The sequence below is a fragment of the Pyrus communis genome, chromosome 5, assembly GCF_041283825.1.
Source record: "Pyrus communis isolate YQ-2024b chromosome 5, ASM4128382v1, whole genome shotgun sequence".
Taxonomy (NCBI): domain Eukaryota; kingdom Viridiplantae; phylum Streptophyta; class Magnoliopsida; order Rosales; family Rosaceae; genus Pyrus; species Pyrus communis.
The window spans coordinates 9,492,805-9,597,580 of NC_142569.1; the positions used below are offsets into that span (position 1 = coordinate 9,492,805).

The 104,776-nt window shown below is 37.7% G+C and overlaps 6 protein-coding genes, 3 long non-coding RNA genes and 4 pseudogenes across 16 annotated transcripts; 7 read left to right on the top strand and 6 right to left on the bottom strand.

Annotated features, from left to right (window-relative positions):
• Positions 1-9,843: 9,843 nt before the first annotated feature.
• Positions 9,844-11,642, top strand: LOC148696716 (uncharacterized). Its single transcript, XR_015962526.1, has 3 exons — positions 9,844-10,615; positions 10,708-10,856; positions 11,034-11,642. It is a non-coding gene; the product is annotated as an uncharacterized LOC148696716 (long non-coding RNA).
• A 3,049-nt stretch (positions 11,643-14,691) lies between these two features.
• Positions 14,692-16,491, bottom strand: LOC137726532 (uncharacterized; the record flags this gene model as incomplete). The annotated part of the gene is given in 7 exon segments (XM_088693344.1): positions 14,692-14,709; positions 15,374-15,619; positions 16,053-16,128; positions 16,130-16,185; positions 16,187-16,222; positions 16,224-16,301; positions 16,303-16,491. Coding segments are annotated over 7 exon segments (699 nt in total), but the record flags the coding sequence as incomplete, so codon positions are not given.
• A 1-nt stretch (position 16,492) lies between these two features.
• LOC148696717 (pentatricopeptide repeat-containing protein At1g11290, chloroplastic pseudogene) lies at positions 16,493-51,097 on the bottom strand (annotated as a pseudogene).
• LOC137726533 (G-type lectin S-receptor-like serine/threonine-protein kinase At4g27290) lies at positions 33,656-37,130 on the top strand. Of its 3 annotated transcripts, XM_088694194.1 has the most exons (6): positions 33,656-34,985; positions 35,108-35,242; positions 35,347-35,501; positions 35,579-35,789; positions 36,216-36,349; positions 36,526-37,130. In XM_088694194.1, the coding sequence occupies exons 1-6, from the start codon at positions 33,698-33,700 to the stop codon at positions 36,820-36,822; spliced, it is 2,220 nt and encodes a 739-aa protein (XP_088550320.1). In that variant the 5' UTR covers positions 33,656-33,697; the 3' UTR covers positions 36,823-37,130. The 3 variants fall into 3 exon arrangements, with proteins under 3 accessions (XP_088550320.1, XP_068321567.2, XP_088550321.1); XM_068465466.2 differs by lacking the exons at positions 36,216-36,349; positions 36,526-37,130 and adding an exon at positions 35,867-36,081; XM_088694195.1 differs by lacking the exons at positions 36,216-36,349; positions 36,526-37,130 and adding an exon at positions 35,872-36,034.
• Positions 39,684-45,236, bottom strand: LOC137724397 (heat shock factor protein HSF8-like; annotated as a pseudogene).
• Positions 45,389-50,086, top strand: LOC137724716 (uncharacterized; annotated as a pseudogene).
• A 1,839-nt stretch (positions 51,098-52,936) lies between the features above and the next one.
• On the top strand, positions 52,937-56,466 carry LOC137726534 (G-type lectin S-receptor-like serine/threonine-protein kinase At4g27290). 2 transcript variants are annotated; one of them, XM_088694193.1, is made up of 7 exons: positions 52,937-54,365; positions 54,486-54,605; positions 54,722-54,876; positions 54,954-55,164; positions 55,245-55,482; positions 55,576-55,726; positions 55,970-56,466. In XM_088694193.1, exons 1-7 carry the CDS (start codon positions 53,075-53,077, stop codon positions 55,973-55,975), a joined length of 2,172 nt encoding a protein of 723 aa, XP_088550319.1. In that variant the 5' UTR covers positions 52,937-53,074; the 3' UTR covers positions 55,976-56,466. The 2 variants fall into 2 exon arrangements, with proteins under 2 accessions (XP_088550319.1, XP_088550318.1); XM_088694192.1 differs by having other exon boundaries at positions 55,891-56,463.
• Positions 56,467-64,625: 8,159 nt separating this feature from the next.
• On the top strand, positions 64,626-73,055 carry LOC137724717 (G-type lectin S-receptor-like serine/threonine-protein kinase At4g27290; annotated as a pseudogene). Its single transcript, XR_015962525.1, has 8 exons — positions 64,626-66,025; positions 66,150-66,281; positions 66,348-66,502; positions 66,580-66,790; positions 66,869-67,105; positions 67,198-67,349; positions 67,527-67,612; positions 72,845-73,055. The product of XR_015962525.1 is annotated as a G-type lectin S-receptor-like serine/threonine-protein kinase At4g27290 (transcript).
• On the bottom strand, positions 65,854-73,399 carry LOC148696718 (uncharacterized). 2 transcript variants are annotated; one of them, XR_015962528.1, is made up of 4 exons: positions 73,300-73,399; positions 72,883-73,138; positions 66,380-66,491; positions 65,854-66,045 (listed from the first exon to the last, which is right to left on the bottom strand). It is a non-coding gene; the product is annotated as an uncharacterized LOC148696718 (long non-coding RNA). The 2 variants fall into 2 exon arrangements; XR_015962527.1 differs by having other exon boundaries at positions 72,883-73,169; positions 73,300-73,385.
• A 725-nt stretch (positions 73,400-74,124) lies between these two features.
• On the bottom strand, positions 74,125-79,858 carry LOC137726585 (heat stress transcription factor A-1e). 3 transcript variants are annotated; one of them, XM_088694196.1, is made up of 3 exons: positions 79,407-79,858; positions 76,506-77,828; positions 74,125-74,215 (listed from the first exon to the last, which is right to left on the bottom strand). In XM_088694196.1, the coding sequence occupies exons 1-2, from the start codon at positions 79,650-79,652 to the stop codon at positions 76,551-76,553; spliced, it is 1,524 nt and encodes a 507-aa protein (XP_088550322.1). In that variant the 5' UTR covers positions 79,653-79,858; the 3' UTR covers positions 74,125-74,215; positions 76,506-76,550. The 3 variants fall into 3 exon arrangements, with proteins under 3 accessions (XP_088550322.1, XP_068321622.2, XP_068321621.2); XM_068465521.2 differs by lacking the exon at positions 74,125-74,215 and adding an exon at positions 75,648-76,047; XM_068465520.2 differs by lacking the exon at positions 74,125-74,215 and having other exon boundaries at positions 76,166-77,828; positions 79,407-79,857.
• A 6,507-nt stretch (positions 79,859-86,365) lies between these two features.
• Positions 86,366-93,085, top strand: LOC137724573 (translation initiation factor IF-2, chloroplastic). Its single transcript, XM_068463338.2, is given in 13 exon segments — positions 86,366-88,509; positions 88,649-88,681; positions 88,900-89,013; positions 89,228-89,377; positions 89,526-89,624; positions 89,709-89,771; positions 89,850-90,005; positions 90,122-90,187; positions 91,028-91,264; positions 91,543-91,818; positions 91,948-92,136; positions 92,667-92,738; positions 92,740-93,085. Coding segments are annotated over 13 exon segments (3,165 nt in total). The 5' UTR covers positions 86,366-86,964; the 3' UTR covers positions 92,905-93,085.
• On the top strand, positions 92,667-101,182 carry LOC137726757 (kinesin-like protein KIN-14Q). The gene is made up of 17 exons (XM_088694197.1): positions 92,667-93,090; positions 95,156-96,052; positions 96,130-96,204; positions 96,370-96,453; positions 96,560-96,948; positions 97,042-97,252; positions 97,331-97,407; positions 97,488-97,587; positions 97,693-97,791; positions 97,879-98,055; positions 98,156-98,441; positions 98,874-99,035; positions 99,139-99,354; positions 99,447-99,484; positions 99,620-99,783; positions 99,911-100,036; positions 100,119-101,182. The coding sequence occupies exons 2-17, from the start codon at positions 95,980-95,982 to the stop codon at positions 100,980-100,982; spliced, it is 3,141 nt and encodes a 1,046-aa protein (XP_088550323.1). The 5' UTR covers positions 92,667-93,090; positions 95,156-95,979; the 3' UTR covers positions 100,983-101,182.
• Positions 94,034-94,899, bottom strand: LOC148696719 (uncharacterized). Its single transcript, XR_015962529.1, has 3 exons — positions 94,781-94,899; positions 94,256-94,363; positions 94,034-94,144 (listed from the first exon to the last, which is right to left on the bottom strand). It is a non-coding gene; the product is annotated as an uncharacterized LOC148696719 (long non-coding RNA).
• Positions 101,183-104,776: the final 3,594 nt, after the last annotated feature.

A 104,776-nucleotide genomic window follows, 5' to 3' on the forward strand; every position in this document is an offset into this window, starting at 1 on the left:
TTACCAATTGTTAGAAACTGCTAAGATAACAATTGGTATCACATAATTGGTATGCTATTAAACATAACGAATTCCGTGAAGCAAAAAAATGATATGCAATTTTAACTTACGATGCTAAAGAAGCTCTATAAGAGTAGCCGGGTCCTCTGTGCTTTATCCATCAAACGCATTGCAACTGTAGATCCTGGAAACTATAAAAATGCATCCAATCGAGAGACAAAATTCAATAGTTATTGGTAAAGTGAATATGGAACCATGAATGTAAGATATATGATGAGTCGATTTTACACTATATATTATTCCCTATTCTTGGTATATTTTGGTGAGATTTTGATGCTTTACTATGTGTTTTTAATGTAGGACATGCGAACTTGTTTGGAGCATAAAGTAATCAAACGGTGGAATTTTTTTTGAGTGATTCCAATTGGAGCCGATTCGTGAATCTGTCAAGAAGGTTGTGTCAAAATTTCATAATTTTATTCCGAAGCATCTAATCTTGACAAATTAATTTATGCCCAGCGTGCAGTGCTGGTAGATTGGGTCGCAGAGATTATTTGTGATTTTTGGGTTGGAATATGATGGATTTTGGATTTGGGCTCTTCTTGTAACTTGAAGAGGTGGTCATAATCTTTAATTTGAGTCGTTTTGGGCCTATTTTGGAGCCTAAATGTCCAGAAACGTGGTTATTTCTGTGTTCGGCAGATTTCTTAGTCATAATGGAAATGTAATTCATAGTTATCATTTTATTATTTTATTTCCTAGTTTTTAGAAAACCTTTTTCTAGGAGGGTTTTCATTTGGGGTAGTATAAATAAGGTTTTTAGCCATTAGGGTTCAGGACGTGATATTGAGAGAATTTAACAAACCTTTGGAGAATTTCAGACTTTTTACCTACAATGTGTTTTCATTCTTTTTCTAGTTAATGATATTTTCTTTGATTTTTATTATGATTATGCGTAACTAATTCATTTTCTAGGGCGAACCCTTGAGCCTTAGCAAGAATATGTAATTTTTATTTAATTGCTTATGATTGATTGCATGCATACTTTGAATTATTAATCACCGTGATTAAAACTATCTAATTGTCTTAATGCCTGATTACCATTAGGATCTTTAGAAAAATAATTTGATGCAATTTCGGTCGGAAGGTTCCCTGAAATTGGCGCTGGTTTCTTGTGATTAATAATTGTAATTTCACTTAAGATGAACACCACGTTTTAAGGGTTGCATGATTTTTCAACGGGTTTTCATAAAACTTAATGAGTCTCTCATGTTCATATTTGATTCGAACGTCCGGACGGATTGCATGTTAGATATATTAAGTATACAAGTTAGCAATACAGTTAGTAAGTTGGTTAGAGTAGTTAGGCTTTCCCTTATAAAAACAGTTGTGTAACCTTCATTCTATCAATCAATACAAAAGCATATTTCTCTCTCTAAATCTACCTCTCTGTAAAACTCTTTGTGTTGATCTTTCTTCTCTTCAGCTTTCTTCTTGATTTTCTTTCAATTTCTAAACATTACAATGTAGTTAACATGGTATCAGAGCCACCAGGCTCACGCCATTGATTCTGGTGGTTCCACTTCCGATTATTTTTCATCTGTTTCTAGCTTAGTTCTTTCCAAATTTTCATTAGATGTTTGGATAAATTTCCTGGTGCTTCCGCGATCGTTGTTTTATTTCTGGGTTGATTTTTTCTGGACTATGATCAGAGATTTCTCTACTGAACGTGATTGATTTTCACCGATCTTTACTTCTCATCGATTTTGGGGATCGATTTTTCCGTCTTCGTTCTTCCGCCGCATAGTGTGTTGTTGCTCTATTTGTGTGGGACGATTTGCTGTTCTTGGTGAAGGAACAAGCTTTACAATCACAGAAATCAAGAAACACAACCTTCCTCGGCAATCGGCCTTCAATGAAGAAAGGGAACAAGAACTGCACTCCGGCAATCAGCCTTAATAGAGTTGCACACAATAACAACAAACAAAACTTGTCAAGAACGTTACTCCGGCTATCGGCCTTTAAGGAGTAACACATAATTTGAGATAGAACTTTTCACTCCGGCTATCGGCCTTATGGAGGAAACAAGTTCCATTTCTCATTATTTTCCCTCTGTTTCTAGCTTATTTTCTTTCCAAATTTCTGGGTAGATTTTGCTTTTGATTTTTTTTCTTTCTAGTTCTTGTTGGGTTTGCTAACTGGGTACTGAGTTTCTCGAACTGGGTTTGGATGAGAGTTGGGTTTGCGGATCTGGGTCGAGATATTTGAAGAACGGTGTACCAGTCAGGTGGGTTTTGGCGGTTGGCGGCGAGTAGATTGTCGGTGACGTCAAGGATTTGGTCAAAGCTGGAGTTGTAGGGGTCGGATTCTCGACTTCTTGACGCCGTTGGGCTGTGAGAAAACCTCCGTAGTCATGGTTCGAGATTGTAGAATCAAGCTCAAATAATCAGAGGATGGTGGCATGTGACATCTGCGAAGTGTGGCAACATACATGCTGCAATGTTTATGTACTCAGACTATACATGTTTTTTGGCCATCGATTTGAGAACTTCTTTGGTCTCATTGGCCAAAGTTGAAAGATTTTGCTCCACCGTCGGTCTTTTGATTTCTTGGTGCTTGAAAACAAGATGTGACTGAGAACAGAGTTTGCTTTCTTTGCACTATTGATTATCTGCTTCTTCATTCATCTTGGCGGTGCAGCTTTCTGAATTCTATTTTCTGCGATTTTGATCTGTGCTCTGTTTTCTGGTATGGAAGAATGTTTAGACCTATGTGTAGCCCAAGTGTTTGACGAAATGCCAAGCTCAGAATTTTCGAGAAGGTTAAGTTTTTCAGCCACTTCTTCTTAATTTCTATGTTTGTGATATTTGGATTCAAGAATATTGGTCATTGATGGATTGTGCAATTTGTATGGTGGTGTCCAGTTCTTTCTCTGCTTCACTGATAGTCTGCAAGGTTATTAGGTTTGATCTTTCTGCAACTCTTGATATATTTGAAAAAATGCGTGTGAATTCTTGCATTCTGGCATGTACAATTTTGTGGTTGTTCCGATTATGATTTGTGTCAAAATTGAGAAATGTAATGTCTAAGAAGATTGTTCAGCACCTAACTGAGGAGAGGTGTAGTATTTTCCTTATTATAGCCTATAATGTCGAGTCTAACCAACTCAATTGTTAGCATGAATATAAAGTAAGTGCGGTTATACGATGAAGTTTGATGAAGTTGTAAACAGTTAATCCCACGAAGGGTAATTCCGTGATGTAAATAGGAAAATCCCACGAAGGGTAGAAGAAGTTGTTAACGGTAAATCCCACGAAGGGTAATTCCGTGATGTGAGTAGGTAAATCCCACGAAGGGTAATCCTACATAGATGTTGATTTTCTTTTTTTGAAATTGTGAAGGCTGATGCCACTGTTAAAGGTAGCTGTATTTTGGTAAAATCCACAAAGGGCAATCCCGTGGTGTTATAGTTAAGGTCGATGCCACACTATAGTTTGTTATTTTTCTATTTAAAGGCCAAAGCCAATGTTAAATGAAGTTTTTGACGGTAAATCCCACGAAGGGTAATACCGCAAGAAATTATTATAACCGGCCTGAGAGTGTGTTACAATTTTATAAGAGGCTGTTCTTTGATTGAAACTCCTGCGAGAGGCAGATGAATATTGAATTTTTTTTGGACGGACAAATAGTATCTGCAAAAGGTGCAAACTTCTATTTGGTTTGCAGTAGCTAAAGAGGTGTAGACATCAATTTGTGGAGCTGAAATTCTTTGGAAAGAACCAATATGAAATTGCGCAGTTTAGTGATGCCAATCAATGCTGGAGAAGTTGGAGTCAATAGCAAAGAGATGCTAAACAATGATGGACAGGTTGAAGGCAAAAGCAATGTGATATCAAAAGATTCTCATGCAATTGCTAGAATCATAGCCTAGGTTGATAAGTTCACAGAGAGGGTTGCTGCTTTGGAAGTGGTTGTGGCTGGCGGGACCAAGGTTTTCGATAAGGAATTTGGTGTCTCAAAAGAGTTGCTCATGAGACTTTGTTGTGGGATTGCAAGATTGCATATGGTTCAACATTGTGTTCAGTGATTGTAGATGTTCTTCCAATCTCAAACTGGGTTTCCCCAGTTGAGATTGAGGGGGAGTATTAAGTATACAAGTTAGCAATACAGTTAGTAAGTTGGTTAGAGTAGTTAGGCTTTCCCTTATAAAAACTGTTATGTAACCTTCATTCTATCAATCAATACAAAAACATATCTCTCTCTCTAAATCTATCTCTCTGTAAAACTCTCTGTGTTGATCTTTCTTCTCTTCAGCTTTCTTCTTGATTTTCTTTCAATTTCCAAACATCACAATGTAGTTAACAAGATATGCATTATATGTTGGAGGTTCCAAGTAAGATATATATTAGGAAAACCTAACCTTCAAAGTGGCATGTGTAGATCATAAGTAATTGATAAAAAAATGCATATGATTGCTAGGTGATGGTGGAACCCTAGTGCTTTTATAAATTGATATTTAAAAAAACTGCTTCCTTTTCCTTCAGCTTTAATATTGCAGATTGTTTTATTTTTATTAATTAAATTTATTTTATTAAATTAGGTCATAAAAATCAATCATCTCACATTTCTGCATTACAATAATTAATTGGAATTTGGTTTGTTTCGAATTATTTAATAATCTATGTGGAGAACGACCTTGCGAAATCCGTTTATACTACAATAACCTTATCATTCTTGCAAGTATTATAGGACTTTTTAACCCTTTTGCGTGTGTGGTAAAATCCCTATCAATATACTTGACAAATTTGCAAATTCATTACAATTTTATAAAAAATACTAAAACTCAAGATCTTAAATTCATAAAATATCCAAAATTTGATAAGTTTGTCAAACTAAGTATTCATCACAACAATAGCACTAAAATTGAGTTCTTTTGTTTGCCAACATTTTTCCAGCAATCAAACAGATGAAAGTATAGATAATGAAACAATCAATTCAATCAAAGACATTGAATTGAATCCAATCTCTATGACAACAAAGAAGACAAACAATTGATGTCGTCGTAGGTCATTTGAAATGAAACAAAGAACGTTGTCTTACATAGTTGGACACAGGTAGCTCCTACGAAATCTATCATCTATGTATCCTGCAAAACATTACGAACGTAGTAAAAAATAATCCTCACAGATGACAGTAAAATAATAAGAAGACAGACTTGTACCAAACGCACAAACAGGACAAATACATATTAAGGGGAAAATAACCCAGAATAAAAAGATGAGGCTTTTCAAAGCATACCAAATAGAATCACCAAGGAATTTTCCAAAGCATTACGTGATTTTTTGTCTATTTTGGTTCAATAGTTCAGGCCACATAGAAAAAAGTTAGATTGGCTTTCAAACCGCATGCTTCATCCATTTAAAAGTAGGAAAAAAGTCAGATTTTTAGTTGGTTTACATAATTTTTTATAGAAACTCTTAAAATGAGTTAGACCTGAATCGGATTTGTAATGAAAAAGTTACGCTCTGTTAAAATACGTTAATTATGGGTATTTTGTACAAACACGTACAAATTTATCAGTGCTTAAAACACTGTAGGGAGGCAGATTTTGTACATTAAAAATTGTACAAAATCCACCAATCCCTTCATTAATTGGTGGATCCGGTTCCCTTCACCAATCAAATCCCTCAAATCCTTCTCCACCACTCACATCTCTTCCCTCTCTTACCTCACCAATCAGAAAGCAACTCTCACTCTCTCTCTTCCTTCTCTCCCTCCCTCCCGAAGTTTCCCATTCTATGTAATCGCCATGAACGAGCACCAAAACTCGCACATCGAGCCCAAAGACCACACCATTGTGTTCATCTTGACTCCACGAACACAACCATACCAACCAAACTCGGAACGGACGAGTTTTGACTCGCAAACTTAGAAGGTCCAAATCGAATGAGTTTTAGATCGACGTGTTTATGATCGAAATTTTCCAGTTTTCGACGAGTTCCGACAACGGCAACTGACGAGGATCACCGAAGAAGACGACGAAATATTCTAATGACGTCAGGTAATGTCATTAACTTTTGTTAAGGATTTAACTGAATATTCCATGGAATATTCCTAACGGCTGTTAGGCCTCCGTCAGCTCTGTATGCATATGTGGCCATGCCATAACTGGGGCGTTCGGCGTCCAAAATTTTTTCTGAAAATTTGTGTAGGTCCGAGATGTTGAGTAGATTGATTTCATATATTCAAACCCTATGTTTGAGCAATTTGCGGAGGTTTTATTTAAGTTTCCGTTTATGTGTTATTAAACTAAGTTAATTAGTAATTTCATATATAGGGGAAATGTATCCCGAGGGTGTATGGGGTCAAGCAAGGCTCGGAGGCTTCGTTTTGACTACGTATCTATGAGTGGGCAATTTGTTTTTATACCTATATATAATTATAGTTTCCATGAATGCGTATGTACTTCATTTTTACGCTTATATTGCCAAGTATCGTTATTGTGATATTAAATGTGATAAATGTTGCTATATGGTTGGGATATTACTGTCATGACATTCATACATATTTGTATATGCTCAGCTTGCTGCACCCCGGTGTTAGTACTTCGCCCCAGGGCCAGTCCTTCACGTGTATGTTCATATTCCAACCGTTCGCTCGCCTTGGATCCAAGTTAGGTGCCAGTTCTGTCGTACAAATTGCATTAGGCAATCCTGACTCGTATGTGACCGTGCTTCTGCACCAGCGTTCACGTGATCATAGTACTAGAGCGTATTGATTACACCCAGTCCTGTTCGTGTCAGAAATTATCTATACGAACTCGTGTGTCAGCTTAGATGGATGAGCACTTAGTTATACTTGATTATCACATGATTATATTACTGCGGCATTTGATATATCATGATTTGGCATATTTCTGGTTATATTGTTGTTGTACTTTTGTTACATACTTACGTAGTATGTTTTATGGAAGCTATACTTGTTTTACAGCAAAGGGTTACTATGTTCGAAAATAAAGGTTTTCTTACAAATGTTGTTGCTGACCCACTTAACTTTGTTTTCTCACACCTCCAGGATTAGTAGCTGTGCTTACGTGTAAACGAGGATTCTGACAAATCTCAGGAGATGGTTATCTTCAGTGGTATAACCCTTGTCCTATTTACTATACTAGTTTATGCTCTGATATCACATGTGAAATGGGTTCAATCCCGCTCACTCGCGCACTCTTTTGACTAGGCACTTTTAGATTTAAATTTGTTCACATCCTTTTTCCACTACAATACACTTTATGGCTTCGTCACCTTTCAGGTGTCAGTCAGCACAACTCGATTCGGAGTTCAAATGGACATTCCAGATCAGGGTGTGTCAAACAACATTATAAATCTCATCAAAGGGTGTGTCAGACAACATTATAAATCTCATCAAAATAAGTCATAAAAAAGAGTCAACATTTTTTTATGGCAATATCAATCCACCCCACTCATTTTGAAATGGCATGTTTGATTCATTCAAAAGTAGGAAAAAATAGGATTTTTAGTTGGTTTATATAATCTTCCATGCAAAGCCCTAAAATGCCATGCTCAATTCATTCAAAAGTAGGGGAAAAAAAAGGATTTTTGAAGTCAAATTACCCCTATTTTGGTTCAATGGTTCAGACCACATGAAGAAAAGTCAGATTGATTTTCAAACCGCATGCTTCATCCATTCAAAAGTAGGAAAAAAGTCGGATTTTTAGTTGGTTTACATAATTTTTTTATAGAAACTCTTAAAATGACATGCTTTGTTCCTTTAAAAATATGGAACAAAGGGATTTTTTTTGCAGTGAAACTATCCTGTTCAGGTTCGATGCTTTTGGCAACATGGACAAAAGCTACATTGATTTTCAATTGCTTTCCCTTCACATGGCTACAAACCAGCAAATTTCCAATTGCTTTCTCAAATAATTTATATGTATATTTGCCTTAAGGGTTCAGAGCCTGCAAAGCAGAATTAAAACCAACGAAAAAAAAAGGCAAACAACTCTAAAATGCACATCTCAGGCACCTGGAACCGCGTATAAAATTGAAGACACCAAACCAGCTTTTCACAGTTTTTTAATCATTTTTTTCTTTCTAACCAATTTCTTTATCATTTTTATTATTTTCTGTGCCACAAATCATGGGAAAATGATCATCGTCGGATTCTTTTTCTGATGATTCTAAGATCCTATGAATATTTTATAATCGTGACCGTTCATTATATATTATGCGATCAGAAATCATTTTAAAATTTAATATTTAATATTTAAAATTAAATATAAATAATACCTAACAAAAACTGATCGCACGATGTACGATTAACGGTTACGATCACGGAATCCCAAATCATGTACTTGTGTTTAACTCCTGACATTTTTTTAATCTTATTTTTTCGTCCAGCAACCCATTACATTATCATTAATCTGTTTTTGTGCCACAAAACCTTGCGTGTAACTTTAGAAAACTAAGAACAGGGTCAAAGAGACCCGGCTGGAGGCCGGCGGCACAACCATCAACCAAAAGGACGTCAGATAGACAGACGTGTAGAATTATGCCATTGAAAATGACAGAAGCTGAGAAGTGATCGAGACGGAAAAAAAGGCTAATAACAAAGGAATTGGAGGGTATTTTCGCCCGTTTACTGTTAATAAACAGTAATTTTTTGTTGAGTTTTGGTTTATGTTATTATATTGTTCAGACATTATTGATACCATGACTATAATGTGAGTATATTGTCTATATATCCACGATGTTGTCAACAACTATAGATTGTCGATGTGTTGTTATAATTATCTATGTTGTCTACAATAGCTATGTGTTGTTACAATTATCGTTATATGCTAAATATTTCGTCTGTACTATCCACAATGTTGATATCATCAAAACCTAAAATTGTTCTTTAGATCAATGTTAGCAATGGATTCTTATGGTGAGTTGAATCAAGAGAAATCTGGTTGTGCGTTGGATTTTTCACTCTTGGGGACAAACAAAGAGTGAATATTTTCTCACGTTTTCTCGTGAACCAAACAGAGCGCTTCAAGGTAGCCAAAGACTATCTCCAAAGGAAATGTCAAGTATGCCAAATATGATTAAAAGACATTCAAGTGTTCTCCAATAGATATGCTATATATGATATTCCATGTGAGTCATTTGACTCCTTACTTTTTAGCTACATTTTTTTACAACAAACAAAGAATGAGTCAAATATATTTAATTTAATTTTTTTAATGGATGGGTCCCATTAACAATCAATAGAATACAAACTAAAACTAAGTTTGATTATTTTTTAATAGTTTATGTAACTCTATGCCCAATAAAATAAATATTTGACACATCTACTAGAAAAGAAGAAGATTTAGTACTTGTATTCAATTTGTTATATCAACCATTATATAAAATTTTGACATGATATATTTGACATATCCTTTGAAGATGCTCTAAACTCACAATTCGGGTTGCACTTGGGCCGTTTCATTTCACATTGGTACTTCTTCATTTGGCATCAATATGTTTTAATTTAGCGTTGATATGATTTAGTTTGTCTTCGATAGCTTTCATTTGGCAATGGTACGTCTTCATTTGGTAATCGATCTTTTTTATTTTTTATAAATACATAATAAAAATATGATTGACATAATATATACGTACCAATCAACAATATATACAAAATTACTATAAAGAATCTAGCCAACACAAAGGTGAATAGTGTTTTTGGTGTCATCAAGCTTCTACAAAAATATTTAAACAAAAATGCTCCCAAGATAAAAAAGACTTCAAAAGGATCCCAAAATAATGCATTGAATAAGGTAGATGTATTTTCGTCATTTTAACAATATTTTTTTAATAATTAATTTTTTTGTACAATTTTTTTTTTTAACTTTCCAAGCCAAAGGTGTTGGGTCAATCAAGGAACCCAAGTCTTTGAATTTACTTTGATTTTTCCATCTTCTCTGCATAATTTTTTGTATTAATTTCTTTGGATAGAGCATGCAATCTCAGAACAACGATGCAAGCCTTGACAAGTTTTTTTATGTGCTTGTTCTTCTTATTCTCCCTCCTAAGAATCTCAGCTGCAACTGCACTTGTCACGATCACTCCGAGTGGATATATAAGAGATGGCGAAACTCTGGTTTCAGTAGGTGGAAGCTATGACCTGGGATTATTTAGCCCTGGTAAATCGAAAAGTCGGTACTTGGGAATATGGTACAGTTTTTCTTCTGATGCAGTTGTGTGGGTAGCCAACAGAGGAACACCACTTGGTGATTCTTCAGGACTTTTGAAGCTCACCGAGCAAGGAGTTCTAGTCCTCCTGAATAGCTCAAACAGCATTGTGTGGTCATCGAATTCATCAAGAATTGCGGGGAATCCTATATCGCAACAAGACTCTAGATTAAGTGCTTCCACATTATCAGTGGAGTTGCTCGAGGGCTTCTTTATCTTCACCAAGACTCTAGATTAAGGATTATACATTGAGATCTGAAATGTAGTAATATTCTGCTAGATAATAATATGAACCCGAAGATTTCAGACTTCGGCCTAGCTAAAACATTATGCGGTGACCAAAGTCAGGCCAATACAAACAGAGTGGTTGGAACCTAGTAAGCATGCTTAGACTTGTTTTGTGGTTTATAATTTTATTGTTCTGCTTTTGAAGCTCTCTCTCACTGATTATTGCATATTGATCTGGCAGTGGTTATGTCTCCGGAATACGCAGCAGATGGAATTTTCTCGATGAAATCTGATGTGTTTGGCTTGGGAGTCATACTGCTTGAGATGTTGAGTAGGAAGAAGAACAGGGGATTTCGTCATCCAGATCACGACCACAACCTTCTTGGACATGTAAGTTTAACCAACGAGGTTATGATATTTTACATTAAAAAGAATAGTGAATTAGACGGTGCTCTTCGAAGCACGTCTTGTAATGACATGCCATTTAACAGTGTTGAAGGTCTGCAGCAAAGTCCCTTTTACATATTAGGCCACTAACATATCATACATGTTTCAATTTGTTTTAAGGCATGGATACTTTGGATTCAAGATAAACCACTAGAACTGATCGAGAAGACATTTTGTGATTCGTGGAACATATATGAAGTGTTAAGGTGTCTTCATGTGGGGATGTTATGTGTGCAAAGAGTACCTGAGGATAGACCAAGCATGTCATCTGTGGTTTTGATGTTGAGCAGTGATGTTGCCTTGCCGCCTCCAAAGCAGCCTGGTTTTTACACTGAACGAAGCGTTCATGAATCACCATCGAGGACGCTTCCATGTTCGGATAATACTTTCAGCACTGCGATGATAGAAGCTTGGTAGATCATCATTGAAGTGCTTGTTAGTCCTTCAATCTACCATCACAAAACGTGTTCGGAAGGTTGACATGAAGCGTATAGTCTTTTGCTGGCAAACAAACATGCAATTATAACTCTGCAAGAAAAATATTTATGATTACAAGTTTTAAGTCTATAAAACATGTCAAAAGTTCTATTACAATAGTAGCACATTGTGTCATGGTGTTATGAATAGAAAAACAGTTGATTGGTTATATATGAAAAGAAATTTACTTATCATGGGAGAGGTTGGTCTAGGTTCTGCCCAGATGCTAAGCAGATGCCAAAATGTGTATCCTGGAGACTTGTTGGTTCAACCTGAAAGGAAAATGAATAGATTTTCAAATTGAAATGGTGTAGAAAAATGATGTTAGTTGAACTATTGTCAAAACTGTGAATTGGGATTATCTTTTTTTGTTCAAGATTTTTACTAATTTGATCGGCACAGATTTTTTCTGCAATTTTTTAAGCAAACACAATGAGAAATTATGTAATTGCTGGATAAAAAAAGGCATGAGTAGAAAATGATAGTAGTCAACAAAAGCAGAGAGCTAGGTGTATAACAAAGCATCAATAATGCATATTTGAATGAGAAAAATAAGAGAGGTGTTAAAAAAAAAAAGGATAAAAATTGTTACAAAGATAAAAATCGGTAGAATGATAAATTAAAAGAGCAAGTTGAAAGGTGTAATATGTGACATGATTTCATCAAATCAAAAGGTCATGAGTTTATAACAGATGTATAAAACTACTCCTTATAACTGAAGCATAGCCAGACTACATTTTTAGGATTTGGAATATTTATCGTTTATAACCCTAAACCCTAACCCCAAACAATCAACAAAAAGGACAACACCTATAAATTGATACTCAATTACCACGACTGATCATCATGGTTACACACGATACAGAGGTCAATTTGCAAAACAAATACAATTTGGAATGTTTGATGTCCGGAAACAACGGCAAGTTCATTGATAACCAATAAATAAGAAAACATAAACACGAATTAAATTTTTTGAGATTTCATCAAAGGAATTTTATTCATACCTTTTCTATTATGTCTTTAGATTGATTGCCAACAAAATGGTCTTTTTTTTTTTTTTCTTTCTCAACTCTGTGCAGTTCAATAGTAGAATCACCAAACCCTGCAACGAACGAAAATACTATTGATTAGAAAATTCCAAAAACTTAATTAGATTTAACCAATACAGTCCTAAACCTGATAAATTTGAAAAATATAAAGAAAATTCTGTAATTTTTTGGTTTTTCGTCAAATGATAGATTTGTTAGATTAAACACTGACGGTGTTCGAACAAACGCTGTCATGCAATGGCTCAACTCCTTTCCACTATTGTGGTAAAGGGCCATTTACAGAATTTTGTAATTAACATATTAAAAATGCATATAACATTTATTAATCCAAAAGAAGCAAGCTAGTCATGATAAACAATTTGATCAGTTAAGAAAATCTCTTTCTTTTATCATTTTACAACACTGTTGTTTTCAAAAATATTTAAACAAAGATATCTCCATCTGTGAAATTTCAGTCTCTTAGCAAACCTCTCCCTATCACACTGTCAGCAACCAATTTGTTGCCTTCGTATTCAATCTATTTTCTCACCTAAATCCATACATATACTCTCTTTCAAATTATACTCTCCATCAGTCCCACTAAGCTTTTGTCCAACGATTAACATAAGAAAACCAATGTTCTTAACCAACCATGCTCATCAATCCTTACGCTTTGTGTATACAATTTTACACATTTTCAAATCTGCATATTTTTTAGATCTTGTAATTTTTCAATAAATTTATTAGTTTAGCATTCTTAATCAAGGCTTTCAATCCAAAAACACTAAAATTGTTATCTTCACAACATCAAAGATTGCTGGTTGCCGTAGCCAAAGCGTTACCAATCATATTGTCATTTTGGATAATTTACAATTGACTTGACCACAATTCATGCTATCTTTATTAATTGCAATGTAAATATTATTCAATCACTCACAACACACTATTTCCCTTTTTCACAAAAAGCATTGACCCATTTTTCATTATTTATTGAGAAATACTATTTGCAAATAGTCAAAACTGAAATATGCAAACAAAAACCACAAAACACTCATATGCAAACAAAACATAGTCCCTCCGAAAAAAAAAAAAAAAAAAAAAAAAAAAACCAAAAAACGATTGCATCCAACAAAAGATTCAGGAAAAAGAAAAAAAATTATATACCTTGATGATAAAGAGCTTGCAAAGCCGCAGAGAGAAAAACTGAAAAATTCAAGCAACAACTTTTGCTGCAACTAAAAATCACCAGTAAACGTTTGATCGTATCCTTAACTTTTCCTGAAATAAAAAATCAAAACACATTAGAGAACCACACATTGTCTATAATCTAAAAAGATAATTTTAGACTTATACTATTTTATTTCAAAAAAACACAAAAATAACATGTATTTTAAATAAATTAAAAAAATACAGACGTGTCTACTGGGCAAAACACTTTGATCAAAACCTTAAGAAAAGGGATCCTCTCCGGATCCCTTCCACCAAATCAACCAAGGTTACAAATCCGGATCTTTGAAATTTGATCCAACGGCTACAAACATGGGCCCACTTTAAAAGTTATAATAACTTTAGATGTTGGATGAAATTTCAAAAGCCTCGATTTGTGGCCTTGGTGGAAGGAATCCGGAGAGTATCCCTTTCCCGAATATTTAAAACGAATGAAGTCTAAAACCTGCGAAAGAGATGTGGGGGAATCTAATTTTTTCTTTTAAGAGTGCAAGTAAAATAATGAATTCCCGATGGCAAGCTTCCCCAAAAATCAAAATACCACTTGACTTCAAAAGTAAAATTCCTCCAAATTCGAAAGTTAAAATTCTTAATTTTGGGTTTTAATTCCTCTATGATTAGTAAGCCATGAACGATCCGTAACCAGGATCCAACATTTTACTTTGATTCAACATGCCATTAGCATTAAGCTCAATTTTCATATAGTTTTGTATCATGATACTTGATGCACTAGACCAAGTTCCCGGCACACCGAAAAATTTCTCCCTCATAAGAGGCACATAACACACACGTATGCAAATAAACAAGAAGAAAAACTCCATGCCTAATTAGTAACAACCACCCAACCTATTTACGTCTAACCCGGAACAGGATAGGCCGCTTATTAGATTAGTGACAATAAACTTCACTATATGCGCCCATAAAGGTCTTGGACAAAAATGCAACAAGAAACACCGGTATTCCAGATACAACACGGCGGATAAGAGTTCCTTAAACTTGGATCCTAGGTGGTCAGTAGTCTTTTGAATACAAGATTTTCCTGCTCATCAGGGCACAACATCAACCTGTGCAAACATCATAAAAATTGCAAAATTGGAAACTCAAGATTACTATTCCTGCAGCATAATTGAATTGCTAACAGATCGAGTGAAAAACAGTTCCAATGACAAAAGGCAACAGATGTTCGGTCGGAGCTCAAAAAAAGAAGAATCCTCACTAGACAAAAAACAGTTCCATTTAATTCTCCATTCTTTTGCAAGATAGATCCTAGGTAGCGAAAGCGGTCGCTCTTTGGTACTTCCTGATCTCCGATCCTCACCCCTAACTCATTTTGGCCTCTATTTACACTGAACTTGCACTCCATATATTCTGTCTTTGATCGGCTTAGGCGAAGACCTTTAGATTCCAACACTTGTCTCCAAAAGTTAAGCTTTGCATTTACCCCTTCTTGAGTTTCATCTATCAACACTACATCGTCTGCGAAAAGCATACACCAAGGAATATCATCTTGAATATGTCTCGTTAACTCATCCATTACCAATGTAAAAAGGTAAGGACTTAAGAATGAGCCTTGATGTAACCCTACAATTATGGGGAAGCTTTCGGTTTGTCCTTCATGAGTTCTTACGGCACTTCAGTAGATCTCTATCAACATAAAAGTATAAAATAACTAACTTTTGAAAGGCAAATGATAACACTTTCAACATTTAGCAACGCAAAAATAGATACCTTGAACTCAAAGAATCCACCAGGTTTCAACATAAAAGCAGCCCCTTTGCAAAGATGTAGAAGATCAACCATGCCATTGATACCATCGTCCAATGCAACTCTAGGTTCATGCTGTCCAACTTCAGCTTGCAGCCCTGATATATTGGCATTTGGTATGTACGATGGATTACTCACAAAACCTGAGAGCTTACCTTCCACATCCTCTAATGGTCCAAACCAAGATCCTTGCCTTAGCTCCATTACATCCTGATTGGCAAATCAAAACAAATAGAAAACTTTGAATGTAGTATAAGAAAGATATGAAAGTTCAAATATTTGGACCTTCCATCTTCAAGTTACTTGGCAATCAAAACACACTTGTTACCCAATTCGATCACATGAGTTGATATTATCATTTCCTTAAAACTTATCGAATGTTTTGAAGCCTATAAGTCGCCACTCAATATTTCTCTTCATAACACAGCATAGAATGTAAATACATAGCATATGAACTCAACTATCATTCTTGTCAGTTTGTAATCAATCTTAAGTCTTTAACATGGACCAAAATATGGAAGTTGACGTTCATTTCTAATTTCAAGTACCTTGAATCTCGTGAGTTATCGGTTATCAAATCCAAGCCAATCATAGGAACCAAATGCGTCCCCAGTACATTAGCACTAAATCTTTAAACATTAACCTGCAAACCATACCTCTGCATATTAAAAGCTGCAACCCCAATTGCCGCGGGACTCAAATCCGTAGCAATGACTCTCAACCCTCCCAATCCCAATCGTGCCACTCCCCGTCCCCAAATCAGCCCACAACCCCTCAACCCCTCATTCCCTCATTCCCCAAAACAACCCACCCCCCCCCCCCCCCCCCCCCCCCCAAACACCAAATCAACAATGAGCTCAGTCTCCGGCCTCGGAATCAAAACCCCTTCTTCCAACACACAACACAAAGTCCCTCCAATGCTTGCACTCGACAACATAGTGAAAAGGCCTCCTCTCCTCAACCCTCTGCTTCGACAACATATAAAGCTCCTCAATTTCCACCCTCAGCCTAACGCTTCCCCCATTGTTATCGGCATTTTCGGGTTCTTGGACTGCGTCCTCCATGAGCCATTTGAGCTCTATTCTTCAGCTGAATCCAAGAACAACCTGGTGTTTTTGTGATTCCTGTCTCTCATTACCTTCCTAGTTTCTGAAGCTTCTTCCCATCGCTTGGCAGTGACTAAAATGTTGGACAACAACGCATAGTTGCCAGGGTTATCTGGTTCAATCTCGAAGAGCTTGTTTGCTGCAATTTTTGCTAAGTCTACATTTTTATGAACTCTACACGCACCAAGCAATGCTCCCCAAGCACCGGGAGTAGGTTCCAATGGCATTCTTTGTATGAAATGATATGCCTCTACTAGGCGACCAGCGTGGCTAAGCACATCAACCATGCATGAGTAATGATCTGCATCGGGTTCTATTGAGTGATCCCTCCTCATTGAATAAAAAACCATGATGCCTTCACCAACCAGCCGAGAATGACTACAACAGCACAAAACACCAGTGAAAGTAACAGAATTGGGCTTCACCCCGGAGTCTTAACATTTTTCTGAATAGCAACACGGCTTCTTCTCCATTCTCATGCATCGAATTTGCAATGATCATCATATTCCAAGCAACTGTATCCCTTCTTGGCATCATATCAAAGACCCTCCGAGAAAGTTCCAACTCACCACATTTTGCGTACATGAAAACCAAAGTTGTTGTGGTAGCCAAGTCCTCCATTAAACAATTCCTAAATATGTAACTGTGCTCCTCTTTGCCTGCCCTCAAGCTCTCCAAATCTTTGCAAGCTGGTAACAAACTAGTAATTGTGATCTGATTGGGCTTTTACACCTTTTTCGCAATCTCTGTTCGAAAAATACGCAGTTAGAAGTACATTCCAGGACACGACATCTCGTTTAGACATCATATCAAATACCAACTGAGCTTGTTTAATGCTCAGACAACTAGCATACATATTTACAAGGGCTCTGCTAACGAAAACATTCTCTTCCATTCCATGTCTGATCACAAACCCATGAATCACTCTTCCCAAATTCAAATCTTTCAACTCCGAGCAAGCTGGTAGGATTGGAGAAACTGTTACTACATTGGGTCTCACTCCATCTCGCGAAATGCCTCCAAACCTTGTCTAGGTACCCCGCAGTTAACATAACAAGAACACAAAGTGGTCCAAGACACCACATCTTTCACCGCCATGGCATCGAAAACCCGTCTTGCCCCACCCCCATCAACATATTTACATTTTCGAAACATATCGACCATTGCATTGCCCATAGAGACATCCTAATGAAACCCGAATCGAACTGCATCATCGTGAAGCTCTTCAACATTTCTAACATCACCAAGATCAGCACACACCTTAGCAACTGACAGAAGCAGAAGATTATTCGGGCACAATTCGCCGAGCTCTGAGTGAAGCATAAAGATTTATGGATTCCTCGAGGAACCCATGTCGCGTGTAGCCTGATAAGAGCACGGTCCACACAGGCACGGTCCACCCATGTCGCGTGTAGCTTTGAAAGCATGTGATATTATTGTTTTAATGGCTTTTGCACCTTGTAATCTGCAGGGAGAAGCTTCGAGTTTGCAAGTGCTTTTGAAAAGCAGTTGAGAAGTACCGATTCTTCGCTCCAAGACAGGTAATAAGCGACAATGACTCTGACTAGGCGAAACGACACGCTCCGTGTGTTTATTAGCTTTATTTTTAGGCATGGAACGACATTCCACCAGCTTGCATTTTATTTTGTTTCGTTTGTTCGTTTTCCTTTTTGTAAGACTTTGTAATAGCCAAATGTTGTAAAATCGATGGTATGTGCAGTGGAATAAAATAAATAAGACACAAAATTTTTGACGTTCCTCTACAGTCTGTGACTGGAGTACGTCCTCGGAGCAGCAATGGTGCTTCCATTATAGTTTAGAATAATAAGAGTACAAAATAACTCTCTCTCTATTATCCCCTCTGCTCTTCCTCTCTTTTCTCTCTTCCTCTTCTGCTCTTTTATCTCTTCCTCTTCTGTGAGCCTCCCTGGCTTCTATATCCTCATTCGTTTTATAAGCAAAGAGAACACTATTCATTTTACAAATTTTCCACAAATGATTAGTGAAAATACTGTGCATAAATAGTAACAAACTATTCATGTGGGCCATCCACATATTATTCACAACACTCCCCTTGGATGGCCACAAGTCTTCAATTGACTCGTTAAAATCTTGATCTGTTGTGGATGCTCCCCCTTGATGAGTATCTCCCCCTGATTTCAAATCATTTAGGCTGATCGTTGATCATTTTGCTTCAGTCTCTTAGCAAGAAGAGTTGCCGAAAGGGGTGCTTTACTTGTTGTTAACTTTCCACATGCTTGTTCTTGAATTGGGTTGGAATGCCTTTTGTTAGGCTTCCTCTAAAGGTCTGAATTTACTACTTTTATCTGGAGCTGAATTTGATTCAAGGGTGGTGGACACTTGATCTTGAATCAGACTTGTGATTTCTTCAAGGGTCGTCTAGGCTTAATCTTGAATGAAATTGGACCATGAGGAGCTTTATGTGACGAGTGATCTTAGGCTTTGTCGGGGATGAACTAGCATGCGTTTTGTTGTGCTTGTCTCCACATGTTTCAATGTATCATTTTCACTTGTCTTATCTGTTCCCTTGCAGAAGTGGTATTTTCCCTATGCAAGTTTGACATCTTCTCTTGTAGTATTTGTCCTCTGAAGCATGAGTGGAATGCAAACCTTGCATTTGAATGGTCCTTCACTTCTTGGTGACTCATCCATGCGTGGCAGCTTCAATGTAAAAAGTCAACAACAGGCCAATTATTCTGCGGTGTTAATGACTTGAGACCCAGCTCCATCAACAGTTGAAGATGAGTACTCGAGAGCAATTCTAGGTAAGCAATCAGGAAAGGTTCCAAGCAGTCGGTTCCATACTGAAAGTTTGAGTGGAGGTTCCGACATATTGCTTTCTTTTATCCTTGTCTTGCAGGTAAGAACAAGGACAAAGGAAAGGACAGGGAGATTGCATGATATGAGATATTCTTGCTCTCGTCCCTGATGATATGAGATAATCTTGCTTTGGTGTGACTGGTTTGAAGAGGTATTCTCGAAGAGGAAGAAAACTGGGTATTTCGAGATGCTTTGTTGAATATGCATTCTCGGAGACGAGGAAGAGTTAGGTATTCTTGCAAGTTTGCCTTGTTATGAAGAACGAATGTCGACATATATAGAGATTTTTCAATAGCAAGTAATGATGTTGTGCCTTTACTCTTGTCAGTAACTGTGGTGTAATTAGAACAGTAAGATTTACGTGTTTTCAACTTTGTCAAAGATCTTTGACAAAGTTGCACGCGATATCCAAAAAAGCTAAGATTGTGTCTGAAAAATGTCAACGAACTTTATTCAGGAAAATCTGACTTTTGAAATTCGGAGAGCAGTGCCTCTTCGATCTCTGAACAAGTGGCTATGTTGCCTCTTCTTTTATAGAGACATCAATTGTGTTCAAGAGTATGCTCATAAAGTTGTTGCCTGTAGAAATTTTCCCTTTCTTACACTTCTGAGATTTTATTTGACCTTTTTTTTCCTTCACCATTTCTGAAAATGGCTTGCCCATCTAACATTTTCTTAGATTTGAGTCTTAGAAGTGACACAAATGAACGGTGTTAGGATAACATATGGCGCTCGTCCTTCTTATCTTCTAATGGTCTTCTTACGGTTGGGGACTATGTGATGAAAAATAACATACCAGCTACTGTGGTGGCTAGGAATCTTCTCACTCCAAAGGATAACAGAATCCTTTCAAAACGGTCTGATGAGTTGGCCGTTTAAGACTCATTGGCTCTCAGTGTTCAGTGTGCTAGCTCTGTTTCCAATATGGGCCAACGCCTAATTGCTTGAACTCACCAAGTTGAATCATTGATGGTTGAGGTGGCAAGTCTTAAACAAGAGATCAGAGGGCTCAAGCACGAGAATAGAGTCTTACACGTGCTTACAAATAATTACTCGACGAGCATGAAAAGAAAGCTCGACCAGTTACAGGAATTCGAAAATCAGATTCAAAGTGATCATCAAAGGTTCGTTGCTAGATTCCGAAGGCAACTGATGCCTTCCCCTTCTGGTGTTTTGTCAAGTACTGGGGTGCCACTTCCCCCTTCTGGGGTATTGCCGAGTACTGAGGCTTCACATGAGCCACCTTTGTGAAGGCTTCATCCTATTTGTTTGTTTTAGCTCATGTGTATGTACATGTCTGTAATTTCTCGGAGATATCAATATATAAGCTTTATTTCATTCAATGTATTGTGCCAAATACAATAAAGCATATAATTCACTAAGATGTGGTACTTCTGGACTAAATATCAATTTATCATTACCCTCTCGAAGATAAATGATCGTTCTTAGTGTTTAAATCATTTGAGTATTCATCTCATAATCTTAATATCATAGACATCATGGATAAGATTCGTGTTGGCATATTGTTCGATCTACAGTTTGAGACAATATTTCTCTCAACACTTTATACTCTTTCTAGACTCTTCAGGAGTTTCAATTTAATATCATCAACTCTTGTAAGAGATTTTAGTATGTTGCAACAATATCATAATGAAAGTACCCATTAAGGCAATTTATACCATCCATTGGTATTAAGTACATATTTTATACTTTACCTTTTTAGGGCTTTCTTCAAGCAATATGAATCCTTCAGGGATTTTCTACACTTCATGACACATTTTCCTTTGGAATTTATACAAAGCAATTTGCTTCCATGTATATTTGAGGGATTTACTTACGGAGATATGATGTGGGTGACTCATAACCCTTCGTATATAATTCTCCATTCATATGAACTCATTTACAACCTTGTGTCATATCATGTGAGTGTATTTCATGGTATTACAAATGCCAATATGTAACCTTCTAGGTCCAACATCCTTTGGCTATTTGTATTGTATTCAAGTATATAGGTCTATTTTTCCATGTTCTTACAAAATTGTAATGGAATTGCCTTTCTCCATTTTGGCCAATAATTTTATTGACGGAAAAAGAACCAGACTCAATATGAACATAACTCATTGATGAATTAAGTAGCTACTTATAAAAACCAAAATTACCATTGGTTATCATCAATCTGTGATCCCATATTCTCATGTGCATGCGCATGCATAAAAGCCTTTCATTTCTTTGGATATCCATTGTCTCTTCAAAAGCATTACACTGTCTCTTCCAGGACAGTCATACTTTAGATAATGTGGATCACAACCTCCTTTGGAGCGTTATAGAGTTTGGATTTTAATCTTTACTTCCGGGAGTTGAGTCATTGGAACCTATACGTCTATCATGCTTCATGCATAAGACATTAACATTCTCATGTTTGCGGATTGACCTTTCCGGGACAAGTATCCTTGCGGCAACTGTCATGCTTCTGGCATGCGACAGTTATGCTTCGGGAATGGAATAGTTTTAGTAGTGCCATATTCTTCTTCTTTTGAAGGACTGAACCTCTTGAGTCTGAGGGTCTGCCACGCTTCAGTCGTGCAATAGATAAATCATTTGCTGCCACATTATTTTGTCTAATAGGGACATCAATTCTTGTAAGCATATTTGCAGCAAGTATATGTGATTTCATCACTTTTGTGGTATCATTCAATTATTCTTACTTCATTTTCTCATTGATCGCTTCGTGAATCAAAATAAGACAAATTATATTCGTTCTTCTGGAACAATCTTTTCTCATTATTCTTCTGGAATGATATTTTCTCATCGTTCTTCTGGAACGAAGTTATTTTCTCCCCCTAATGGCGGGAAAATTGTCTTATCAAAATGCTAGTCTGCAAACCACGCGGTAAACATATCCCCAATCAAGGGTTCTAAATATTGAATGATAGATGATGAATCAAACCCAACATAAATTTTCAATTTGTGTTGATGCCTCATTTTAATATATTGTGGCAGTGCAATAGGCACATAGATAACACAATAAAAAACTCATAAATGTATAATGTTTGGCTGGTTCCCAAACACGAGTTGTATTGAGAAATATTGATGGTTGGAGACATGTCCCAACCAAACTAATAATGCATCATGACATGTCACCATGTAGAAAACTTGACAATTTTGTTTTCATGAGCAGAGCGCAGGTAATCAATTTCATCCGCTTAATAAATATTTCTGCTAAACCATTTTGAGTATGGATATAAGGAACTTCTGGTCCTTATTTAATAGTCTGTAGATTGAGACTCTTATGGCTTTTATTACAATTAAGTTGAGACACTGCGGCACTTCAAACTTATTGTACTCATCAACGAACTTTATGTCCTAATCTTGGGGATTAAGGGACTTCATACCCGATCTTCTTGTATGATGGAACTTCGGGTCCAATCATTTTATATGATGAGGATCAAGAAACTGCAGGTTCTGATCTGATCAAGGAACTTCAGGTCCTGTATATACTCATTGTAACAAAAGATAAGTACAATACGTAAATTAAAGCAATAGGTGGTAATTCCAGCCATAGTAAATAAATTGCATTTAAGTAAATAAAGCTTGTGACAAGGGATTTAATTCAGCACCATTCACATAAATCAAAACTTAAAGCAGTAGGCGGTAAAACAGTCTATGATAAATAAATTGTTTTAAAGTAAATAGAACTTGTGAAAGTGTTTTAAGCCAACACCATTCATATAAATATATATATTTTTCCTTCTTTCTTTTCAGATGGTGTAACACCATCCAAAAACCTTTACCTTTTTTTATTATTATTTTTCTTATTCATTCACATGTTGCAACATTCCAAAAACATTGGCCCCATTATTATTTTTCGTTCAAATGGTGCAGATGCAACATTCTGCTTTTTGTTGTAAAATCGATGGTGTGTGTAGTGGAATAAAAGAAACAAGACACAAAATTTACGAGGTTCCTCTATAGTCAACGTGATTGGAGTACGTCATTGGGATAGCAGTAGCGCTTTCATATATAATCTGAAATCATAAGATTACAAATCTCTATTCTCTCCTCTCTTCTTCCTCTCTCTACCATGAGCCTTGTTGCTTTTCTCTCATTTTTCTGCACTTCTGTGCCTCTCTCTTTTGTATTTATAAGAAGCATGATCAAAGCATCTACACCTTTTTGTAATGGGATAAAATAGTGGAGGACAACTATTATTCCATATATAGTTGAGTGGACATCCACTTATTCACAACACTCCCCATTGGATGGCCACAAGTCTTCGATTGACTCGTTAAAATCTTGATCTGTTTTGGATGCTCCCCCTGATGAGTATTTCCCCCTGATTTCAAATCATTTAGGCTGATAGTTGATCATTTTGCTTCAGTCTCTTAGCGAGAAAAGTTGCCGAAAGAGGTGCTTTATTTGTTGTTAACTTTCCATAGTCTTGTTCTTGAACTGAGTTGGAGGGTCTTCTGATTTCCTCCAAAGGTCTGAATTTACTCCTTTTATCTGGAGCTAAATTTGATTCAAGGGTAATGGACACTTGATCTTGAATCGGACTTGTGATTTCTTTAAGGACCTTCGAGGCTTGATCTTGAATGAAATTGGACTATGAGGAGCTTCACGTGGCAAGTGATCTTCGCCTTTCTCAGGGATGAATCAGCACATGTTTGTTGCGCATGTCTCCACATGCTTCAATGTATCATTTTCACTTGCCTTATATGTTCCCCTTGCAGAAGTGGTATCTTTCCTAGTTTTTCCCCATACAGGTTTGACATCTTCTCTTGCAGTATTTGCTCACTGATGCAAGAGTGGAATGCAACCCTTGCATTTGGATGGTTCATCACTTCTTGGTGACTCATCCATGTGTGGCAGCTTTAGTGTAAATAGCCAATATCATATCAAAAGTTGAAGATGAGTACTCGAGAGCAATGCAAGGTAAGCAACTAGGCAAAGGTTCCGGGCAATCAGTTCCAAATCATGAGCTTTATTCCATGTGGTGATTGATTGCTCTCTTTCTCCTTATCCTGCAGGTGAGAACAAGGACAAAGGAAATGACAGGGAGATTGCAAGATATGAGATACTCTTGCTCTCGTCCCTGATGATATGAGATAATCTTGCTCTGGTGTGACTGGTTTTGAAGAGGTATTCTCGGAGAGGAAGAAAACTGAGTATTTCGAGATGCTTTGTTGAAGATGCATTCTCGGAGATAAGGAAGAGTTAGGTATTCTTGCAAGTCTTCCTTATTATGGAGAACGAAGGTCGACATATATAGAGATTTTTCAATAGCAAGTAGTGGTGTTGTGCCTTTACTCTTGTCAGCAACTGTGGTGCAATTAGAACAGTAAGATTTACGCGTTTTCAACTTTGTCAAAGATCTTTGACAAAGTTGCACGCAATATCCTAAAAAGTTGAGATTGCGTCTGAAAAATGCTAACGAACTTTATTCAAGAAAATCTGGCTTTTGAAATTCAGAGAGCGATGCCTCTTTGATCTCTGAATAAGTGGCTATGTTGCCTCTTCTTTTACAGAGACATCAATTGTGTTCAAAAGTATGCTCAGAAAGTTGCTGCCTGTAGAAATTTTCCCTTTCTTGCACTTTGGAGATTTTATTTGACCTCATTTTTCCTTCATCATTTCTGAAAATGGCTTGCCTATCTAACATTTGCTTAGATTTGAGTTTTAAGAGTGATACAGACGAGCAGCATCAGGATAATATATGGCGCTCGTCATTCTTATTTTCTAATGATCCTCTTACGGTTGGGGACTATGTGATGAAGAATAACATTACCGCTATAGTGGTAGCTAGGAATCTTTTCACTCCAAAGGATAACAGAAGCCTTTCAAAACAGTCTGATGAGTCGGCCGTTCAAGACTCCTTGGCTCTCAATGTTGAATGTGCGGGCTCTGTATCCAATATGGGCCAACGCCTACTTGCTCGAACTTGCTAAGTTGAATCATTGATGGCTGAGGTGACAAGTATTAAACAAGAGATCAGAGGGCTCAAGCACGAGAATAGAGTGTTACACATGCTTGTAAATAATTACTCGACGAGCATGAAAAGAGATCTTGACCAGCTACAGGAATCCAAAAGTCATATTCAAAGTGATCACCAGAGGTTTGTTGCTAGATTCCAAAGGCAACTGATGCCTTCCTCTTCTGGTCTTTTGCCAAGTACTGGGGTGTCACATGATCAATCTCCAATGCCTCCCCCTTCTGGGGTATTGCCGAGTATTGAGGCTTCACATGAGCAACCTTTGTGAAGGCTTCATCCTGTTTGTTTTTAACTCATGTGTATGTACATGTTTGTAATTTCTCGGAGATATTAATAGATAAGCTTTATTTTATTCAATGTATTGTGACAAATTCAATAAAGCATATACTTCACTAAGATGTGGTACTTCTGGACCAAATATCAATTTATCTTTACCTCACAAAGATAAATGATCATTCTTAGTGTCGACATCATTTGAGTATTTAACTCATAATCTTCAATCCATATGATTCTTTAATATCATAAACATCATGGATAAGATTCGCGTTGGCATATTGTTCAATCTGCAATTCGAGACAATATTTCTCTCAACACTTTATAATCTTTCTAGACTCTTTAGGAGTCCCAATTTAATATCATCAACTCTTGCAAGAGATTTTAGTATGTTACAACAATATCATAATGAAAGTACTCACTAAGGCAATTTATACCATTGAGTACATATTTTATGTTTTAACCTTTGGGGCTTACTTCAAATAATTTGAATCCTTCACGGATTTTCTACACTTCATGACACATTTTCCTTTGGAATTTATACAGAGCAATTTGCTTCCATGTATATTTGAGGGATTTACTTATGGAGATATGATGTGGGTGACTCACAACCCTTCGTATATAATTCTCCATTCATATGAACTTGTTTACAAGAGTATAATTTCAGGTTTCAATTAGTAACCTTGTGTCATATCATGTGAGTGTATTTCACCATATTACAAATGCCCAATGTAACCTCCTTGGTTCAACATCCTTTGGCTAATTGTATTGTATTCAAGTATATAGGTCCATTTTTCCATGTTCTTACAAAATTGTAATGGAATTGCCTTTCTCCATTTTCGCCAATAATTTTATTGACAGAAAAGGAATGGGACTAAATATCAACACAGCTCATTGATGAATTTAGTAGCTATTTGTAGAAACCAAAATTACCATTGGTTATCATCAATCTATGATCCCATATTCTCATGTGCATGCGCATGCATAAAAGCTTTTCATTTCTTTTTGGATATCCATTGCCTCTTCAAAGGCATTACACTATCTCTTCCAAGATAGTCATAATTTAGAGAATGCGGATCATAACCTCCTCTTGAGCATTATAGAGCTTGGATTTTAATCTCTACTTCCGGGAGTTGAGTCATTGGAACCTATATGTCTATCATGCTTCATGCATGAGACATCAACATTCCCATGTCTGCGGATTGTTCTTTCTGGGACGTATATCCATGCAGCGACTGTCATGCTTCTGGCATGCAACAGTTATGCTTCGGGAATGCAATAGTTCAGTAGTGCCATATTTTTCTTTCAAATGACTAAACCTTTTGAGTTTGAAGGTCTGCCATGCTTCAGGCGAGCAACAGATAATTCATTTACTGCCTCATTATATTGTCCAACAGGGACATTAATTCTTATAGGCACATTTGCAGCAAGTATATGTGATTTCATCACTTTCATTGCATCTGGCATTTGATTTGCATATCGTTGCATCATTCAATTATTCTCACTTCATTTTTATATTGATTGCTTCATGAATCAAAATAAGACAAATTCTCTTCGTTCTTCTAGAACAGTCGTTTCTCATCATTCTTCTAGAATGATATTTTCTCATCGTTCTTCTGGAACGAAATTATTTTCTCCCCCTAATGGCGGGAAAATTGTCTTATCAAAATGATAGTCCGCAAACCATACGGTAAACATATCCTCAATCAAGGTTCTAAATGTTGAATAATAGATGGTGAATCAAATTCAACATAAATTCCCAGTTTGTATTGATGCCTTATTTTAGTACGTTGTGCCAGTATAACAAGCACATGTATAACACAACAAAAAACTCGTAAATGAGTAATGTTTGGTTGGTTCCCAAACACGAGTTGTACTGAGAAATATTGATAGTTGGCGACAGGTCTCAATCGAATTAATATTGCATCATGTAAAATGACATGTACCCATGTAGAAGCTTGGCAATTTCATTTTCATGAGCAGAGCGCGGGTTATCAATATCATTCGCTTAATAAATGCTTCTGCTAAACCATTTTTGGGTATGGACATGAGGAACATGGCGTTCAACATCAATGCCCAGTGATATGCAACAATCAGCAAGACTTTGAGACGTAAACTCTCCAGCAAATATGCATTATATTATCATTTACATACATCAAGAAACTTTTGGTCCTTATTTAATAGCCTATGGATTGAGACTCTTATGTCCTTTAGTACAATTAAGTTGTGGCACTTCGGCTCTTCAAACTTAAGGCATTCATCAAGGAACTTCATGTCCGATCTTGGCGATCTAGGGACTTCATGTTTGATCTTTTTGCATGATGGAACTTTGGGTCCAATCATTTTATGTGATGAGGATCAAGAAACTTCAGGTTCTGATTTGATCAAGGAACTTCGGGTCCAGTATGTACTCATCATAACAAAAAGAAGTACAATAAATAAATAAAAGCAATAGACGGCAATTCCAACCATGGTAAATAAATTGCTTTTAAGTAAATAAAGCTTATGACAAGGGCTTTGATTTAGCACCATTCACATAAATATCAAAGCTTTAAAGCAAAGAGTAATAATTCCACCCACTGTAAATAAATAGAACTTATGATATGGGCTTTAATCCAAGACCATTCACTTAAACATCAAAGCTTTAAAGCAAAGGGTAATAATTCTACCCACTGTAAATAAATTACTTTAAATAAATAGAACTTGTGACATGGGCTTTAATCGAACACCATTCACATAAATATGCCAAAACAAAAAATGTAATGATTAAGTCCTCATTTTTTGCTTTTTCATTTTCTTGGTCTGCCACTTCTTTTGTTTCGTTCTTTTTATTTTTGTTTTCATTTCACAACTCTAAGTCCTTTTAGTTACTTAGGAAGTAGTAGTAATAATAAGTTCCAATTGGTGTTCCTCCTCGATGAGTTTCGAAAAAATCGAAACGGTTCCCATAAGTTTAGGAGACAAGAGTGTCAACAACTTATAAGAAGATCAAACCGTTAGATTTAGCTCAAATTTTAGTATGATATGAATAAGAGGATACCAAACAACTTTCGTGAAGAAATAGTTTCGATTTGAGTACCAAAATGGAGTTTTGATACTCATAAGGTGCCTGTCTAATTTTCTGCGGAATTTGGAAACTAGTTTGGTATTTCAGGCATCTGCGATGATCGCACCGTTGGAATTTTCTGAAAATTTGATATGTTGTAGGAATTGGGCGGACGAACAACTTTGAAGAAGAAAGTATTTCAATCCGATGTCTGCAAGTTAGAGTTCCGAGGCTGTTTTTATGTCTGTCAGATTCTTTACGAATTTTGAGTCTGTACTCTTTTGCTTCTGCAAAGGATGATATACAGTCATACAACAACATATATATATATTTGCTTCTGGAAAATCAGTAGTACAAATATTTTAAGATGAAATGAAAAGATTTTCTTATCTATGAGATTCCAGGCGACAGAGGTGAACAGGATTTGTGGTGTTGTGCTTTCCACTGACACGAGAGCTTCTCGTGCAGTTAACGTGTTGTAAAATCGATGGTGTGTACAGTGGAATAAAAGAAACAAGACACAAAATTTACGAGGTTCCTCTATAGTCTGTGTGACTAGAGTACTTCCTTGGGGCAACAGTAGTGCTTTCATATATAATCTAAAATCATAAGATTACAAATCTCTATTATCTCATCTCTTCTTCCTCTCTCTGCTGTGAGCCTTTTGGCTTTTCTCTCACTTTTCTGCACTGCTGTGCCTCTCTCTTCTGTATTTATAAGAAGCATGATCAAAGCATCTACATCTTTTTGTAGTAGGATAAAATAGTGGAGGACAACTATTATTCCACGTATAGTTGAATGGACATCCACTTATTCACAACACTTTTTTCATTTTTTTTCTTTTCTTTTCTATATGGTGTGGATACATCGTTAGAAACCTTTGTCATTTTCTCCTTTTGTGTCAGCATCATACACCAAAAATTCCACTTTTCCAATTCTTTTTCACACGGTGCCTGAAACACCATTCCATAATCCCTCATTCCTTTTTCTTCTTTGTTTGTCTCTACCAGTATCAAACCCAGGGCCATCTGGGTTGTTGTGGAGGTCACACAGAACCAATTCAATACAATAAGGCTACCAGAGACTAGTGTTGTTCTTGCATGGCCCAGAGAACATGGCATCGCAAAGCAAGAACTTCCCTATAGGGACATAGATAATAGTGGAGTTAATGGAGGTACAAGAGAGGGAGGCATGTGTGGAGTCAGTCCTGCCATCACCATCTCAGATAACCGAGTATTCATAGGAGTTCTTGAGATCCGTCGAAAATGACGCGATCTGGGTTTCCAAGTTTGATGAGATTCTTCTGGATCTCTAGAAACCAGTTGTCAGGTACGAGTTTTATTATCTCGTGACAACTACAGGTTGTTGTAAATTTCAATTCTCACCTGAATTCGGTGGGGCGCTTCTGGCGCAATGGGAGAGACGAAAAATGGACATTGACAAGCCCTGACCCCGATATTCCCCGAATACCAGGATAGGCACGTATTGGCCGACACCCGAGGGTGATGAAAGCCATTTATTGAGTGCAAATGCTGAAAACAAGGGATAAAAAAGACTTATAAATATAAAAGAATAATGAATATGCAAATAAGGACCGTGTTTAGAGCACACCTCTAATCTAGAACACTAAAAGAAAATTATATAAAATTGAATGGGACAAAGGAGTGGGTCCTACACCACTAGGACTTGAAGATGCCGATGCGGAAGTGCCTGGACGTCAAGATTGTATGCCTCGATTCTAAGTCCTGAAGGGGCGCAAAACAAACATGAGTGGACCATATATATATATATATATATATATATATATATAATAAAACAGTTATCAACGTACTAACCCCCAGATTTTATGAAAACACAAATATAATGATAAACATAGGTTTTCCGAAACCTAGCATGTCGTATAATGTCTCAAATCATAACTTGTATATATAATAATCACTAGTGAATGTCCGATATAACTCTCCAAGCCCCATGCCAGCTCCCCGTCTCTGAGCAGACAGTCAGAGGACCATACACTTCAAGCCCCATGCCAGCTCCCCGTCCCTGTGCTAAATAGCCAGAAGAAACACACTCCAGGCCCTATGCCAACACCAAACCGTCGCCCGGGACGGACCGGATCTATCCATACGTCCCGTAGCAGAAAGGACCACTAGGTAAGTACAAAACCAGTGAACATACATATATTGAAAATCAACTTCATAGTATAAAGTCATGCATCATCTATACTATAAAGAGGTGTTCTAAACATGTTCTAAATATCATATCTTCATCCATCAGATATTCTATAAGAACATGGGTTATAGGAAAAATAATAATAATTCAAACTAGCCTCAGTAAGCATGTTATCTCGTAAAACGTTTCATAAAACATAATCATCAAATCATGCTTTTCATGTATGCATTTATACTATCAAAACATGCATTTTTAGAAAGGGTCCACTCACAGTACTTCGTCGTCGAAAAGTCACGCCATCTAGCGAAGAAGGAAACGCCACAGATAAACGCCCTTAAGCACATAAAGGATACATTTAGTCAAACTCTACTCAAACGACTGAATTTGGGAAAACGGACATCGGAAATTAGCCTAGGAGGGATCCCGCACGAAAACCCAAAAAGTCAACATCAAGTCAACGTTGACTGTTGACCGGGTCCGGGTCAGCAGGTCAAACGGGTCTAGGCTTGGATCCGGGTTGGGTTAAAGGGTTTGGACTTGGGTTGGATCCGGGTTTGGGCTTAAAGGGTTTGGATCTAACGGGCCGAATACCCTAAAGGAAATGGCCCAAAGGCCTTTAAATTAACAAAACAAAAATAAATAATAAAAGAGTTGGGTTGGGCTGCCCAGGGTTTTGGGCTTGGCAGGAAAGGCCCAAAGGCCTTGGGTTTGGTGGTTCACCGGATTCCAAGGAAGGAGAAGGCCGAATTTCGGCCGGAGAATTCCCAAGCTCCGATGGAGCTCAAAACTCAACCAAAACATGTCATTCAATATACCAAATTGAAATCCCGAAGGTAAGAATCAAAATATACCCTTGGTTCCCGTCATCGTGGCCGGAGTTGGCCGGAAAACAGCCTGGAAGCCACGGGTGTCCGCCGGAAACTGGGTAAGATTCAAATGAGTATAACTTCTTCAATACTCAATGAAATTGGGTGAAACAAAAAGGAAAGTTGTAGTACTCAGCGAGACGAAGAGATTGATACCTTGCACGCCGGCCAAATCGCCGTGGTTTGGCCAAAAATTGCCTCGAAAGGGGCGGTGCTCGCCGGAAAACTGGGGAAATGTCTCCGAGGTGGTTTCTTCGTGGTTTGACGTCCAAAACACAACCACAGGGTCAGAACAGAATTATAAGGATGAAAAGAGAAGCATTTGGAGTGTTTTGAGGCTTACCCAAAACGGAAGGACGAGGAACTCGTCCGAGTTTCTCTGTGTTCCATAGAGACGAAGAGGGAGAGAGAGCTAACGTGGTGATGATGGTGATGTTGTCGTCGTTGATGAGGTGTGGGCACGGGTGAGTGTGTGTGCGTTCTTGTCGGAGAAAAGAGCACCGAGAAGGGGAATGGAGAGATCACAGAGGAAGAAAGAGAGAAGAGAAACTTTTAGAAGAAATAAAAGAAAGGGAAAGGGAAAGGGAACCGGGGAACAAAACAGGGGGTGGGTCCCTTGGGCTCACCAATTAAGACTTAAAAACAATTTTAAAAAGGAAAGTATCCCCCAAACTTAGTGAAAATACAACCCATTTTCTTTCGTAAATCCCGGGACAGGTTGTTACAGACATACCTTTTATTCTGTGAGATTTTGGCTAGCAAAGGTGAGAGGTAGGTAATGCTTTACCAAATTTATGGCGTCGTGCTAATAACGTGTTGTAAAATCGATGGTGTGTGCAGTGGAATAAAAGAAACAAGACACAAAATTTACGAGGTTCCTCTACAGTCAGTGTGACTGGAGTACATCCTCGGAGCAGCAGTGGTGCTTTCATTATAATTTAGAATAATAAGAATACAAAATAACTCTCTTTATTATCCCCTTTCCTCTTCCTCTCTTTTATCTCTTCCTCTTCTCTTTTCTCTCTTCCTCTTCTGTAAGCCTCCCTGGCTTCTATATCCTCATTCGTTTTATAAGCAAAGATAACACTATTCATTTTACAAATTTTCCACAAATGAATAGTGAAAATACTGTGCATAAATAGTAACAAACTATTCATGTGGGCCATCCACATATTATTCACAACACCAAATAAAACATAGTTTGATTTTTCTATTAGGTTGTTAAAACTTCAATGTTTAATAAATATTCTAGTTTGTTTATTTAGTGGATAATTGTTAAATGTGCAAACGATCTTAGAGTTTGTTGAGTTTTAGCCGATGAGAAATGCGAAGGAGACTCTCTATGAACTCTCTGTCATCTCATATTTTTTGCACAATGTTATATAATGTTGGCATGATAATTAAAAAGTGACTTAAAAAATTTACTCTTTGAATCATGGTGCAACGTTGCATGATAAAAAAGAAAGTCAGTAATGTAGAATAAAAATTCAAATAAGAAGATTGCTAACATTCATTATTAAAGATTTGAACACGTAACCTCCCCAAATAAACTGAAAACAAGATGATGTCAAATGATCTTTTGCATAACCCTATGGTTTGAATTTCAACAATTCATCGAATTTTGACACGTAAAAGTTTGATGTGTACAAATACATTGTTCAACGGTTACAATAATTTATGAGCATGTCTATTTTATGATTTCCGTAGTGAATTATTGTTTCATGACAGCTGGGAGAGAGGTATTCGTCATATGAATTTCTAGGGGAGCCTTGTACTTGTCTCCGCCCTTGTGATCAGTGTTGTCACCAGCTTTCAACTTAGTAAAGTTTGATTGTCAGTACTCCAAAACTTTCTTTCCGAACCAAAGTTGTCGGGTCAATTAAGAAACCCAAGTCTTCTAATTTACTTTGATTTTTCTTTGGGCCAACAGTCCATCTTCTCTGCATAATTTTTATATTAATTTCTTTGGATAAAGTATACAGTCTCAGAACAACGATGCAAGCCTTGAGAAGCATTTTTGCGTGCTTGTTCTTCTCATTCTCCCTTCTAAGAATCTCAGCTGCAACAGCACTGGGCACAATCACTCCGAGTGGATATATAAGAGATGGCGAAACTCTGGTTTCAGTAGGTGGAAGCTATGAACTGGGATTCTTCAGCCCTGGTAAATCGAAAAGCCGTTACTTGGGAATATGGTACACTGTTTCTGCTGATGCAGTTGTGTGGGTAGCCAACAGAGGAACACCACTTGGTGATTCTTCAGGACTTTTGAAGCTCACGGAGCAAGGAGTTCTAGTCCTCCTGAATAGCTCAAACAGCATTGTGTGGTCATCGAATTCATCAAGAATCGCGGGGAATCCAGTATCGCAACTATTGGATTCTGGAAATCTTGTGGTGCAAGATGGGAAAGAAACTAACCCGGATAACTTCTTGTGGCAGAGTTTTGATTATCCTTGTGACACATTCCTACCGGAAATGAAGATTGGTTGGGACTTGGTTACCGGTATAGAGAGGTATATATCGTCTTGGAAGAGCACAGAAGATCCTGCTCCGGGAGAGTTTTCCGGACGAATAGATCAGCGTGGCTTACCACAATTTTTTATTATGAAAGGAGCTAAGATACAAGCCAGAGGAGGGTCATGGAATGGCCTTTATTTGACAGGATACGGATATGGTGTTACAGAACCAAATCCAATATCTGGGTCTGAATTTGTGATGAACAAGGATGAGGTCTATTTTGATTACAGGCTCCGGAACATGTCAGTGTTCCCGAGATATGTATTGAACCCATTAGGAGTCGCTGAGAAGTTCACATGGGTGTACCAAACACAGAGTTGGGAACTTGCCTTTTCATTCCTAGCAGATCGGTGTGAAAATTATGCCTTGTGTGGTCCATTTTCTAGTTGCAGTATCAATAGTAGCTCCCCATTATGTGCATGCTTGAAGGGATTTGTACCAAAATCTTTGAAAGATTGGAATTCGGGATATTGGTCTGATGGATGTGTTCGAAGGACTCCGTTGGCCTGCAGGGTTGGAGATGGCTTCTTAAAGTATAGTGGGATTAAATTGCGAGACACATCTTCCTCATGGTTTGATAAAAGAATGAGCCTTAGTGAATGCAATGGATTATGTTTGGGAAACTGCTCATGCACGGCGTATGCAAATCTAGACATCAGGGAGGGAGGAAGTGGCTGCGTGCTTTGGTTTGGTAACCTCATCGACATAAAAGAATTCACTCCCGGCGGTGGTCAAGACCTTTATATACGGGCGGCAGCTTCAGAACTAGGTACGTCTTAGACCTTTATCTGCAATTATGCAAAGTAGGGTTTAAATAAGTTAGTGTCAGAACCACAGTTACTGCAACACTACGAGATCACATGAAAAGTTTGTTTTATACGGATATTTCAGATCATGTTAAGAAAAAGAGCAATTTCAACAAGAGACAGCTACTAGCAATTCTCCTCAGCTCTGCAGTTTTTCTCATGGGACTGCTAATAGGTGGAATAATATTGTACATACAGAAGAAGAAACTCAGAAATGAAGGTAACCATTTTCAGACACATTAAAAATGCATTAGATAAGGTAGAATTTAATTTCGACTGTTCGCATCTTTTTATCCATGCTGAAGAGATCTCCTACTATTTCAGGACACAGAAGAAAGGATTGCAGTGACGAGTACCTCGAAGAAGACGGGGAAGAGATGGAGTTACCACTGTTTGACTTGACCACCATAGCTAAAGCCACTGACAACTTTTCAAGCCGCAACAAGCTGGGAGAAGGTGGCTTTGGACCTGTGTACAAGGTAACATAAATTCATGCAATCAAAATTAGCTAAATTGCTATACAAAATTTAAGTCTTTTCGATATGATGGTCCATAGGGTACACTAATAGGAGGAAAAGAAATTGCAGTAAAGAGGCTTTCAAAGAATTCCGGACAAGGAATGAGAGAGTTCAAAACAGAAGTTATACTCATAGCCAAACTTCAGCATCGCAATCTTGTTAAACTTCTCGGTTGTTGCATTCAAAAAGACGAAAAGATTCTAATATATGAATTCATGCCCAACAAAAGCTTGGACTTCTATATTTTTGGTACGATCCTTCATTTTCAACCTTATTATACTAGGATTCAATGTGGCATTTAAATAACAGGCTTAAAGTTTCTTCAGATCAGGAGGGAAAAAAATTGCTCGACTGGCCTAAGTGCTTCCACATTATTAGTGGAGTTGCTTGAGGGCTTCTTTATCTTCACCAAGATTCTAGATTAAGGATTATACATCGAGATCTGAAATGTAGTAATATTCTGTTAGATAATAATATGAACCCAAAGATTTCAGACTTCGGCCTGGCTAAAACATTCGGCGGTGACCAAAGTCAGGCCAATACAAATAGAGTGGTTGGAACCTAGTAAGCATTCTTAGACTTGTTTTGTGGTTTATAATTTTATTGTTCTGTTTTTGAAATTCTCTCTCACTGGTCACTACATATTATGATCTGGCAGTGGTTATATGTCTCCAGAATATGCAGCAGATGGCACTTTCTCGATGAAATCTGATGTGTTTAGCGTGGGAGTCATATTGCTCGAGATGTTGAGCAGGAAGAAGAATAGGGGATTTCGTCATCCAGATCACGACCACAACCTTCTTGGACATGTAAGTATAACAAACGAGGTGATGATATTTTACTTTAAAAAGAAGAGTGAATTAGACGGTGCTCTTCGAAGCACGGTCTTCTAATGACATGCATTTAACAGTATAGAAGTCTGCAGCAAAACCCCTCTTACATATTAGCACACTAACATATCATACATGTTTCAATTTGTTTGAAGGCATGGATACTATGGATTCAAGATAAACCACTAGAATTGATCGATAAGACGTTTTGTGATTCATGCAACATATCTGAAATGATAAGGTGTCTTCATGTGGGCCTGTTATGTGTGCAAAGAGTACCTGAGGATAGACCAAGCATGTCATCTGTGGTTCTGATGTTGAGCAGTGGTGATGTCTTGCCGCCTCCAAAGCAGCCTGGTTTTTACACTGAACGAAGCGTCCATGAATCACCAACAAGGACGCTTCCATGTTCAGAGAATACTTTCAGCATTACGATGATAGAAGCTCGGTAGATCATCATTGAAGTGCTTAGTCCTTCAATCTACCATCACAAAACGTGTTCGGAAGGTTGACATGAAGCTTATAGTCTTTGTTGGCAAACAATGAGACATGCAATTATAACTCTGCAAGAAAAATATTTGTGATTACAAGTTTAGCAGTTCCTAAAGCATAACAAAGAATTGATTTGGGGTTGTTAGGTTGTTGAAGAAAATTGAAGTTATATCTAAAGTTGTGTTTATTATTTATTAATTTTAAAGAATTGCCATATTTGGCTAATATCATATGGTACTAATATATTGTTTAGACATTATTGATACTATGTCTATAATGTGAGTATATTGTCTATATGTCCACGATGTTGTCGACAATAGCTATAGATTATTGATGTAGTTATAATTATCGATGCTGTCTACAATAATTATAGATTGTCGGTGTGTTATAATTATCATTACATGCTAAATATTTGTTTTGCTCTATCCACAATGTTGATATCATCAAAACCTAAAATTGTTCCTTAGCTCAATGTTAGCAATGGATTCTTATGGTGAGTTGAATCAAGAGAAATCTAGTTGTGCATTGGATTTTCACTCTTGAGACAATCAAAGAGTGAATATTTTCCTACGTTTTCTTGCGAACTAAACAGAGCACTTAGAGGTAGCTTAAACTCACAATTCGGGTTGCGCTTGGGCCGTTTCATTTCGCATTGGTACTTCTTCATTTGGCATCAATATATTTTAATTTAACATTGATATGATTTAGTTTGTCTTCGATAGCTTTCATTCGGCAATGGTACATCTTCATTTGGTAATCGATATTTTTTTTATAAATACATAATAAAAATATGATTGACATAAAATATATATACCAATCAACAATATATAAAAAATTGCTTTAAAGAATATTTATAAAATCAAATGTACCAAAACCCAACAGAAATGCAACAATCCCTGTTATTTACGAAGTCTTTAGAAAAAAAAAAAAAAAAAAAAGGTTATTTACTAAATCATACATATCAAAACTAAAGTTAAATGTACCCATCAATAGTAAGTGCTAAATCATAATCATACATATATTATATATACCCGACCAAGATATAGATTAAAAACGAAAAAAATGTTTTGATAAAAAAAAAAAATCAAGACGTCCATCATTATTAAAAATAAAAGAATTTTAATTTTGACTGACATATTTAAACATATATTATTTTGGTGATTAATTGAATTCAATTATTGCGAATAATTAATAAATAAAAAACCACCAGGCAAGGATACATACAATTACCCAATAACTATAAAGATAGTTTAGATATATACTATTTTTATTTTAGAAAAACACAAAAATAACATGTAATTTAAATAAATTAAAATTACTAACGTGTCTACAGGGCAAAACACTTTGATCAAATCTTTAAAATGAATGCAGTCTAAAACCTGCGAAAGAGATGTGGGGAATCTAATTTTCTCTTTTAAAAGTGCGCAAGTAAAATAATGAATTCTCGATGACAAGCTTCTCCAGAAATCAAAGTACCACCTCGCTTCAAAAGTAAAATTCCTCCAAAATCAAAAGTTAAAATTCTTAATTTTGTTATAAATAGGCAAAAGTTAGAGAGACAACCTTTGTTAGGGAAATGAGCGAAGCAGGTTTAAAATATCACACTATTTAATTTCGTAACTATAACACAAAAAGATTGCAGGTAAAGAGAGGAAGGGAGGGATACTGATATTATTGCTTTCACTTCTTTTCTTTTGTATTGTGATCACACACAAAGTGCTCTTTATATAGAACATGTCCATGAAGGTTTACAAAATGAAATGATTGTCTTTTGAAAAACCTCACATATCAACAACAACACAACTATTCTCAAGTCTTCCTCACTATTAGCTAAAGCATGTGGACATATATTTCCACAATTTTTGCGACAAATTTTGGGTTTTAATTCCTCTATGATTAGTAAGTCATGAACGATCCGTAATCAGGATCCAACATTTTACTTTGATTCAACATGCCATTAGCATTAAGCTCAATTTTCATACAGTTTTGTATCATGACACTTGATGCACTGGACCAAGTTCCCAGCACACCGAAAAGTTTCTCCCCGATCATAAGAGGCACATAACATACACGTCTGCAAATAAACAAGAAGAAAAACTCCATGCCTAATTAGTAACAACCAGCCAACCTTATTTACTTCTGACCCGAAACAGGATATATACGCCGCTTATTAGAAACGTCCCGGACAAAAATGCAACAAGAAATAACAGTAATCCAGATATAACACGGCGGATAAGAGTTCCTTAAACTTGGATCCTAGGTGGTCAGTAGTCTTTTGAATACGAGATTTTCCTGCTCATCAGGGCACAACATCAACCTGTGCAAACATCATACAAATTGCAAAATTGGAAACTCAAGATTAATATTCCTGCAGCATAATTGAATTGGTAACAGATCGAGTGAAGGACAGTTCCAAGGATAAAAGGCAACAGATGTTCGGTCGGAGCTCGAAAAAAGAAGAATCTTCACTAGACTGGGATTTGAAAATAGTAGCATCAGAAGCATTGCACATCATCGCTCGTACAAATTGGAAACCAATGTTACTATTTAAGCTAGTTTCTCTGTGTTAAGGAGTAAGTAATACAGCTATTATTGCATATAGTGATGCATATGTGAAGAGATAAGTTGTAAAGCTAAAAGTTATCCATGCAAAGCCACACACGTTTTCATCTTTCAGATCAACCGTGAGTAGTTGACTGCCTTTGGTAAGGTTGATATTGAGGGACGGTAACTATTCACAATCTTTTAACCACTAAATGGTGGATTGTAAATTTACCTCTTGATAAACAAGAAACATGTCTATACAATTGGAAAGACGAGATCAATCAGTTCTGCTCCCCGATGCAAGGAACTGCATTTGTTCAGTGATGTGATGTTGAGAATCAATGTCAATTGTAGGTGAAGTAGGTGGATGTTGTAGGTGAAGTAAGTGTGTGAGGTTGGTGAAGTAAGTGTGTGAGGTTGGTGAAGTAAGTGGAGGTTGTAGGTGAAGTAGGTGGATGTTGTAGGTGAAGTAAGTGTGTGGTGTAGCTTTCATTTGGTTTGCTATAAATACCCAAGTCCCCAAGCATTGTAATCATCCAAGGAGAAACAAAGCCTAGAGCTAAATAAGAAAAGCTTTGCTAATTAGTTTGTTTTGTGAGCTTTCTTTAAGAGTGTGCTCTATTTTCTTCTTCTTGGGATCATTAGAGTTATCTTAGATACTCTTCTTATTCAACAATTGGTATCAGAGCCAAGTCGGTCAGGGATCGTTCTTGGTAGAGCATTGGTTGTAAAGTCTCTTGAAATTCCAGTATGCTCTGTGGTTGCAGTTTTGACTGATCTTCCACATCAGAAAAGATTTCTTGAGATTATTGCTGGGGTTATCACAAACCTTGAGAAGGAGTTTCTTTGTGTCGAGAGTAGTGTATTACTCTGCACGGTAGTCACTCAAGCTTGTTCGGTGTAGTCAAAGTCTTGCCGATACGATGGGTGATCTTCAAGTTGTTGGAGGAATCAAGAAGCTCAACAACCAAAACTAGAACACGTGGGCAACGTGTATAGAGTCTTACCTTCAAGGTCAAGACTTGTGGGAGGTTGTCGGTGGTAGTGAAGTTACACAACCGGCAGCGGAAGATGCTAACGGCGTCTTGCGGAAGTGGAAAATTAAAGCAGGCAAATCAATGTTTACCTTAAAGACCACAATAGAAGAAGAAATGTTGGAGCACATTCGGGATGCTAAAACGCCAAAGGAAGCATGGGACACTTTTGTTACACTCTTTTCGAAGAGGAACGATACAAAATTGCAACTTCTCGAGAATGAGCTGCTATCGATGGTACAACGCGACATGACGATTGCCCAGTACTTTCACAAGGTGAAGTCGATATGCCGCGAAATTTCAGAATTAGATCCAACAGCTCCTATTGGGGAAACCAGGATGAAGAGAATAATTATCCATGGTTTGAGACCCGAATATCGAGGGTTCATTGCCGCTATACAAGGATGGCCGACACAACCATCACTTGTTGAGTTTGAAAATTTGCTTGCAAGTCAAGAAGCTATGGCCAAACAAATGGGAGGAGTCTCACTGAAGAGTGAAGAGGAAGCGCTCTACACCAACAAAAGCAAAGGCACCTTCAAGCGGTACACTGGTAGTGGATCTAAAACGGATGGAGAAAAGGTGCAAAGTCACCAAGGAAATGGAGGCTCTCGTTCTGGGGGAGCTTGGAAGAATCGCAGTAATAGTAAAAAGTTTAGTGGCAAGTGTTACAACTGCGGGAAGATGGGCCACATGGCGAAAGATTGTTGGACCAAGAAAGAGCCTGTTGAAAGTAATACTGCTACTTCCAGTTCGAGGGAGAATAGTGAAGATGGCTGGGATGCTGAAGCATTATTCGCTACGGAGGAAGAAGAAGAATTAGCCCTCATGGTAACAACACCAGAACGCATTAATTACAAAAATGATTGGATCGTAGATTCGGGCTACTCAAATCATATGACGGGTGATAAACAGAAGCTGCAAAATCTATCTGAATACAAGGGAGGTCGTGTGGTGGTGACAACCGACAACTCAAGGTTACCGATAGCTCACATCGGTAAGACAATAGTTAAGCCTCGATATAATTCCAACCAGGTGCCACTTCAAGATGTTTATCATGTCCCAGGAATGAAGAAAAATTTGCTATCTGTGGCTCAATTGACATCATCGGGCCACCATGTCTTGTTCGGTCCACGAGATGTGAAGGTGTATCGTGACCTCAAAATCTCAGAAACACCAACAATGGAGGGGCGACGATTGGAGTCAGTCTACGTAATGTCAGCAGAATCTGCATATGTAGACAGGACAAGGAAAAATGAGACATCAGATTTATGGCACATGCGGTTAGGTCACGTTAGCTATCACAAGCTAAATGTGATGATGAAGAAGTCAATGCTTAAGGGGCTTCCTCAACTTGACGTGCGAACAGACACGGTTTGTGCAGGATGCCAGTATGGTAAAGCACATCAACTACCATACGAAGAGTCGAAGTTTAAAGCGAAAGAACCGTTGGAGTTAGTTCATTCCGATGTGTTCGGGCCCGTCAAGCAACCATTGATAAGTGGGATGCGATACATGGTGACGTTCATTGATGACTTCTCAAGGTATGTGTGGGTCTTCTTTATGAAAGAAAAATCTGACACATTCTCAAAGTTTAAAGAGTTCAGAGAGTCAGCCGAAAGAGAAATGGGAAAGAAGATCTGTTGCCTGCGCACAGATAACGGGGGAGAATATAGCTCAAGTGAGTTCTCTCAATACCTAAGGGAATGTCGAATACGTCATCAGTACACTTGTGCCAACACACCACAACAAAATGGTGTAGCTGAAAGAAAGAACCGACATCTTGCAGAAGTCTGTCGAAGTATGCTACATGCAAAGAACGTACCGGGAAGGTTTTGGGCTGAAGCAATGAGGACTGCAGCCTTAGTGATCAACAGACTTCCTCAACCAAGGATAGGATTTGTTTCACCCCTTGAGAAACTGTGGAACATGAAACCTACAGTTAGTTACTTTCGAGTATTTGGTTGTGTATGTTATGTATTTGTTCCTGATCATGTACGGAGCAAGTTTGACAAGAAAGCTGTTAGATGTATTTTTGTGGGATATGACAGCCAGAGAAAGGGATGGAAATGTTGCGATCCAACAAGTGGAAGATGTTACACCTCACGAGATGTGGTGTTTGATGAAGCGTCTTCTTGGTGGTCATCAGAGAAGGAGGTGCTACCAGACTCTAGAGAATTTGGAGAAAAGCTGCAACAGAAGATGGGGGAGCATACTATCCAACTCCAACCAAGTTCAGATGAATCAGGAGATCCAAATGACGATGATGTCGAACAGAGAGTGACTCAGAATCCTTGGCAAACTGGCATGTATCAACAACCAGACGAAGAAGGTGGGCCTAGTGTACCAGAAGAATCAACTCCACAATCTCAACTCTGAAGGTCAACAAGAGCACGGAGACCAAATCCCAAATACGCCAATGCAGCCATAATTGAAGAAACAACTGCAACAGAACCTGAGACGTTCAAAGAAGCATCGCAGAGTTCTGAGTGGATGACAGCTATGAAAGAAGAGTTTGATGCACTTCAGCAAAATCAGACTTGGGATCTCGTGCCAAAGTCAAGAGATGTGAAACCCATATCCTGCAAGTGGGTTTACAAGATAAAGCGTCGTCTATATGGGTCAATCGAGAGGTACAAGGCACGATTGGTAGCTCGTGGTTTCTCTCAACAGTACGGACTAGACTATGATGAAACGTTTAGTCCAGTGGCGAAGCTTACAACTGTACGAGTCTTACCTGCACTTGCAGCCAACAAAGACTGGAATCTGTGGCTGATGGATGTGAAGAATGCTTTTCTTCATGGAGAGCTGGATCGGGAGATCTACATGATCCAACCAATGGGATTTCAGAACCAAGATCATCCTGAATATGTGTGTAAACTGCGGAAAGCACTCTACGGATTGAAACAAGCACCCAGGGCGTGGTATGGTAAGATTGCTGAATTTCTAACACAAAGTGGTTATTCAGTAACACCTGCAGATTCCAGCTTGTTTGTCAAAGCCAATGAAGGAAAGCTAGCTATTGTGCTAGTGTATGTGGATGACTTAATCATAACCGGTGATGATGAGGCAGAAATTCTTCAGACGAAGGAGAATTTATCAGTCCGTTTCCAGATGAAGGAACTTGGTCAACTCAAGCATTTCCTTGGTCTAGAGGTTGATCGCACACAAGAAGGAATATTTCTCTGTCAACAGAAGTATTCCAAAGATTTATTGAAAAGGTTCTACAAGAAGAGATTGAGATGAGACAGGTCAAGACGAATGATCAAGTTGCAGACTTGTTCACAAAAAGTTTAAGTACAGGCAAGCTCGAAAATTTTCGTTGTCTGCTCAGCACAATGCAAAGAATGAGAGCTGACATTGAGGGGGAGTGTTGAGAATCAATGTCAATTGTAGGTGAAGTAGGTGGATGTTATAGGTGAAGTAAGTGTGTGAGGTTGGTGAAGTAAGTGTGTGAGGTTGGTGAAGTAAGTGTGTGAGGTTGGTGAAGTAAGTGGAGGTTGTAGGTGAAGTAGGTGGATGTTGTAGGTGAAGTAAGTGTGTGGTGTAGCTTTCATTTGGTTTGCTATAAATACCCAAGTCCCCAAGCATTGTAATCATTCAAGGAGAAACAAAGCCTAGAGCTAAATAAGAAAAGCTTTGCTAATTAGTTTGTTTTGTGAGCTTTCTTTAAGAGTGTGCTCTATTTTCTTATTCTTGGGATCATTAGAGTTATCTTGGATACTCTTCTTATTCAACATGTGATTCATATGTTGACTCTTTTCCCGTTCATTCTCCTTCCCCAACTGCAAATCCTGATTCACAGCCACTCCATCATCAGAACTCAAACTAATTTCATCGGTGTCACCAGGCGGTGGGCTTGCTGTGAGAAATTGTTCCCAGAAGATATCGTTAATGCTTGGAAGGCTAGAGACCCCATCTGGCAAGGCATTTGCATCCAAACCTGCAAACTTGCTAACATGCCCATGTATCCTGCATTCCCAGTCTCAGAGCTGATGAAGTTTGCATTGGGGATTTCCACATTGCTTTCTGAAACAATACCTTGCATTCAAGTTAGTTCAGGGATAACTGTATCTTGTTGAAAATTATGCATGTTCTCTTCCAAAACTTGAGTTTCTTTAACAGAGTTGGAAACAGCGTAAGGGGAAGACTGGATCTCAGAAATGGCTGTAGAATGACAACTGACAGGAAATCTAGACTCTTCAGGCATATGACACTCTGCAGAAATTGGTGGAACCTCTGAAAGGGTCACCCCTAAGTTCCGACTAGAGGTGTTCCTACCATCTGTTGCATTGGAAGGAACATTATCAATTAGGAAAGCATCAGGATTGATCAATGATGGTTCCAGCTTTGGAGATGTATTCATCTTCAAGATCTGCCGCAACATTGCTTTTGCTGCTTCATTCATTGAAGGCTGGTACTTCACCATTTGTTCATCAAGAACTTTGCTGCCAAGGTTCCCAACCAAAATTTCAGTGATGCCCCTATTATCATTCTGATGCTGTGCAAGCTGTGATAAAAATTCGGGACTCTGCATAGCCTTTGTAAGAAATGACATCATTTGCTGCTGCTCCATTCCTACGTTGCCCAACTTTATGCAACTGATTATCTGTTGATTGCTGTAGCTGCCTCATCCTAACAAGTTCCTGCATAAGAGTGTTATTATCTCTTTTAAGTCTTTCAACCTCTTCCTCCAGCCCAGGATTTACCACCTCTACACATGCCCCAACCTGAGAGCTCTGAGGTGGTGGCTGTTGATGACTCTGTACATGAGCTGATTTAGCACCTCTACTCATTCTCGTAGTTGTGGTTTCGAACCTCCAACAGCCCAACGTTGTTGAGCAACTCCTTAGCTTTTGCCTCTTTTTCTACTCTTACTATTTATTTCTTTATTTCCAATAACGAACGCAAGTACAACTTCTTTTACACATATTTTGGCCATTTGATTATGATGTATTGCTTGGTGAACAAGCATTCTGATATACAGTGGCTTTTCTATTGATGTTGAAAATACTAAAAACTCTATTACAAATGCAGGTTATTTGCTCTCCCTAAATCATGCCGTTTGCTGGTCTTGATGGCAACTGTTTATTCTATTTATTGTGTCAAAGCTCAAGTTGGATGGCATGGTGCAGTTCTCTCAATAAAACTCGCATTTTTCTGTAATGATGCAATAAATTATGCTCCAATGGTGTGATAAAGTGAGTGAAAGCACACACTTTGAAGAGCAAAAGCAATCAGAAACAATTGTGGAGGATGATTTTTCTGGGGAATATGAATACTCTATTCCTACTGATGAACCTGAAAAGCTGCACTCATGTAACTTATCTAGCACGCCAGCTACTTCAACTGTTATAAATTGATGCAGCAATATTGAAAAAAGAACACCAGAAGAAGGTGGATATTACCTTTCCTTTCTTCTGTTTCATCAATGGGAGATTTCTCTTTTTCCTCCTTATTCTAAGTATGAATTGTGAAATTGTTTATGTGAAGTAGAGGAAGTACTTTATTGTGCTTTTACTATTTGACTTAGAAGTGGGAGCATTAGTAGCTGAATACAGTTTTGAAGAATCTGATGTGCAGTTGATTTATATTGTGCGTGATATCTCTTGTATAGGCCATGCTCGTGCATCCTGATAAAAATATGGGAAGTGCATTAGCAAGTGAAGCGGTTAAAAGAGTTCAACGTGCATATGAGGTAATTATACACACTTGTTATTCGAGTTGTACAGTAATCATTGCATGTATGAAATGAGAATTATAAGACCTAAATAATGTCTTCATTGTGATTCTGTATGTGCCTGTCACAATGACGCATTTTTAGGTTCTCTCTGATTCCACAAAGAAGGGAGACTATGATGAGCAGTTGCGGAAGGAAGAATCCAAGACTAAGAGTGTGTGCCAGAAGTCCTATGGTACTTCACATCAGGTAAGCTATGTTATTTGATTAGATTTAGTTGTTTGGTGTCATGCACATTCCTTGCATGAACCATAGGGGTATTAAGCTAATGAGTCATACAATGAAGCTTTAGGAGAGAGTCATTGAGCATAGATTGAGGCAAGAGACACCGGTTTCGGACAACCAATTCGGGTTCATGTCAGGGCACTCAACCACGGAGGCAATCTATCTCTTACGAAGATTGATGGAAAGATATAGAGATAGGACAAAGGATTTACACATGGTCTTTATAGATTTGGAGAAAGCGTATGATAGGGTCCCAAGAGACATTCTTTGGAGGATTTTAGAGAAGAAAGGAGTACTAGTAGCATATATCCAAGTTATAAAACATATGTATGATGGAGCAAAGACTGCCGTAAGAACTTATGAAGGACAAACCGAAAGCTTCCCCATAACTGTAAGTCTGTAAGGTTACATCAAGGCTTATCCTTAAGTCCTTACCTTTTTGCATTGGTAATGGATGAGTTAACGGGACATATTCAAGATGATATTCCTTGGTGTATACTTTTCGCAGATGATATAGTGTTGATAGATGAAACTTAGGAAGGGGTAAATGCGAAGCTTAACCATTGGAGAGAAGTGTTGGAATCTAAAGATCTTTGCCTAAGCTGATCAAAGATAGAATATATAGAGTGCAAGTTCAGTATAAAAGGAGGCCAAAATGAGTTAGGGGTGAAGATCGGAGATCAGGAAGTACCAACGAGCGATCGCTTTCGCTACCTAGGATCTATCTTGCAAAAGAACGAAGAATTAGATGGAGACCTCAACCATAGAATACAAGCTAGATGGATGAAGTGGAAGAGTGCATCCGGTGTGTTGTGTGATCGCCGTATGCCATTGAAGCTTAAGGGAAAATTTTACAGGACGGTAATAAGGCCAACGATGATGTATCATAAAATGGGTGTAGCGGAGATGAAGATACTTCGTTGGATGTGAGGGCACATGAGAAATGATAAGATTAGGAATGAGGATATCTAAGGTAAAGTAGGAGTAACCGAAATTGAAGGAAAGATGAGAGAAAATTGGTTACGGTGATTTGGACATGTGCAAAGAAGGCCTACTGACGCTCCGGTTAGAAGATGCGACTACGAGACAGAGGTCCAGGGCTGAAGGGATAGAGGAAGACCTAGGAAAACTTTGGAAGAGACTCTAAGAAAAGACTTAGAGTACTTGGATCTAACGGATGACATGACACAGAATCGAGCGCATTGTTGTTGTTGTTGTGGTGTCATGCACATTCCTGAGATTTATCTGATTGTCATTTTGATGGTGGTCATCAATAACAATAGATACGAGAGCAGTTATAATATTTTTAGCGTTAATCTCAGTTTACTACCCTGAAGTTTCTTGGTTTTCAACATTTGGTACATCAAGTTTTTTTCATCCTAGAGTAATATCTAAAGTTATAATTTTGGGACACTTCCATACATTTGTTAAGGTTGCTGTTTAATTATCTGTTAACTGGTGATGTGTCGCCCACATAGACAATGACTAAACATCACGTGTCAATATGGGCCCATGTAGATATTCAAAACTAAAAAAATTAAAATTAAAAAATCTGGGCAACGCTGTATTCCAAGTATTCATTAAATATGTACTCCGAGTATTTATTAAATATAACCAAAATTAACTCTTAGTTTCAAAATGTCACTTTTTATAAAAACTTTCAAATATATCCAAAATTCCACCTAAATGGACACAAATACCCTCAAATGTAACAATTAAATAAATTAAAAGTTTTTTAGCTACTGTCGCCTCAAGCTCCTGTCCAACTTCACCTTCGCTTCTACACTCCACCACCATAACCCTATCCCCTTCGACCCCTTCATCATCGACATTGAGCACAGTCGCGGTTACCGCAAGTGGGAGCAGCAGAATTTCAATCATGCCTTCAACGCCTTTTTCCTTACTAATACCATTTTTAGTTTTAAATATAAAAATAGTTTTTAAATTTAATCCACATATCGTTATATGATTGTATTTGTGAGACCCACGTGGCGCCACATCATCATACTAACAGAGCAATTGACAGATTTTTCACGAAAAAACTAAAATAATCACGATGGACAAATTTCAGGAAAGACTAAAATGATTCACAGTAGATAAATTCAAGAACACTACTATTGATTATCATTAATTATTTAAGGACCAGATTGAGGAGTTATGCCAATGTCACAAATCATTTTTGGCTAAAATGCTTTTAATTTATTTAGTTGTTAAATTTAAGAGTATTTGTGTCTATTTAAGTGGAATTTTGGATATATTTGAAAGATTTTAGAAAAAATGACATTTTGGACATTAAATGTTAATTTTTGGCTACATTTGATAAATACTCTCGTACTCCCTTTTCACATCCACCCAACCCTTTTCACTTTATTTGTCCCTATTTGGCACCTGGGATCCGAATCCACAACAAATGTAGAAAAAAATCCAAATCAGACCAAATCTTGCATAACAGATGGCAGAACAGAGGCCATGTTCAACGCAAAAATCGAAAGAAAATTTGAAAAGATTAAAAAATCGGTTTGGCCATTGGGTTTGTGCTCCCCACCATCGTCCGCTAGGTTTTTGTTCTCCATCGCCGTCAAATCTGGTAGGTGTGACTCTCTGGCAATAAATCTGGGTTTTGTTGACCATCGATCGTCAAATGGGTGGGGTTGGGGTATGGTGGTGAGGGAGAGGTGGGTTGGGTATGGAAGGATCAGGAGAGAGAAGAGTGGAATCGAAGAGGGAGGGGGAAGGTTGGATGTGCGGGGGATCAAAGAGGGTTGGGTGGGCGCAGAGGAGAGAAGGGAGGGTTGGGTGGGCGCATGAGAGAAGGGAGCGAGTGTTGGGTTGCCTATATATTTTAACTTTTTTTTTTTTTTAAATATTTACGTTGGCCCATATTGACACGTGACGTCCAATTATTATTCATGTAGGCGTTACGTCATCAGTTAACAGCTGATTTAACAGCAACATTAACGGATGTATAAAAGTGGTCTAAATTTATGACTTCAAGTACCATTCTGGGATAAAAAAAAACTTAATGTATCAAATGTTGAAAACCAAAGGTAATAAACTGAGATTAATCCATATTTCTATATTGTCTTAGTAATTGTGAATTCAAAATATATTAATTAAATTTTGTATGGTGCATAATTTCCAATTTACATCAATTATTATGCAATGTAGAAGAAGCTATCTTTGTTTTTTATAGCAGTCTGCATTGTACTCCGCATCTTATTTCCCGATGATAAATCTGTATTTCACAGGGTTATTTTCCTGAGTCAATTTACTGCTTTTTTATATAACCCCTATTTAATTGTGTATAAGCAGGATGGTCCAGATTATTTTTCTGAAGAGTCGAGACGTATACAGTGCACCAAGTGTGGAAATTCGCATATATGGGTATGCACAAACAGAAGCAAGGCCAAGGCTAGATGGTGTCAGGTCTGATTTTACCGTTCTTTTTAACTAATTTCAGTGTCAAATATGTTACTTTTCTCATTTTTTTTCGCATCATTGCTGTATGCATCTGATGTATCGGATCCGTTGTGCAATTAGGATTGCTGTCAATGTGACCAAGCAAAGGATGGAGATGGATGGGTTGAGTAAAAATGAACTCTGGTCTTTAATAGGCCACATAAGGTATTTTACACACTAGTTTTCGTGCTATTTTTCCAAGCTTAATTGTGTATACCCTGAAACACCTTTTTCTCACCCTATGCAAATAGTTCTGCTGTCCTCACATGCATTTATCAACGTGTTAAACAACAAAACAATATTTCACTGAAGTGTGAGTTGCATGTCAGAACTGCAGAAATGACTGTAAATAAAGGTAGGAATTTGAGAGTTACAAGTTCAGAAGTGCTCTCGTGACTTTCAGGGATGAGATCCAGCTTTCAACTGTTTGAAGAAACTGTTACTACATTGGGTCTCACTCCATTCAACCCCATCTCGTGAAATGCGTCTAAACCTTGTATAGGCACCCCGCAGTTAACATAACAAGAACACAAAGTGGTCCAAGACACCACATCTTTCACCCCCATGGCATCAAAAATCCGTCTTGCCCCATCAACATATTTACATTTTCCAAATATATCGACCATTGCATTGCCCAAAGAGACATCCGAATGAAACCCGAATTAAATTGCATCATCGTGAAGCTCCTTAGCATTTCTAACATCACCAAGAGCAGCACACGCCTTAGCAACTGACAGAAGCAGAAGATTATCGGGCACAATTCGCCGAGCTCTGAGCCAAGCATAAAGATTTATGGATTCCTTGAGGAACCCATGTCGCGTGTAACCTGATATTTGCACGGTCCACGCACGCAGGTCTGGTTCGGAATTTGATTGAACAGGCGGCGTGCACGTTGTTAATCGCCGGAATTACAGTAGGTTTTCAAGAACCTAAGGCTCAGGTGAGGCGGGACGTTGGTAGGTAGCTTTGAAAGCATGTGATATTATTGTTTTAATGGCTTTTGCATCTTGTAATCTGCAGGGAGAAGCTTCGAGTTTGCAAGTGCTTTTGAAAAGCAGTTGAGAAGTACCGTTTCTTCGCACCAAGACAGGTAATAAGCGACACGCTCCGTGCGTTTAGTAGCTTTATTTTTAGGCATGGAACGACATTCCACCAGATTGCATTTTATTTTGTTTTGTTTGTTCTTTTTCCTTTTTGTAAGACTTTGTAATAGCCAAATATAAAATAGTTTGAATTTTCTATTACGTAGTTAAAATTTTAGTATTTAATAAATATTATAGTTTGTTTATTTATTGGATAATTGTTAAATGATTAAACGATCTTAGAGGTTGTTAAGTTCTTGCATATGAGAAATGCGAAGGAGACTCTCAAAATTGGAACTCTCTATTGACTCTCTGCCACCTCGTATTTTTGGCACAATGTTATATAATGTTGGCATGAGAATTAAAAAGTGACTTAAAAAATTTACTCTTCGAATTATGGTGCAACGTTGCATGATAAAAAATAAAAAAAAGTCAGTAATGTAGATTAAAAATTCAAATAAGAAGATTAGCATTCATTTTTTAAGATTTGAACACGTAACCTCCCCAAATAAACTGAAAACAAGATGCTATCAAATGATCGTTTGCATAACCCTATGGTTTGAATTTCAACAATTCACCATGGATGTCATATAATTTTGACATGTAAAAGTTTGACGTGTGTACAAATACATTGTTCAACGGTCATTAGAATTTATGAGTCTGTCCATTTTTTGATTTCCGCAAACGTATAATAAGTGAATTATTGTTTAATGTGAGCTGGGTGAGAGGTATTTGTCATATGAATTTCTTTGGCAATCCACCATAGGAGATGTGACCAGTGTCATTATCAGCTGTCAACTTTGTTGGGTCTACGTTGTCAATAGTCCATGCCTTTCTTTCCAAACCAAAGATGTTGGGTCAATTAAGAAACCCAAGTCTTTTAATTTACTTTGATTTTTCTTTGGGCAAACGGTCCATCTTCGCTGCATAATTTTTGTATTAATTTCTTTGGATAAAGTATGCAATCTCAGAACAACGATGCAAGCCTTGAGAAGCATTTTTACGTGCTAGTTCTTCTTATTCTCCCTTCTAGGAATCTCAGCTTCAACTGCACTGGGCACAATCACTCCGAGTGGATATATAAGACATGGCGAAACTCTGGTTTCAGCAGGTGGAAGCTATGAATTGGGATTGGGATTCTTCAGCCCTGGTAAATCGAAAAACCGGTACTTGGGAATATGGTACACTCTTTCTACTGATGCAGTTGTGTGGGTAGCCAACAGAGAAACACCAGTTGGTGATTCTTCGGGACTTTTAAAGCTCACCGAGCAAGGAGTTCTGGCCCTCCTTCTCAATAGCTCAAACAGCATTGTGTGGTCATCAAATAAAAAATAGTTTGAATTTTTTATTACGTTGTTAAAATTTTAGTATTTAATAAATATTATAGTTTGTTTATTTATTGGATAATTGTTAAATGACTAAACGATCTTAGAGTTTGTTGAGTTCTTGCATATGAGAAATGCAAAGGAGACTCTCAAAATTGGAACTCTCTATTAACTCTCTGCCATCTCATATTTTTAGCACAATATTATATAATGTTGGTATGAGAATTAAAAAGTGACTTAAAAAATTTACTCTTCGAATCATGGTGCAATGTTGCATAATAAAAAAGAAGAGTCAGTAATGTAGATTAAAAATTCAAATAAGAAGATTAGCATTATTTTTTAAGATTTGAACACGTAACCTCCCCAAATAAACTGAAAACAAGATACTATCAAATGATCGTTTGCATAACCCTATGGTTTGAATTTCAACAATTCACCATGGATGTCATTTAATTTTGACACGTAAATATTTGACTTGTGTACAAATACATTGTAACAACGATCATGAGAATTTATGAGTATGTCCATTTTATGACAGCTGGGAGAGAGGCAATTGTCATATGAATTTCTTTGGCAATCCACCATTGAAGATGTGATCTTATTATCAGCTGTCCCTGAATTGTCAACGGTCCATCTTTCTTTCCAAACCAAAGTTGTCGGGTCAACTAAGAAACCTAAGTATTTTAATTTTTTTTTCTAAGTCTTTTAATTTACTTTGATTTTTCATTGGGCCAACGGTCCATCTTCTCTGCATAATTTTTGTATAAATTTCTTTGGATAAAGTATGCAATCTCAGAACAACGATGCAAGCCTTGAGAAGCTTTTTTACGTGCTTGTTCTTCTCATTCTCCCTTCTAAGAATCTCAGCTGCAACTACACTGGGCACAATCACTCCGAGTCAATGTATAAGAGATGGCGAAACTCTGGTTTCTGTAGGTGGAAGCTATGAACTGGGATTCTTCAGCCCAGGTAAATCGAAAAGCCGGTACGTGGGAATATGGTACACTGATTCTACTGATGCAGTTGTGTGGGTAGCCAACAGAGAAACACCACTTGGTGATTCTTCGGGACTTTTGAAGCTCACCGAGCAAGGAGTTCTGGTCCTCCTTCACAATAGCTCAAACAGCATTGTGTGGTCATCGAATTCTTCAAGAATCGCGGGGAATCCAGTATCGCAACTCTTGGATTCTGGAAATCTTGTGGTGCTAGATGGAGACGAAACTAACCCGGATAACTTCTTGTGGCAGAGTTTTGATTATCCTTGTCACACATTTCTACCGAAAATGAAGATTGGTTGGGACTTGGTTACTGGTTTAGATAGGTATCTCTCGTCTTGGAAGAGCACAGAAGATCCTGCTCCAGGAGAGTTTTCGATACGAATGGATTATCGTGGCTTACCACAACTTCTTCTTATGAAAGGAGCTAAGATAAAGGCTAGAGCAGGGTCATGGAATGGCCTTTATTTGACAGGACTAGGATATGGTGTCAGAGAACCAAATCCAATATCTGGGACTGAATTTGTGTTGAACAAGGAAGAGGTCTATTTTGAGTACAGCCTCCGAAACATGTCAGTGTTCTCGAGATTTGTATTGAACCCATTAGGGGTCGGAGAGCGGTTCCCATGGGTGTACCAAACACGGAGTTGGGAACTTGCCTCTACATTCCTAGCTGATCGGTGTGAAAGTTATGCCTTGTGTGGTCCATTTTCTAGTTGCAGTAGCAATGGTAACTCTCCAAAATGTGCATGCTTGAAGGGATTTGTACCAAAATCTTCGAAAGAGTGGAATTCGGGATATTGGTCTGATGGATGTGTTCGAAGGACTCCGTTGGCCTGCAGCGATGGAGATGACTTCATAACGTACAGTGGGATTAAACTGCCAGACACATCAACCTCGTGGTTTGATAAAAGCATGAGTCTTAAGGAATGCAAGGGATTATGTTTGGGAAACTGCTCATGTACTGCGTGTGCAAATCTAGACATCAGGGAGGGAGGAAGTGGCTGCGTGCTTTGGTTTGATAACCTCACCGACATAAGAGAATTCACTCTCGGCGGTGGTCAAGACCTCTATATACGGGTGGCAGCTTCGGAACTAGGTACGTCTTAGACCTTTATCTGCAATTATGCAAAGTATGGTTTAAATAAGTTAGTGTTAGACACAGTTACTGCAACACTACGAGATCTCATGAAAAGTTTGTTTTATACGGATATTTCAGATCATGTTAAGAAAAAGAGCAATTTCAACAAGAGACAGCTACCTGGAATTCTCCTCAGCTCTGCAGTTTTAACAGTTGGAGTAATATTGTACATACAGAAGAAGAAACTCAAAAATGAAGGTAACCATTTTCAGACACATTAAAAATGCATCAGATAAGGTGGTATTTAATTTCGATAGTGTAGCTAACTGTTCGCATCTTTTTATCCATGCTGAAGAGATCTCCTACTATTTCAGGATACAGAAGAAAGGATTGCAGAGATGAGTACCTCGGAGAAGACGGGGAAGAGATGGAGTTACCACTGTTTGACTTGACCACCATAGCTAAAGCTACTGACAACTTTTCAAGCTGCAACAAGCTGGGAGAAGGTGGCTTTGGACCTGTGTACAAGGTAACATAAATTCATGCAATCAAAATTAGCTAAATTGCTGTACAAAATTTATGTCTTTTCGAAATGATGGTCCATAGGGTACACTGCTAGGAGGAAAAGAAATTGCAGTAAAGAGGCTTTCAAAGAATTCCGGACAAGGAATGAGAGAGTTCAAAACTGAAGCTATATTCATAGCCAAACTTCAGCATCGCAATCTTGTTAAGCTTCTCGGTTGTTGCATTCAAAAGGACGAAAAAATTCTAATATATGAATTCATGCCCAGCAAAAGCTTGGACTTTTATATTTTTGGTATGATCCTTCATTTTCAACCTTATTTACCTAGGATTCAATGTGCCATTGAAATAACAGGCTTAAAGTTTTTTTTTCAGATCAGGAGGGACAAAAAATGCTCGACTGGCCTAAGTGCTTCCACATTATTGGTGGAGTTGCCCGAGGGCTTCTTTACCTTCACCAAGACTCTAGATTAAGGATTATACATCGAGATCTGAAACCTAGCAATATTCTGCTAGATGATAATATGAACCCGAAGATTTCAGACTTTGGCTTGGCTAAAACATTTGGTGGTGATCAAAGTCAAGCCAACACAAACAGAGTGGTTGGAACCTAGTAAGCATGCTTAGATTTGTTTTGTGGTTTATAATTTTCATTGTTCTGTTTTTGAAATTCTTTCTTACTGGTCACTGCATATTTATATGGCAGTGGTTATATGTCTCCAGAATATGTAGCAAATGGAATCTTCTCGATGAAATCTGATGTGTTTAGCTTTGGAGTCATACTGCTCGAGATGTTGAGTAGGAAGAAGAACAGGGGATTTCGTCATCCAGATCACGACCACAACCTTCTTGGACATGTGAGTATAACAAACGAGGTGATGGTATTTTACTTTAAAAAGAAGAGTGAATTAGACGGTGCTCTTCGAAGCACGGTCTTCTAATGACATGCATTTAACAGTATAGGAGGTCTGCAGCAAAGCCCCCCCACTAACATATCATACATGTTTCAATTTGTTTGAAGGCATGGATACTATGGATTCAAGATAAACCACTAGAACTGATCGATAAAACGTTTTGTGATTCGCGCAACATGTCTGAAGTGGTAAGGTGTCTTCACGTGGGGCTATTATGTGTGCAAAGAGTACCTGAGGATAGACCAAGCATGTCATCTGTGGTTCTGATGCTAAGCAGTGGTGATGTCTTGCCGCCTCCAAAGCAGCCTGGTTTTTACACTGAACGAAGCATCCATGAATCACCAGCAAGGACGCTTCCATGTTCAGAGAATACTTTCAGCACTACGATGATAGAAGCTCGGTAGATCATCATTGAAGTGCTTGTTAGTCCTTCAATCTACCATCACAAAACGTGTTCAGAAGGTTGACATGAAGCTTATATTCTTTGCTGGCAAACAATTAGACATGCAATTATAACTATGCATGAAAAATATTTATGATTACAAGTTTAGTAGTTCCTAAATGATAACAAAGAATTGATTTGGGGTTGTTAGGTTGTTGAAGGAAATTGAAGTTATAGCTAAAGTTGTGTTTATTATTTATTAATTTTAAAGAATTGCCATATTTGGCTAATATCATATAGTATTAACAAGAAATATGGCCCATGCGTTGCTGCGAGATTAGAAATTGTATGAAAAAATATGTTCCAAAGCTATAATATATTGTTACAGAATGTTAATGTTATCTACACTGAAAGATGTTTGAGCTTTTTGAAAAAAAATTACATGAAGTGCATAAATTGGGTGAACCAGCTCTTGGAATTCTTTGAACCACTCTATGAATAGCATTACCTATGAATGATTGATTGTGTAACAAAAATTAGTAAAGGAGTGTAATAGACGAAACTTTCATATGTATAATTCAAACTTCTACACATTTATCCATACTTTACCAATTGTTAGAAACTGCTAAGATAACAATTGGTATCACATAAGTGGTATGCTATTAAACATAACGAATTCCGTGAAGCAAAAAAATGATATGCAATTTTAACTTACGAAGCTAAAGAAGCTCTTTAAGAGTAGTCGGGTCCTCTGTGCTTTATCCATCAAAGGCATTGCAATTGTAAATCCTAGAAACTATAAAAATCCATCCAATCGAGAGACAAAATTCAATAGTTATGGGTAAAGTGAATATGGAACCATGAATGTAAGATATATGATGAGTCGATTTTATACTATATATTATTCCCTATTCTTGGTATATTTTGGTTATTATTTTGGTGAGATTTTGATGCTTTGCTATGTGTTTTTAATGTAGGACATGCGAACTTGTTTGGAGCATAATGTAATCAAACGGTGGAATTTTTTTTTGAGTGATTCTAATTGGAGCCGATTCGTGAATCTGTCAAGAAGGTTGTGTCAAAATTTTATAATTTTATTCCGAAGCATCTGATCGTGACAAATTAATTTATGCTCAGCGTGCAGTGCTGGCAGATTGGGCCGCAGAGCTTATTTGTGATTTTTGGGCTGGAACATAATGGATTTTGGATTTGGGCTCTTCATGGAACTTGAAGAGGAGGTCCTAATCTTTAATTTGAGTCATTTTGGGCCTGTTTTGGAGCCCTAAATGTCCAGAAACGTGATTATTTCTGTGTTGGGCAGATTTCGTAGTCGTAATGGAAATGTAATTCCTATTATCATTTTATTATTTTATTTCCTAGTTTTTAGAAAACCTTTTTCTAGGAGGGTTTTAATTTGGGGTAGTATAAATAAGGTTTTTAGCCATTAGGGTTCAGGACGTGACATTGAGAGAATTTAACAAACCTTTGGAGAATTTTAGACTTTTTACCTACAAGGTGTTTTCATTCTTTTTCTAGTTAATGATATTTTCTCTAATTTTTATTATGAGTATGCATAACTAATTCATTTTGCTAGGGCGAAGCCTTGAGCCTTAGCAAGAATATGTAATTTTTATTTAATTGCTTATGATTGATTGCATGCATACTTTGAATTTTTAATCACCGTGATTAAAACTATCTAATTGTCTTAATGCCTGATCACCATTAGGATCTTTATAAAAGTAATTTGATGCAATTTTGGTCGGAAGGTTCCCTGAAATTGGCGCTGGCTTCTTGTGATTAATAATTGTAATTTCACTTAAGATGAACACCACTTTTTAAGGGTTGCATGATTTTTCAATGGGTTTTCATAAAACTTAATGAGTCTCTCATGTTCATATTTGATCCGAACGTCCGGACGGATTGCATGTTAGATATACGTTATATGTTGGAGGTTCCAAGTAAGATATATATTAGGAAAACCTAACCTTCAAAGTGGCATTTGTAGATCATAAGTAATTGGTCAAAAAATGCATAGGATTGCTAGGTGATGGTGGAATCCAAGTGTTTTTATAAATTGATATTTTAAAAAATTGCTTCCTTTTCCTTCAACTTTAATATTGCAGATTGTTTTATTTTTATTAATTAAATTCGTTTTATTAAATTAGGTCATAAAAATCAATCATCTCACATTTCTGCATTACAATAATTAATTGGAATTTGGTTTGTTTCGAATTATTTAATAATCCATGTGGAGAATGACCTTGCGAAATCCGTTTATACTACAATAACCTTGTCATTCTTGGAAGTATTATAGGAGTTTTTAACCTTTTTGTGTGTGTGGGAAAATCCCTATCAATATACTTGACAAATTTGCAAATTCATTACAATTTTATAACAAAATACTAAAACTCAAGATCTTAAATTCCTAAAATATCCAAAATTTTATGAGTTTGTCAAACTAAGTATTCATCACAACAATAGCACTAAAATTGAGTTCTTTTGTTTGCCAACATTTTTCCAGCAACCAAACAGATGAAGGTATAGATAATGAAACAATCAATTCAATCAAAGACATTGAATCCAATCTCTATGACAACAAAGATGACAAACAATTGATGTCGTTGTAGGTCATTTTAAATGAAACAAAGAACATTGTCTTACATAGTTGGACGCAGGTAGCTCATACGAAATCTATCATCTATGTATCCTGCAAAACATTACGAAAGTAGTAAAAAATAATCCTCACAAATGACAGTAAAATAATAAGAAGACAGACTTGTACCAAACGCACAAACAGGACAAATACATACTAAGGGGAAAATAACCCAGAATAAAAAGATGAGGCTTTTCAAAGCATACCAAATAGAATCACCAAGGAATTTTCCAAAGCATTACGTGATTTTTTGTCTATTTTGGTTCAATGGTTCAGGCCACATGGAAAAAAGTTAGATTGGCTTTCAAACCGCATGCTTCATCCATTTAAAAGTAGGAAAAAAGTCAGATTTTTAGTTGGTTTACATAATTTTTTATAGAAACTCTTAAAATGAGTTAGACTTGAATTGGATTTGTAACGAAAAAGTTACGCTCCGTTAAAATACGTTAATTACGGGTATTTTGTACAAACACGTACAAATTTATCAGTGCTTGAAACACTGTAGGGAGGCAGATTTTGTACATTAAAAATTGTACAAAATCCACCAATCCCTTCATTAATTGGTGGATCCGATTCCCTTCACCAATCAAATCCCTCAAATCCTTCTCCACCACTCACATCTCTTCCCTTTCTTACCTCACCAATCAGAAAGCAACTCTCACTCTCTATCTTCCTTCTCTCCCTCCCTCCCGAAGTCTCCCATTCTTTGTAATCGCCATGAACGAGCACAAAAACTTGCACATCGAGCCCAAAAACCGCACCATTGTGTTCATCTTGACTCCACGAACACAACCATACCAACCAAACTCGAAATGGACGAGTTTTGACTCGCAAACTCAGAAGGTCCTAATCAAATGAGTTTTAGATTGACGTGTTTACGATCGAAATTTTCTAGTTTTCGACGAGTTCCGATGGCGACGACCGATGAGGATCACCAAAGAAGATGACGGAATATTCCGTCAATTCTGATGGAATATTCTAACGACGTCAGGTAATGTCGTTAACTTTTGTTAAGGATTTAACAGAAAATTCCATGGAATATTCCTAACGGTTGTTAGGTCTTCGTCAGCTCTGCATGCACATGTGGCCATGCCATAAACGGCGCGTCCGACGTCCAAAATTTTTTCTGAAAATTTGTGTAGGTCCGAGACGTCGAGTAGATTGATTTCATATATTCAAACCCTATGTTTGAGCAATCTGCGGAGGTTATATTTAAGTTTCCATTTATGTGTTATTAAACTAAGTTAATTAGTAATTTCATATATAGGGGAAATGTATCCCGAGGGTGTATGGGGTCAAGTAAGGCTCGGAGGCTTCGTTTTGACTACGTATCTGTGAGTGGGCAATTTTTTTTTATACCTATATATAGTTATAGTTTACATGAATGCGTATGTACTTCATTTTTACGCTTATATTGCCAAGTATGGTTATTGTGATATTAAATGTGATAAATGCTGCTATATGGTTGGGAAATTACTGTCATGACATTCATACATATTTGTATATGCTCATCTTGCTACACCCCTGTGTTAGTACTCCGCCCCAGGGCCAGTCCTTCACGTGTATGTTCACATTCGCATCGTTTGCTCGCCTTGGATCCAAGTTAGGTGTCAGTTCTGTCGTACAGATTGCATTAGGCAATCCTGACTCGTATGTGACCGTACTTCTGCACCAGCGTTCACATGATCATAGTACTAGAGCGTATTGATTACACCCAGTCCTGTTCGTGTCAGAAATTATCTATACGAACTCGTGTGTCAGCTTAGATGGATGAGCACTTAGTAATACTTGATTATCACATGATTATATTACTGCAGCATTTGATATATCATGATTTGGCATATTTCTGGTTATATTGTTGTTGTACTTTTGTTACATACTTACGTAGTATGTTTTATGGAAGCTATACTTGTTTTACAGTGAGGGGTTACTATGTTCGAAAATAAAGGTTTTCTTACAAATGTTGTTGCTGACCCACTTAACTTTGTTTTCTCACACCTCCGGGATTAGTAGTTGTGCTTATGTGTAAACGACGATTCTGACAAATCTCAGGAGATGGTTATCTTCAGTGGTATAACCCTCGTCCTATTTACTATACTATTTTATGTTCTGATATCACGTGTGAAATGGGTTCAATCCTGTTAACCCGCGCACTCTTTTGACTAGGCACTTTTAGGTTTAAATTTATTCACATCCTTTTTCCACTACACTACACTTTATGGCTTCGTCACCTTTTAGTTGTCGGTCAGCACAACTCGATTCGGAGTTCAAGTAGACATTCCGAATCAAGGTATGTCAAACAACTTTATAAATCTCATCAAAGGGTGTGTCAGACAACATTATAAATCTCATCAAAATAAGTCATCAAAAAGAGTCAACATTTTTTTATGGCAATATCAATCCACCCCACTCATTTTGAAATGGCATGTTTGATTCATTCAAAAGTAGGAAAAAATAGGATTTTTAGTTGGTTTATATAATCTTCCATGCAAAGCCCTAAAATGCAATGCTTAATTCATTCAAAAGTAGGGAAAAAAAAAGGATTTTTGAATTCAAATTACCCCTATTTTGGTTCAATGGTTCAGACCACATGAAGAAAAGTTAGATTGATTTTCAAACCGCATGCTTCATCCATTCAAAAGTAGGAAAAAAGTTGGATTTTTAGTTGGTTTACATAATTTTTTATAGAAACTCTTAAAATGGCATGCTTTGTTCCTTTAAAAATATGGAACAAAGGGATTTTTTGCAGTGAAACTATCCTGTTCAGGTTCAATGCTTTTGGCAACATGGACAAAAGCTACATTGATTTTCAATTGCTTTCCCTTCACATGGCTACAAACCAGCAAATTTCCAATTGCTTTCTCAAATAATTTATACGTATATTTGCCTAAGGGTTCAGAGCCTGCAAAGCACAATTAAAACCAACGAAAAAAAAAAGGCAAACAACTCTAAAATGCACATCTCAAGCACCTGGAACCGCATATAAAAATGAACACACCAAACCAGCTTTTCACAGTTTTTTAATCATTTTTTTCTTTCTAACCAATTTCTTTATCATTGTTTATTATTTTCTGTGCCACAAATCATGGGAAAATGATCTTCGACCGGATCTTTTTTCTGAGGATCCTAAGATCCCCTGAACATCTTTTAATCATGACCGTTCATTATACATTATATGGACAGAAATTATTTTAAAATTTAATATTTAATATTTAAAATTAAATATAAATAATACCTAATGAAAACTAATCGCATGATGTACGATTAACGATTACGATCATGAATTCCAAATCATATGCTTGTGTTTAACTCCTGACATTTTTTTAATCTTATTTTTTTGTCCAACAACCCATTACATTATCATTTTACTCTGTTTTTGTGCCACAAAACCTTGCGTGTAACTTTAGAAAACTAAGAACAGGGTCAAAGAGACCCGGCTGGAGGGAAGAGGAACCTCTCCTGAACTCAGGATGGGGATTCAAACAAGAGATTCTCTAAAAGTTATAATAATTGTAACCGTTGGATTAAATTTGAACGGTCCAGATTTTGTGGTCAGGATGTCCTGTGCTCGGGAGAGGATCCTCTTCCTGGCTAAAGGCCGGCGGCACAACCACCAACCAAAAGGACGTCAGATAGACAAAAGTGTAGAATTATGTCATTGAAAATGACAGAAGCTGAGAAGTGATCGACAGGTGGAGACGGAAAAAAAGGCTAATAACAAAGGAATTGGAGGGTATTTTCGCCGGTTTACTGTTAACAAACAGTAAGTTTTTTGTTGAGTTTTAGTATATGTTATTATTATATTGTTTAGACATTATTGATACTATGTCTATAATGTGAGTACATTGTCTATATGTCCACGATGTTGTCAACAATAACTATAGATTGTCGATGTGTTGTTATAATTATCAATGTTGTCTACAATAGCTATGTGTTGTTACAATTATCGTTATATGCTAAATATTTCGTCTGCACTATCCACAATGTTGATATCATCAAAACCTAAAATTGTTCCTTAGATCAATGTTAGCAATGGATTCTTATGGTGAGTTGAATCAAGAGAAATCTGGTTGTGCGTTGGATTTTTCACTCTTGGGGACAAACAAAGAGTGAATATTTTCTCACGTTTTTTCGTGAACCAAACGGAGCGCTTTGAGGTAGCCAAAGACTATCTCCAAAGGAGATGTCAAATATGCTAAATATGATTAAAAGACATTCAAGTGTTTTCTAATGGATATGTCATATATGATGTTCCATGTGAGTCATTTGACTCCTTACTTTTTAGCCACCTTTTTTTACAACAAACAAAGAATGAGTCAAATATATTTTATTTAATTTTTTTAATGCATGAGTCCCATTAACAATCAATAGAATACAAACTAAAACTAATTTTGATTATTTTTTAATAGTTAATGTAACTCTAGACCCAATAAAATAAATATTTGACACATCCACTAGAAAAGAAGAAGATTTATGTCACATCTCGGCTTGGGGTCCACCACATCCCGGGCCCGCTCCACCACCGTAGCACGATATTGTCCGCTTTGGGCCTCGACCATGCCCTCACGGTTTTGTTTTTGGGAACTCATATGAGAACTTCCCAGTGGGTCACCTATCATGGGATTGCTCTTGCGCGCTACTCGCTTAACTTCGGAGTTTCGATGGAACCCGAAGCCAGTGAGCTCCCAAAATGCCTCATGCTAGGTAGGGATAGAAATATACATTTAAGGATCACTCCCCTGGGCGATGTGGGATGTTACAATCCCAACATCCTCGTCGGCACACATGCGGCCAGGGTTAGGCTCTGATACCAATTGTCACATTCCGGCCTGGGGCGGATCATTTCACGGGCCTGCTCCACCACCGTAGCACGATATTATCCGCTTTGGGCTTACCATTCCGTTTAACAATTTGGTATCAGAGCCTAACCCTGGCCGTGGTATGCCGACTAGGACGTCGAGCCCTTAAGGGGGGTGGATTGTAAGATCCCATATCGCCCAAGGGAGTGATCCTTATATGTATATTCCCATCCCTACCTAGCAAGAGGTTTTTTGGGAGCTCAGTGGCTTCGGAGTTCATCGGAACTCCGAAGTTAAGCGAGTTCGTGCGAGAGCAATCCCATGATGGGTGACCCACTGGGAAGTGCTCGTGAGTTCCCAAAAACAAAACCGTGAGGGAATGGTAAGTCCAAAGCGGATAATATTGTGCTACAGTGGTGGAGCAGGCTCGGGAAGTGATCCGCCCTGGGCTGGGATGTGACAATTTAGCATTTGTATTCAATTTGCCATATCAACCATCATATAAAATTTTGACATGCTATATTTGACATATCCTTTGGAGATGCTCTAAACTCACAGTTCGGGTTGCACTTGGGTTGTTTCATTTCACATTGGTACTTCTTCATTTGGCATCAATATGTTTTAATTTAGTGTTGATATGATTTAGTTTGTCTTCGATAGCTTTCATTTGGCAATGGTACGTCTTCATTTGGTAATCGATCTTTTTTATTTTTTATAAATACATAATAAAAATATGATTGACATAATATATACGTACCAATCAACAATATATATAAAATTACTTTAAAGAATCTTATATACAAAGCCAACACAAAGGTGAATAGTGTTTTTGGTGTCATCAAGCTTCTACAAAAATATTTGAACAAAAATGCCCCCAAGATTAAAAAAAAATTCAAAAGAATCCCAAAATAATGCATCGAATAAGACAGGGGTATTTTCGTCATTTTAACAATATTTTTTAATAATTAATTTTTTTGCACAATTTTTTTTTTTTTTAACTTTCCAAACCAAAGGTGCTGGGTCAATCAAGAGACCCAAGTATTTGAATTTACTTTGATTTTTCCATCTTCTTTGCATAATTTTTTGTATTAATTTCTTTGGATAGAGCATGCAATCTCATAACAACGATGCAAGCCTTGACAAGTTTTTTTATGTGCTTGTTTTTCTTATTCTCCCTCCTAAGAATCTCAGCTGCAACTGCACTTGTCAGGATCACTCCGAGTGGATATATAAGAGATGGCGAAACTCTGGTTTCAGTAGGTGGAAGCTATGAACTGGGATTCTTTAGCCCTGGTAAATCGAAAAGTCGGTACTTGGGAATATGGTACACTTTTTCTACTGATGCAGTTGTGTGGGTAGCCAACAGAGGAACACCACTTGGTGATTCTTCAGGACTTTTGAAGCTCACTGAGCAAGGAGTTCTAGTCCTCCTGAATAGCTCAAACAGCATTGTGTGGTCATCGAATTCATCAAGAATTGCGGGGAATCCTATATCGCAACTATTGGATTCTGGAAATCTTGTGGTACAAGATGGGAAAGAAACTAACCCCGATAACTTCTTGTGGCAGAGTTTTGAATATCCTTGTGACACATTCCTACTGGAAATGAATCTTGGTTGGGACTTGGTTACCGGTTTTGAGAGGTATGTATCGTCTTGGAATAGCACAGAGCTCCGGGAGAGTTTTCGGCATGAATGGATCAGCGTGGCTTACCACAATTTTTTATTGTGAAAGGAGCTAAGATACAAGCCAGAGGAAGGTCATGGAATGGCCTTTATTTGACAGCATACGGATATGGTGTCAGAGAACCAAATCCAATATCCGGGTCTGAATTTGTGATGAACAAGGATGAGGTCTATTATGAGTACAGGCTCCAGAACATGTCAGCATTCTCGAGATATGTATTGAACTCATCAGGGGTCATAGAGCGGTTCACATGGGTGTACCAAACACAGAGTTGGGAACTTGCCCTTACATTCCTAACAGATCGGTGTGAAAGTTATGCCTTGTGTGGTCCATTTTCTAGTTGCAGTATCAATAGTAACTCTGCAATATGTGCATGCTTGAAGGGATTTGTACCAAAATCTTTGAAAGATTGGAATTCGGGATATTGGTCTGATGGTTGTGTTCGAAGGACTCCGTTGGCCTGCAGCGATGGAGATGGCTTCGTAAAGTATAGTGGGATTAAATTGCCAGACACATCTTCCTCATGGTTTGATAAAAGCATGAGCCTGGCGGAATGCAAGGGATTATGTTGGGGAAACTGCTCCTGCACGGCGTGTGCAAATCTAGACATCAGGGAGGGAGGAAGTGGCTGCGTACATTGGTTTGGTAACCTCATCGACATAAAAGAATTCACTCCCGGCAGTGGTCAAGACCTCTATATACGGATGGCAGCTTCAGAACTAGGTACGTCTTAAGACCTTTATCTGCAATTATGCAAATTAGGGTTTAAATAAGCTAGTGTTAGAAGAACCACAGTTACTGCAACACTACGAGCACATGCAAAGTTCGTTTTATACGGATATTTCAGATCATGTTAAGAAAAAGAGCAATTTCAACAAGAGACAGCTACTAGCAATTCTCCTCAGCTCTGCAGTTTTTCTCGTGGGATTGCTTGTTGGAACAATATTGTACATACGGAAGAAGAAACTCAGATATGAAGGTAACCATTTTCAGACACATTAAAAATGCATTAGATAAGGTAGTATTTAATTTCCTACTATTCCAGGACACAGAAGAAAGGATTGCAGAGACGAGTACCTCGGAGAAGACGGGGAAGAGATGGAGTTACCACTGTTTGACTTGACCACCATAGCTAAAGCCACTGACAACTTTTCAAGCTGCAACAAGCTGGGAGAAGGTGGCTTTGGACCTGTGTACAAGGTAACATAAATTCATGCAATCAAAATTAGCTAAATTGCTATACAAAATTTAAGCCTTTTCGAAATGATGGTCCATAGGGTACACTGATAGGAGGAAAAGAAATTGCAGTAAAGAGGCTTTCAAAGAATTCCGGACAAGGAATGAGAGAGTTCAAAACTGAAGTTATACTCATAGCCAGACTTCAGCATCGCAATCTTGTTAAGCTTTTCGGTTGTTGCATTCAAAAAGAAGAAAAGATTCTAATATATGAATTCATGCCCAACAAAAGCTTGGACTTCTATATTTTTGGTATGATCCTTAAATTTTCAACCTTATTATACTAGGATTCAATGTGGCACTGAAATAACAGGCTTAAAGTTTCTTCAGATCAGGAGGGACAAAAATTGCTCGACTGGCCTAAGTGCTTCCACATTATCAGTGGAGTTGCTCGAGGGCTTCTTTATCTTCACCAAGACTCTAGATTAAGGATTATACATCGAGATCTGAAATGTAGTAATATTCTGCTAGATAATAATATGAACACGAAGATTTCATACTTCGGCCTGGCTAAAACATTATGCGGTGACCAAAGTCAGGCCAATACAAACAGAGTGGTTGGAACCTAGTAAGCATGCTTAGACTTGTTTTGTGGTTTATAATTTTATTGTTCTGCTTTTGAAATTCTCTCTCACTGGTCACTGCATATTGATCTGGCAATGGTTATATGTCTCCGGAATACGCAGCAGATGGAATTTTCTCGATGAAATCTGATGTGTTTGGCTTGGGAGTCATACTGCTCGAGATGTTGAGTAGGAAGAAGAACAGGGTATTTCGTCATCCAAATCATGACCACAACCTTCTTGGACATGCAAGTTTAACCAACAAGGTTATGATATTTTACATTAAAAAGAATAGTGAATTAGACGGTGCTCTTCGAAGCACGTCTTGTAATGACATGCCATTTAACAGTGTTGAAGGTCTGCAGCAAAGCCCCTTTTACATATTAGGCCACTAACATATCATACATGTTTCAATTTGTTTTAAGGCATGGATACTATGGATTCAAGATAAACCACTAGAACTGATCGATAAGACATTTTGTGATTCGTGGAACATATATGAAATGTTAAGGTTGTTGGAATCTTATTTGGACTCTACAAATCATGATAAGGAATTGTCACATTATAATTATAATCAGTTGGAGTTAATTATTAGGTTAACTTCCTTTAAAGTAGGACCTTAAGGCAAACATGTTGAAGTGATGGAAAGCCCCACGTCTCTAAGGATTGAGTAGTGCTTTCAGTTACCAACTGCTGTCCATAATAGGTGGAATGCAGTTTGGATCAGCATCTATACATGGAATGGTCCCTGCTCAAGAGGAAATGGTTCTATACGGAAACTAGGCCTATTCTAGTGAGAACATAAGGTCCCCATTGAGTAGAAGATTCTTCCTTATTCACCGTTTTACGACTTTATCAGACATACAGCAGCCAAAGGTGAGTAGTTATTTATTTCTCTCCATCAAATGCATATGGGTTGAATTGATAACCAAACTCTTGTTCAGATACATGTATGTGGATTGTGATTTAGGGTTCTTGCTAATTGTAAAGTTCCAACATTTGGTATCAGAGCATGTATTAGCTCACCCTAAATTCAATTCTTTTAATTACTATTGTGTTGATTATATTTTGATCCTGGGCATTATAATTCTTTGATTAATGTTCATTGGTTTTCTTTTGGGTACTGTGATCACGTTTGATTCTATGGTGAAAACACCGGAATCAACTTGGGCCTCTCCTTCAAAAACATGAACCCTCTGAGAACGAGAAAGAGACCGAAATCGTAAAAGAATCCGGTACAGAAACCGTGACCGCCCGTATCAAAAGGTCGCGTACACCCGAGAGCATTAGGCCACGCAAGCATCAGTGGCGCTAGTCAACTATCGAAGATATGAGGGGAGGCATGTTGTGATTAATTGGCTCATATAATTGAGTTGGCAACAATTAAAGACCGAAGACCAAATTGATTGGAGTGTAGGCGTGCAAAGTAAAAGGGTGTTCCAGAAGCAAGTCGAAAGCAGGAAAGAAGCATCAATGTTAATCACATAAACACATGGAATTATGCATGTGTGACTTTGTGGATTAATAAAAGGAAATGTCAGATGGTTGTTTTGACTAAATGGAGAGAATGAGGGAAGGCATGCCAAGTGCTTATCCTTTAATGTTAAAGGAAACTAAAGCCGTCAATTTGGGAGCCAAGGTACAACAACGGCATCGTTAAGGGCATCGCGAAGGAGGAAGAAAACTCAGCAAAAGCCGAGCAGCAATGGGGTTGGTCTAGAAGATTGCTTGGTTGCCTATCATAGCACGAATGGCACAAGCTTAGTGGACTAATGTACATGGCTTTAATGGTTTTCTGGTTAAAGCTTTCTTTGGTTTTGATTATAATTGTTTTTTTTTTTTTTCATTATAATTGTTCACATTAATGCTTTTCTTGGTAAGTCTTCCTCAGGAATTGTTGGAGTTTCTGTGGAGCTTTCCTTTCGGTGGAATTTCAAGAAAAGCAGAGATGACATAAAGAAGGCAGAGAGAAAAAGGAATCAAACTCCAACAAGAATGATGCCAAGGCTGCAACATGTCTAACTAGACAAATAATCATGCTACTAAACCATTAAACAAATGTTTGTAGAACTTTCACCAAAGTGGGGTTTTAAGGAAATTTTGTTTATCAAGGAGGTTGCATGGAATTGTGGTTCATAATCCACAACGGGTAAATATGTTGGCCGGTTGGTTTTATAAATCATCATAAAGGTTTTTTAATGAGTTTTGAGCCAACTATATTCTTTTCCAAAGATTAGAGTATTAGTTGAAACTTGAGCTTTGATTAAAAAGGCTACATAATAAGGGTGCATATCAGTATGATATGCAAAAATTACAGTTGTGTATCATGCCCAAAGGTGTTACATTGCTGTGTCAATTGATTATTTATCAACTCTCCGGCTTCATCAGGTTTGCTCTTTGCTCTTCGTTCCAAAAACTTGCAGTTATGTTGAGTTATAATCTATGCATGTGGCTAACCCTAAATTCCATTAAATTGACTTGTGAATGTACAGAATCATATATATCTTCTTACAATGCAAGGGTTGGGCATAATCATTATGTAGCTCGCATTTGTTGTTTTAGTGATAGCTTGGCAAAAAGGTTTAATTAGAAACCGGGCACTAATATTTATCTTTGTGTTTAAAGAATGAAATTGAGATTGTAAATGGATTTTTTGATGTGTCCTATAGTACTGTAGTAAGAATCAACGTTAGTTCTTAGGCTGAAAAAAAAATAAAAAAATAAAAAAAATAAATAAAAATAAATAAAACTTGCATGTAGGGTTGATGTTTTTTATTCTTAACAGATTAATACATCAATGTTAATTGTATAAATATAAAGTCTTCTACGATAATATTTTCTGCATTAACCTCTACTTCTTCAGGAAAAATATATGAGTGAGGTTTCGCAATGCAGACTTGTGTACATATGTTGTTCACCAAAGTGAAAAGACTTCAGGAATTGGATTATGTAAATTATGGTTTTAAAAACTCATAACATGTCAATATTCTTTTCCAAAGAGAGGAATGTATGAATGGGTTGAGATGGGTATAACATTTTTAAGAGAATTAAGTTGACTGTTTTCTTGTCCAAAGACTTGAAATCTCGGTTGTTTTCTTAATCTTTTACATGACTATTATACAATAAGGTTACATAATCTATTATCAAATTATGGCGGTTTATGTTTCTTGCCCAAAGGTGTAACATAATCATGCATAAATAATGAAAATTAATATATAGCGGAGCAGATGAAGAAGGCGAAATTCATAGTTTTTGGGTATGTTTTCTGTACCAATGATTCTGCTGTTTTGGGGATCAATTTTATTGGAAGCATGACATAGAAACTGTATTCGGTATGATACTCGATACCGACCCCTGAAATATGTTTGCATCTAGTTTTCACTCAATGAGTCATAGTAATAATATGTTTTGACCCTGTGTGCCATGAGTTTTCAGTAGAACTCCACACCCCTGTTCCATTTGGGTACAGACTCTTCCAAAACTCAGCGTAGCTCTTGACAATGTGTTACCACTGGTGCAAGTTTTTCCAGCACCGTACTTCCTGCTACTTTCTGATAATTTAGTACCTATTGAATATGTATTTTATGAGTAATATTGGTGAAGGAGTGTTTTCCCAAGTGGGAGAATAAAAGTAAAAAATTTTGGGCTACATACTCATTAAATTGTTCCATAGGCATTGTGTTCTAAATGTATGTGGGAGTTGTTTTTGTATTGTCCTAACACATGAAAATGAACTAAAGTTTTAGCATATGTATTAAGGTTTCCTTCTATGTTGAATGTATGTGTAATATATTAGCAACTGATTGTTGAAAGAATTACCGTTAAATCATGCTTCTGACAATGATAACATGTTTAAGTTGCATAAGTATATGATGTATGTGTGCATTGTCAATCTTCTGTCTCTTGCATATGGTTGCCTTGGATGGTTGCATGTTGATCTTTAATAATGAGTATGACGTTAATAAGACCTAAAATTAATTAATACCTATATCTCTGTAGGTCTAATTATCCCTTACTGTTTGATTATATATTTTGGGTATCCATCGTACATGTTGAAACGAATGCCAAGAAATAGATGAGATATCTTGTGGAGGACAGACTGTGATATTCTTTTATTAAGATTGTGATTAATTTGCATGCTTAGGAAATTTAATGGTAATATGCTTATGTATAAACTGATTGACGTAGTAAAGTGGCTAGTAAAGCGTGCATGTTTCAAAATTTTATCAAAAGTGTTGTTCTTCAATCAAGTTATGATGTTGTAGATTAAAATAATTCTATATTGTTTTGCATATTAACCTAATGTACGCTTATGCCGTAAGGATTCCTTTGGTTTATTTAAAGGATGTGTTCAATAAAGAATCATTGTGGCTAACCAGTTAGAAATTGGCTAATTCTACTGCTATAAGAAAGTTTTTTTAGACATTAAGTTGTTGATATGCTAAATTAGTGGGAGTGTTGTTTGTCCTATGTTATTTCTGTTTAAGACTATTGTGTTTTCAATCCAATTCATAGTTGCATGTCACGGTTATTTGTTGAATAACTAGTTTAATTGCATATAAAAGAATTTGTTCTTCACTAGAAGTATATTGGCAAACTCATTGGAGTTTGATAAAGGACCAAAGTAACAATGTTTAAAGAGCACGTTGCAAAGATGGGAGTATCGGAATCATTTGATTTAGTATATATGTGGGAGTGAACTTCCAATCTTGTTTGTTTACTTTATAGCTGTTTACTGCCAATGAATGGAACTTGGTGTTTAATTCCATGTATTGTATTGACATGAATTATTGTTTATTGATAAGTTTTGGCTATGGGAACGTTTAGGCATTGTATTACTCCCTTGTGGCGTTGGTTGCTTGTTTAAAATTTTCAAGTGGTTTTAATTCTTTTTCAGTGTGCAAGATAGCTGAGGGTGGCTTGTTAAAACTGCAGCAACCTTAAGGTAGTGGTTGATGAAGCGGATGAATGACAGTTTCATCAAGACAGACAGGGTTGTTTTTTGTGGGAGTAAAATGGCAAAACTCTCGGTTTCACTGACATGTTTTATAGCATCATGTATGGTTAGTGAAGAAGATTGTGATTCCAGAGTGCCTGCACTAACTATTGTGCAAAGTTTTCTGGAGTTCGACCTTCTAAATTAGCCATGACAGATGTGTGAGGAATGGTTAATTAACTCAAGTGATCACTAAGGAACTGATGCTCGTTGTAATGTTGATGAATAAACATGATTAGTAAAGTCCAAAGTGGGAGAATGTTGGAATCTTATTTGGACTCTACAAATCATGATAAGGAATTGTCACATTATAATTATAATCAGTTGGAGTTAATTATTAGGTTAACTTCCTTTAAAGTAGGACCTTAAGGCAAACATGTTGAAGTGATGGAAAGCCCCACGTCTCTAAGGATTGAGTAGTGCTTTCAGTTACCAACTGCTGTCCATAATAGGTGGAATGCAGTTTGGATCAGCATCTATACATGGAATGGTCCCTGCTCAAGAGGAAATGGTTCTATACGGAAACTAGGCCTATTCTAGTGAGAACATAAGGTCCCCATTGAGTAGAAGATTCTTCCTTATTCACCGTTTTACGACTTTATCAGATATACAGCAGCCAAAGGTGAGTAGTTATTTATTTCTCTCCATCAAATGCATATGGGTTGAATTGATAACCAAACTCTTGTTCAGATACATGTATGTGGATTGTGATTTAGGGTTCTTGCTAATTGTAAAGTTCCAACAAAGGTGTCTTCATGTAGGGATGTTATGTGTGCAAAGAGTACCTGAGGATAGACCAAGCATGTCATCTGTGGTTTTGATGTTGAGCAGTGATGTTGCCTTGCCGCCTCCAAAGCAGCCTGGTTTTTACACTGAACGAAGCGTTCATGAATCACCATCGAGGACGCTTCCATGTTCAGAGAATACTTTCAGCACTACGATGATAGAAGCTCGGTAGATCATCATTGAAGTGCTTGTTAGTCCTTCAATCTACCATCACAAAACGTGTTCGGAAGGTTGACATGAAGCTTATAGTCTTTGCTGGCAAACAATGAGACATGCAATTATAACTCTGCAAGCAAAATATTTATGATTACATGTTTTAAGTCTATAGAACATGTAAAAAGTTCTATTACAATAGTAGCACATTGTATCATGGTGTTATGATTATAAAAAAAGGTTATGTATGAAATGAAATTTACTTATCATGGGAGAGGTTGGTCTAGGTTCTGCCCAGATGCTAAGCAGATGCCAAAATGTGTATCCTGGAAACTTGTTGGTTCAGCCTGAAAGGAAAATGAATAGATTTTCAAACTGAAATAGTGAAGAAAAATGATGTTAGTTGAACTATTGTCAAAACTGTGAATTGGGATTATCTTTTTTTGTTCAGGATTTTTACTAATTTGATCGGCACAGATTTTTTCTGCAATTTTTTAAGCAAACGCAATGAGAAATTATGTAATTGCTGGATAAAAAAAGACATGGGTAGAAAATGATAGTAGGCAACAAAAGCAGAGAGCTAGCTGTATAACAAAGCATCGGTAATGCATATTTGAATGAGAAAAAAAGGAGAGGTGTTAAAAAAAAAAAGATAAAAATTGGTACAAAGATAAAAATCGGTAGAATGATAAATTAAAAGAGCAAGTTGAAAGGTGTAATATGTGATATGATTTCATCAAATCAAAAGGTCATGAGTTTATAACAGATGTATAAAACTACTCCTTATAACTGAAGCATAGCCAGACTACATTTTTAGGATTTGGAATATTTATCGTTTATAAACCTAAACCCTAACCCCAAACAATCAACAAAAAGGACAACACCTATAAATTGATACTCAATTACCACGACTAATCATCATGGTTACACACGACACAGAGGTCAATTTGCCAAACAAATACAATTTGGAATGTTTGATGTCCGGAAACAACGGCAAGTTCATTGATAACCAATAAATAAGAAAACAGACAATAAACACGAATTAAATTTTTTGAGATTTCATCAAAGGAATTTTATTCATACCTTTTCTATTATGTCTTTAGATTGATTGCCAACAAAATGGTCTTTTTTTTTTTCCCTTCTCAACTCTGTGCAGTTCAATAGTAGAATCACCAAACCCTGCAACGAACGAAAATACTGTTGATTAGAAAATTCCAAAAACTTCATTAGATTTAACCATTACAGTCCTAAACCTGATAAATTTGAAAAATATAAAGAAAATTCTGTAATTTTTTTTTTTCGTCAAATGATAGATTTGTTAGATTAAACACTGACGGTGTTCGAACCAACGCTGTCATGCAATGGCTCAACTCCTTTCCACTATTGTGGTAAAGGGCCATTTGCAAAATTTTGTAATTAACATATTAAAAATGCATATAACATTTATTAACCCAAAAGAGGCAAGCTAGTCATGATAAACAATTTGATCAGTTAAGAAAATCTCTTTCTTTTATCATTTTACAACACTGTTGTTTTCAAAAATATTTAAACAAAGATACCTCCATCTATGAAATCTCAGTCTCTTAGCAAACCTCTCCCTATCGCACTGTCAGCAACCAATTTGTTGCCTTCGTATTCAATCTATTTTGTCACCTAAATCCATACATATACTCTCTTTAAAATTATACTCTCCATCAGTCCCACTAAGCTTTTTGTCCAACGATTAACATAAGAAAACCAATTTTCTTAACCAACCATGATCATCAATCCTTACGCTTTGTGTATACAATTTTACACATTTTCAAATCTGCAAATTTTTTAGATCTTGTAATTTTTCAATAAATTTATTAGTTTGGCATTCTTAATAAAGGCTTTCAATCCAAAAACACTAAAATTGTTATCTTCACAACATCACAGATTGCTGGTTGCCGTAGCCAGAGCGTTACCAATCATATTGTCATTTTGGATAATTTACAATTGACTTGACCACAATTCATGCTAGCTTTATTAATTGCAATGTAAATATTATTCAATCACTCACAACACACCATTTCCCTTTTTCACAAAAAGCAGAGACCCATTTTTCATTATTTATTGAGAAATACTATTTGCAAATAGTCAAAACTGAAATATGCAAACAAAAACGACAAAACACTCGTATGCAAACAAAACATAGTCCCTCCGAAAAAAAAAAAAAAAAAAACCAAAAAACCAAAAAACGATTGCATCCAATAAAAGATTCAGGAAAAAGAAAAAAAATTATATACCTTGATGATGAAGTTATAATAACTTTAACTGTTGGATCAAATTTCAAAAGTCCGGATTTGTGGCCTTGGTGGAAGGGATCCGGAGAGTATCCCTTTCCCAAATATTTAAAACGAATGAAGTCTAAAACCTGCGAAAGAGATGTGGGGGAATCTAATTTTTTCTTTTAAGAGTGCAAGTAAAATAATGAATTCCCGATAGCAAGCTTCCCCAGATATCAAAATACCACTTGGCTTCAAAAGTAAAATTCCTCCAAATTCGAAAATTAAAATTCTTAATTTTGGGTTTTAATTCCTCTATGATTAGTAAGCCATGAACGATCCGTAACCAGGATCCAACATTTTACTTTGATTCAACATGCCATTAGCATTAAGCTCAATTTTCATATAGTTTTATATCATGACACTTGATGCATTAGACCAAGTTCCCAGCCCACCGAAAAGTTTCTCCCTCATAAGAGGCACATAACATACACGTATGCAAATAAACAAGAAAAACTCCATGCCTAATTAGTAACAACCACCCAACCTATTTACGTCTAACCCGGAACAGGATAGGCCGCTTATTAGATTAGTGACAATAAACTTCACTATATGCGCCCGTAAAGGTCTTGGACAAAAATGCAACAAGAAATACCGGTATTCCGGATACAACACGGCGGATAAGAGTTCCTTAAACTTGGATCCTAGGTGGTCAGTAGTCTTTTGAATACAAGATTTTCCTGCTCATCAGGGCACAACATCAACCTGTGCAAACATCATAAAAATTGCAAAATTGGAAACTCAATATTAATATTCCTGCAGCATAATTGAATTGCTAACAGATCGAGTGAAAAATAGTTCCAAGGATAAAAGGCAACAGATGTTCGGTCGGAGCTCAAAAAAAGAAGAGTCCTCACTAGACTGGGATTTGAAAATAGTAGCATCAGAAGCATTGCACATCATCGCTCATACAAATTGGAAACCAATGTTGCTATTTAAGCTAGTTTTTGTGTGTTAAGGAGTAAGTAATACAGCTATTATTGCATATATTGATGCATAGGTGAAGAGATAAGTTGTAAAGCTAAAAGTTATCCATGCAAAGCCACACACGTTTTCATCTTTAAGATCAACCGTGAGTGGTTGACTGCCTTCGGTACGGTTGATATTGAGGGAAGGTAACTATTCACAATCTTTTAACCGTAAATGGTGGATTGTAAATTTACCTCTTGATAAGCAAGAAACATGTATATACAATTGGAAAGATGAGATCAACCAGTTCTGCTCCCCGATGCAAGGAGCTGCATTTGTTCAGTGATGTGATTCATATGTTGACTCTTTTCCCATCCATTCTCCTTCCCCAACTGCAAATCCTGATTCACAGCCACTCCATCATCGGAACTCAAACTAATTTCATCTGTGTCACCGGGCGGTGGGCTTGCTGTAAGAAATTGTTCCCAGAAGATATCGTTAATGCTTGGAAGGCTAGAGACCCCATCTGGCAAGGCATCAGAATCAGGCTCAGGAGAAAATGGTTCAATATCTGTAGACAGTCTCCCATCCAAACCTGCTGACATGCCCATGTATCCTGCATTCCCAGTCTCAGAGCTGATGAAGTTTGCATTGGGGATTTCCACATTGCTTTCTGAAACAATACCTTGCATTTGAGTTAGTTCAGGGATAGCTGTATCTTGTTGAAAATTATGCATGTTCTCTTCCAAAACTTGAGTTTCTTTAGCAGAGTTGGCAACCGCATAAGGGGAAGACTGGATCTCAGAAATGGCTGTAGAATGACAACTGACAGGAAATCTAGACTCTTCAGGCATATAACACTCTGCAGAAATTGGTGGAACCTCTGAGAGGGTCACCCCTAAGTTCCGACTAGAGGTGTTCCTACTATCTGTTGCATTGGAAGGAACATTATCAATTAGGAAAGCATCAGGATTGATCAATGATGGTTCCAGCTTTGGAGATGTATTCATCTTCAAGATCTGCCGCAGCATTGCTTTTGCTGCTTCATTCATTGAAGGCTGGTACTTCACCATTTGTCCATCAAGAACTTTGCTGCCAAGGTTCCCAACTAAAATTTCATCTTCTTGCCTTGGGAGTCTCCTTTTCTTATTGCTTCCAGTGATGCGCCTATTGTTTTCATTCTGATGCTGTACAAGCTGTGATAAAAATCCGGGACTATGCATAGCCTTTGCAAGAAATGACATCATTTGCTGCTGCCGCTGCTCCATTCCCTGCATACGTTGCCCAACATTATGCAACTGATTATCTGTTGCTTGCTGTTGCTGCCTCAGCCTAACAAGTTCCTGCATAAGAGTGTTCTTATCTCTTTTAAGTCTTTCAACCTCTTCCTCCAGCCCAGGATTTACAACCTCTACACATGCCCCAACCTGAGAGCTCTGCACTTGAGGTGGTGGTTGTTGATGACTCTGTACATGAGCTGGTTTTCGCCTGCTTACAGTCTTCAAAAGGTGTTTCTGGCCTCTAAGAAACCCTTCATTTGCAAATTCCCATCGGTCTGGATCAACCTTTCTAAAACCCTGCAAATTGAATGTGAAAACATAAATACTAATTCTATATAATGAAAATAGTCAGTTAGAAGTTATACAAACAACATAAACTAAAATTTATTTTGGAGCACAAGGCAGAGCCAGATTCTCTCATCTCATGATCTTGCCTTAGGTAACAAGCACCTCTCATACTCCTAGTTGTGGTTTCCAACCTCCAACAGCCCAATGCTGCTGAGCAACTCCTTAGCTTTTGCCTCTTTTTCTACTCTCACTATTTATTTCTTTATTTCCAATAATGAACGCAAGTACAACTTCCTTTACACATATTTTAGACATTTGATTATGATATATTGCTTGGTGAACAAGCATTTTTTCTAGTTCAACTGTGAGCAGGAGACTATTTGGTATATAAGTACAGATGTAAATGTATGTATGTATTTGTGGATGAATACTCACATGGATAATGCAACCACAGAAACAAAATAGCTTAACTTCACCTTTCATGTTTTTTTCTAAACCAAAAATAAAAAACTAGAAAAGAGAAGCTGATATCATGTATACTCTAAAACAGTAAGTCTTGATGGGAATGTATGAATCAAAAAGGAAGAAAAAAGTAATTCTTAACTTAAAACCTCTAAAAGTAAAAGAAGAGGAAAGGAACAAACCTCAAGAACATACCAGTTCATATGAATTATTACACCTCGCTAGTTTTTTTATTAACAATGCCAATAAGTATTTACCAAAACTGGATCACTACTTGATACCTGTTATCTGTAAGAGTTCAGACAACATGTATTACTACATTTTGTATTATACATATAACTACATCGTCCTTGTACAGAGAAACATTTTCAACATGTCAAACTATCACATCACTAACTAGGTTGACATGTAGAAAAATCAAACTACTGGCTTAAAAGATCACAATGCCTATCACCAGGTTTTTAATGAACTGCAAGGGAAAAAAACCTTTCAGTCATCGAGATAAGATGGGAATTTCGGGACATTATCAGCACGTCTAAGAAAATTTTCATTCCACTTTATACAGAATGGATTCAATACCAAAAACAGAAAAGAAAAAGAATTCCAGTCTTACTTTATAAAGAAAATATCTTCATCAATTGTAAATAAAATGCAATCGGAACAAATTTTTCAAAGAAACACGTAAAATATGGCAGTTTGTGCATAAGTAGTTGGCTCGAAATTTAAATCTCAATGTAGTTCTACCTCTAATGTCCTTTTTCCTTCTAGGTTTTCCACTAGTCCAAAACAAAACCAAACAAATTGAAATCTTTTCTACTCGATCACATGACATGGTGATCGCATAGACTCAAAGGAACCCAGTGAATGACAAAGAATCCAATTCAACAACAATGGCTTAAATCATGTGATATAAATACAAACAAACAGAATTCACAATTTACTTATTTACAACCTTTGAAATCGATAACCCTTTTGCCAAAATAACAATTGCAAAACCAAATCGGACATTGATCCTGCTTAACCACTCCAAATTTAACAGTTCCAATCGGAATCACCGCGAAAACAAGAATCAAATGCAGAAAAGCACAAAAGAATCAAAATTTAGGAAAGGGAAGAAATACCCACATAAGTATTCAACTGCCTGACGAAGCTAGAGAAGTTGTTGTGCTTGAAATACTTGGGCAGGACGTCCCTCGAGAACTCGGGGACGTTCCAGACGACGAAGCTGTTGTTGCCGTTGCTCCAGGAGACGACGGCGTCGGTGGAGTGGTCATCCACCATATCGTAGGTTTTATTGAGAAACGGAGGAGGAGTGTTGGCGGAGTTGATGACCGACGCGGCGTCTTCGACTCCCTCCATGGTTGTTTGCATCAGGGTTTGGGAGAACTGGGTGTTTTAGAGAGAGAGAGAGAGAGAGAGAGAGAGAGAGAGAGAGTGGGAAGAGAAAAGCCCTAGATTGCAGGAGATGATGAGGGAGAAGGGGATGGGGGAAGATGCATTAGTCACAAATCACGAGTCGCGGCAAGTTTCGATGACAACAGCCCACACAAGTCTAATTATTTACACGGAAATTGGGACTATTTACATTTAAGTAGTTTTCGCCATAAATTTGTGGGTTTTGGAAGCTGAACGCGTTTCGAATTGCTGCTTCTCAAAATCACTTATCCTCAGAATCAATTTTAATAACGAGTTTTTCTATTTAAAACTACCTCTCACTTAAAGCAAGTCCACCATCCTCCTAATTTGCCCAACCGATTGAGTGACTGAATTCCCAAAACTCAACAAATCCTCTCCGCTCTAAGAGCAAATCTCTTTAGCTCGGCGGACAGGGAACAAAAGCAACCCAATCCCCTCCCAAACTAGCTCCAGCCCGAATCTCTCCGCTTGAAGAGCAAATCCAGTGTGCTGTTTAGCTCGGTGGACAGGGAACAAAAGCAACTCAATCCCCTCCCAAACTAGCTCCAGGCCATTTGGGTAATTGGGCAAGGGGGAGCCTGTGGGAGAGGGCAGGTGGGAGTCCAAAGCCCAAGCGCTTGAGGGAGACTGATGCAAGGTTGACATCAACCACGTTATAAAAAAAATTTGTGTCAGGCGCGTGGAGGAGCGTATCACGACAAATTTTCAGACGATGGGGCCCGCGTGTCAGCCCTACTCAGTCACTTTGAATCTGAACCGTTTGATTTCCATATCAACGGTCTAGTTTTTTTGGCTTTAAAAATTTTTTAGAAAAATATAAAAAATAAAAAATGTTTGGGTGGGCCACATGTCCTGACACACCCTGATCCAAATATCGGGGTGTGCTAGCCGTCACGTGAGGGTGACGTAGCCCAGTGCGCAGTGCGAAAGTATTAGAGTGAAAATACAAGGAAATAAAGCCGACAAGATAATTCACAATAAAAAGATCAGTGAGTGATAGTGATGAAAACGGAAGGAAAAACGCAAAGTAGAAGTTCAAGTATCCTAGGTGCAGTCCAGAATAAACAAGTACTACACAAGCGATAACTAGAAAATCCTACATGGAGGGTGCTCTGTCAAAACTGCCCCGATGCCTCGTTCGCCACCAACGTCACCGCTACCTAAAACCTGGAGCGGCGCAAAATAGAAAACATGAGTGGGCAAAAACAAAGTTTTTATTTTTCAAACCATTTCAATATCAAGTTATTACCACTCTCTGTAAAACCCGTATACTTTCCCAGAAATACTATATGTACTTGTATACCCAATCATGTAAAAAAAAAACGATAAAACTCAAATATGCCATGCCAGAATATGCCATGTCAAAATATCCAATCAAACATTATAAGCATCAAGCAATTGAGATAAACAAATCATAATATGCCGGTAATATTAACACGTCAGCCGGAGTCACCTAGAGTGACTACACGGCTGAATCTATAGCTCCTCAACCACTATCCTGCACATGAGTCGGAACCACCTATAGTGGTTTGTACGACAGGCTGGTGTATATAAATACGCTCAGTGCTACGATCACGTGAAGGCTGTGTGATGTATTGCAAGTCACCTACGAGTCGAAACCACCTATAGTGGTTTGTACGACAGGCTGACACCTGCCTTGGATCCAAGGCGAGCATACGATGCAGGAGGTGAACGATCACGTGAAGGTTAGGCCTTACTCTGGCGAAGCACAAACACTAAGGTGCAGGAATATAAGCTATAATTCATTCTCGTCATCACCACAACTATCACTAACAAACATACTCACCTGACTTACTTGAGCGTCCGCGGTACCAAAGCGTAACCAACACAATCACAATAATAATATCAACGATATTCGACATGGCATTTCAATTATAAAACCATTAAAATGTAATTTCTGGAAAAATACCAATCATAATATATATATATATATATATATATATATATATGTACTGAAAACAAAAACCCACTCACTAATACGTAGAAGGGTCGTAGGCCTCGAGCCTCGCGTGGCTGCGCACATCCTCAGGATAGTCCTCACCTATATGTGAAACAACTACAAAACCGTCAATTTAACGCACATAACCAACTTTAGGTAATAACTTCTCATACATTCCTCAATTAGGATGTTTGAATATACCAACATGCTCTACTCAATCCCACGAACACCCCTATATTTTTAGAAAATTTTTCTAAAGCCTCGCGCGCCGGCCAAGGCACGTGCCTGGCACATGGACGGAACCCCTAACGCCGTTAGGGAATATTTCGTCAAAACCAGAATATTCCGTTAGCTTTAACCTGATGCCGCTAGTCTCCGTTAGGAATATTTCGTCAACTTTGACGGAATATTCCGTTGTCTCCTACCTCAGGTCACTGGAATCCGGCGCCGGCCACCGATGCGTCGCCGGATTCTGGAAAATCTTCAAACTCACTTTTCTCAACCAAACTTCGCAAAATTTATGTCAAAATGAAGCTTAGGACAAGGGAAAGAAGTTTATACCAATTTGAAGCACCAAAAATGCCGGAAACTCGTCAAAGAAATCTCATAAAATCAGGCCAACTTTAGAACTTGCTATCCCGACGTCTGAAATCCTTCAAACTTGCTCTCCTAGCTTCGTGAGAAAGATTTAAGACTCCCTATGATCTTAAAACTCGATAAAACCTCCACGATCACGAGCATGTGAACAATACGATCGACGGAGTCCATAGATTCAAAGGGTTTTCGAGGGTTCTAAGCCAAACCAAGGGTATGAACGTGTTAGTTAGGTTGCAAGGAACACGAAGAGGGTATTTGGAACCTCGATCCGTGCCAAAATTATGAGGTGTGATGCTGTTTGTACAACATGGTGAAAATGGAAGAAATGTCGAGAAAGATAAGAGAGATAGAACCAGGAAAGGAAGAAGAAAAAAAAAAAATGCATGTGTGCATGTGTGGATGTGTGTGTGTATGTTTAAACCAATCCCTAAAGCCAACCCAAACTCTCATTGGGTCCAAATATATGGGAAGAAACCCAATTGATCCAAAACGTAGCCCCTTCACACACACGCAATCACTAACGAGTAAGGGCAAAAACGTCATTCCCGCGCTATCGGTAAATTATTTCAGAACGGGCTATCACATGTCTCATTCTGGACTGTTGGATTTCAATTTTTTTATAATCCGACGGTCCATTTTAATTAAGTTAATAAATTTTTTAAAACTAATTAAAAATCCGAAAACAATTTAAAAAAAAAAAATTATAATTTTTTTTTCTTTTTTTCTTTTTATAAATACCTTACCATTTTCTCCCACCGTACACCACATTTCAATATTTTCAACGATTCTAAAAATGTAACAACACGTGGCGCAACAGAATTGGATAAAAAATTAATCGAAATCTATCACCAAAAATTGTATTTTTGGATAATGACACGTGGCATAACGAGACCAGTTAAAAATCCTATCCGAAATTACAAATAAAATTATTTTTATTATTTTATAAAATTAAAAAATACTAATATTTTATTACCTATTGTCATGGCTATTCAGTTTAAGGATGGAGATGCAAATTGCAATTACTGTTCATTAAAGGTAGTTACTATTCAGTAGGGGAATTCAATTGTCAATTGCCATGGGGGGCCTTCCTACACTGGAAGAGCTCTAAGCCTAATCAGTCGGGGCTACAATGAAAAGGAAGCAAGTGACACACCCCGATCGAGACCAGGGCGTGCTGGCCATCACGTGGAGGTGAGAAGCCATGTGCACAGTGCGGAAGCTAATAAAATAATAATGGAAATGGTGATACGAATAAATAAAAACTAGTTTTGCCGTAAGTAATAATAAGTGCGACACCTAGTTCAGAGCAAGCCTAAAGCAGTCCAAAAGAAAAAGATGCAACAACAGTACACCCGAAGGTGACCCTACTCTGGTGAATCGTCTGTCAGTAATGCCGGGAAAGCCCTCTGGGAAACCACCGAACCTGCTAGACAACTAGAACCTGGAGGGGCGCAAAACAAAAGCGTGAGTGGGCAAAAACAAAGCTTTTCGAAAACCATTTAGTAAAATGCATTCTAACCCCTCGCCGTAAAACCTGTATACTTCCCAGAAAATAACAGATGTACGTATGTATATAGATATGCCAATCATGCTCAAGAATATGCCATGTCGAAACCTCATAATGAAATGCAAGTGCTCAGGTATAAATCACATCAATAACATATAATCTGGCAGCCGGAGTCACCTAAAGTGACCTGTACGGCTACATCTAGAGCTCAAATCTCAATATCAATACTAAACCTGCCCACGAGTCGGAACCACCTAAAGTGGTCTGTATGATAGGCCTGGGTGTAAAACATATAAACGCTCTAGTGCTACGATCACGTGAAGGCTGTGCGAATAATCGCGGCTCACCTACGAGTCGGAACCACCTAATGTGGTCTGTACAACAGGACTGTGCACCTAACTTGGATCCAAGCTGAGCATGTGGTGCGGGAGGTGAACATCACATGAAGGACTGTGCCCTACTCTGGGCGGGAGCACTAACACCAGGGGTGCAGGTTATGAGCTCTCTAAGCATCTCAAACCACTACTGAATATAAACAGGAATAACACTTACCTGACACTTACCTGTGCGTCCACAGCACCCAATATGCATATGTATATATATGCAACTAATAATGTAACTAACGATGCACAACCAACGATAATATAATGCATGGCATATGGCAAATAATAATTCAAATCAATTTCTGGGAAAAATATAAGTATATAGGTATATACGGAAAACCAAAAGCCCACTCACTGGTATGTGGAAGGGTCGTAGCCCCCCTGCCTCGAGTGACCACGCTCGTCCTCGGGATACGTATCACCTATATGCGAAACAACTACAAAAACGTTAATTTTAAAACACATACCAACCTCTCGTAATAACTTCTCATACATTGTTCAAATTGGACAAATGAATATACCAACGTGCTCTACACAACCTCAGGAACACACCCAAATTTTTAGAAAAAATTTTCACCGCCGCACGCGCCCCCACGCGCCGGCCAAGGCACGGCCACACGCGCCAGCCACGCGCAGGCACGTGCCTGGCACTCTGACGGCGTCAACTGACGCCGTAGGGAATATTCCGTCAGTTTTGACAGATTCCGTCAACGGTGTCACGAATATTCCGTCAGACTTGACGGAATATTCCGTCTCCTTCTCCGGCGTCGTCGCCGGCGCCGGAAAACTGGAAAATTTTCAAACTTCAATATCTCGTTCGTTTTTCACCCAAATTTGACAAACTTGGTACCAAATTGAAGCTTAGGACTAGAGGAACACAATTATACTACTTTCAAGGGTTAAAAACCACGAAATCTCACCTGTCAAAACAATCCAACTCCGGCCAACTTCGAATACAGTGATCCCGACGTCCAATTCCTTCAAACGAACTACTCCGAGCCTCCTTGGGACCTCACCAAGCTACCTACGAGCTTCAAATTTCCTAAAACGTGAGAAATCACGTTTGCATGAATAGTACCCCAAATCGGACTTCGTGGAATCGACGTGAAAACGTTGATATTCTTACCTGAAAATGGTACGGTTGGGCTCCTACAAGCTTCACGAGTTCGAATATGGGTTTAGTTTCTTCGATCTGTGGAGGTTTAGTGTGCTTGTGTGTGTGTCCGTACGTTTTCGAAGGAAGAGGAAAGGAATGGGGCTCGGGACAAGTGCAGAGAAACAGGGAGAAAGGTGGTGGTGTGTGGGAAGATGTGTGTGGCTCCAAACATGCCAACCAAACTCAAAAACAACAAATGAACGTAAACAAATCAAACTAGGGGCAAAATTGTCCTTTCACACGTGCGTTAAAATGTTTCTGGGACGGGCTGTCACAGCAAGTCCTACTGCTCAATCGGGCTACAAACGCTCAACCCACGCTATAATTTTTTGCGCCAGGCGTATGCGTTTCTCGCCTGCTTGAGTGCGAGTGGTTTGACAAAAATGCAGGAGGTGGAGCCCGCACGACATGTTGTCCACGTGGCGCAATCTGGACTCTTGGATTGCAAAACAAAAATGTCATCCAAAGGTCTAAAAATTATAAATAAATACAAAGAAAAATAATTAACAGAATATGAACTATGGCGTGATCGGGACAGAATTGTAATTTCAGATTTTATTAAAAAAAAACGAAATCAAACCGAACAAGAAAAAAACTAAATTGAAAAAGAATTGAATTAAAAAAAATAAAAGAAAGTCAAGGCGAATTAAACTAGTAATTTCGGTATGGTTTTCGATTTAGACAAAAAACTGAACCGCATGAAACTAAACCCATGCCTTCGTTGAATGGGCCACATATAACTAAAGTCAACTTGATTAATTACTTAACTCGTCATTTACATAAGTTGAGGCACAATTTTCATTTATAAATGTAAGAAAATATCACATAAATTATATAGGTAGTATCTTGTATCATGATAAACTTCAAAGTTAGTACAATAATTAATTCTAATTTTTTTTCTGAAATTCCTAATAATTGAAAATATTTTGAGAATTGAGAATTTAATAAAAAAAATTCAAGAAATGTCAATAAAAAGGGAAGGAAAAAAAAAAGAAAAAAAAGAAAAAAAAAAAGAAGGAAGAAATGAGAACCACCGGTTTTGGTTGGTACTGAAATTTCAGCGGCTTGGAAGGTGCCAAAATCCCAACATACCCAACAGCGTCGTCTCTCGCACTGCCTTCGTTCCTCTTTGAGGCTTTGATATTATTATGCGTTTTACCGTCAAAGGCAAAGTTGCAGGAAAACTACAAATATTATGGGAGAGAGAGGATGGAATTAGAAAACGTTGCCTTATCGCAAATGTATTTTGATAGGTAAAGAAGCAGCCACACATATACACAACCACGACCACAACCTCAACTTCTCTCTGTCCTCACTCTCTTTCCCAACTTCCTGTTTACATACACACACCACCCTCCCTCTCTCCTCACTCTCTTTCTCTATCAGCTCAACAAACCCAAGTGCTGGAATTTCAATCATTGTTCTTGGAGGGAGGTAAAGCTGCTATCTTTCTCTACCAGGTGTTGGATTTTTGATTTGGGGTTCCATTTTTTTTGTGTGTTTTTTGTGTTGGGAACTATACTTTTGTTGTTAGTTGTTGAATTGGAGTATTGGGTATCTCGAATTTTGTTTAAATTGTAGTAATTTCCATACAAGTTTACATTTTTGTGTGGGAATTGGAGAGAGTTTAGAATATTTATGGGTGGTTGTGTTGTGGGGTCTCCATGCTAGTTCTGGTAGGAAGCATGGAGGGAACAATGGCTTCTTTGGTTTCCTTGGTTAGTTGGGGAGGTCTTACAATTGCGGGTTCATCCGAAAGGTCACGCTTGCTTGTTAGGAAAGTTTCTTTGCCTAAGACAAGTTTCAAGGGTAGTAGGAGATGGCATTGTCTAAGGTTATCCGTGTGTAAATATTCGGTCACAACTACTGATTTTGTTGCCGAGCAAAGCAATGAGGTATCCGTTGATTCTAACGACTATGGAGGAACTAAAGTTGTTTCTGATGCCAGTGCTGATTTTGTACTTAAGCCCAGTCCGAAGCCAGTATTGAAGTCCTCTGGGGGTTCCAGTACTGAACCCCTTTTAGGTATTGATGCGGCTGACTGGGACCCCTCAAGAATTAGTGGGGATTCAGATGAAGAAAACGAAGAAGAGAGAAATACGGTGATTGAATCGCTTGGAGAGGTTTTGGAGAAGGCTGAAAAGTTAGAAACTGCAAGAGTGGGTGAATTGGGTACTAAGACGGATAGTGGCTCTGTAAATAAACCTGCACCATCTAATGCAAGTGTTAATTTGCGAAATGCTAAACCAGTGGACACAGCGGCAACTAGTAAGTCTAAAACTTTGAAAAGTGTGTGGCGTAAAGGAGACACGGTCGCAACTGTGAAAAAAGTTGTAAAGGAATCACCTAAAGTTAGTAATACAATTCAAAATGAGGAGACAAGGACGGGAGGAGAGGTAAAGGTAGAGTCTCAACCCCGTGCTCCTTTAAGAACCCCTCAGCCCCCCTTGAGACCTCAACCAACATTACAAGCAAAGCCTTCTACAGCTCCTCCACCCACAGTGAAGAAACCTGTTGTGTTGAAGGATGTGGGGGCAGCTCCAAAGTCGTCAGAGATTGATGAAGCTGATTCGTCCACAAAAACTAAAGAACGGAAGGGACCAATTTTGATTGACAAATTTGCTTCCAAAAAGGCAGTGGTTGATTCTGTGATTTCTCAAGCTGTTTTGGCTCCTTCAAAACCAGGAAGGGGCCCTTCCCCTGGAAAGGTCAAAGAAGGGTTTCGGAAGAAAGATGCAGCTGGACTACGGAGGCGGAAAGTTGCTGAGGATATTCTGGACGAAGACACGTCGGAACTCAATGTCTCTATTCCTGGAGCAGCAAGGAAAGGGAGGAAGTGGAATAAAGCAAGCAGGAAGGCAGCGAGACTTCAGGCTGAGAAAGAGGCGGCTCCTGTTAAAGTCGAAATTCTAGAGGTCGGTGAAGATGGTATGTTGGTAGACGATTTGGCGTTCCATTTGGCAACAACTGAATCCGAAATTCTTGGATATCTGTACTCTATGGGAATTAAGCCGGATGGGGTTCAAACTCTGGACAAAGATATGGTAAAGATGATTTGTAAAGAGTATGACGTGGAAGTTATAGATGTTGATCCTGTGAAGGTGGAAGAAATGGCAAGAAAGAAGGAAATACTTGATGAAGATGACCTAGACAAACTACAAGACAGACCTCCCGTCCTCACTATAATGGGTCATGTGGATCATGGCAAGGTAAATGTCATTCATTTGTTTATATTTCCTAGTCTGTTTTTTTGCATCCTCATTTCTTTTGTAGTTCCTGTTGTTTATTTTATTTTATTCTATAATTTGTATTTATACTTCAGCATTTCTAATATTTGTCACTTGGCAGACTACCCTGTTGGATCATATCCGGAAGAGCAAGGTAAACAGTGCTGCTATAATACTCTAATTCCTCCTTTCAGTTTATTTTGAAATGACCTTAGTGTACATGATTTTGGATCTTCATTATTTTTGGTAAACTTAAACACTTAATTCAGTGGTTTGGTAATAATATATTGAATGTCCACTTACAGTTTGGCATGGGTATTAAACTGTGGAGCTATGTGAAATTGGTGCTAATAAACTGGTATATATTCACAGGTTGCTGCCTCAGAGGCTGGTGGAATTACACAAGGAATTGGGGCATATAAGGTGCTTGTACCAATTGATGGAAAGTTGCGATCATGTGTTTTCCTTGATACTCCTGGACATGAGGTACAATCAGTTCCCTGTTGTTAACACTTGGAAAACTCTCTCTCTCTCTCTCTCTCTCTCTCTCTCTGCATTTAAGCACCTTGTTTTATCTTCATTTTTCTGGATTCGGGTTCTGTAACTTTCCTGCACTTTTATTTCCTTTAGATTTTTATTTTTTTATTTTTATTTTTATTTTTAATTTCCTTTAGGTGATCTATTATATCCATTCCTGTAGGCATTTGGTGCAATGAGAGCTCGTGGAACAAGGGTGACAGACATTGCTATCATTGTAGTGGCAGCTGATGATGGAATCCGCCCGCAAACAAAAGAGGCCATAGCTCATGCTAAAGCTGCTGGAGTGCCAATTGTAATTGCTATAAATAAGGTATGCCAAACACAGCGGTAGTATTTTATTTGTTAAAACATTTTATTTGAATAAAGAAAAAGGAAGAATTGATGTTTTGCTTGCATTTCACATGGCATCCCGATTTGTTGAATCTCAAATTTTTCTATTTCTATTTTTATTGTACCAGATAGACAAGGATGGAGCTAATCCAGATCGAGTTATGCAAGAGCTTTCTTCTATTGGCCTAATGCCAGAGGACTGGGGTGGTGACATCCCAATGGTCCAGGTTGGTATTCATGCAGAGAAGTTGTGCTTGCATATTTCATGTTTTAAACTCTTTCTGAGTGCTTTCCTGCATGGGTTTGAACAGATTAGTGCTCTTAAAGGGAAGAATATAGATGAGCTTTTGGAAACTGTTATACTAGTTGCAGAGGTAAATTTGATGTCTATGGATGTTTACAAATTAGCTATTCTCCTTCTTGTATACTAACCATTTATATGATTGTTCTAGTTGCAAGATTTAAAGGCAAATCCTCATAGAAGTGCAAAAGGCTCAGTCATTGAGGCCGGTCTTCATAAATCTAAAGGACCTGTAGTTACACTTATAGTGCAAAATGGAACCCTCAAACAAGGGGACATAGTAGTTTGTGGAGGAGCATTCGGAAAGGTTGGTGGATAACAATTTCGAACATCTCTTTTACTTAGATCTAATCCACCTTTATGTGGCTCAAATGGCCACCCTTTTGACTAACATGAAGGACTCTTTGTAATCGCTATGGTCAGGTGCGTGCTTTGTTTGATGATGGTGGAAATCGTGTTGATGAAGCTGGACCCTCTATACCTGTTCAGGTTGTTGTTCATATTCTTCTTCTTGTACTTTTGATTTAATCTTCTTTAATTATTTTTCTGTTGTTTTAAGTGGTGGCTTAATTCAAAAGTAGAAATTGAAATTTTGCGAGTTTGTTTGCAATTTAAGTGGATCAAGTAGACCCAAAATTCATTGTAGGGTTCTAATTGGAGAATTACAAGGCGACATATGCGAGATACTTAAGTGATGTGATGGTGAAATTTTGCAAGTTTGGTTGCAATTGAAGTGGCAAACTAGTCAGCAACATTTTTGCAAGCACATTGAATGGTCAACTGTACCTGGGTTCCTTTCTAGTTTCTATTATAAAGATGCAACAGATAGGGCATTGGATATTCCAGATGCTGTGACAGCTTTTGGGTTATAATCTCATGTGAATCAATATGGCTCTTGACATGCAAGTGTTTGCATTGGTACCTGTTAATTATTTGGGTTTTCCATATGCTGTCACAGCAGTTATAATCTCGAGTTAATCAGTATGGTTCTTAACATGCAAGTGTTTGTATTGGTACATGTTACTCCTCTACTTGCCATTTTGCTGGCATTATGATTACTATAAGCAATTACATTTGACAAGATAAACGACACAGCTGTCTGTAATCGTTAATGTTTGTAACGTAACTGTAAGCAGGTTTGATTTGGTACAGATTTCTCTGATCTTTAATAACATTATTCTTTAAACGTTGCTTCCACATATTCCTGGAATTCGTGAAAAGATTTTTTTTATTTATTATGCTATATCTCCTTAATGTTTTATTATGCCCGCTTTGGTGCATGATACTTGTTTCACTGCCCTGAATGACAATCTCTTTGTCTTCTTGTAGGTTCTTGGATTAAACAATGTTCCTATTGCTGGTGATGAATTTGAAGTTGTCAGCTCCCTTGATATTGCACGTGAAAGGGCAGAGTTGCGTGCTGAGTCATTGCGAAATGAACGTATATCAGCTAAGGCTGGCGATGGCAGGGTTACTCTTTCTTCCTTAGCTTCTGCAGTCTCAGCAGGAAAGCTGTCGGGAATAGACTTGCACCAGCTAAATATTATTCTGAAGGTTGATCTTCAGGTATGCATATTCATCTAATTGTCATGAGTCAGTTTGGTAACTGGAGAGATTTTTCAGTGTACTGGGAGCACAGCCCGTTACACCAAGTGTTATAATTCAAATGGTTGGATACTTGAAAAATAAATTTCCAAACATTTGTATCATGACACTTGGTGTAGCAGGCTGTGTTCCCGCTACATTGAAAAATTTATTTGGTAACTGGTCCTTTGATAATCAGTGATTCAGTATTTATTTAAACTATACTGTAAGTATACCATAAATTCCCCTATCATGTTTAGGGATCCATCGAGGCTGTCAGACAAGCCCTGCAGGTGCTTCCACAAGATAATGTCACCTTGAAATTTCTCTTGGAAACAACAGGCGATGTGAGCACCAGCGATATTGATCTTGCTGCTGCTAGCAAAGCTATAATTTTTGGATTCAATGTCAAAGTACCAGGATCTGTAAAAAGCTATGGAGATAACAAAGGGGTTGAGATTCGCCTATATAGAGTTATATATGAACTTATTGATGATGTACGAAATGCGATGGAAGGACTCCTAGAGCCTGTTGAGGTATCAATAAACTTAAGCACCATATCTCTTTGGTTTTAATTTTATTGAAAGCATTGAATTTTAGGGGACTAATATTGTTGGAAATTTCAGACAGATTTACCTTTGACATTATTACTTGTGTATTGATAGGAACGAGTGACAATTGGATCAGCAGAAGTCCGGGCCATATTCAGCTCTGGAAGTGGTCGTGTTGCTGGATGCATGATAAATGAGGGAAAAGTTGTTAAAGGCTGTGGCGTGGAGGTCATTCGAAGGGGAAAAGTAGTACATGTTGGCCTTGTTGATTCATTGAAACGGGTCAAGGAAGTTGTGAAAGAGGTAATTTTTATAGCTTACTTTAATTGTATGGGTCATTTTGTCAAATTTATAGAAAATTGCAAAAAGGGGAGCGAGCAACCTAGTGTATGGGAATTGTAAAATAGATATACTTAAAAGTCACAACCTAGAGCATGTTGCATACTTCCCGTCCTCTGGATCTGCGGCCAGCCTGGATTTCAAAGTACACAAATAGCTGAATGATAGAACCTTTAGCTTCAGTTGTGTTCGTTCTTCGTTGGCATGTATCTGCATTTCCACTGCGGCATAAAAGATTTAGTTCATGATACTATATATTGTACAAGTTAGTGAATACACGAAAACTTATAATTAATTTTGATCAAAGTACATAGTCGGTGTCAAACTTTAGCTTTGACAGAGGTTTTCTTTCTTGTTTTTACAATTTTTTTTTTGGCGTTTCTTTAAGTTGGCTCAGATTTCATGGTGATCCCACGTTTAGAATTCTTTTGGTACTTGGCATGTGCTTTAATGTCTTCTGTTGGTGATGAGCTATATTTTCTCCTCTTGGCTAGGTAAATGCTGGACTAGAGTGTGGAATTGGGGTGGAAGACTACGACGACTGGGAGGAGGGAGATAGCCTTGAGTTCTTCAACACAGTTCAAAAGAAGCGGACACTTGAGGAGGCGTCCGCTTCAATGGCAGCTGCAGTGGAAGGAACAGGAAGAAAGGTGCAAAATTGAAGAATCCTCTTTTGCGCATGTTTTGACGGAAGCAAAATACGATCACCCTCAGCCCGGCATACCACTATGATCAGCGCCTCGACCGGTTTGCATCGGTCAGTACCCGCACATGCGTTTAATTTGAGTGTGAGGTGCTAAGAATCTGATGCAAAGATGAATGTACCCTTGTGTTGTATGGTATTACACTGTATATAATTCATACAATGTAGACTTGATCTTGTTTTGTAAAGAGGGAAAGGGACATTCATCAAGTTAGGTACCGTTTGGTATGCAGACGGGACGGAACGGGACGGGACAGGACGGGACGGAACGGGACAGGACAGAACGGATGTTCCGTGTTATGTTTGGTACGCGCAAGACGGAACGGGACGATTGTTCCGTTTTGCGTTTGGTAGCGCATGGACGGAACGGAACCAAAAGATAAAAATAACTAAAATACCCATGTTCCGTTTGTTGTTCGGTACAATATTTATGCGTGGAACGGGATGAGACTTTTTTTTTTTTTAACTTGTTCAAATTTTAACACTATATGCTTATCCATTATTTGTTTTTCTTGGTCCAAATTTTATTAGGTATATGTTGTGTTCCACTTGCAAACCCCTTTAAAATTTGTAATTCTTCTATGATTTAGGTTGATGAAGCCAGACTTCCTTGAGCCAGTAAATATTGGAAGTGATGAGATGGTTAGCATAAATGAGATGGCTGGTTCTGTCTATATGGTCATGGTTGCCATGCAATGTTGAAAAATATATAAGTTTAATGATCATGCATGACCAGAACAAACAAGCATATAATTGCACCATAAGTTAACATACGTCGTCATATAGGGCGGTAAAGGTAAACAAATGCCTAAAAAATTACTAATTCTACCTCAAAGTAGTGCCTCTTGATCTCCATCTCAACATCAAGGCCAGTGAACTCACACAAATGCCTATGGGTAAAGGAGTCCTCAGCTCTAAAAACAGGACCAATCTCAAAAATATGACCGAAGTCATCTTGACCCTTGTAGTTGAGTCTAAAAACAGCAGCTCCACCTTCACTTGAACCAGCAATCAGCTTTGGCAAAAGAGCCTTCGGATTTCAAGAACTGCCCAAAGATCTACACAACAATGCAACCGATATACAGAACTAAACTCTTAACGATTTTCTCTAGCTTTAAAAAGATAAATACTGCAAATGGTGGAAAGACTACTTACATTGCCAACTTGACTCTGAATGTGGAATATCCCCTGATTCGCAGGTGTTCGTAAATCAAGAACTCGGTTATTCAAGCAGGTATCCTGATTAACTCAAACAAGTGTTTCTCCGGCCTATAAACCCATCATACCACCCAACGAATATACATGTACTAAGAGAGAAAGTCCCAGAAAGCTTAACAAAGCTTCAATAATCCATTTCAAAAATAAATAATCTAAATGTACCTGCAAAGCCTTTTCGATTTCGATATCACTCCGAGCAGCATCCTCAATGTTAATAGGTAAAACAACAGCCTTACTCACACAATACAACTTCCCCACTTGAACCTCCACCTAATTAAGATCAACATCTCAATTATTTCAATCAAAACCCAATACAATCATAGGAACTTTCAATCCATTTCTTTCTTGTTTTTTTTTTTTTTTTTCCATTTTTTTTTTCAAGAACCTAATTAATAATATTATTTATTCATCAATTTCTTCTGAAAATCCATGGATATCATCACCATCAATCGCCCCAAAATCCCCAGCAGAAAAACAACCTTGTTTCCGCCCAAACCCCATCCACGGTTTTCATTGCCTAAACCCCAGCATGGCCCGTCCAACCTAAAACCCAGCGAAGAATGCACTCGCACTCCCAGTTGCACAAATCTTAACAAAACCCAGTAATTAACAAATCAAATCTGATAATTAACAAAACCCCGTAATTAACACAACCCAAATCAGCAACAAAAGACATTAATCGCATACTTGGGTCAATCTGCAGTGCGACGGTAGTGGCTCCCTGCTGCTGCGTGCTGGCTGGGTGCAGTCGACGGCTATGGGAGAGGATGAAGAAGAAGGATGAGGAGGAAGTCTACGGGAAGAGAGAGCAGCAAAGATTTAGGATTTGGATGGTGTAAATATTGAAAAAGACGAGGGGTATTTTTGTCTTAAAATGTTATAAATTTGTGTCCCACGAACGTGGAACAAGTCGTTCCAGGGGGGAGAGATGGAACCAAAAATCACTGAAAACTTGTCCCATGGAACAGCGTGTTCCACCCATTTTAGGCTCACCAAACGTGGGACGGAACGTCTCGTCCCACTCCGTTCCGTCCCGTCCCGCGTACCAAACGCTACCTGTAGTTCCAGTTTGGGGAAGAAGGGCACTTGTAACACAACATTAAAGTTTCAGAAAAAAGTTACAAAATTCTTTATGATGATCTGGCCTTGATGCATCATCTCATCTCACTTTGAAAATGTCATCTTGCACCCTTCCGTTATACAAAATTTCCCTTGTAATGCACCTTAATATTTTCAGGGTGCTAACAACGCTATTTCAAACAATATATATGATTAGAGTTGACGAATATATTCTAAAATTCTTCTACCGTGTCAAATTTGTATTTAATGAGTAACATATGACGATGGAAATGTGGGTTAAATTAGTTAATCAGAACAAAGCGCTAATTTTTTACACTCGAGTTTGAATATCTTTGACAATCGATTGGGAGTAATTTGAATAGTTTATATGGATATGATTCTAATTTCGTACATTATAAAAAGAGCAAGCCAAAAATACAAAGAATCAAAGGATCCGAAAACAACTTAGGAAAAATCAAAGGGACTTGACAAAAGATAAAAGTGCCACGTGGGAGAAGCTACAGTCCAGAAAAGCTATGATCACCTACGCTCGTCCCCCGGCCAAGAAATTTCAAAATTCGAAAAAAGCCAACGGTCGTTCGACTCTCATTTGCCTCCGAAAAAGCGTAACGCAGAGAGATTGAATGGGCCAACGAGATTAACGCCTTTCTCTTCTTTCCTTCGGTGTTCGTTCAGATTCAAATTTCCCACTTACCTTTATGGGGTTCGCCGATAAAGATTCATCATCGCCATCATCATAGTCGTTGATTAATTCAATTCAAAACGACGGCGGTTTGAGCAGCAGAACATTCGGCATTTATCAATTAATGGAGGAGCAGGACCAGTGCGACTCTCCTCGGAACAGCTCCACTGCCGCCACCAACAACTCTCCCTCTGACTGTAAGTCCGAGATTTCAGTTTCATGAGTGGTTGTATAATTACTTGATGTTGATTGCCTCTCTTTTGTGCTTTGGCAGACAATTGGCTTTGCTCGCAGTTGCAGCGCTTGACAATGGTGGATCCTGATTATCACGATGCGGATGCAAATGAAGGTAATTTCATGAGAAAAGAACCAGACTTTTACTTCTTTTTTGGTTTCTCAGTATTCGATTTGTGTTCTCTGAATCCCAATTGCGGGAATTGAATTATGAGTCTATTTGTGGATTTGCATCTGCTTAGGATCGGTCAGGTGTAGTGATTCGGTTTCTTGATTTCAGTCGGTGTAGATTGCTCTCAGGAAAATTCTGAAAGCTCGGAAGTCGTTAGTACGCCAAAATCCAGGGACCCAGTTTCAAATGATGGTAAATTGGAGTAGCCTTTCCTTTTTACTATCAGTAAATTTAGCCAGAATTCTTGGATTTGACTTCAGAGTTTTCTAGAATTTGATTATCTTACTTGTTTTTTCAGGCCGGTCAATGGTGGGGTTTTCGCTTACTTCTCCTGATTTGGTGATCTGTGCTGGGTCATCCGATTTACCCCAAACCAGCTATGGAGATTCCCCTGAGTTCTTGGAAAGCAAGTTCCATCAAAAGATGGATTCTTCTATTGAGCTCTCTTTTGAGAATGGAATCGACGAGTCTCCAGTAACAGATACCCATAAGACTCCAACTGTGAAGTTCTCCACCACATTGTGCCAAACTTTTAGGGAAGATTTGTCACCTGAAGCTTCATTCGAGCTTCTTCCGCCTCTGGCGCAAAATGACAAGTTCGAGGAAGCTTCCCTTCCCAATACGAGCAACAACAGAGGCTGCACTGATGCTTTCCTGAGCAGCGTGGCAGAATGTGGATCACCAAAGGTAAAGCTTCTTAAACACTCTCACTTTCGATGTAGTTTAGCAGCAAAATAAATTAGGATATTTAGATCTTCTGTGCAAATCATTTCATTACAGGATACAGGTAATACCGACGGAGAAGGAGACTATCATAAGCTGCTAATATGTTATGAGAAACAGAAGAAGGAATTACAAGAGATGAGGAGTGCATTGGAGGAGTTGAAAAAGCAAAACTATTCCAAGAGTAGAGAATGCCAAGAAGCTTGCAGTTCTTTAAAGGAACTCCAAAACGAACTCATGCGCAAGTCTATGCATGTTGGATCTTTGGGTATGGTAATAGTATTCTGTGCCTCTTAACCGTTTGAACCATCTGCAAACATGGTACATTGATGCTTGCCCATTGCAGCTTTCGCCATCGAGGGACAAGTGAAAGAAAAGAGCAGATGGTTTTCGTCATTGAGAGATTTGACAAGAAAACTTAAGGTACGAAGCTGTAAATAACAAGATGCCTTTTGACTACACTGGATATCATTGCAGTGATTTGAAAAAGTTTGATTCAACAGATCATGAAAACGGACCACATCAAGCTATCAGAGGAGGCTTTGGCATATAAGAAGTGCCTTGAAGATATGAATGAAATGAGGTCTACCATTTGTTCCACTTGTAAGTTAGACGTGCCCATGCATTCCAGGTGATGACATTTTTTAATTTCAAGATAAGATATTTGTTTTGATTTTTCTGACTCTGGCTGTTTGACGTTTGCAATAGTAAATCAGCAAGTAAATTTGCATAATGATCTGAAGACTAAGTTTATTGAAGGGGCCAAAGAACGGAAGGAACTCTACAACAAGGTGCTAGAGTTGAAAGGTTAGGAGTTGGCTATATTTAGTTGAAGAGGTCTAAAAGGGTATGAAATAGAAGGGGGTTTCTGACATTAATTTTTCCCGCTTGTAGGAAACATAAGGGTCTTTTGCCGTTGCAGGCCTCTAAACACTGAGGAAGTTGCAGCAGGAGCTGCAATGGCTATTGAATTTGAATCTGCTAAAGATGGTGAGCTCAGTGTCAAATCAAATGGGGTCACCAGAAAGACCTTCAAGTTTGATGCTGTATTTGGTCCTCAAGCAGAACAAGGTATACAAACAATAATATACATGATTTTTGTTTGGTATATCTATAGAAGTACAAAAGCTCCATACAGTAATATGTTTCCTTTTTTCTTTGTCCTATTTAGTTGATGTTTTCGAAGACACGGCTCCATTTGCTACATCGGTTTTAGATGGGTACAATGTGTGCATATTCGCATATGGGCAGACCGGAAGTGGAAAAACCTTTACAATGGAGGGGACAGAAGAAGCTCGAGGAGTCAATTTTAGGACTCTTCAGGAATTGTTTCGTATAATTAGAGAGCGAAAAAAGTTACATCGATATGATGTATCAGTTAGCGTTTTAGAAGTCTACAACGAGCAGATACGAGATTTACTAGTTTCAGGGAATCAGCCAGGAACAGCTTCCAAAAGGTAAGATCCTTACCCATCGTTCTTTTTTTTCCTCCTTCCAAATCTGGTGAAAGATCCTTATACTACTGTATATTCCTTGATATGTGGTTTCTTCTAAATTCGTGTGTTGAAGGAAAGTCATTTATCATAATTAGACATGCTTTTATTTTTTCATAAAATTCCACCCATTTAGCTTGCATTTAAAATATCACCGTGCGGTTGATTTTCTACATCTTAAAAGTGGGAAATCTTTCTATTTCCATTTCTTAACATTCGGTTTTTCTAATGTGATGATTCGCTATGCATGTCAAGTTTTTATATTCATTTCTCCTCACACCCGTTATACTTTCAGTTCAGTTCTCTTGATGTTCCATGTCTTCGAGTGCGAAGGATGGTACGTTATGGGATCATTTCAAGATAATAGCATCTCACAGTATTGCAATAATTTTGTAGGCTAGAAATAAGACAAGTCGGTGAGGGGATACATCATGTTCCAGGTCTGGTTGAGGCACATGTAAACAACATGAGTGAAGTCTGGGAAGTTTTGCGAACTGGCAGTAATGCAAGGGCTGTTGGCTCAACCAATGCCAACGAGCATAGTAGCCGGTCACATTGGTCTGTATATCTTGGTTACAGTCAAATTAGTTCTAATTTGTGTCAAATAGGCTCTGGAACAAGATCGATTGCTAAATGTTCGAGTGGTCCTCTCTAAATGCAGCATACACTGTGTAATGGTGAAGGGAGAGAATTTGTTGAATGGGGAATGCACAAGAAGTAAGCTCTGGTTGGTGGATCTAGCCGGGAGTGAGCGTGTAGCGAAGACAGAAGTGCAAGGAGAACGACTCAAGGAAACTCAAAACATAAATAGATCTCTGTCTTCCCTTGGTGATGTCATATCTGCACTTGCAACTAAAAGCTCACACATACCTTTCAGGTTAATGAATAGCACTTTGTTTACGTTGGCCAAGTTGCCACCTAATGCATTCAGCTATTACTTTCTTTTACTAAATTATGTCTTCTGTGCAGGAACTCGAAGCTTACTCACTTGCTTCAAGACTCTCTAGGTACTTCATTTGGATCATAGAAGAATCGACAATTATTATTCTGAGTTGTTTAATATTCCAAGTTCATATTTTTTTATTCTCTGGTTTCTTGGATGAATTAAACGCAAAACTAATGAATATTATTCGTTGTTGCAGGAGGAGACTCGAAGACACTCATGTTTGTTCAGATAAGTCCTAATGAAAATGATGTGAGCGAGACACTTTGCTCACTGAACTTTGCAAGTAGAGTGCGAGGGATAGAGTTGGGTCCGGCAAAGAGGCAACTGGACACTTCTGAAATTTTGAGATACAAACAGATGGTAATTTACTGTGCTTGACGCTAATGCAGATTCCGGATTTTGTTTAAAACCTTGACATTTTGCTACCATTGTGATTGAATAATTCATCTCTTAAATTTCTAACAATCTCGGATCCTTGGTATGCTAGTTTGAGAAAACCAAGCTAGACGCCAAGAGCAAAGATGTACAGATCAGGAAGATGGAGGAAACAGTTCATGGATTAGAACTGAAGATAAAAGAAAGAGACCTGAAGAATAAAAACCTGCAAGATAAGGTATTGTATACAAAAGGTCCCTTTTTCAGTTTATATTCATCAAGTATAAGAGTTTCAGGTACTAATGTAGTGCATTTTTCAGGTAAAAGAATTGGAAGCACAACTTTTAATCGAGAGAAAGCTGGCACGTCAGCATGTTGACACAAAGATAGCGGAGCAGCACCAGCAGCAAGTCAAACATCAACAAGATGAGCAATCTATTGCACCCACAAGGCCACCGTTTACAAACCCATTAGCAAGTCACAAGATCCTCAGTGAAACAGGCAGTGCATTGGGAAAAGATCAAGTAAACCCTCTCCAACCATTAACGGAGAAGACCAACAACAAACCCTCAGCACCCTTTTTTCATACATCGGATGGTTTTGTCAAGCATGTTGATGCTACAGAGAAAGAAAACAACCCCGAAATGGCTGAACAGTTTCTTGTTCCAAAGAAAACCGGAAGAGCCTCTATTTGTCCAACATTTCAGCGGATTCCAGTAACCGCAGCTCCAAGGCGCAACTCCCTAATCCCACTCCCAAGTGTACCACTCCGTGTCCAATCCCCACCACCTGCATTACCATTGGCAACCATAGCATGCGATGCTGCTAAGAAAGTTGATCCGGATGTGCCTGAGACTGACTGCATGCCAGAACAGACACCTTGTAGCAGTCCTAAAGTCATCAGAAATGGTGGGAAAAAGCTAAACAGCATAGTGAGAAGAAGCCTTCAAAAGAAAATCCAGATAAAGTCCCCAATGCCGCCACACATGAGAAAAGGCGTGAATGTAGGGATGGAGAAGGTTAGAGTCTCTATTGGAAGCCGAGGGAGGATGGCGCACAGGGTGTTGCTAGGAAATGGCAGAAGGGCCGGAACTAAAGAAAGCCAGAAGCCTATTAGTCATAGGGAAAAGGAGAGGGGGTGGAATATAATTGGTACAGCAGCGAGAACTGCTACTAAAAGCTGATGACGATGCATGTACTTCATTCAGTTAAGGTGTGAGCATAGAGGTTATATTCTTGTAGCCTGCAGGCATGGAGAGGGAGGGGAGAGGGGTCACTTATTGTGGGTCGTGCTAATCATTTGTTTATTAACAAATGTACAGAACTTACGATTATGTTTGAGAATGTCAATGGTATGTGCTTTGTGGAGACACCTGATTAAGCACTGGTTTGGGAGTTGCGTAACTTAAAGTAGAGGTGGGAAAAAAAGCCGGGCTCCAATTTGTGTTTGGTAACTCAAGCAAGCCCAAGCCGAAAAGCGGAAGCCCTAGCAGTTCTCAGCTGCTTTCGAAAACCAATTTTTTATAATAAAATTTTAACGAAACATTTTCGGTATTGTTCATTTTTAATGAAAAATCATATTTTTACCTTTCTCTAGTCCTATTCACTACACATTTATTTGTTACTTTTCATTAAAACTAAAGTTTTTTTGGATTTTTCGTTAGTTTTCCTTTTTTCGTATCACCAAAACATGAGTTAACAGTAGTCATTAATGAAATTTTGAATATGGCAATCCTACACCCCTCATCTCCCAGACTCACAACTCGATCTCTCCCTCCCTCGTCTCCCACTCGAGAAATCAATGGTCGCCAGATTCAATCAAAATTGAAAGAGGCACAAATTCTATCAATGAAAGAGGCATAAATTCAATCAAAATTGAAAGACAATATAACCCTAGGAATCTTGTCGATACAAGTAAAAAAAAAGTCGTCTCGTCTAAGAATTCTTCAATGTAACAGTTCTGAAATCAAACCAATCGCGATTAGTATTAACGTGACACATAAGCCATTATTTAATGAAGCATAATTATTTGGAGACTTGATCGTCTGTCTTAAATTTTGTTAAAGCTGGCTGAGTGCAGCTACAAAGAAATGATGGAAGTTGGAGTAGTTGACCAAAGAAAAAAAAGTCTTGAGTTTGAATTACGCATCCCCCCTCCCCAATTTAATGCGAGGGGTAATACTAGATATATTAACTTTAGTCTACTTACCATTAGTCCGACACCAGCCCAATTGATGTTTGGGTGCCTGAACCAAACATTGTAAGAATATTGTGCTTATATGAGAGATCCTGAACCAAACATTATTTGAAGTTATTTGAAGAAGTGTCCAACTTGACCAAATGATGTTTATTTTAATTTTAGCACTTGATTCGATTGGACGACATATATAAAAATAAGAGAGAAAGTAAGGGACACATAGCTCATGGAACTAGCAGAGGAAGTAATTAAAAGATTGCGGTCCTTTGCTTTATTTATTTATTTATTTTCTTTTCCTTCCAAATTGAAGCCAGTTTTATATTCGTTGTTGGACAACGAATTGAGATTTTAGAAGCAAAGTTGTTGAATAATCCTTTGCTTAGACTTTTAATTATGGTGAATTCGTTAAGCATAATTGTGTTGTAGCTGTAGCCAATTTAATTAGCTTCTGCAATAGCCAATTTAATTACCCTAATTACTGGAAAGAATTGAATCCTTGAAAAGGAAGCTCACCAGTACTGTCATAGGGCTTGAATACAGAGGGCTTCAGAGGCGGCAAACAAAGCCCCAAAAAACGAAAAACCAGGGTATCCTAATACTGAAAACAAAACCAAATTAAACACCCACATGTTGAACAAGAGGCTATTTCATCAGAGACAGAGAATACAAACAGGAAAGAGTTGCATACCCAATTTACATAGGCTGTTTATGTTCTATAGATATATCAATTAATTAGTCTTACAGTAAGTATCTTTCAATTGGAGAAAACCATTTTTGGTAATTAGAGTGTGAAGACATATCACGGGTTAAACTATCTATGAGTTGAAACAGCTAAAACAACTTAGATTAATTTGTAGGCGAAGTTTGGCTTCTAAATTCCTAGGTCCCAACTATGCTTACTTGATAGTTGATACTGCTCATTTGATCCTTAGATTAGTTTGTAGGCAAAGTTTGGCTTCTAAATTCTCAGGTCCCACGCCAAGTATGACTTCTAACTCCCAGCTAGGTTTACTTGATAATGCTCCTTTGATCTTTAGATTAATGTGCTATGAAAAATATAGTAAATATAACATTACTCAGTTAATAAAAATCAATAAGTATCATAACATGTCAACTTGCTAGTATTAAAAAAATGGTAATAAAATATTTTTCTTTGCAGAAGACATGTATTTTTTTCTTTTCTTACTTTGATTAATATTGTCAAGTATTTCTAAATTTAAATTTGTTATCATATCAATCAATAAGCATACATCAATAAACTAAGAGAACTGTTATTAGCATTCCAAATTATCATCTTCTCCAAGATGTATTTTTTTTCTTCTAATTATAGAAAGTTATCTTTTTTCCTTTGAAAGCCACTTAATACCGCGGTTTAGTGATATTCCTCTTCACTTGTAAGTGAGAGGTCCTAGGTTCGATTCTCACTAAAGGCGAGTTTGACAACATTATTGTTAGCCCATTGTGAGACTAAGTCCACCCCCTTAGTAAGATAATATCGTTTTTTCAAAAAAAATATTATAGAAAGTTTGGAATGCAAAATGAGATTTTTGAAGTGTCAATAACAACGCCCTAAATAAAGGACAACTTCATTAAAAACATTTTAAAAATCCCCGCTTAGCGTCTGCAAGGACCAAGCTGTTTTTTCACTGCACAAAGCAGGCAATACGAAAAGAATCCAAAGCTGATGACAAACGCTGGGATTGAAAGGATAAATTCGTCTTTTTGTTGTACATACAGGAAATAAAATAACAAAACACAAGGGAATTGGAGGGCAGAACAATCCGTACACTATTAATGAACAATACTTTTTTGCTTGGATTTTAGTATAGGTATGATATAACAAGATCCTCGGAGGAGATGGATCCCTTGTTTCAATGTTTTTGGAAGGGGCAGTGCCACTTGAGCAATTATAAAAATAAAAAATAAAAAAGTTCTTTTTTGCCAAAATGGTCCCTCAGGTTACCATAACTAACTTTGATCCATAAGATTTGAAATTAATAGAAGTGTCTGAGTTTGTCTACCATCAATCATTTTGATCATTCGGTGAAAAATATCCATTAAATAAGGATAAAATGACAAAAATACGTTCATTTTTTGTCAAATAATTTTAGCCCATTGTTTATTATTGAGCGTATTTTTGTCATTTTAGTAGACTTACTTGATACTGTTGCTTTGGTTCTTAAATTAATTTATACGCAAAGTATGGCTTCTAACTCCTATCTGGGCTTACTTGATACTGCTCATTTGATCCTTAGATTAATTTGTAGGCAAAGTCTGGCTTCTAAATTCCTAGGTCCCAACTATGCTTACTGGATACTGCTCATTTGATCCTTAGATTAATTTGTAGGCAACGTCTGACTTCTAAATTCCCATCCTAGCTAAGCTTACTTGATACTACTGCTTTGATCTTTACATTAATGTGATATGAAAAATAAGATAAGCGTAACATTACTCAATTAATAAAAATAAATAAGTATTATAACATGTAAACTTGCTATTATTAAAAAAATGCTAATAACATATTTTTCTTTGCAAAAGACAGGTTTTATTTTTTACTACTTTGATTAATATTGTCAAGTATTTCTAAACTTAGATTTGTTACCATGTCGATCAATAAATGTATACCAATAAAATAAGAGAACTATTATTAGTACTCTAAATTATCATCTTCTCACAAATGTACATTTTTCTTCTAATTATAGAAACTTTTCTTTTTCCTTTGAAAGCCACTTAGTACTGTAGTTTAGTGATATTCCTCTTTACTTGTAAGTGAGAGATCTT

What these genes read in the sequence shown, in the direction of transcription:
- LOC137726534 (XM_088694192.1), top strand. Translation starts at nt 53,075, where the DNA reads ATGCAAGCCTTGAGAAGCTTTTTTACGTGCTTGTTCTTCTCATTCTCC. An exon ending in GAAGAAACTCAAAAATGAAG is followed by an intron (nt 54,606 to 54,721) that starts GTAACCATTTTC and finishes CTACTATTTCAG; the next exon opens with GATACAGAAGAAAGGATTGC. An exon ending in GCTTTGGACCTGTGTACAAG is followed by an intron (nt 54,877 to 54,953) that starts GTAACATAAATT and finishes GATGGTCCATAG; the next exon opens with GGTACACTGCTAGGAGGAAA.
- LOC137726757 (XM_088694197.1), top strand. Translation starts at nt 95,980, where the DNA reads ATGGAGGAGCAGGACCAGTGCGACTCTCCTCGGAACAGCTCCACTGCC. An exon ending in CAACAACTCTCCCTCTGACT is followed by an intron (nt 96,053 to 96,129) that starts GTAAGTCCGAGA and finishes GTGCTTTGGCAG; the next exon opens with ACAATTGGCTTTGCTCGCAG. An exon ending in TATGCATGTTGGATCTTTGG is followed by an intron (nt 97,253 to 97,330) that starts GTATGGTAATAG and finishes TGCCCATTGCAG; the next exon opens with CTTTCGCCATCGAGGGACAA.
- LOC137726585 (XM_088694196.1), bottom strand. Translation starts at nt 79,652, where the DNA reads ATGCAAACAACCATGGAGGGAGTCGAAGACGCCGCGTCGGTCATCAAC. An exon ending in TCAGGCAGTTGAATACTTAT is followed by an intron (nt 77,829 to 79,406) that starts GTGGGTATTTCT and finishes TTCAATTTGCAG; the next exon opens with GGTTTTAGAAAGGTTGATCC.
- LOC137726533 (XM_088694194.1), top strand. Translation starts at nt 33,698, where the DNA reads ATGCAAGCCTTGAGAAGCATTTTTGCGTGCTTGTTCTTCTCATTCTCC. An exon ending in GCTTTGGACCTGTGTACAAG is followed by an intron (nt 35,502 to 35,578) that starts GTAACATAAATT and finishes GATGGTCCATAG; the next exon opens with GGTACACTAATAGGAGGAAA. An exon ending in CTTGGACTTCTATATTTTTG is followed by an intron (nt 35,790 to 36,215) that starts GTACGATCCTTC and finishes ATATGTCTCCAG; the next exon opens with AATATGCAGCAGATGGCACT.